At 33.2% G+C, this 144,179-nt stretch overlaps 9 protein-coding genes across 12 annotated transcripts in view; 5 read left to right on the top strand and 4 right to left on the bottom strand.

The window, feature by feature from the left end:
- Nucleotides 1–3,237: 3,237 nt before the first annotated feature.
- On the bottom strand, nucleotides 3,238–5,016 carry LOC137833416 (disease resistance RPP13-like protein 4). Its single transcript, XM_068641768.1, has one exon. It carries the CDS (start codon nucleotides 5,014–5,016, stop codon nucleotides 3,238–3,240), a length of 1,779 nt encoding a protein of 592 aa, XP_068497869.1.
- Nucleotides 5,017–20,536: 15,520 nt separating this feature from the next.
- Nucleotides 20,537–24,827, top strand: LOC137833415 (uncharacterized). Its single transcript, XM_068641767.1, has 6 exons — nucleotides 20,537–20,825; nucleotides 20,940–21,640; nucleotides 21,778–22,529; nucleotides 22,580–24,092; nucleotides 24,228–24,488; nucleotides 24,630–24,827. Exons 1-6 carry the CDS (start codon nucleotides 20,537–20,539, stop codon nucleotides 24,825–24,827), a joined length of 3,714 nt encoding a protein of 1,237 aa, XP_068497868.1.
- Nucleotides 24,828–32,325: 7,498 nt separating this feature from the next.
- LOC137833414 (probable disease resistance protein At5g45440) lies at nucleotides 32,326–33,432 on the bottom strand. The gene has a single exon (XM_068641766.1). The coding sequence runs from the start codon at nucleotides 33,430–33,432 to the stop codon at nucleotides 32,326–32,328; it is 1,107 nt and encodes a 368-aa protein (XP_068497867.1).
- A 15,997-nt stretch (nucleotides 33,433–49,429) lies between these two features.
- LOC137831171 (purple acid phosphatase 18-like) lies at nucleotides 49,430–53,967 on the bottom strand. Of its 2 annotated transcripts, none has more exons than XM_068638744.1 (5): nucleotides 53,707–53,967; nucleotides 51,632–52,300; nucleotides 50,248–50,436; nucleotides 50,076–50,164; nucleotides 49,430–49,893 (listed from the first exon to the last, which is right to left on the bottom strand). In XM_068638744.1, exons 1-5 carry the CDS (start codon nucleotides 53,836–53,838, stop codon nucleotides 49,674–49,676), a joined length of 1,299 nt encoding a protein of 432 aa, XP_068494845.1. In that variant the 5' UTR covers nucleotides 53,839–53,967; the 3' UTR covers nucleotides 49,430–49,673. The 2 variants fall into 2 exon arrangements, with proteins under 2 accessions (XP_068494845.1, XP_068494846.1); XM_068638745.1 differs by having other exon boundaries at nucleotides 53,185–53,919.
- An 8,549-nt stretch (nucleotides 53,968–62,516) lies between these two features.
- LOC137831170 (putative disease resistance protein RGA1) lies at nucleotides 62,517–74,809 on the top strand. Its single transcript, XM_068638743.1, has 5 exons — nucleotides 62,517–62,858; nucleotides 64,131–64,439; nucleotides 67,276–67,587; nucleotides 67,661–67,945; nucleotides 72,904–74,809. Exons 1-5 carry the CDS (start codon nucleotides 62,576–62,578, stop codon nucleotides 74,685–74,687), a joined length of 2,973 nt encoding a protein of 990 aa, XP_068494844.1. The 5' UTR covers nucleotides 62,517–62,575; the 3' UTR covers nucleotides 74,688–74,809.
- A 5,520-nt stretch (nucleotides 74,810–80,329) lies between these two features.
- LOC137831169 (uncharacterized) lies at nucleotides 80,330–85,128 on the bottom strand. Its single transcript, XM_068638742.1, has 4 exons — nucleotides 84,638–85,128; nucleotides 83,112–83,529; nucleotides 81,263–82,788; nucleotides 80,330–81,022 (listed from the first exon to the last, which is right to left on the bottom strand). The coding sequence occupies exons 1-4, from the start codon at nucleotides 85,013–85,015 to the stop codon at nucleotides 80,573–80,575; spliced, it is 2,772 nt and encodes a 923-aa protein (XP_068494843.1). The 5' UTR covers nucleotides 85,016–85,128; the 3' UTR covers nucleotides 80,330–80,572.
- A 5,566-nt stretch (nucleotides 85,129–90,694) lies between these two features.
- On the top strand, nucleotides 90,695–106,128 carry LOC137831168 (probable disease resistance protein At4g27220). 2 transcript variants are annotated; one of them, XM_068638740.1, is made up of 5 exons: nucleotides 90,696–90,812; nucleotides 90,930–90,960; nucleotides 100,870–100,937; nucleotides 101,035–103,693; nucleotides 105,601–106,128. In XM_068638740.1, the coding sequence occupies exons 4-5, from the start codon at nucleotides 101,087–101,089 to the stop codon at nucleotides 106,060–106,062; spliced, it is 3,069 nt and encodes a 1,022-aa protein (XP_068494841.1). In that variant the 5' UTR covers nucleotides 90,696–90,812; nucleotides 90,930–90,960; nucleotides 100,870–100,937; nucleotides 101,035–101,086; the 3' UTR covers nucleotides 106,063–106,128. The 2 variants fall into 2 exon arrangements, with proteins under 2 accessions (XP_068494842.1, XP_068494841.1); XM_068638741.1 differs by having other exon boundaries at nucleotides 90,695–90,812; nucleotides 100,870–103,693.
- Nucleotides 106,129–116,834: 10,706 nt separating this feature from the next.
- Nucleotides 116,835–122,203, top strand: LOC137831167 (uncharacterized). Its single transcript, XM_068638739.1, has 5 exons — nucleotides 116,835–116,899; nucleotides 118,467–118,591; nucleotides 119,231–119,521; nucleotides 119,755–121,047; nucleotides 121,329–122,203. Exons 2-5 carry the CDS (start codon nucleotides 118,502–118,504, stop codon nucleotides 121,572–121,574), a joined length of 1,920 nt encoding a protein of 639 aa, XP_068494840.1. The 5' UTR covers nucleotides 116,835–116,899; nucleotides 118,467–118,501; the 3' UTR covers nucleotides 121,575–122,203.
- A 16,819-nt stretch (nucleotides 122,204–139,022) lies between these two features.
- The window catches only part of LOC137831164 (ankyrin repeat-containing protein At5g02620-like), a 15,348-nt gene continuing 10,191 nt past the window's right edge, over nucleotides 139,023–144,179 (top strand). For both annotated transcript variants that reach the window (XM_068638736.1, XM_068638735.1), the window contains exons 1-3: nucleotides 139,023–139,134; nucleotides 139,545–140,051; nucleotides 141,263–141,412. In XM_068638736.1, coding sequence (XP_068494837.1) covers nucleotides 139,095–139,134; nucleotides 139,545–140,051; nucleotides 141,263–141,412 — 697 coding nt within the window. In that variant the 5' untranslated portion in view covers nucleotides 139,023–139,094. The remainder of the gene's footprint in view (nucleotides 139,135–139,544; nucleotides 140,052–141,262; nucleotides 141,413–144,179) is intronic.

Below are 144,179 nucleotides of genomic sequence, written 5' to 3'. Positions count from 1 at the left end.
AGAGGGGTCTTCGTCAAGGTGACCCTCTTGCGCCTTTCTTGTTTCTCATTGTGGCAGAAGGATTGGCAGGTGTTGTAAGGATAGTTGTAAAGAAGAATTTGGTGGAAAGTCTGGAGGTTGGGGCACAAAAGGTTAAGGTGAACATGCTTCAATATGCGGATGATACTCTGTTTTTATGTGAAGCGAATTTTAAATCAGTCTGCAATCTGAAGGTTATTCTGCACTGTTTTGAATTAGCCTCTGGTTTGAAGGTTAATTTCTCAAAAAGTAGAATTGGAGGGGTGGAGGTTGATCATACTATGATTCAGCAGTATGCTGCAATCCTTAATTGTGAAGTGATGAAAACTCCCTTCAAATATCTGGGGTTGCTCGTTGGGGGGAGTCACAAGCGAGTCTCGTTTTGGGATGGTGTATTAGAAAGAGTTAAGAGCAGGTTGGGTAGATGGAAAGGCAGATTTCTCTTGTTGGCAGGGAGAGTGTGTCTTATTAAGTCGGTGCTTTCTGCCATTCCGTTGTTTTATTTATCCGTGTACAAACTGCATGTTGCTGTGTTAAAGGAGTTTGAAAAGGTACAGAGAAGGTTTTTGTGGGGATGGGGAGATGAAGGAAAGAAAGTAGCGTGGGTCTCGTGGAGAAAGGTGTGCGAGCCTAGAGAAGCTGGTGGTCTTGGAATTTTGAATTTAAGGTTTTTCAATGCAGCACTGCTGGGAAAGTGGATTTGGCGTCTGGAGACTGAGAAGGATGGTTTGTGGAAAGAAATTCTTGAATCTAAATACGGAGGCTGGAGAAATTTGCAAGAACAAAGGAGTAATGCTAAAGATTCTAGCTGGTGGAGAGAGACTTGAAGGGGATTTGGGAGATGGAGGATTGGGGTAAATCCTTTGAGAATTGTTGCGAGTGGAGAGTGGGAGACGGGAAGGATATTTTGTTTTGGAAAGATGTTTGGGTGGACAACGAAGATTTGAAAAGTAAATTCCCAAGATTGTTCTCTTTGTGTGGTAATAAAGAAGGTAGTTTACAGTCTTGTGGGGGTGGGTTAATGATAGATGGGAGTGGAAGTTAATTTGGAGGAGAGGTCTGTTTGATCGGGAAAATGCCAGGAAGTCCAGCTGTTACAAGAAGTGCATGGAAAGACCTCTATCTTGAATTCTGCACATAGTCGAGTTTGGAAGGCTGGTAAGGATAGTGGTTTCTCGGTAAAATCTGCCTATGATCTTTTAAGAGACCCTGTTGAGGGAAAAAGTGTGTTTGTCTTCCTCTGGAAGATTACTGCTTTGCCCTCAGCGCAGATTATCGCTTGGAGGGTGTTGATTAATTCGATTGCCACAAAAGCTAACTTGGAGAGGCGTGGGGTTTTGGTGGATACCAATCTATGTAGTTTTTGCAGGATGGCTGTGGAGTCGACAAAACACATGTTTCTTGATTGCAGGATTGCTTGGTTAGTCTGGAATCAGTGCTATACATGGTTAGGGATTGCGTCGGTTGACCATGTTGTCCCAACAACTCACTTCTTGCATTTTATTTTGCTAAATGCTCCTGTCCAAGTTAATGTAGTTTGGAATTGTGTTTGGATAACTGTAGTTAGTGAATTATGGAAGCACAGGAATAAACATATTTTCCAAGGAGGGGTGATCGATCCTTCGGAAGTGTTCACTTTGACACAATTAAAGGCTTGGTCTTGGGTAACTTCTAAAACTGTTTCTGTTAGTTTTACTTACTCTCTGAGGTGCATTGATCCTAAGGCTTGTATGTTTTCAATAAAGTGAGCTTTTATAAGAGTTATTCCTTCAGTTAGGTTTTGAGTTTGTATGTTTTAGATTTGAATTTGTACAGGTTAGTTTTGAATTGGTACGAGTTAGTCTTGAAAGTGAACGGGCTGTACGGGTTTTTAGTGGTAGATTTATTTGTCTCTCTATTTGTTGGTTTGAGAGACCAGAGAAATTGTTTCATATTTTTTAGGTATGTATAAGGTTGAACCACCCCTTAAGTGGTTCCTGTTATTTAATCTTTTTGCTGATTATTTAATCTTAAAGAAAAAAAAGAAAAAGAGTAAGAGAGGTGACCCCAAGCCCAATTTTCTCAATTGAATCAACTAACTCTTTACTTTGTTTTTATTTACATTTCATGCAAGCTATTGACAATATCAAATCAAATTAAATTATTGTACGGATTTTAAACAACGATTCCTTATGAATTCGATATCCGTCCTAAGGAAAAATTATTACTTCTACTTCGGTATACTCGTCATAAAAGGAGTCATCAATCGACTTGGTTGACACATAATGACGTTTCTGATCCGCATTTCTGATCCGCATAATAGCGTTTCTATGTGTCATGCCCGCTTGACCCATACAATTTTCGTCACTCTCGCTTGTTGATGCACTTTGTTTCAACGCTTTTCTCATCGACTTCTGGGCTGATGCAAATCCAACATTTTGTCGTCGATTTTCATTAATTTGGATTATTTTTGACCGAGAAAAGCACGGTTTCTATTGTAGTGAAAAGTTTCGTATAAAAAGCATCTTAAGAAAATAAAAGCAAAAACTCCAAATCCCCTTCCACGAAAAATAAAATATATTAATTGGATAAAAAAAATTCTTTAATTTCAACCTTATATATAAATTAAGTGATGATGCTACCAATAAATATTACACATTTTGCTATTTCTCAACCTAGTAGACTAAATTAAAAAATTAATCCAATAATCATATTGAATATATGTTTTGTTCGACTGAAATCAGTATAAACTAGATGCATGGGTGTCGATAGGTTGATACCATTAAAAAGAAATATACACTCATTTCACAACTCAATATTTTATTTTAATCATACTTTTTTATATTTTAATATAGATTATAAATATATATTATTATATTATTAAAATAAGTTGTAAGTGGAAGTGTTCTGTTTTATATGGTGTGAAATTAATATTTTCCAAACCAGATAGCATATTATTGATCGAATGAAGAAACATTACAATCATTTGGGAAATAGAAGACTAAAAGAAGACACTAATAGGTCAATAGACAAAGGTTTATTTTACATGAAACACTTTAGGAACATTTACCTTATATAAAACACTCATAGTTTAAACATTTAACAAGTAAAACAAAGTTAACTCAAGAATCTTAACCATCATCACCTTTGATAGAAGGAATACAAACAATTACATAAGTAGCATGGTATAATTGAAATAACACAAATGAATTGTTTCATGGCATGGAGTTACTTTCACCCTCACTCTTCAAGTCTCCATTCCGGAAAAGACTGGTTCAGGACCATTGTTCTTTCTACATACCTCAGTGAAGGAAACAACTTGTGCAATTTTCGCTCCTCAATTTGAAGGTGCTTTAGGTACTTGAGACGCAAAATCTCCACATGCCACTTATGGCATATCTCACCATGATCCAAACTTTTGAGTTTTCCTCCCTTTATATATAGCTTCTTCATAGCTCCCGGTACCCTACTAGGCTTCAACCACTCTGGAATTCCTGATCCAGGAAAGCCTTCAAGGTCCAACTTCTCCAAACTTGATGGGAAAAGGACCTGAATATCACTGTACTTTTCTCCAGACACACCCCATGATATTTTCAGACAGTTAACTGCTGTCAACTCCTTCAGGCTTTCAAATTCCATGTCCTGTATCACAGCCTCACTTCCAATATGTACACTGAATCTCTTTAGTTTCTTCAGATTTGCAAGATCTGATATTCTGCATGGTGTCTTGCTAGAACTGCCTATTACAAACCCTTTGAGTACTTGGAGCTGAGTGAGCTTCTCAATCCCCCTTGGCATGCTGTCCAGCAAGTAACATTCAGATACATCCAAATGTGTGAGACTTTTCATTGATGCAATGTTTTTTGGAAGTGCTTCCAAACTGTGGCAAGCTTTGAGATCAAGGATTTCTAAGTTCTCAAGTTGTTCAATGGAGGGTGGCAACTCGGGTATTCTTGATATCCCGCGCAGACTAAGATACTTCAATTGCTTATGATCCCTCAACTCCTTCAGGAATTCTTCACTCCCCACTTCAATGTGATGTGAAGGTGAATCTTGCCAACGACCAAGTTGAAGCACTTCTAAACTCTTCATTTTAGCCAACCATTCAGAATCAAAACTCAGATAGCTTGCCCCAACATTGAAAATACTTTTCCAATGGTTAGGTTTTAAATGATCATCACCTAGTACAACTTTACGTTTCTCAAGTACTAACCAAGCTCGTTGATTGGAGAATATTTGGAAAGACGATCCAAGATGTGGTAACGTTTTTCTTGAATCTAACGTCACCAACTCACCACGGATGCGAGGATTGATTTTGAAACTTTTCACAATGGGATTCAAGCCATTACCATGAGCTACAATCATTCTACAATTCAGAAGCTCATCAACCACTCCCTCCCCTACTTCCTCTGCTGTTTTCTCTCCTGCACTTTTCACAACACCCTCTCCAATCCACCAGTAAATTGTGTGTCTTTTATTTATAACAGCATCTTCAGGGAAAACTAGGAGAGACAACAAGCAAGGTTTTAGATGTCCTTCGAGTTTTTCATAGCTGACCTCAATGTTATGACTCAAGTTTTCCTCATGCAACTCATCCTTGTGTTGGCTTGAAGAGGGAGCTGAGTGCAACTTTCTAGTCTTGTGATCCTGAGATGCTGTTACTTTTGATGAGACAGATGTTTGTATTTCTCCTTGACTGGCCCAACCCTTTGGCAGCAACTTTTCAGTTGAGTCCTTGATTCTTAGGAAAATGGTTTCGATGTCACTCTCAAACTTCTCTTTGTCTATGTTATCCTCATCTATGCTGCGCAGATGGCGATCTAGGAGCGTTAATGTGTCAAGGAGTTCGTCTCCATTGCTCTTCACTGCCATGAACAAATCCTTTATTTGGTCTAGTTGGGAAGTCAACTTTTCCAACTTTTCATCAGATGATTTGTCCAGTGTCTTGGTGGTCCTGGTCATCCTCAGACGCCTCAGCACAAGAGGAATTGCTTTCTTAGGGTTTGTTCGAATAGACATTTTTGACCAATGAAAGTGTTGCAAGATTTTGTAGCTTCAAATTGATGTTTTGGGTGAAAAAATGACTGCGGCAGCTACAAATCTATTTGACACCAAACAAGACAAAGAGACAGAAGAGAGAAATGAGACACTGAAAAGTGATTAATGAAGTGTTTGTAATAAACGAGTTTTAATAACGTGTTGGAAGTGAATGAGTATTGTTGTATATAGAAAGAAAGAAAGAAAAAAGTACTCATGCCAGGTTTGATTAACTATATGAGATTAACATAAACTTTGTATAGTTTGCAAGGAAGGAATCAATCAACAAGATCTTCACGTCATTCTCTCTAGCGTTCAATTATTTGATGTATTCTGCATATGCTTCCAACCAAAGTTAGGTCATATGCGTAAATTCTCTTAATTTAAATTTAATAGTAAGAAATTGATACCTTCAATTTAATAAGGGTTAAATATATGTTTTTTTTAATGTGAAATTGATTTTTTTTTCTTTTACATTTTCTGGATAATTGTATTAAAAATATTATTAGAATGATTTATTCTCAATATTATTTTTTACTTCTAAAAGTTCACTGCTAATATGAATGTTATAATATTATAGTATAATACAATTTATATTCTGTAAGTATCAATTCCAATGGTTTGGTCCTAGGCACTAAAACCAATTTTACCTTAAAAGTATAAAGATGAAAAATATATTTAACCCATTATTTCCTTAAAAGTATAAAGATGAAAAATATATTTAATCCATTTAATAATAATTTAAATTAAGTTTATGAGGTGAAGATGGTATGAATGAAGTGGAACATTTTTCTGCTTTAGATAATGTTGGAAGGGGGTATATTTCGTTTAATCTGTTGAAATTTGACATTAAATCGCATCTATGTCAAGCAAAGAACCCAGTGACAAAAGTTTCACATTATTCTTTTCTTCCATCAGAAGTTGTCCAAAGCTATCCTTTCTTTCACAACTGAATTCTATTTATTTGCAATTTCAGAATCTTGTTTTCAATTTGTTAATTTTGTAAGAAGAAAATAAGAAAAAGTTATTTCATAATTCAGGTAAACTTAATTTATGCACGTATATAATAACGAATATTGAGTTTATCTAAAAACTAATTTAAACTTTATAAAAATTAATTTTAACTTACAAAAAAAAAATGGTTTGCATAAGAAAAGAGGATAGACTAGATGAGAGAGATAAGTGTTTTCATGATTGGTATAATTCGGTTTTAATCAACTCGAAAGTTTGTACTGAATCATTTAAATTGGTTCAAATTTTTAATTTATTTGATCCAATTTGAAACAAAATCAATAATATTTTCTAATCACTAATGCTGGTATCAGATTTGTAATTTAACTAATTCAAATCAAACAAATAATATGTATTTTTATATTACTAATTATTACACAAGGAAATTTTGTGGCATAATCTTATAATAATTACATATTTTATTATAACTTTATTACTAATTATTTAGTTTATGTAAAAAAATTGTAATAAAATATCTTTTTTGTGACATAATTATATTTTTTTATAATCGTGACATAATTATATATAAATTTATGGATTAAATTATTTTTTTAAAAAACAAAATACATTTGTATATGAAACCTAATCCAAAATAAATCACGATTTTTATCGGACTGGTTGGTTTGAAAGAAAAAAAATTGAAAAATCCAAATCAATCTAAACCATACAAATTGTGAACATATTTATTATAGGGATATCTGTATGTCCTTTTTCCATAAAAAATTTAAAAAATAAGAAAAAAATTAAATGAATTTTATATACTAATTCGACAAGAAATAAATCCAAGAGAAATTTCATACAGAAACAAAAACATCTTATACCATTTAGTTCAAACTTAGACGCAACGCAAATCTAAAAAATTTAGTTTGGAAAATAATAGTATATGTACTAAAAAGGAAAAATAATTATATAAAGATTGTTGCAATATCAAGTAAATTAATATAGTAATTCTATTTTGAAATTCATATTTTTATATTAAAAAATATATCGGTAGATTAAAGAGAGGATGCATGTAAAAATTATACTTTATGTTTTTATTTTTAAGTAATTTGAAAGTACTAAAACAACCTTTCAATTGAGAGATAAGAGATTAGTTAGGAGTGAAACTCTCATTTTGTTATCATAGACTAAGTTAATAATTGTTACATGTTCTCTTTCGAACTTAATGTTTTTTTTGTCGGCCTTTCGAACTTAATGTATATAATTTTATCTTTTAAAAGCATTTTGGTGAAGTGAAGGATGAGAGTGTATGAGTTATTATTGGTCTCTGCTCTAGACAATATAAGATTTATGGATGTATTTTTATGGGCAAATCTCTAATATAACAAATTTTCTTCATGTTTCGCACTATCTCTACATAATCTTTATAATTGCTACTGTCTATACGTTTTTTGTTTTGCACTGCACATTTGAGTTAATACCTGCATAAAGACCAGCTCACACAACATAAACATAGATAGATCATCCTAGTAAGACACTGAATTGGGTTAATGTGCCATTCTCCTAGGGAGTAGTTGAAGGACTATAGTCTTCCTCATCAACTACCTCTTGTTTGAAGACTATTATATTCTTTTGTTCCCATAAACACCTTACTACCGCCATCCACATGCCTTTTCAAACACAATTCTGCTTGTGGTTGATCTGGAGCAGACAAAATTGTTCAAAGTAACATGGTAAGTCATTATGTTGTATAGACAGAATTCCCACTCTGAGCAACTTTACATGCCATAAAGAGATGTTGTGTTGACTCATTGTCGCTGCAGCACATCACACATAGTGGTGAGGAAACCGTTACCCCTCTTTTCAAAAGGCATACTCTAGTTGGTACGTAGTCTATCTAACAGAACCCTCCATGCTGTTACCAACACATTACGAAAAACTTTAGTCTGTCATAGTAGCTTAAACACCGAACTTGGTCTGGTACGTTTATTGAGACACTCAAACGCTGCTTTTACCGAAAACATGCTTGAGCTGTCACCAACCAGCTCAAAGTATCCTTGGTTTCCATTCTGAAGCGAACTCTATCTACCGCTGTTAACATCTCACTTTCTAGTGACTGAGAGAGTAGAGGGAGTGACTGATAGAGTAGATGTCTTTATTGCACATCATGGATGTTGGAGCTGGATAACAAATAAACATGCCAAGACAAAGTTTTTCTATTTCTATTGATGTATACACCTCTTGGATTGTCTCAAAACATTATGATGAGAATATGACCCTCAGATTTTGAGGCATGTTGTTATTTTCTGTGAGGAGCCAGAGCCAATGCAGATTTTATATAGCTGCATATTGCTCTTTGGTTGCAGCTGTCAAATTATGCAGCAAATTCTTTAACATGCACTGCCAAAGTATTTTTTTTTATTCATTATATTATTTTTGTTGATAAAAAAAAAATTATGAGGAGAATATGAATCTCGACAACTGTACATATAATATGTATCAACACTGAACTGTATCAGTATTTTTGTGTGTTTGGTACGTAAACCACAATGAGTTAGTGACCTAGGATGTCCATCTAGGATCCACTGGAACTATCTAGGTTATACTGTAACATTGGTTTTTGGTGGTGGAAGGGTTATATTGTAAAAAACAGACACTCACTCACTCTTTGAATTCTCTCTAAAAGAAACACTCTTCTTTGTAATTCTCTTTATTGTATTTCTTTCTGTGGTCCTTCTTACAAATGAGAGAGCATCCTTTTTATAGGCTTTAGGAAGCTCTTCTAGAAAGATCTACATTATGACCTTAAAATCCCACTAACACCATAATTAAAATCACACTTACAACTTTTGACCTTTCACCTATCCAAATCCTCATTCTATAATATTCTAGTAACTTCTAATTTTAAAACCCACAAACTAACATTTAAAGTTTATTCAACATATATAAGCTATATATATGATGGACTGGCTGTTTGTAGGGCTTTATGCAGGTCAGACAAGACAAAAAGGAAGGCAGAGTCAGGATACTAAAATACACACCATTAATCATTCATAAGCTGTGCATTTTACCATCTGAAGGTCGAGCACATGATAGTAATACTACAACTTTTATTCCAACCTCAGTTTAACAGCTGTAACATATAATCTTCTTCACCTTTTTTTGGGCCACATGTATTGTCCCAATCATGAATTTGTTTGTTGTTTGCTATTCTACAACTTATCTAAAGGTCTAGGAGTTGGTTATCTAGGATAAGGGGAGGTTTTTTGTACTCTATTTGTTTGAGTATTGTACCGACTAGGTCATCAGGCGTGATGACGTGTCTTACACGTGCTCGGGTGGGGCGTGCTCAATGGAACATGTAGGCTAGAAAAGATGAATGGTTTAGAAGTGGGCATAGTCGCTGATCGCTGAATTGGCGTTCTCCGATCTCTAGTGCGCGTAACCGGCGGTCACCAGAGTTATGTCGTAGTCGCCGATCGCTGAATTGGCGTTCTCCAATCTCTAGTGTGCGTAACCGGCGGTCACCAGAGTTACGTCATAGTCGCCGTATGAGAGTGTTAGGAGAACGGATGATCAAAGATCGCCCGGGAATGCTAGGAGGTCGGGTGGTTTACACGCCGCCACAAGGAGCACATCGCCGGATCTCCCAGCAAACTTAGTTAAAGCTGTTGAAGGCTCAGAAGGCTAACTTCAAGCGTGTAAGTTCAGTAAGGCGATTGTGGCACCAGCATGGGGCATGAAGGCTGAGTGGGTTGGGGGGAAAACCTTGCTCATCAGCGACAGGATTCCCAGAGTGGACATTTGTTGGTGGCAAGGTTTCCCCAGCTAGAACATGCACGACGTAGCAGTAAGGAGGGCGCCATTCGCGATGAGCGATATCACAGAGATGATGCACTTTGTTGCATCCGATACTCGCCTTGTCGGGTGGTGTTTCACAGCGCATTATGTGCTAGGTTGCTCCTTGAGTTGAAGACTTAGCTGTGCAGCCGGTTACTACACAAGAATGACGTTCAAGTTGCCCTAATCCAGATGACGACAGGTGTAGGGTTGGATGTCACCAGTTACTGCAACCTAGATGATGACACGTGTAGGGTTGGGGGCAATGGAGAAATGACGCTCAAGTTGCCTTAGCTCAGATGACGACACGTGTAGGGCTGGGCGCTACCTGCTATCCCAGCCCAGATGGCAGATGGCGACACGTGCAGGGCTGGATGCGCGCCACGCGTCCAAAAGCATAACGACCTGGAGAGAGAAGAAACCTAGCTATAAAGGTAACCTTAACAGAATTTGCAGAGGTACGTTTTTCATTACGACTGATACTGCTAGGGTTGTGTGCCTATAGTACGGTCCTACAAAGCATATTCTCTCTTAGTTTTTGGGTGTTCTTGCCACTGACTTGAACGTCGGAGCGCCACCGGCCGCAGAGGCGCCACTGTGTGTTTTTCAGGTTCTCAGAGAGGCTATCTGTGGAGTGGACATGGAGGGCACGTGGTGTCAAGCTGGTGAGGAAGATCGTGACGAGGCAACACTCTTGCGCTAAGTCAACCGACAGGATCAAGTATTGAGGTCATCATGAATCATAGTTTTTTTTTTTTTATGGAGATTGGAGTATCCTCAAATGTTCCAATTTATTTATTTATTATTTATTGATAAAAAAATAGCATACCTTCCATATGAGCATATGCATCTCTAAGTGAACCTCTTCGCAATTTTCTTTTCTAGCACACCTCCTACACCTATGCGAGTCCAGCTACATTTATGTTGTTGAAAATGTTTTGACTTAAAGTTTCTTTTCTTGAGCATCTCCCATTCGTGAACGTATGCAATTTCTATTTAGTGTGCCTCTTATACCCATCTAGATAGAATCATACCTTTGTAGGTGAACTTTTAATGTAATTTTTATACTCTTACACATGATAAAATGTTACTAAGTTACTATATTGAAACTAATTTTACATTCATAATGACTTTGACAAGCTCAATAATATCTTGAATATAAAAGATAGTTGAATGAATTTGTTCTCAAATATTCCAAATTTTATTTTGCCTTGTCTTTGTATTTTTTATTTAAAAAATATAAAATTGGTACATCACTTTATTAGGACCTCCTCATGTATAACAACTTATCAAATTGCCCATCCTTGGATTACTTGACCCTTAAACATCTATTGTTTGAACTTGAATCTTCAACTTTTTATCACATGCTGAAGGTGTGGAGGTGAGTTAGAGATATTCAAGGAAGGAAATCAAGCTAAGGATCTCTAAGCATGAAGTCGAGCTAAAATATTCAAGATTTTAGTTAAAGATGAAAATGCTCAAGGCATGAGTTGACCAAATATGCTAGACATGAGTTCTATTTAAAATAATTAAGGTATGAGATTGGGCTGAGCCAAATATACTTAAGACATGAGGCATGGTTAAAAATAACTAAGGTATGAGATTGAGTTAGAGGTATTCAATGTGTAGAGTTGAGCTAAAGATGTTGAGATTGTTATGTCGAGTTAGAAATGTTCAAATTAAGTCATAACATTAAACTATACCTATTAGAAACATTATGATGAAAACTCATCCAATCTTGAAACATTTGACTAAGAAGATTGGAAGCAGAAAAAGGATCTCAGAAGACTCTCATATCAGGGAGAATTAATTGTTGTTTGTTCTTCCATTTTTTATTCTAGTTTTATAAACATTATACAAAGTAGTATAGGCTTTATTTTGGGCTTGTATTTGGGCCATTTCATGGGTAATGTATTAGGCCAATTAGAGTGTGGTGTAAATAGAAAAAGAAAGAGTCTAGCTACAGTTACGATTGGGCCTCCTTGGACCCAATGCAACTCTACACCATCTCTACAAAAAAAATCAGTATTATCTACGGATTTTTACCCACGGATCTGAGTCCGTAGGTAAATTCAGCATTACCTACGGATATTATCTACAAACAACATTACCTGCGGACATTACCTACAGATTCTGAATCCGTAGGTAAATTCAGCATTACCTACCAATTATTACTCACAAATCTCTATTATTTACGAACTATCACTTACTGATCTCTATTACCTACCAACTATTATCATAATACTTATATACATAATATTAAAAATATTAATATAATATGAAAAATTATAAAAACATAATTCATATTCATAAATAATAATAATCATAACTAATTTATACATATTATTAATATTAATATAATAATTTAAATAATATAAATAGTATTATATTAATAATAATAATAATATTAATGATATTAGTAATATAAAAAAATTAATAATATCAGTAATAATAACATTAATAATATAAAAAGTATTAATAAAAATATATATAAAATTAACATTTTTTATAATATTAATAATATTAAAACTATTTATAATATTAATAAATATTTAATAATATTAATAAATATTTATAATATTAATCATATTAAATAATATTAATCATATTAAATAATATTAATCATATTAAATAATATTAATAATATTTAATAATATTTAATAGTTAATAATATTAATAATATTAATAATATTTAATAATATTAATAATATTTAATAATATTAATAATATTTAATGATATTAATAATATTTAATAATATTAATAATATTTAATGATATTAATAATATTTAATAATATTAATAATATTTAATGATATTAATAATATTTAATAATATTAATAATATTTAATACTATTAATAATATTTAATAATATTAATAATATTTAATAATATTTATTAATATTTAATAATATTTAATAATATTAATAATATTTAATAATATTTAATAATCTTAATAATATTTAATAATATTAAACAATATTAATAATAATGATGATATTAAATATATGAAGAATGTTATTAATTTTTATTTTATTAATTATATTAATATTGATAATCATACTTATAAATATAATAATAATAATTATGACATGACAACAAAATTTGACTGATGTAATGGTTAAAGCTTCTATGAACATATCAAGTCCCACCTGTTGCAATTGAGTTCTAACATTAATTATAATTGTCATGACATATATAATAATTATCAATAAAAATCATAAAAATTGGAAAAAAATAATATTTGTAAATAATAATTGAAAAAAAAATAAAAATTAAGTGTTTTAACATTACCTACGGACTGCAGTTGGGTAATGTTGTTTTCGTTACCTACGGACATAATATCCGTAGGTAATGTTGATTTACCTACGGATTTTGGCTGTTACATACGGATTTTGTCCGTAGATAAATTGGATTTTTCTTGTAGTGCATATGAAGAGTTTTTAGGGTTAAAACTTGCACCTTGGTTGTCCATAGCACTATAAATACAAGTGTTAGCCCCCTTATAAATCAAATTGGAATTGATAAAGAAAGGCTGCCCAAGTTGCTAGCTCATTTGTCTTCCAATTCTAACTCTCAAGTTTACACTTCTAATAGTGTTTTGCTTGAATCTTCTTAGGAGTTGGCCTAACCTCTCTTAAGCTTCATTATCTTTCTCCATACACCATTACTTCATAGTTTCTTTCATCCATTTTAACCACTCAATCTCACCAAATTTTGCACCCCAAAATAAAAAATAAAAGACTCATAGCAATGCAAGCTAGGATTGCATCGTATTATGTTTAACAAACATTGGTATTAGTTGATTTTAGGATTGAACATTTGAATTGGTTGCTCTTGTTTATGATTTTGAGATTAGAAATTTATGGTGAGAACCCTAAGAATATTCACACTGGACACGAACTTAACCAAATGGTTAAGTAAGTGTGAAAGTTCACTTCAAAAAGGAAAAGATAAAAACACAAGGATAAGGTGATTATGATGCAAGGGGCGAAGAGTAAGAACAATGGAATTAAAGGATGAATGAAGATGACCAAAAGAAAATGACACAAACAAGAACATAAGTGATTAACATAAATGGCATAAGGAAGGATGGAAAAGAGATGAGAAGAAGGAAGTTTATGGTGAAGAAGGGAGAAGATGATCACGCCACTTGGAGGGTGGGAAACTCCAAGATAAGTGAAAAGAGCCGCCACTTGAAATGCTCACACACTCAAGATAAGACCCAAAACATTTAGGAGACAAAGCTCACTAATCACTCAAGCAAAGTTTCTTTACTATATTCAAAATCTAGTTGAAAATACATGAGACAAGACATCCTATTTATTGGAAGGGGTGCCTTGGTGGGCAAGATGGGTGAAGGGTAGAAATGGCAAGAGAGAAGGGTTGTCTAAGGTGTTGACCATGGTCAAAATCGCACCTTTAGGAATAGCTTCTAGAAGGTAGGTTAAAAACCCTAATTCTAGGTGCGTTGTGTTGAAAAGGTGGGTTTGGTACAAACCCATTTTGCTAAGTACACTCCCTTTTATGCTATGTGAACGTACTCTAACCTATTTTGCTATTTGGACCCCAAAAGTGAGCCCAAATTATTTACAAACATGTTTTTGTCTTTTAAGAAGACTAGAAGAAAAAACAGTTGATGTTCTAGTCTATGCCAAGTTCTTCTTCTAATGAGGTCTGTCTGATATTTGGTGGGGCCTTGACTTGATTGCTGAGATGACTGCTCATAGTGTGAATTGTCTCTTGAGTCCTTGGTCATCTTCTTGACTACTTGGATTGTATCACACATATACACATGCATGTGTCCACACACACCATCCACACACATGCACACATAGACACAGACACACATGTCCACATACCCGCACACACTTTAGTTACATTATGCATCGAGCCACAATGTTAAACTATACCGACATAAGCATCCAATTATACTAAGCATAAAAACATGCATTGAATAATAATTAAATATAAGTAAACATTGCAATACACTACTAATCAACATAACATAATGTAAACATCACCTTATACGAGCTTAAATGACAAATCAAGCTATTATTTAGTTTTTGCAATATCAAACAAAAACGTTTTCATTATACTAGAACATAATTTTTTAATAAATTCTAAAAATCGTTACATCCAAATTAAATTATGCACATAAGTTCGATTCCCTATAACATAATGTATACTATATCAATTTCATATATATAAAATATATCATATACCAAGTTCAACTATATATTTACATGAATGTTTTGTTTGATTGAGGGATTGGATTGTGGAGGATTGATTTGGATATAAAGGGAATGAAAAGTGATGTGTTTTCGGTAATTTGAGTAGAAAATTTATTGATATATGTAATTGATTTTATTGAATTAATGAAAGATAACAGTTATTTTCTAAGTTCAAAATTTTCTTTAGTGTATATTTTAAAATATAAACTTTTATTTTAAAAATATTAGTTGGAAAAATAAAAATAAATTATTTATTAAAAATTATTATTAATATAAATTTATTATTTATTAAATTAGAATAAAAAAGTCATTTACACACAATACCCAAAAATTTCTATACTTTTTCTCCATCTCATACATATTCCTCACTCCAAACTCTTTGTACAAATCCACTCAAATAAATCTACACCAAAAATCCAAAGTTCTTATAATTACAATTAAGATCTTTTATCATGAATGATTTCGATCACACACAGAGATTTATATTAGTTCACTCTTAACCAAGAGTTACATTCAGTCCTCAGCTAACCACTAAGAATTTACTATGCAATCAAAACTAGGTTACAAACCAAGAATGTTGATCTTGAACCCCTCAAGAACACACAATGCTTCTGGGCAACACCACAGTTTTCAGAAACCCTTTCTGAAACTGACTTACACACAATTACAAGATTCAAGGAAAAAAATTGAATACACATGGGATTTTCAAAGCAAGATAACAAAGAATAAAAGACCCAGTTCCTAATTCACACACAAGCTATGATCCAAAAACTCTTGATCCTCTCTTAAAATCATTTTTAATAAACTATCTTTCTTGTTCTTTTCAAATGATCACTAAACAATCTTTATATAAACTAAAAAAAAAGTGGTTAAAACTGTTAGATCATTAATCAAAAGTAGTTAGAAACATTTAAAATCAATTTAGATTTCATAACAAAATTCTTTTAGAAAAACAGCTGATTGATTGGAAAATGAACTAATTGATTTATTTTTCTATTAAGGATTTCACACAAAACAACCAGTTGTTTTAATAAAATAACTTATTGTTTTTGCCTCACAGATAAGACAAAAGAAAACAAAGTGTTGAACAAGATGCTTTGATGTCTCCAAATCCAAGAGGAAAGCTTGAAGACCTTGTTGCTGGGTGTGTGTGTGTTGTCTAGTTGTTTGGAACTTGTTAATTCACTCCTTAAGATGATCCAAGTTCATTTGAATCTTTAACCTTTTGAAAAGATGAGTTTTCTAAAATGCTATTAAAATTTCAACAGGTTGTTTTTTAAAACAACATGTTGTTTTTTAAAACAACAGGTTGTTTTACCTTAACGGTTTTTGAAAAGGTTTTGAAAAGCTTGACTTTGTTTCAAGTCAATTCAACCGATTGTTTCGACAAAACAATCGATTGTTTTCATGAAAACCTTAACAAAATTATGTTAAGTGGTTTTAATATGTTTTAAATAATCCTAACTAACTTGACTCCTTTATTAAATGTTTTTGACCACTTGGTTGGTCTATATAAAGGTGGTTTTTTGCTCCTAATCTAGTTGTAAGAGAAAAAGTTTATCAAAACAGTTTTTCCAAGATTTTAAAGAGCTTTGGATCATTCTTAAGTGTGTGGAATAGGATTGGGTTGTAATTCTGAACTTTAAGCTTTGTAATACCTAGGTGTATTCTATTCCATTCTTCCTCGATTACTATATTTCTGTATTTGTGTTGCCAAGGAGTGCTGTGTGTTCTTTAGGTGTTCAAGATCAAGACTCTTGGTGTGGTTTGCCAAAGGTAGTGTGTTTCTTGAGGGGTTCAAGGTCACTACTTTGCTGTGTGGTGTTTGTAATCTGGTTTTGATTGCATAGTGGATTACCCAGTTGCTTCTGGGGACTGGATGTAGCTCTTGATGTAAGAGTGAACCAATATAAATTTGTTTGTGTGATTCTCTCTTTCCTTGATCTCACATATATATGTTTTAATTTGTTTTTATTAACTGCTGATAAAAACAACCGATTGTTTGGACAAAACAACCAATTGTTTTTCTGATATCATCTTAAATTTTTTTTGGGTATTTGTTTCCTTGATTCTAATGAATTGCTCAAGGTGTCAGAATGTAGTTCTGCCAAAGAAATGTGGAATACCCTTGAAGAGTATCACAAGAATCTAAGGAGTGCCTTGATGGACAAAGAAGAATCTTTTGTTGAATCTTTCTCTTTAGAATCCAGAAAGGAGGTTTGTCTTATGACAAAAGAAGAATCTGGATCAAGTCAAGCAAGAAGGAAAATAAAGCAAAATAAAAAAGAAGCCAATCTGTGTTTGATGGCCAAAGAAGAAGATGATGCAAGTAATGTAAGTTATTGTCCTTCTTTAAAGGCTGAAAATTATAGTCAACTTCTTCAAGTTTTTAAAGAAACACATGAGGAAGCTAACCTTTTGGCAATCTTGAACAACCAGTTAAAAGGGTTGAATAACTGGCTTGAAAACAGAGTCAAGACACTAGAAGAAGAGTTGGAGAATTCAAAAATTGATTTTGAAAATCTAGAAATGCGTTGCAAGAACTCTTCTTGCAAGTGTGACTCACTTGTTTGTGAAAATTGTGAATCTCTTGAAAAGAAGGTTCATTACCTTGTGAAAACTGTGGATAGGCTTTCAAAGGGTAAATCCAACTTTGAGACTGTCTTGGCATCTCAAAATTGTGTTTTTGGAAAAGTAGGTTTAGGTTTTAATCCACAGAGCAAGAAAACTGAGTTTTCAAAGTCTTTTTCAAAACTGCCAGAAAAACAACTGATTAAAAAATCGAAACAACCGGTTGTTACATGTTTTTATTGCATGAAGAGAGACCACTCAGTTAGATTCTGCAATATTAGGAAGTTTTCTATTCCTAAATGTATTTTGAAATGGGTTCCTAAGGTTTCTGAGGTTCCTAAGACTTCTACTAACATAATTGGACCCAAATTCATAAGGGGACAAAATCTTGCTTCTTAATCCTCTCTTGTAGGTATCCTTGGCAACCAAGAATCACTTTTGGGCTTGAAGAATGACTGTCAAAGGGAAAAGCGACAAGAGTAAAGTCAATCTTTGTACCTACACTTTCAATTGTATATGTCTTGCAAGGTTCTTTGGAAGTTAAGAGACATCTTGGCACATGCATAATGGGTGCTTAAAAGAGAAACTTCAAGAATAAAGACAGTATGTGTGTTTTCATTTCTCAATTTATGTAAGTGTGCCTTGTGACCATATGAACATATCAAAGTCTTCTTTTTAAGTGAATCTATTGGGGTTCTTTGTGCAAAGGTATGAACAAATTGCATACTGCATGTTCACCAATTTAAAAGGTAATTTTTGGTTATGAAAAATGTTCTTTTTGCTGTCACAGTAAAACAACCGATTGTTTCTGCGAAACAACCGATTGTTTTTCCTCTGGCATCTTTGTATAATGCTGCCAAGTTTGCTTATGCTTGATTAAACCATTCATCTTTTTCAAATCTTGCTTTTGGACAAATATACACTGAGTGTGCCTCCGATTTTGATAATAAAAGATTATATCCACTTGTGTTTTTGAAAGCTCTATATCATTTTCTATTCTTGAAATGTCAACATTGTTTGTACTGCTGGTCTACTATATTATCATTCTGATTTCTGCTTTGTACAACCCTTCTCATTGCTTATTTGTGAGAGCAAATAGGGGGAGTTGTTTATGCTTGATTTGATTGTATAAGATAGCTTTAAAACTGATGCATTTTTTTTGTTGCTTCTTTGCACTTGAAATCACTTGATTACTTCAATTTTTCTGGTTTTTTTCTACTAATTTTGTATATGCAAAAAACTAGTTTGTGTGTGTCTTGTTATCTTGGTGCTATACTTGCTTTGTATATGCATCAATTCTATGTTACAGGACCTTTCAGGTACAGGTGCTATGATGAAAAATGATCAAAGTGATGCTTATGGTTCAAAAGCATATAAACTTTACTCATATTCTTGACAAGTCAAAATTCATGACCTATGTAAAGAAACTTCAAGAATAAAAAGCTTGATCTGGTGTTGTTCATGGCTTATAATTGTGGAGGAGTCTGTCCATGTGGTGTTTGATGAAATCCTTCATAGTGATCAAAGTTCTACAAAGGTTTATGCAGAAGAAGATGAGAAGAACATCCCCTTGGAGAAGCGTGAATCCTGTCCAGAAAAACAACCGATTGATTTTGTGAAACAACCGGTTGAAATTGTGCAACAGGAAGAGCTGCCAAGGGAATGGAGAATTCTAAGGGATCTTTCAGTGGAGAACATCATTGGATGCAAATGGGTTTTCATAAACAAGCTGGATGAATCTGGAGTAATTACAAGGAACAAGGCAAGGCTTGTGGCTAAAGGTTATAATGAAGAAGAAGACATAGATTATGGTGAAACCTTTGCTCCAGTTGCAAGATTAGAAGCTATAAGGTTAATAAATTAGGTCCTTTGATATGGAGGGTTGGAGAAACGGAGGTAAAGGAAGGGATAGTTGGAGAAACGGAGGAAACAGAGAGGAGGGTTGGAGGAATGGTGGGAACAGAGGACGCTCAGTTCGACATGGAGACCAGGGAGCTGCAAAAGACTGTACAACTTTTTTCTTCTCGAATTTCCCAAGCGATTATGGGGAGCTAGATATGTTTAAGGTGTTCCAAAAGTGGGCAAGAGTGAAAGAAGTCTTTATCTCACGAAGACTAAATAAATGGGGGAGGAGGTTTGGGTTTGTGAGGTTCTTTGGTGTGAGAAATGTGGGTCGTCTGGAGAGAGATCTGGACCAGTTATATGTAGGGGATCGGAAGATGTTTGTGAATGTACCAAAATACCCTAAACAACAATCTGAACCAAGCAGGATGGAGCAGAGGGTTCCACGAGAATCAAACAGGGAAAGGAAGGATGAAACATGGAAGCAAGATCAACAGGATACTGAACTCAGCCGAAAACAGAGAAGGGAGGAGAAGTGGGTGGAGAAGAGTGGAAACAGGTCCTACGCTGAAGTTGTAACAGGTGATTCCCAAGAGCAGTGGAAGGGTCTGACTATTAAAGTGCAACAACTAATCATGCTATGGATGGAAAGAAGTGTTGTGGGGAAGCTCAGAGATGATGTGGATGTTGACCAGCTAGGGGAGGAAGTAGTGCAAGGGAGTATGAATATGGTTCAAGTGAGGCTCTTAGGGGATAACTTAGTATTGCTTACTCCAAGAGCAGGGGAGAATATGGAGGACATTATAAAGCATTACAAGGAATGAGCTGATAGAGTTTTCGTTAGTTTTAAACCTTGGTCGAATACCATTGGCCCGAGCCACAAGACAGTGTGGGTGAGGTGTTACGGGCTGCCACTCTCATTCTGGAGTAGGGATTGCTTCACTAAAGTAATAGGAATTATGGCCCCATCAGCCACGTTAAAGGCCGTTGCTGAATCAACGGTGTAATGGGAAATCTTAGATTATGCTCGTTTACAAGTGCGTATTCTAAAACTTGAGAGTGCTAAGATGGCGAAATGTGTGCGGGTCAATAACCAATTGTGCAACATTCTTATAGAGGAGGAACCTCTGGAGCTGTATGGAGATAGGAGAAAGGATAATTATCCTTCCTTCAATTCTTCTGACAGCGTTTTGTCTTCAGAAACCTACATAGAAGAAACAAATTTCTCCGTGGTCAATGGCGAGGAGGAGAACAGACTATGGGACGCGGAGGGTAGCAGTTCGAAAGGGGAGGAGGAAGAAGATGAACAGTGCCCACATAAGACAAAATTGATATTTATGGGCTCTCTGTCGAAAAGTACAAGAGGATAGTGGAAAGAAGGAAAAGCTATAACGAAAGCGGAAAAAAAGGGGTATAAGGGAAAGGAAGGAGTTGACCTGCCCCATGATTCTGATTTTGGGGGTGGAGCAGCTTTGCTAGGTAATTCTGAACAAGCTGAGTTGGCAAAAGTGGTTATGGATGTTGAGTGTCAAAATAAACTATTCGAAAATGTTGGGGTGTTGGGCCTTGAGAAAGTGGAGGCCCGTGTAGCAGAGGGACGTAGCTCAACCCAACAAGTAGTGGAAGTTAGTGGGCCTGAGCTCAGGGCAGTGGAAGAGGTTTCCCGGCGGATAGACCTTTCTCGTAACACATACGTGATGAGTGGAAGCTCCATTGGAGGCACGAAAGGGGGTGATAGTAAAGCTGTACATTTGGCAATCTTAGAAGGTAGAATTGTAGGGGACTGTGAGCCAATGAGTGGATGGTTATCATGGTCGAGGGAGATCGACGGGGTGCAGTGCGATGGAGATGGTGAAGATGGTGGAGAGGTAGGAGTCAAGTTTCCAGGTACGCTACCCTTACCTAGTCCTGTAAGAGATGACGGGGCAAAGGTGAGAAGTAAGACTTGTTCTCCACCACGAAGAAGGAACAAGAAAGGGCTCGCAGATTTGGGAGACCCTTTCTCCCAACCGAGACAGTCGTTAAGGCTAATGGGTAGACGTATCCAGACGGTTTCATCGTCCAGCCATAGAATCGAAATATCCTTAGCTTCTATCTCCGATAAGGATATTCAAAATTGCAATTTTCGCATGCAATCCCCGTGTGCCATGGAGGAATCACCTAATCTATGGGTTGGCCTGTCGAGAGGAAGAAGAGGAGGTTCTTAAAGAATATGGAAGTATGGAAGCAAGAGACATGGAGGTCCGAAATTGTTATAAGGAGGGTAATGAGAAAGGTATTCCATGATAATTGTCAACCTGAATATTAGGGGTATGGGGGGAGTACCAAAGCGAGGTACATGAGGCAAATAATAGCGTGTGAGGGAGCGAAAGTCGTATGTATACAAGAAACGAAAACTAAGGAGCTATCGGATGCTAAGTGTTATTCCTTATGGGGGGACAATAAAATTGGATGGTTACATAATGAAGGTGATAATGGTAGTGGAAGCTTGTTGACGATGTGGAGTAAAGAAGATTTTAGTTATGTGAGTCACTTGATGGGGAAGGGTTTCATAGTAGTTATTGGTATCTACCTCAAATCCAATATCACATGTGCAGTGGTAAACGTTTATGCCAATTGCAATTTGAATGATAAGAAGATGCTCTGGACGGAATTGTCTAATATCAAAGCTACATCACAGGTTACGGTGTGGTGCTTGTGTGGGGATTTTAATGCCACAAGAAGTCATAGTGAAAGGAGAGGAATTCAGGACAGAGATGATCACTCAAGTGAGATTAGAGGCTTTAATACGTTCATTGATTCTAACCTACTGATTGATCTTCCTATTGTCGATAAAAAATTTGCATGGTTTAAATCTAATGGGTCGGCAAAGAGCAGACTTGACAGGGTGCTTATCTCTATGGAGTGGATGGACAAATGGCCCATGTGCAAACATTATGTGCAACCCAGGGAAGTTTCTGATCACTGTGCTATAGTGGTCAAGTCATTGGATAAAGATTGGGCCCGAAGCCATTCCGTACCATCGATGCCTAGCTTACAGAGAGGGGCTTCAGTGAGCTGGTGAAGAATAACTGGAACTCCTACTCTATTCGGGGGAATGCTTTTGTAAGGTTTAAAGAGAAGTTGAAGTGTCTGAAGGGTGATCTAAAAGTATGGAATATGGATGTGTTTGGCAACATTAACACAAGAAAGAGGAGGATTTTACAAGAAATTGAGGATCTTGATTGTCAAGATTGCAATACAACCCTTACGGAAGGTGATAGGGTGAAAAGGTGTGAGCTGGTAATCTGCATGAAGGAACTTGATAAAAAGCTAGACTCTCTGATATGCCAAAAAGCTAGAGCAAGCTGGTTCAAGAATGGTGACTCCTGTACCAAGTTCTATCACTCGACTCTGAGATGGAGAGGAATTAGAAATGAAGTAAAGGGTGTTGAGGTTGGAGGCCAATGGTGCGAGGAACCTAGTACTAAGAGTCCAGGCCCTGATGTATTCAACTTTAACTTCCTTAAGAAAACCTGGGAAGTCATAAAGGATGAAGTTGTGACAGTAGTGTCACTTTTTTACGAAACTGGGTGTATACCGAAGGGTTGCAACGCCTCCTTTATTGCTATGATACCCAAAGTAAGGGACCCCTCCAAGCTTGAGCAATATAGACCAATCTCTTTAGTGGGTGCCATGTATAAGATCATAGCCAATGTGATGGCGGAAAGGATCAAGAAAGTCCTCCCTTCTGTAATTGACGAGAGTCAATCAGCCTTCCTGAGGGGTAGAGGAATCCTTGATAGTGTTCTCTTGGCTAATGAGGTGGTAGAGGACTTAAGGAAAGGAGGGAGAAATGGCTTGTGCTTAAAAGTGGACTTTGAAAAAGCCTATGACTCAGTCAGATGGGAATTCCTTTATGATATGCTACATAGGATGGGATTCCACTGTAGGTGGATTAAGTGGGTTCGAGGATGCCTGGAAAGTGCAACAGTATCAGTGCTGGTCAATGGAAGTCCAACGGAAGAGTTTAAACCATCGAGAGGTTTGAGGCAGGGTGATCCTCTAGCACCATTCCTCTTTCTTGTGGTAGCGGAAGGCCTAGCTGGACTAGTAAGGGAGGCTGTGAAGGCCAATCTGTTAACTGGTCTTAAGGTAGGAAGAAAGAAGATTGAACTAAGCCTCCTCCAGTTTGCAGATGACACTCTGTTCCTGTGTGAGAACTCCTTCACCAATGTGGTGACTTTGAAGGCGATCCTAAGAGGCTTTGAGTTAGCTTCAGGTCTAAAAATTAACTTTCATAAGTCAAAGTTAGCAGGTTTTAACGTCCTTAGCAGAGATATTGATTGTTACACCAGGACTTTTAACTCGTTTAATTACCTGGGCCTCGAGGTAGGGGGTAATCCAAGGAAGAAAAAGTTTTGGGAGCCTGTTCTGAATAAATTGAAATCAAGATTGAGCGTCTGGAAAGGTAGATTCTTATCTATGGCAGGTAGAATATGCCTAATCAAGTCTGTCATCACCGCAGTACCACTCTACTATATGTCCTTGTACAAAGCACCAGAGTCCGTATGTAAAAGCATTATTAGTATCCAAAGGAGGTTTCTGTGGGGATGGGGAAAGGACAACAAACCGATTTCATGGGTTAGTTAGAAAAACATATACAAACCGAGAGAGGAAGGAGGTCTCGGCATCCGAGATATTTGAAAGTTTAATGTGGCGCTCTTGGCTAAGTGGAAGTGGCGTTGTATATCTGATGAGAAAGGGAAATGGAAATAGTGTCTCGAGTCAAAGTATGGCAAAGATCAGGATGCAGATCACACACCACTGAAACTTCAATCGTGGTGGTGGAGAGATTTAATGAAGGTCTGCAGGGAGGGAGAAGGAGAAGGGTGGTTTCAAAAAGAAGTTGGATGGAATGTAGGGTGTGGAGATAAAGTGAGATTTTGGGAGGATGTGTGGGTTGGAAATGCTAATCTCAAAACTATGTATCCTAGATTGTACTATTTGTCGTTGAACAAAGGCCAAAAGGTGGGTGAGGTTGGTGTGTGGGAGGAATCAGTGTGGCAGTGGAAGTTAAGGTGGAGACGTGAGAGGTTTGCGTGGGAGGTTCCCTTAGAAACTGACCTGTGAATGCATATATCAAGGGTCACTGTAATAAAGGATGAAAATGATATGCAGGTGTGGAAATGTGATGACTCTGGGAGTTTTACGGTAAGATCCGCTTACGAATGCCTAGAAGAGTCCGGAAGGGGCCCACAAATATTGGGCTTCGGGTATCAGTGGAAGATTAAGGCGTTCCCTAACGTAATGGTTACAGCATGGAGAGTACTCATGGGGAGAATACCAACAAGGGAGTGTCTGAGTAGGATGGGGTGATGATGAACTCAACAGTGTGCAGCCTCTGTCAGACTAAAGAGGAATCGTGTCAGCATCTCTTCTTGGAGTGTGAACATGCGCTGCGCGTCTGGGCTTTGTGCTTTAGATGGGTAGGCATTTTTGTCTGTCCAACATAATAACCTTATGATCAATTTTGAGAGCTTTCATTTGATCCAGCACACCAATAAACAAAATCTGGTTTGGAAAGGAGTGTGGGCAGCTGTTGTTCGGTGTATATGGGAGCATAGAAACTCAGTTGTGTTTAACCAAGGAGTCGTAGATGCAGAAGAAGTATTCCAAAACACTCAGCTTAAGACATGGTTATGGATGAAACATAAGGCACACAATTTTAACTATTCCTTTACAGACTGGATTTTGAACCCTTTGCCCTGCATCGGTAGTTCACGTAACTGATGGGAGGTGAAGGTAGTCTGTATGAGCTTTATGCAGGAGAAAGATGGAAACAGAGGTGAAATATACTCTGTAAGCAGTGGCAAAAACAAAGTTGATGCAATTCTTAGGAAGACCTAATGGCTGTGACAAGGATGAGGGAGTCAACGGGATGTCAAAGGGGGAGCCTAGTCAAGTTGGAAAGAGGTGAAAAGGCCAAGGTGCTTCCCCAATCCAGAATCATGGTCATGCATATCTGACCTGATGCGTTGTTGGAACTGGAGGAGGGTATATGGTGCTGAAGGGGAAATGTGGTAAGAAGAGGCCATGAAACGCTGTAGGTACTCACTGATGTGTTCAGATGGAAATCCAGCAAGGTTGGTTGGCCTAGTTAAGCCCTGCCAGGATGCTTAAGACGTTTGGGGAATTTTCCTGATATATGCTATGTTGTTTGTAGTTAGAGTATGGCCTGGAAGGTGGGTTGGGTGGTTGGCAGTTATTGTTTGTAGGCAAAAGAGACCAGCAATACACATTGTCCACAATCTATTGCACAATCCTAGCTTATAAAGATTTGTGAGTAAAACGTAGTGCTCACGGTAAAGAGGAGGGTGTGTGCCAGACCTCGAAGGATACTAAAGCTATAGGGATGTCACTGAGAAGAAGGAAGAGTGTTGCAGGTCACAACCTTTTAGCAGCTAAAGATGGAGTTAGGATGCTTGTGGGAGCTGGTCTTATGAACCTTATGCAGGTGCAGGTTTCGGGGGTTTGTAGGCGTGTGATATAACTCACATGGAAAACAATTTATGGTTCTAGGGGAAGGACCTACTACATCTCCGAAATACAAATGATGAGCTTAACATGCTTCTATACAAAAAAAAAGCTATAAGGTTGCTGCTGACCATTGCTTGTATGAGTGGATTCAAATTGTTTCAAATGGATGTTAAGAGTGTTTTCCTCAATGGAATCATCAATCATGAAGTCTATGTTGAACAACCACCGGGCTTTGAAGATCATCAACATCCTAACCATGTATACAAGCTGAAAAAGGCCTTGTATGGGCTTAAGCAAGCTCCAAGGCAGTGTGGTATGAGAGGCTTAGTAAGTTGTATATGTTCATCCTTTGTAAAGTAAGTTGTATATGTTCATCCTATGTTTTTGGCTTCATAAGACCAAATGAAAATCTAAACATGTTTGAGGTAATGCAAAGGTAAGAATGTATTTCATTATGCATTTTCCATTACTTTGAAAGATGATTTGCTTTGAAAAATAACATTTTTTTACTGTCTCGGAAAAACAATCGATTGTTTTCACGAAACAACTGATTGTTTTACCTCTGGCACATTTGAATAAAGCTGTTATGATATCTTATGCATGATTACAACTATTCCTTTTCTTTCATAACCCATTATGAGTCAAATATGCATTCTCTGTGCCTCTGAATTAGATCATAAAGAGATATATTCTTTGTTTTCCTTGAAATTCAAAGCCTTTTATGAATGGCAACCACATTGGTGGTCATGGGGTTGATGAATATTTGTGAATGTAACTTTGGAACGTCTGGAAGGTTTGCTCTTAACAGAAGAGAGAATATTTCTACCAAATCCACCTCTTGAGCAATCACTTGACCAAATTGAACTGTTGGATGAAGAAAAGATAGGGGGAGAAACTTTGGTCTCGTTGCTGAAATTTCTGGGATCTATGGTACTTTGATTGTACGCTGTCATAGCTATGATACACCATAGATTTTTGCTGCAATTTTGATATGGAATCACAGGTTTGTTGCTGCAATAGTGCAACTACACATACTGGTATTCTGGTTTTTCTTAATCCTGATTTTATCCCTTCTTTCATTCTATTTGAGAAGACAAATAGGAGGAGAATGGTGTGGTTTTATGTGTTGCATTGTTGTTGCTACACTCTGGTGTTATCTGGTTTTATCATGGTTTAAATTATGTTGTTGCCATGCTCTTATTCACCATAGTTCTGTTGCACACAAGTCTCATTTTGGCACTGGTTTTTATGGTTATTTAACTGGTTTTTCTGCTTAAAGGCTTATGCAAAAAACTGGTTTTGTGTGCCTTCGTATCCTGCTCGTATACTTGCTTTGTATATGCACAAATTCTGTTTTGTATGACCTTTCAAGTTCAAAAACAACAACACAAAGAAACCAGGGATTTGTCTTCATCAAATAGGGGGAGATTGTTGAACAAGATGCTTTGATGTCTCCAAATCCAAGAGGAAAGCTTGAAGACCTTGCTGCTGGGTGTGTGTGTTGTCTAGTTGTTTTGAACTTTTTAATTCACTCCTTAAGATGATCCAAGTTCATTTGAATCTTTACCCTTTTGAAAAGATGAGTTTTCTAAAATGCTATTAAAATTTCAACAGGTTGTTTTTTGAAACAACAGGTTGTTTTACCTTAGTAGTTTTTGAAAAGCTTGACTTTGCTGTCAAGTCAATTCAACCGATTGTTTCGACAAAACAATCGATTGTTTTCCTGAAAACCTTAACAGAATTATGTTAAGTGTTTTAATATGTTTAAAATGATCCTAAGTAACTTGACTCCTTTATTAAATGCTTTTGACCACTTGGTTGGTCTATATAAAGGTGGTTTTATGCTCCTAATCTAGTAGTAAGAGAAAGAGTTTATCAAAACAATTTTTCCAAGATTTGAAAGAGCTTTGGATCATTCTTAAGTGTGTGGAATAGGATTGGGTTGTAATTCTGAACTTTAAGATTTGTAATACCCAGGTGTATTCTATTCCCTTCTTCCTTGATTACTGTATTTCTGTATTTGTGTTGCCAAGGAGTGTTGTGTCTTCCTGAGGTGTTCAAGATCAACACTCTTAGTGTGGTTTGCCAAAGGTAGTGTGTTTCTTGAGGGATTCAAGGTCACTACTTCGGTGTGTGGTGTTTGTAATCTGGTTTTGATTGCATAGTGGATTACCCAGTGGTTTCTGGGGACTGGATGTAGCTCTTGGTGTAAGAGTGAACCAATATAAATTTGTTTGTGTGATTCTCTCTTTCTCTAATCTCACATATATCTGTTTTAAGTTGTTTTTATTAACTGCTGATAAAAACAACCGATTGTTTCGACAAAACAACCGATTGTTTTTCTGATATCATCTTAAAACAGGTTTGGGTATTTGTTTCCTTTATTCTTTTCTCTGTAATTCAACATTGAATTTAATTATACCTTTAAAGTTTACGAAAATCTGTTATAAACAATTCACCCCTCTCTTGTTTAAGGCCATATATTCTAACACAAAGCTTTTTTAAAACCTTTGAAAAACACTAAGTACAATTCAATTGGTTGTTTTGACAAATCAACTGGATAAAGAAACTTGTTGTAGTCACAAGTCCTTGAACATCAACTTTTTTAATTGATTGAAAGCTCAAAATAACTTATTAAAATTCACACAGCTTTTTAGCAAACACTTCTTTCAAAAGAGATAAAGAATCAAGTGAACTTAGATCAATACTAGATATGAATTGACAATTCAAAATCTACTAAACAACACTCACAAACACAACAACAGATTCTTCAAGTGTTCAAAGCATATTTGGAAGCATCAAATCACCTTGTTCAACAATGTTCATGTTTAATAAGTTTAATCAATACACAAACTTGTTCCTAGGAAAGGGTTTCATGAAGACATCTGCATGATTCTTTTGGTGTCAATCTTCTTCACTTAAATCGTATCCTCAATGCAAAGAAAGTGATATAATATGCTTTGTCCTACCATGATGCACAAGATCACGGGCAAACATATTGCACCCAGACTATCACAAAAGATGACAATCTTCCTTGAGCATACCCTAAATATCTTATTAGACCCTTCAACTATATCCCTTCCTTAGCCACCTCATTCACTGTCATATACTTAGCCTCCATGGTCAACAAAGCCACTATTAATTGGATATTAAATTTCTTTCTAACTAGAGATCCATTATTAGTGAAAACATAGCTTGTAATGGACCAACTAATATCCAAGTGGGCAACAAAGTCAAAGAACCCTCCTAAAGTGCATTGTGAACCTCCCTTTGACACCATCAGTGGGAATCAAAAATCAATGTTTCAACCTTAAGTATGTTGAGATAACATCGTTAGGATCAATCACCACATTCGAGGTATTTTTCGCTTTGGAGCTTGGAGCTCTGTCACATTTTTCCTGAAAAGGCGCCAAAGAGGGTCAAAGGAGAAGGATGTATTTAAATTTTCCTTAGCCTTGACTCCTAAGTGATTGAGACTATTGGACGTATCGAAACAAGCCCCAATCGAAGGCTAATGGAACAAAGTTTCGTCTTTAGAACCTCATTTTGATCCCCACAGACGGCGCCAATGAGTCGACCTCAAGTCTGTTGAGATAACATTACTAGTGTCAATCACTGCATTTGAGGTATTATCAACTTTAGAACTTGGAGCTCCATTACGATTTTGTCCTTAAAAGGCGCCTTAGAGAGTTAATGGAGGAAGGTGTATTTAAATAAACCCAGACGGGACTAGGGGAGCCATTGAGAGAGTATTCTCATTGCCACAACGAGAGCGACTTGAAGAACCACCCAACCCGAACGTGTTCCTTCATCGGTTTGAATAGAGGGGCTTGAAAATACTTTAGTGATCATTTTATCCTTCACATCTTCTACATCCCTTTCAGTAGAGGTAGGATTCAGGGTCATTGCTAACCTTGACCATTTGGAAGGATTCTGGGGACTACCCGTAGGGTGGTTAACAACCTTAACATCCTTGGACACACCAAACATGCCCATCATCTTCATATCAAATCCTTTTTCCATGATCTTTGCCATATAAAAAAAAGTTTATAAGAGTTAAGCAACATAACATAGCAAACAAAGAAAACTCAATGTAGTTGAATGATACCTATAAACATGGTTGTAGGGTCCTCGGCCAGAGGAATATTTAAAGGTCCTTACAATTTATAGGCCTTGGAAGGGTCTTAATAAGTAAAATGTTATTCTTTTCCAAGGAAGAGAGGAGCTAGGGAGCTTTAGATTTAAACTTAGTTGGTTGTTTCCAGAATAATGGAAAGCAAGGCATAAAGTTTGGATAAGAAAACAAACTTTTCTACAAGTCTTGAGGAGCGCTTTTAAGTTTAAAAAACTAATCCTTAAAATTCTTAAATAAAGAGACATAAACGGTAAAAAGAGACCCATATTGGTCTCCGTTTAGAGATACCCAACCAACCTCGACACCATGCTTCAGTTGATAAAATACATGAAAGTGTTAACACTTGGCCTAATATGAAGATGACTACACAAAATTTGAAAGGTCTTCAGGTGAGCCCAACTATTGGGGGTGGAGTTGACTCAGAGGCACATTAATATTCGTCAATGATGACACTCAAAATCAGGCAAAGGAAAGGAAATATCCAGGTATTTAAAAAGTATTCATAAACAAAATTAAAGTCCTTCGCATCCGAGAAGGGTTTCATGTAGACATGGTCTGAAGGGCAACAAGGTTTGGCTACCACCAAGTCGGCCAACTCATCTGAGCAAATGTTAAAAGAAGAGATAAACTCTCCAATCTTAGACTTAGAATTAAACACTAAAAAATAATGATTTACTTCATTGAGTACCCAAGATTACTCAGGATCAACAATTGGGGAAACCTACCTTTCCTAGTCCCCTCCATTGTAGTAGTCTCAAGGATTTCCTTAAACTTTCGCGGGGGAAGCTTGACGTTTCCCCTTCGTCTTTTGGGTCAAGGGAATCCCAATAGGGATTTTGCTGAAAGGTCTAATGACATTAGCAATGACAATCTCAACCAGAGTAACTGGATGTGATTCCATCTCTAGAAGATCACACTCATCGAAGAATGACTCAAATGAAAAACTTACTCCGATAGGATTAATTTCCCTATCAACTAAGCAATTATCCCCACTAACAGAGTAAGATGGCAAGGAAGAAGAAGGATAAGACATCAAAAGATACATACGAAGAAATAGAATGACTTTGACAAACTTGGAGGAAAGGCGAATTGAAGAACCCTAAAGCAAGGACAGACGTTGCAAAACCTCATAGAAGAAGATAAAGGTGAAAAGTCGTAAATAAAGTCAATAAAAAACCTTAAATAAAAGTGGGAATTCAAGAAGGGATAAGGCAAAGTTGAATGTTTATAAATTTTTCTTAAAGTGAAATGTCACAATTCCCCACTGATGAACCTACCTCAAAAAGGTATAACTAATCATTAACTTAAAACCCCTCGTTAATATATATCAGGCTTAGATATTTATGACATTAATGACAATCATCATTACATTTATTATAATTATAAAAAAATATGGACACAAAGTCAAACAAGCTCGATTTAAAGAATTATTAAGGTTGCTAAGACCAACCAGAGATAACTAATGTTTTCAAAAGCATTTATAGTAAGATTTTCAAACTTAGGGCTTATGTACTACCCTATCCGTGGGTTATTAATATCCAATAAATATGGATATTATTAAGTCCATAAAAATCAGACTGTTAATATTTATTAGATATTAACCACATGCAAAGTATTGTAAAAAACATGGGTAGCAGCCTAAGGTATAGATATTTACTCTAACCTGCCATAAATCTTGGAATGTATCCGTAAAATCCGACATCTTATATATGTGGTTATAGAGACTCATCTTAGACTTTTACTATCTATAAAAACAAACTTTAGGGATCACTCAATCCATGATATTCACTTATTATTTAGAAATTATTATACCTTTATTGACTCGAACGTCTGAGAGGTTTTTTTTATAGGTGAAAGTCCACTCAACATTTTGTGTTAAAGCTCGATATCCTTCAAGAAAAAGCTCTATCTTCACCAACAACTTGAATTCCACACCTCGTCAAATCCGATAAAAAATAAATTTTATATATTAGATTGATATTGCATCAAATATTTTTTTTTTCAAATTTACGTATACAAAAGTTCACAATAGTAAGATGATTATGAACATCCCTAGATTTTTATAGCTTTACATTCATTTTCACTATATCATAACGATGGTATAAACTTATTTAAAGAACATGGAAAAGTTGATGCTTCTATTAAAAAGTAAAGCTGAAAACAAAACAACTAGATCATAAACACGCACATAATACATATAGATCAATTAGAATCTGGCTTTTTAGTGATCTGCTCAGATATGAAACGTGAGAGGGTTGCTGCAACAAAAGGAATACCATGACAATGATAAGCGACACACTGAATGTTTTCCTTAGAGATTTCCACACTCTTTTCTTGTCTTGACAAACACTGCTTCACAAACTCCTTCAATTTGTCAGCATCCCAAGGCTTAATATGAATCAAATTCTCTTCATGCACCAATTTAGTAGTCACTTCCTTTTGTCTGCTGGTGATAATGACAGCACCACCAGTGTCTTTGGGCAAGGCTTGGGAAAAGAGTAATTTGCTCGTATCACCACCATTTTCATCAACATATAACAAATCATTAAACCAATCGTTACAGTGCCACACACCATCCAACACAATCAAGTACTTCTTCTGATCCTTGAGTTTATCATGAAGATTTTTCACCAGCCACTTATCTTCAGGTTCCTCCGCCAATAGATCAGGGTCATCGTCCAAAAGTGCCAACATCTCCTTAACAATCCTAATATCCATTTCTTCTTCGGATTTCAAGTCGTACAAACACACCCATATGGGCTTCTTGTATTTGTCTATGACACGTGAATCACTCAGAACCATTTTGGCAAGAGTGGTTTTTCCCGTGCCACACATTCCGTGAACACCAATGGCCTTGAACCCATCACTGGATTCAAGCAATTTCACAATCTTTTGGATTTCTTCATCGAATACTGGAAGTTTTGGTTCATCATATCTTGTGGGGTACCTGCATGAAGAGAATAAGGGGGAGGTTGGGTTTGCATCATTCCCTTTGGAGTTCCTCACTTCTTGGAGTTCTTTCTTGATAGTCTTCAACAACCCCTCGTTGATACGTTCAACTAGATCAAGACGTGGAAACATGGATAAGGTTTTCTTGTTTGCTCGACACTCGGCAATTGCATGATCTAGTTGGTACAAATGAGAGAGGCACTCAACAGGTGGAGGTGACCAGAATCTCGTGTTCTCTGTGAATTCATTTTCTATTTCTTTCAATAGGGAAGTGATAGTAGGTGATAGGTTTATGAATTCACTATCTTGGCAAAATTCCAAGAAGTTTTCTTTAAGGATTTCAGCAATGTCTGAGGCCATGATTGAAGGAGGGAGCTAGGATGGTGATGATGATTGAGAGTACAAATAATGATCAAGTGTTTTTCTTTCACTTTTGTTTCAAACTTGTGTTGAAAAGGCTACCGTTACTGATACAAAAGCCAATATTATTGTTTTCTTTGCCTCAAATCTCTATCACCAAGAACCATAAGCGTGGAATTAGATTCTTTTCTTGGAACTATAGAAATAGCATTTTTTCACTTGAGGGAAAAGAAGATTGCATTTCAACTTTTGAAAACCAAATTATATTTAAAGATTCTAGTCTTGAAACATGCAGTAAAAAGATGCTGTCGCAATGGAAACCATGCAAAACAAGGGACTCGGATCTTATATAATTGAGGTTTGAAATAAATAAAAAAATATTAGAAACTCTTTGAAATGTCTATTTTATATAGTTGGCAAAATATGTCTTAAACTCAGTAATAAGGTATATATGTATGAGAAATGGTTTGAAACTGAATCACACTATACCTTTAATTCATATATTAAAATGGTTGTTTTATAATTAGTTGTGTATTTATTGATAAATTCTAGAATATTGTTTTAACCCAAATTCAAAATTATATAAAGCAAGAGAAATTATTTTTATGATCTCCAATAGTCAACATAGTAGAGAGCCAATATGTTGGTTGTTTTCTGGATTTTGAAGACGGTTTCTCAATCCACCGCACAAAGCATCATTTATATGACATTGTTTTTGACACATGGAATGATTTAAAGAAAAAGTTTCTACAAGGAGACATGATTCGTATTTCTGATCTTGAAGAGATTATTTCTTCTTTCAAATAGGATGAGTTGACTATTACAAACTATTTCACCCAACTAAAAATTCTTTGGGATTAACTTGATCTTTTTCGCCCGCTACCTACTTGTTCATGTGCCTCTAAATGCACCTGCTTGTGAATGCTTCTAAATATAAAGCATAAGACCAAATTATTAAATTTCTAAAGGGGCTAAATGATAATTATTTGATTGTGAGAACTCAAATCCTATTGATGGACCCTTTTCCATCCTTGAATAGAGTTTGCTCTCTAGTTACACAACAAGAGAGACAAATATTTGGTGATCAATCTCAGGCTGATTGCTACTTGCAAAGGAGGTTATAAAACCAATGGTATAACCTATGGAAGAGGTGCTGGTTATGGAAGAGGAAGCTATGGAAGAGGATATACTTCTAAAATTTGCAGTCATTATGGAAGGACAAGACATACCATTGATACATGCTATAGAAAACATTCCACTTCATTTCAAGTTTAAAAATCAAAACCATGATCAGAGTCATACTAATGCAGTTTTTCATAATACAAATTTTAATAATGATGAGTTGAATCATGAAGTTTCAAAGTAAGAAGTGCAATATCAACAAATTGATTTTACTTTTGAACAATATCAAACATTGTTAGCTCTTTTACAACCGTCCAAATCCAATGACAATGTTTCTAATCAAGTATTTGTTATTCTTTCCAACATGACAACACAAACTGGTAATAAATTTCTTTCTTCCTTCAGTTCTTGGATTCTTGATAGTGGTGCTACTGACCACATTTGTTCATCTTTAAATCATTTCACTTCATATCATCAAATTAATCCTATTTATGTCAAATTACCAAATGGAAATCAAGTCATTTCCAATTATTCTATATGTGTTTTTGTCAATCAAAATCATGTCATAGACAATGTTCTGTATATTCCTTCCTTCACTTTTAATCTTCTTTCAGTAGCAAAATTGATTTATAAACTATCTTGTGTTCTAACCTTTGACTCTAATGGTTGTCATATTCAGGACAATAAGTCCTTGAGGATGATTGACTATGCTAAGATGCAAGATAGACTTTATATACTTAGGATTGCATTCTATCATAAACTTCAAATCAAACCTATCAAATCTACACACACCATTAATATTGTTAATGTTAGTGCTAGTGATATAGAAACCCTTTGAAATTTTCGATTAGGTCATGTTTCAAATAAATATATTTATGTTATCAAGAATAAATTTCCTTTTGTTAAGTATAACAATCTTTTATTTGTGATGTTTGCCATTTTGCAAAGCAAAAAAAAAACTTTCATTTCCTATTAGTACATCTAAATCAAAAAAAATGTTTTGATTTGATCCATGTACATATATGAGGACCATACTCAATACCATCAATTCATGGTCATAAGTATTTCTTAACCATAGTTAATGAGTATTCAAAGTTCACGTGGATTTTTCATTTAAAACAAAAATCGGAAGTTATCAAGATTTTGGAAAATTTTGTTGTTTTTGTTCAAACACAATTTGGGACAACAATAAAAATAATAAGAAGTGATAATTAGATTGATTTTTTCATGACTAATATCTTTGTCAATAAAGGAATAGTTCATAAGTTCCAGATTTCAGTAATATTTCATATTAAAATACAGACACTTATGGATATTAATTGATAAAATAACTATAACATAAACCCTATTTTATGAATTTAACCTTTTTACATATTTTGTATTTATAATTTGAATTAGAACGATTTATTCACAAATTTTTGTTAATTTCAGGATTATAGGGAAGAATGGAGATGAAACGACAAAAGGAGAATAAATAAAGCTAAAAAGGGAAAGTTGGAATGCACTAACACTAACCCAAACTCGCCCAAGCGAGCCCAATATCGCCCAGGCGAGATGACTTCAGTGATGTTGGGCATTTTTCGTGCAACTCGCCCAGGCGAGCCCAATAACGCCCAAGCAAAAAGTCACTTATCCCAAGCCCAACTAGGTTAAATATGATGCTTGAGGCATAACCCTACCATCCAGTTGGGAGAATAGAAGGAGTTAGAAACCCTAGAGGAGGCATCCGTCAAGGAGAAGCATTTTGGATCTTTTTTTCTTGTTCTCCATGTTTGTAATAGCCAACATGAGTGACTAATTCTACCATTTGGGATTAGGAGTAATTTGTTCAAACTCTTATGTATTAAGATGATATTTAAATATAATATTTTGTTCTTGATTGATGATTGCATTGTCATTTTATTTCTAATGCTTGTTTCTATGATCTAGATCCTTAGATTTGTCTGGAAAATACTTATAAGTATATGACCCAAATGATAATGATTAATATATTTGATAGCTAGGAATAAATTTGAAATGTTAATTGTCATCAATGTCTAATCGTAATGATAAAAAGTTTTTATAAATATGCGAGAAATTGATATTTAGGAGACTTTCTTAATAATTTTATATGCGATGAATCAATATAAATGATTTTTATATGGGCATAAATATCAATCAAATGATAGAATATTATCATGCTATTCAAAATACAAAGAGTAAGAAGGATGAATCTCAATCCCAATTTTCGCAATTGAATTAACTAACTATTTACTATTTTTTTATTTAAATTTGATGCAAACTATTGTCAATATCAAATCAAATCAAATTATTGTACATATTCTTATACTTAGTGAATGTTACTATTAGGATTTTAAACAATTGTTCTTTGAGGGTTCGATATATGTCCTTAGGGACAAATTATTTCTTAGGAGGTGTTTTTGTTTAGGGTTTATCCGTCCTTGTGGGTTTATTATTACTTCAGTCAGCTAGGTATTTCTATTTGATATGCTTCGAAGGTTGGGGTTTCACAAGCGGTGGATCGCATGGACCAGAGGGTGCTTAGAGTCTTCTTTGGTATCTGTTTTGGTAAACGAAATCCCTACTTCTGAGTTTAAACCGACAAGGGGACTGAGATAAGGTGACCCCTTAGCTGCTTTCCTCTTTCTTGTGATTGTGGAAGGCCTAGCGGAGCTTGTCAGACAAGCAATCAAAGTGAATGTGTTTGAAGGTGTGAAAGTGGATACGAGGGAGGTTGAGTTAAGTGTGTTACAGTTTGCATATGATATGTTCTTCATGTGTGAAGATTCATATGCCAATGTTTTTACTATGAAGGCTATCCTCAAATGCTATGAGCTTGCGTCAGAGCTCAAAGTAAATTTCCACAAATCTATGCTGGTGGGTATCAATGTTGATAGTCCATCTCTAGATGTGTACGCTAAAACCCTGCATTGTACAATTATGAGGATTCCGGTTAAATATTTGGGATTAGAAGTTGGTGGTAATCCTAGAAGGAAAAGGTTGTGGGAACCTATTGTGAGTAAAGTTAGCGCTAAGCTAAGTGTCTGGAAGGGGAGATTTTTGTCTTTGGCAGGTAGAATATGCCTGGTCAAGTCGATTTTCACTTCGGTAACCTTGTTCTATTTATCCTTCTTTAAAGTCCCAACGTTGGTGTGTGATAGAATCATTAGCATTCCGATAAGCTTCTTATGGGAGTGGGAAAAGGAAGAGAAATCTATCCCGTGGTTGAGCTGGGAAAATTTCTGCAAACCCCGAGAGGAAGGAGGGATGGGAATTAAAGATGTCAGACTTTTCAACGTTCTCTGCTGGAAAAATGGAAGTAGAGGCTCTTAAGTGAAGAAAAAATGAGGTGGAAAGATGTTCTTTTATCAAAATATGGTATGTAATAGGCTCATAGCAAGACAAATAGGAAAAACCATTCTTGGTGGTGGCGAGACTTATCTAAAAGTTGTGGTGAAGGACAAGATGGTGCACTGGTGCAGAAAGGTTTAAAGATGACGGTTATTTTCAATGTATAATGGCGGCTACATCGTCTTCTTTATTAGATATCATTGGTGTGAATGAACAGGGGTCACCATTTTCAATATCATTTATGGCCTTCCCTTTGTTTTTTCCCGTGTAAAACGACATACCAATGTTCAAACGTAAGATCTTTGACATAGAAAACCTTAGATTCTTGTTGAACCATTATAAATGGATCATCTCGATACCCTATCTTTCGAAAGTCCACTAGTGTGAATCTTGATTCATCAATTTTAACCCCACTTTTATTGTCAACCCATTTACACTTGAAAACTGGAATGAAAAACTTAGTATAGTCAACCTCCCATATCTCTTCTATAAACCCATAGTATGCCATTGATCCAAGTACATGATTTTTATCTTTTGAAGTGGAAAACTTCAAGAGTAACCAGAATTTTGAACTGTACTCTTTTCATCCATAGACTTCGTGTAAAATATACAATTGTTCACTTCGTACACCATACAAGAAATGGCATCAAACTTCAATCCAATAGCCAACCAGGTCAAGGTCTCCGATGTTGTTGAATCCTTTAACACCTCGTCTTTAAACCAAGGCATGATATTAGGTTCCATCAAGACCCATTTGTCTGCTTGTCTTGGGTTATTTGCCTTCACAATGGCTTTGTGAGCTTCTATGTAAGGTATAACTTCATATGTGTTGTTCAATATATACAAATGTGCTTGCAAGACTTCTGATTGAGATTTGCTTACAATATTCACACCATGTAAACATTTACTTGTAGAACGCCTGTGGTGCCATGAATTAGCTAGAAGACATATTGGATTTGCTTTTGACATGTACTCTGAACAAAATTCAATACTTTCTTCAGTTATGTATCTTTCAATCATTGAAGCTTCTAGACGATAATGATTTTTCACATAACCTTTCAAAATTTTCATATATCGCTCAACAGGATACATTCATTTTAAGTACACCGGTCCACACAATCTAACCTCTCTTACTAGATGCACAACTAGATGAACCATGATGTCAAAAAAAGATGGAGGAAAAAACATCTCCAATTCACACAAGATAACAACAATTTTATCTTCAAGTTCATCTAGTTTTAATGGATCAATGACTTTACAATAGATGGAAGAGAAGAATGAGCACAAACGGGTTATGGCATGTCTAACATTTTTTTTGCTAAGATCCCACAAATAGCTACTAGTAGCAACTGTTGCATCACAATGTGGCAATCATGAGACTTTAACCCAATTAACTTCAAATCTTGCATTGACACTAGGCTCTTCACATTTGAGGAGTGTCGTTGTGGCACTTTCATACCCTTTAGACATTGACAAAAACTTACTTTTTCATCTTTTGACATGGTGTAACAGGCTAGGGGCAAATATGTACACTTACCCATTTCTATAGGTGCCAACTTGCCTCGTATGTTCATTTCAATCAAATCTAAACAAGCATTTAGACCATCCTTCATCTTCCCGTTAATGTTAAGAAGTGTACCAATTAAGCTATCACACACATTCTTCTCAATATGCATTACATTTATACAATGTATAACTTCTAACCTCGATCAGTACGGAAGATCAAAGAAGATTGATTTTTCTTCCAAATGTTTGTCACAAATGAATTTTTTTTATTTACCGAAGGTATTGTCTATGTTATTTACCTTTTTGTAAACCTCAACACCAGTTAATGGAGTTGGTGGACCACTAGTCTCTTGATGTCCATTAAAAGCTTTTTTCAACCTCCAGTAAGGATGATGACTTCTAAGAAACCTCCGATGCCGAAGATATATTGTCTTCCTTCCATGTTTCAATTGTTGAGAAGCAGTGTCTTCTTCGCATATTGGACATGACCCTTAACACTATACCCTGATAAGTTACCATATGCCGGAAAGTCATTGATGGTGCAAAATAACATTATGCATCTTGAAAGTTTCATTAGCAAATCCGTCAAATACTTAAACACCCTGATCCCACATTAACTTCAAATCTTCAATTAAGGGACTTGGATAAACATTTATGATTCCCTGACTATTTCGGACCGGATATCATCATAGACAACATAATGTATTTTCGCTTCATGCACAATCCAGGAGGTAAGTTGTAAATAACTAGTAAAACATGCCTTGAACTGTGACTCGTACTCATATTACCAAATTGATTCATCCCGTCTGTAGCTAAACCAAGTCAGATATTTCTTCATTAACTCTGGAAACTCATCATCAAATTTCTTCCATTGAATAAAATTAGTTGGATGTCGGTACATGCCATCACATTTCCTCTCATATACATGCCATCTAAGATTCTTAGCATCGTTTGGGTTTGCAAACAAACGCTCCATCCTTGGAATGATGGGAAGATACCACATAACCTTCATTGGGGGTCCATGTTTTCCTATCTCTTAATTAGTATCATCATATTTTTGTTTCAACTTATAACGTGGTAACCCACACCTCAGAAAACTTTTCAACAATTCAAAATCTTTCCTGTATAATATACAATCATTAGGACATGCATGCATCTTTTTATACTCCATACCCATTGGACAAAGAATCTTTTTGGCCTCATAATTACGATTAGGTTGAGTATTTCGCTCTGGAAGCATATCCTTCAACAACTGAAGCAATTTCGTGAAGCTTTTATCAGTCCATCCATTTATTGCCTTCAAATTCATCAATCTTAACACTGCTGACAACCGTGCGAAGTTAGTTGATCCAAGATATGATGGAGTCTTTGCATCGCTTGGCATACTTCCATATCCATTCACTTCTGCAAAAGACTCAGCTCCCACATCACGAATCATGTCCTCCAATTGATCATCATCTACATCATCATGTACTGCATCATCCATGTTGGACCCCACATATTCTTCAGTTACGAAAACACGTGGTAAATTTAATAATTCATCATGCCATGTCCAAGTTGTATAAGAACGAAGAAACCCATCACATAGAAGGTTCTCTCTGATTATCTTAACATCCAGTATCCTTCCATTCAAACAGTTAACGCACGGACACCTGATCTCTACTCCATCATGACCACTATTATTATGTTTTGTATAAATTCTTCTACTCCTCTTTTGTACTCATCACTTATGTGAACATAATTAATCAAATTTTAATCTATTATATTCTGGAATAGTCATTCAGGTGTTTTCTAATTAGTGTTTTATCTCACGCGTTTGTCGAGGGTCGAACACCCTCAGACTCAATACAAACACGATAATTCTATTCTAAACTAACAACTAACATAATATAAACTAATAAATACAATTTATAATAAATACTAAATAACACAAATTAGAAATCATAAAATTAATTATAAATATTAAATAATATAAATTTATCTATCATCTAATAATTTAATAATGTTAATCAAGTGCTTTGAAGAATCCAAATCCAAGGTGTTTGATGAAAGCCTGGTGTGGTTGTTGTGTTTGGGTGGGATCTAGGTAGAATAAAGTGTGATTCACTCCTTTGTTGAATCTAAAACTGATGTGAATTAAAACCTTTTTGAAAATAAGTGTTTTTCCAACTGAATAAAAACAACCTGTTGTTTTGTCGAATCAACTGGTTGTTTTACTCTTAGGAGTTTTTGAAAAAGGTTGAAAGGTGTTTGGTTTGGTTGACTTAACTGTCAATCCAAAACAATCGGCTGTTTCGTGATTTCAACCGATTGTTTCTTTGAAAATCCTAACAGAATTCAGTTTTGAATGGTGAATCTGTTTTAAATTTTTTCTAACTGAATACGCTCCTTCATTAATTGTTTTGACCAATCTTTGGAAAATATAAATGGTTTGTTTATGTTTTTAAATAAGTAAGAAACATCTTTGAGAAATATAGTTTGACAGATTTGATTCTAAGATTTCAAGATTCACATCAAGCTTTGGATTTTTGAGAGTGGAATAAGATTACAACTGTATTCAATTCAGATTGTACTGTGATAAGTTGTAATCCTTTCTAAACCTATTGTATTTCTGGTGTTGTGTTGCCAAGGAGTATTGTGTGTTCTTGAGGTGTTCAAGATCAATACTCTTGGTGTGGTTTGCCAAAGGTAGTGTGTTTCTTGAAGGGTTCAAGGTCACTACTTTGGTGGTTTGTGTTTTGTAATCTGGTTTGATTGCTTAGTGGATTACCCAGTGGTATTCTAGGGACTGGATGTAGCTCTTGGTTTAAGAGTGAACCACTATAAGATGTTTGTGTGATTCTCTCTTACCATGAACTTTTTTTTAATTCTGTTTTAAGCTTAATTGATATAAACAACCAATTGTTTCAAAGAAACAATCGATTCTTTTTCTGTGTATTGCTGCATAACTGCTTGAGTTCTTGGCTTACTTGATTCCTATTCTGGATTTATACAAAGAATTTCATTAAACCTGAAAAAGTTGTCAAAAACCCCTTTTAAGCAATTTACCCCCCTCTTGTTTAAGGTCGTATATTCTAACAAATAATTCTATTATAAACTAAAAATATATATAAATTTTAAAAAATACAAATTATAATGAACAAAAAATAAACAAATTAATAACATAAAAATGTAAAAAATTTAAAACACCACCTACCTTGTGCGTGAACGAAACGGTAGTGGTAAATAGTGGCGCGGGACAGGCAACGACGACGGAAGCAAAGTCAACAACAATGATGCTAGGCGGAAATAGCGACGATGAAGACACAACAAAAAGCAAACAAAAACCTTCCCAATGAAATAGTGACCTTAACAATGGCATAAGACAAAACATAAGAGAAATAGAAAACATACAAAAATCAATGGTGAAGAAGAAGAGAGGAAGACAATGCTTACCAATGGCACGAAGACAATGCAAACAAGAGAGGAAGCACAGAATAGAGGACACACAGAAGAGCAAGGAAGCACAAGAGAAAGGAGAGTATGAAAACGTAAGTAGCGCGCTTTTGAGGTAGGGTAAAAAATTTTACGAATACAACTATTTGTAAAAGCCGCATTCTTAAATCAAACGCTTTGATTTAAGAATGAGACTATTTGTAATAGCCGCATTTGTAAATCAAAGCGCTTGATTTAAGAAATGCGACTATTACAAATAGCCGCATAGCCGCGTTCTTAAATCAAGTTAATTTCAAAATGCCACCGCATTTTGAAAGACAGTTTCTGACCGTAAAAATGCATTAAATAATGAGTCGTTGTTTTAACATTTTGTACTAGTGGAGGATGGTTCCAAGGAGCTATTCAGTGCAGAGTGGGTAGTAGGGATAAGGTCAGACTATGGGAGGATGTATGGGCTGGATGTTGTACCCTCAAGGTTTTGTATCTTAGGTTGTTTTTTTCTAATCTCTTGATAAGGGTCTTAAGGTGGCAGAGGTACGGAAGTATGAAGATTTCGTATGGCATTGGGGGCTTAGATGGAGGGGGGAGAGGTTCCATTGGGAATCATCATAAGAAGTAGAATTGCTAAGGCTTCTTTCTAGGGTGCAACTGCTAACAGAGATGAAGGATAGGCAGGTATGGGAAGGCGATGAGTCTGGGGAGTTTTTGGTGAAAACTGCTTATGTGTTGATAAGTGTCTAATTTCATTATTAAATCTAATTAGAAAGTATTTTTATGATTTTGATCTAAACAATAATACTAAACATATTTGAGTGTTAGGAATAGACTTAAAATGTTAATTGCCATAAATGTCTGAACTTGATTCTAAGATGTTTTTATAAATGTGCGAGGAATTGATATTTAGGAAACATTCCTAATAATTTTAATGCGAGGAATTGATATAAATAAATTTTATACGGGCATCAATTTCAATCAAAGAACATAATGTTACCATGTTAATCAAAATACATGAGAGTGAGAAAGATGAAACCTAATCCCTATTTTTCCAAATTGAAGCAACCAATTCTTTGCCTGTTTTCTTATTGATCATCGTCAACATAGCCACTTTCAACAAAGCTTTCATTATTATGTTTTATATTTAGCGAGTATAGTACTTGATAATTCAATTTTTCCTTGTGGGATCGATATCCATCCTTAGGGACAAACTATTACTTCTGACAACGCGGTGGTAAAAAGTCATCATGTGCGTCTAGCAAATCACGTAAGAGGACCTCATCATGATATTTTCAGCCAATTGTGGAGGGTTAAAGCTTCCCCAAGTGTTTTGACAACTGCATGGAGGGTAATGGTGGACCGTATTCCAACAAGAGTTAATCTTGCTAAGAAAGGGGTGGAAATGCCTACACTGGTGTGTGTTATGTGCCAAGTCGTCAATGAATCGTCACAACATCTCTGCCTTCAGTGTAAGGTGGCCCAGTGTGTGTAAGATCGTTGCTTTAGATGGATCGGCGTTTTGTATGTTCACCATGTGGATCTGAAGAGACACTTCGAGCAATTCTACTTACCACAAGGTTCCTTTAACCATAATATGTTGTAGAAAGGTATGTGGGTGGATGTGATCTAAAGTATTTGGGAACAAAGGAACCTTATTATCTTCAAGCAGGGGATGTGGATGAGGAAATTTTTTTCATATGGCACAACTAAAATGTTGGCTATGGTTGAAACATAAAATGTGTGCCTTTAATTTTTCTTTTTCTAAATGGTGTATGAGTCTGATTCTGTGTATTCAGAAATAGTAGTGAGGGGGTTGGTGAAGCAAAGCAAGTTGGTCTGGATGCATACTCTGTCATCTTTGAAAAGCCCCATAAGTAGGTGGTCTGTGGTGAGTGGTTGGAAAAGCTGGGAATGGTTATGTTATGCGGGGGTTTTTCTATTTTGGCATTGTAGTTATGTGTGGTGCAGGGGTCTTCCGTAGCAGAAAGAGGAGGATTGGTTTTGATGCAAGACAAGTTCTATTTTCTTGTTTTGTATCCCTAATATACTTTGTTGTGTGCTGCGGGTGCGTGCTATAATATGTTCAGCAGCAAAGATTATCTTAGAAAGGGTGTATAGGTTCTGCTCACAAGGGTCTAAATCTATATAGCTTTTGGATAACGTTAGGAAGGGAGGTACCGTAAAAGCTAATGGTTGATGGTGAGGTTTTGTTGCACCAGTTTTCCCAGTCAACCAGTTGGAGTAGCTACTGGAACTGTTTTAGAGGTTGAAGTTTGCATCTCTCATTGGTCTTAGGGATTTATGCAGAAAATGATGAATCCTGTTGCAAAATTTTCGGATGAGTTGAACTTTGAGGTTACAATATTAAGAGTTTTGCTGAGCCATGACCAAATTGGTCCTCCCTTGTTGATACCTCACATGCTTTCACACCATCCTCCATCTACTAACTTGCATTCATGGCTCTTTGTGTGGCAGTAGGTGCAAGGAACACTAGTTTTGTTGAAGAGTTGTCTAAGCCTATGAAGCAAGAAGACTGGTTAATGTCAATCTTTGAAGGGATTCTTGTAGCTCAATTAGTTGCTTTATATGGCCAATACGAAGCATTAATAGTATGTTGGAAGGCAGAAGAAAGGAATGCACAGATGTATTATTTTTTTTTTGTTGCAGCTACAATCTGGTTTAAAAGGAACCTGTGCTGGTTTTTTCCTTTTTGTTTTGTTGCATAGATGATGCTTAAATGTTGCAGTTTTGGTGCATAATTATGCAAATTTAAGGAGCCTAGGCACTAATGTATTTATGTCTAGTAGATGTTTGTATTGCATTGGTGGTTTAAGTTTTTGACCTAGTTTTTTAGTGTAGGAGCTTTCTATAGCTTATGCTTCTAATTTGTTAAAGCAAGTGTCAAAGGAATCTAGGCCTTTGTGCTTGTTAACTTTTTTGGAGTGGAAGATGAACTTTGTATAAAGGTTTGGACACTCCTAAAGTGTTCCCTTTAATTCATTTATTTATTGCTGATAAAAAAAAAGGATTAATGTGTCTGAATAAGTACAAGAATAAAAAAAAGTTACCTAAGTACCTAAAGGATTATCATTGTAATTTTAATGTTTCCAATATATCTTTAAGAGTTAAAAAAACGTACATTAAATAATAATTAAATATATGTAAGCATTGCAATATACTACTAATCAACTTATACGAGCTTAAATGACAAATCAAGCTATTATTTATTTTTTGCAATATTAAACTAAAACGTTTTCATAATACTAGAACATATTTTTTTAATAAATTCTAAAAATCGTTATTTCACATCCAAATTAAATTATGCACATAAGTTTAATTCCCTATAACTTAATGTATACTATATCAATTTCATATGTTATAAAATATATCATATACCAAGTTCAACTATATATTTACATGAATGTTTTGTTTGATTGAGGGATTGGATTTTGGAGGATTGATTTGGATACAAAGTGAATGAAAAGTGATGTGTTTTCGGTAAGTTGAGTACAAAAATTATTGATTTATGTGATTGATTTTATTGAATTAATGAAAGATAATAGTTTTTTTTTTTAAGTTCAAAATTGTCTTTAGTGTATATTTTAAAATATAAACTTTTATTTTAAAAATATTAGTTGGAAAATTAAAAATGAATTATTTATTAAAAATAATTATTTTATTAATTAGAACCAAAAAGTCATTTACACACAATACTAAAAAATTTCTATACTTTTTCTGCATCTCACACATATTCCTCACTCCAAACTTTTTGTACAAATCCACTCAAATAAATCTACACCAAAAATCCAAAGTCCTTATAAATACATCTAAACCTTTATTTATATCGGTACAAAATCTCAATCTCAATCTCAATTTATGAAGACACTACATACAGACAGTTCCTATTTGCAGCAATAATTACTAAACCTTTGATCTTTATGTTCTGATCATTTTAATTAATGATTTTAGTTCATAATTCCAAAATCATTTTTTTACAAATTATTATATATTAAATTTTAATAAAATATAATATTCCATTTTAAAATTTTATTTTAACAAACATACTCTCAACTTTAAATTGATTGAAATATTATTTTATAATAATTATTTACATTACATTCCTACTTAAACAATATTTGTTCTTACACAATACACTGTCTCCGATTCTTATTACACATAAAATGTTGGCATGACAGAAAATTATTTTCATTTCTTGATTGTAAATTACAAGATTGACAATTTTTTAACTTGCCAATATTCAAATTTATATAAATAATTTTTGTTATATAAAGAAGCCTAAAACTTTTACCAAATTTGAAATTGTAACTGTTATTTTTTCTAAGACTCAATAATTGTATTATAATTATTTTTGGACTAAAATATTCTTAAATAAAAGAAAGATATATATATATATATATATATATATATATATTAGCAAAACAATTCTAAAAATAGATGATATTAACTAAGATAGTTTTGATAAATATAAAAATTTACAGCATTTATTACTCTAAACTAAATTAATCATTTTCTTTAATGAGTCTTATAAAGAAGAAGAGACAATACAAACCACTTTCACTTGGACAAATGCTTCTTCATACTTCCGAAATGTTTTTTTTTTTACTTTTTGGATTGGATAATCCAAAAATTATTAATTTCTGTCATTTGACATTTCAAACGATTTGGAAGGAAAAAATGGTGTAAAAAGAATTTGATGGAGTGCAGAAATTAATGATGTTAATAGCTTGGGCTGCTTTGGTTAGGTTGAAGTGATATTTTTTCAGCTACACTCTCCTTTCGTGGGCAGATTCTCCCTGCACCATATCATTTTTAACGAGCACCCAATCACACATAGGAAAAGTCCAATCTACTCTTAATGAATCATAGGAAAAGTCCAATTTACCCTTAATGAATCTTAAAATGTGATAGGCACCCAATCTCATGCACCCAACCCTATTCTTCTTCTTGTTCATTTGTGCTTGAAGTAGCAGCAGCCGCAGCAGCCGCAGCCACCCTCAGCCACCGTCATCCACCGTCGTCTCCCTTGGTTTCCTTCACCATCAGTGAGCTTCATCATCGCAGGCAGAGCAGCAGCCGCCACCGTCAGCTTCTGAAGTCGGAGAAGAAACCATCGTCAAAGAAAGGTACTCTGTCATGCCTACCGGATATTTTTATCCGTAATTCATTATTGAGTTTCGCACGTTTTTATCCATAGTTTACTATTGCATTTCGGATATTTTTATCCGCAGTTTAGGACTGGGTTCCGGATATTTTTATCCGCAATTGGGCACTTAACTTCTGGATTTTTTTATCCACAGTTGTGGAAGAATGGCCTCCGGATATTTTTATCTGCAGTTGTGGAAGAATGGCCTCCGGATATTTTTATCTGCAAGAGACATTTGACTTGCGGATAATTATTGTTGTTGTTCTGCGCAAGACAAGGGCATAATGGAATTTTAAAAAGTTTGTCGGGTGCCAGTCACAATTGATTGGGTGCAGGAAGCAATTGTCCCTTTCGTAATCATAAACCATAAGGCAAATTTTTCCTACTCCCAATCTTTTTGGACCTGTATCCTTTATTTCAGGAATGAAAGAAATAATACATTATGAAAAAATAGATTATAAAAAATTATTGTGTTTCAGAAATAAAAATCTAGAAACAAAAATCAAAATCTCTTTTCAGATAAAAAAATTCATAATTAAAAAAATTCGTTTTGAAAAAAAATTTCGGAAACATATTTAGAAAAGGAGTTCAGAATGTATTTTTATATGTACCTCATTTTATTTAAGGACATTTTTGTCTTTTTATACTGAAATTGGTTGCATGATATGGTGCAGTAATTGCCGCAAAATTAGTTCTCAAGAAAACATTATAGATAAGAAACTTCACCAACTTCCCATGCTCCATAACACAAATAATCTTTGGTATCAGTTTTAAAAAAACTGCTTGAACTTGCCCATGGACAAAAGTTTCATCAACTTCACAAATGCAGATCACAGGTCCATCTCCTCTTTGGATATCAAAATCAATTTAATATATATAGGTGGGTATAATCTTACCTTACAAGTTGACTATGCTTAAAATTCATTTTTTAAGATAGTTTTATAATTATTTACAATTTATCATAGTTGAGAGTTTGTTTAACCTATCGTGTCACCCATTCTTGGATCTCTATTAGAACCGCCACCCATAAATATTTAATCTTACGTACGAGTTAACATTACATCAATTAAAAATAAGATCAATTCATAGTATATAAGTAACTGCGAACCTTATCTTATAAATCAATTTTGTAAAATTAAATTAAGTTTAAGATTCATTTATTAAGAATATGAAAAGGTTCTAGCTAATATTCTTCGTGATCCAAAATATTAAAGAAAGTTTAGTATTTCCAATAACAAGCAACAACATTGTGGTACAAAGAGATTGAAAAAGCCAAAATTATGTTTATATGTAATTCTAAACTATATTTTTATTGTAAATGAAAGAGCAAATGCAAGCATCACTCTACTCACTCCAACCACACAACGTCAACTCACTCAAGCATCTATCAATATAGAGTTACTCATGTCATAGAAAACAATACCATAGAAACAGACCACTAGCCTTATACTTAATTTATAGAATATGAACTTAGATTAAATACAGGAAAAGATGTAAAGACAAGTACTGAAATATCACAGTTTACTCACTCCAAGGACAAAACAAGGTGAAACCATTCAAGCTACTACTTTAGTGCCATTTACTATTATAAGCAATTGGCTCATGATTTGTATATACAAGACCAAACTCTTGCTAATCTGTTATAGAGGAATAACAAGACCAGGGGATTCTAAGGTGTCATAAGTTTATTCCTAAGCTCATTTCTCTTCTGATCAACACATCCTGAGCTGATCAAAGAGGTTATCCAGATATCATCAGATTTTACTGGCTCATCATCGTCATTCCTGTGCCAACTCCAGAAAGCATGCGTAGAGTTTACAATCTTTAGCTCGCCGTGACCAAAACTGGCTTCACGGAATTCTGACCATATTGGCTGTGGATTTATATATCTGTCAACGAGCAATGATGTGTTGTGTCAATAAAAATCGTAAGAATGACAGAAGAGAAAATACAAGCAGAATGCATGTTGAGTTTTGACAAATTGAGTTTAAAAATAATCTCTGCATAGATCCTTTGCGAGAACAAATGGTTAAGAGAAAGATTCATTTGGCTTATGCTGAATCAAACTTACTTATGAGCTAAGCCTTCTTTGTTTCCTCCATCGCCAATGGTTATGTGGACTGAACCACAAGAGTCAACTCTTCCATTGTATACACGTTTCTGTGAACCAGACAAAGTATAGTTTAAAATCCTAATAAAATTAAACTTGAAAGAAACAAAAGCTCTAAAGCATGTAGCCATACCGAGCGTTCATAAGCATGCACATGACCTGCGAGAACTAAATCCACGCTAGCAGCATTAAGCAATGGCTCCATAGCTGCCATCATATCAGCCCCTTCTCCTTGATGAGCTGTGTTACTATTATACCATGGCACATGAAATAACACAAGTAACCAAGGTGTCCTTTTCCTGTCCACCTTTGAAAGATCTTCCTACAGATCACAGACAATAACATTAGGTCTGTGTAGCAAGACAAGTTAAGATTCAAATGAAAATGTAAAATGTCTGTTCATATTTATGGCTTACAGATTAAATGTAAACTGTTAAAATTATTATAACAGAATGTTAAAAGAATATTAGCAGAACACCCACAATAACTTTTGGTTTTGCTCTTTACTGCTGTATAATGGAGGATATTCAACTTCACATTACTTAATATCTCCAATATCTGAGTTAAAGACATGATCCCAATGCTGGTTTTATGAAGCCTTCTTATTTTTAAGTAGGTTGTTTGCCAAAGCCATATGAAAATACAATTTATGCCTTTGTCAACTGGGATTTTGCATGTCAATGTGTGCTACATTAGGCTTCACGCTAAACTGTAAACAGTAAGAAATGAAATCAAGGAAGGAAGAAGCAATTGTGTCTTTAATTTCTTCATAATTCCACTGAGAGATTTCAAGGCAACAAGATGGAAGAAATACAGATGCTAGTCATTTCTTTTTAAATGAATATTGAGTCTTTCTGACTAATGACAAGACACAACAATTAAGCCTTATGTCAGTTAATGGAATTGGCCATATGGATGAATTGACTTCGTTTTGAAAATCTATAACCAGACAAATGAAGAACAATGGAAACAAGGGCATTGTGATGTTAAAAAGTAATATAACGTATCAGCATATGAAGGCATGAAGAATACAGGAAAAACTTCTGTTCACAGGTATGACAACAGTTGTTTACAACCAAAAGCAATCTCTGCATATAAAGTAAAATAGAATTTCCAATGCATATATCAATGACATATTCTCTTTGGAAAAAATATGAAAACTAACAGTTTAAAATTTCAAAGCAAGGATCCTTCTACATGGCCATGATGAATCATCCGTTAAATATCCCAAGAGTCCAAGACTGTCACAGATCAAATTTAATTTTCCCCAGTGGATGTGATACATGCCATTCCTAATAATGAAAAATCATTCTGTTCTTCTAACCATTTCTGAGAATGCTTTCCATTAAAAAGTGTATACTAAAATCAAAAACTAGAAAATGAAAACCTAGCACAAAAGAAGCTTTTTGTTTTCCACATTTATTCTCTCCAAGCACTTGCTACGTAATGGTGGCAATAGATAAAGCAACACTTGTCTGAATATAGTAACTCCTAATCAATTAGAGAAATCAACTAACCTTAAGCCATCTATATTGTTCAGAGTACTCATCATAATCTGCATAGGACCCAAGCATGATAATGTGAACACCTGCAACTTCAAATGAATAAAAGAGATTTGAATTTGATCCGCTTTCCTCAAATGGCATTTTCCATCTGGAATTATAGGACACAAACCCATCCTTTAACAAAGGTATGCTCTCTACTTCATGGTTCCCTTGTGTTACCATCCATGGTCTTGCACTAGCAAGTGGCTGCACTAGCCTACCGAACGAGTCCCAGTGACGCTGGATATAATCAGCATATGCAAGGTCTCCTGGAAGTAGGTGAACATTATATTTACATTGGTCAATGTGATCCAATGTTGATTTAGTCCATCCAGTTTGACCCAAATCCCCAGCCACAGCAAAAGTGATTGGAAGTTGAGCTGGAGGAGTTCTGAGCTGGAACTCGGGACCTTGTTGACCGCATCGATAGTAGTACACAGAATCATGCTCCAAAGGTCCAATAACGGTATGGTGTATCTTTCCTGAGTTATAGAACATATAACTGTAAGAGGTGTTCTCTCCTTCAGCTACAGAGTCATATTGCCCTGGTGATGTTCCATATTCTACAATTGAAGGTGCAGAATTATCATCGGTAATCCAAGTAACTCTCATGTGCTGGTCTCCTGCTAAAGAAATGTGTACCTGGAATATAAACTTTGATGATAAGAATCTAAATCAACTGATACTAATTGAGTACCACAAAGTAACATTAACATGCTTACAAAAGATAGATATGATTGCTTATGCAAATATTCATGGTTCACACATTGTTCAAGAATTAGCAAAGAATTCACCAAGGTAAAGGAGAGCAGTTTAAGTTCAAATAAGAAACATTCAATGAAAGTGTTTTACAGAGTACAAGCATTACAACAAATAAAAATCACTACAAAAAGATATCATTTAAAGATTTCACATCACTTGTAAGACATCATTTTTAATGAGAAGCCTAATCACAAACATATTGAGGATGTAGATTGAATACCATCCACATTGCAACCAACCTCCAAAGGAAATTTTCATCATAACATAATCAAGATCAAACATGACTCCCATTACAAAAATGCTGCTACTCAACTAGTCTAATGTCACGGACCTCAACCAAGAAGTCACAAATCTAACTAGTGGGCCTTCACTGATTTTCACTTCATCACTCTCCATATATCACAATTTCTATTACCTAAAATCCATAAGGGAAAAAGTATCAAAGAAACATTACAGTAGCAGGGCCATAAACCAAAGAAGAACAAAGAATTACTTAATTAGGACAAACTCCGAAATACCTCATTCATATATATAATTCGCAAAGTAAAGGGAAAAACATCCTATGTTAAGACATACCAGAAACATAACACTTAGGGTATGTTTGATTCTCTTTTCACTTTATGAGATAAAAAACTATTTTCTAAAACAATTTCACACTACTCACCAATTAATCTCTCTCATCAGAATTCTATTATTAAGTTTTGAAAATTATATCCAAATACAAGTGAGAAGTGATCTAAAATTCAAAAAATAGAAACACTTACATGCTTTCTCACATTTTTCTTCTTTTATTCTCTTCTTATTCAACCTCTCTCAAATCTACACAGTCATGTGCCTAATACCATCTTCACCAACTTTCTGAACAACCATTTTGCCGGGTAAGCATTGCACTGGTATAGATTATGCATTAGATTTGTCAGTGAGTAATCTTTATCTAAAAATCTGGTTAGGTCACTGGAATCTCTCACTCCAACTACTTTTATTCCATCTACCGAGATCACACTTGAAAGGCATCAAGTCCATTCCACCCAGTTTTAATTATGATCTTCTTCGTTGAACAACCTTGTTTACTTGCATGCTAAAAGTTAATAACAGTTTTTGAAAATAAAAATGAAACACACCCATATTAATCTTTCTTTCTATTTTTCCCTTACAAAAACCCAGATTCTGAACCAATAACAGAAGAAAACAAAGAATGGAAAAGAGTAACATTGATCAGCTATAAGCAAAAGGGTACATTAAAAAAGTGATTTAATTGAAGAATACAGAGCGATGAAGTGTGTGACCTGTTGAGGGTAAGAGGAGGGTTTAGAATGCCATGGAAGATGAAAGGCTTTTCGAGGCGGAGGTCGAATGTAATCAGCAGGCACAGTTGCAGACTGAATCAATAAAACCGTCAGAAGTAGTTTCAGTTCCATTTGTGTGTCAACACAAACCTCTGCCAACAACGTTGGATCAGCACGACAACAATGTACTTCACGAATCTATCATCACTGTACACAAAGCCGTGATTCAGGTCCGTGGATTTTGGCAATAGTGAATCACTTTTTGTTAATTTGTTTATAATATTCATTTATGTAACTTTTTGTTTCTTTCAATATACTTTTAATTTTTCTTCGAATAAACCATCTGCTACAGAGTTAATACACTACAACAAAATTTCGTTCTGTCGTTATTTATTTATAGCATTCAAATTCATGCCACATGATTTTTAGATAAATTACTTTTATAATTTAGTACGAAACATTCATTAAAGTTAAATTTATTTAAATGAATATATTTATGAACATCAAAATATATTTTTATCTGAAAAAAAATCCAAAACTAAAGGACGTTGTAGTTAGTGTACTTTTTGTCACTTCCACATTAAGTATTTGTGATCGATGTTCATCCTCTGTTCTAAAATAGTGCGTATGCAACTATATACTTAAAGTTGAGTATGATAACGATGTATTTGAAAAAGGAGTAAGAACCTAAAATTTGAAATTGTAAAGATCAATTAAACATTTTCTACAATTATGTTTTGGTTTTAAAAAAGGTGTTTGGTAGCTTTGATTTGTGGGATTGAAAAAGGGATCAATCCAATTTGTTTTTATTGAAGTCATAAAAAACATGTACACACTCATTTGGGATTAACAATTTAATTTGAATTTGAGTAAGGAATCCTATAAAAGATAAAAGAGAAAAACTAATAATAAAAAACTCTTTTATAATATTTTATTATTGAATAAAATATGGATATTATAAACTAATGAAGGGATACTAACTTTGAATGGATCTCTCTACATGGCATGAGAAGGAGACAAAAGCTTAACTTAATTTATTAACAAAACTTTATCATGCATTTTGAAATGATTCTAAAAAGAGGAAGTTCTTTTTTTTTTTATTATTAGAAATAGGCAATGGAGCAGGTTTGCAAATAGTAAATAAAAATTGAAGAAATGAAGAAGATAAGAAGTTCAATCTTTTAAAAGTAATATTGACGTGAAATTTGCTAAAATTGTAATCAATTATCCAATGATATTTTTTTTTAATCTTTGAAAGAAATAAAACCAAATAATTATTTTTGTATTGTTTACATTTACGGGTTTTAGCTTTCTTTATTTCCTTTATGGTTCATTAAATTTGAGATTTATGAGATTTATCTTATTCTTTTTCAAATTCAGGTTATTTTTGAAAATTAGACGTTTATTAATAATTTTATGTTAATAGTATTTTATCATTACCATATTATTTTCGTATGTATTTGTTGCCAAACACTTCAGCCTAACCTAACGAAGCAAGAACGAAACGACAACAATGTATTAAAATTATTTATTTTTTAATAAATTTTTTAGTCAATATAAAATGATGGAATAGTTGAGGTAATTCACTTTTTACAAAAGCTTATTTCTGATAAAAAAAAAAACCTTTTTACAAAATATTGTAAAATTTATTTTTAATTTTTTGTGAGTAAAAGTTCTTACATGAGATTTTCATTTTACTTAAATTGAAAAGTAATAATTTAAATAAACAGATTTATAATTAAATTTGTTTTTAATTTAATAAAATCCTAAATAAAATTTTCAAGAAAGAGCAGCTTAATTGTTTATAGATTATTGAAAGTTAATTAATGTTACTTAAATTTTTTTTATCATTAAAACAAATGATGAAACACTTAAACAGGTTTTATAACTGCCTAGTAAAGTCTAGTTTTATTCTATTTCAGAACCATTGTTTATATAAACAAACTTGTTTAATAAAAAAAATTAAGTTTAAAATGAAAGAAATTAATAAAAAGTTGTTATATATATATATATATATATATATATATATATTAATGTAGGTCAACTGTAAAAGTTACAAAATTAATTTAAAGCACCCCTTTAGCAATTTTATCATTGAAATGAATTTTATTAAAAACATATTTTTTGTATTTTCCTAATAAATTTTCCCTTTAATTTCTTATCAAATCTTCTTAGAACAGATGTTAGCGTTCATTGTTTTGTTACGTCTACGTGGATTCTTACATTATGCATATTTATCATTTTTTTGGAGTTTTAAATATATCATTTTCCTAATATATCATTTAAAAATATTATTAAATGAGTTTCTGAAATAATTTCTTTACCTCTATGGATGACGGGGCCTAGGTAATATTTATCCACTGGTACACAATTCGTTGTCGTGCTGGTAGTCTCCTAATCCTTCGAAGCTTTTCCTCTCGTTGTGTATGCTCCGCAGGTCGGGGTACCTGCGATTGCACTCCGACGCTCAAGTCAGTGCTAGTCTTTTGGTTTGTTCTTTTAAGATATGAAAAACGTACATTTTCCCCATTTCAAAATCCTATCTATAGGTTGGTTTGAGCCCCCACTTGTGTGGGTTAGGTAATCAGTTCACTCAGAAGTGTGTAGTGGTCCTCAGAATGTGTGTAGTGGCTTCCTGATATCAAGGGCATGTATCTTGAAGTATGTTTTTGACTCATTCAACGGCAGTTACCACTGCTTCTTTATTTATTACGTATTTGTTATATTGTAAATGTCATTTGACTCGGTCGTCTGGTGTCCGACCGATATACTTGCCCCAGGCTCAAGGAGATTTATCTCCGAAGAGTCGTATAGGATGGTTGGGGATTCCAAGATAGTGCGCGATAGCTGGCTACTTTGAATGCATGGCAGAGATGTGACGTTTGGCAGAGCCGCCATTTCATGATGCACTATTTCATCAGATGCCTTCAACGGTGGAGATTTCGTGTCGTTTTGTATGCCGAGTGGGCTTGACCATTAGATTACATTAGATCCAATGGTGCTGGACAAGTGGTAGGGATTTCTCTCTCCTATTATGTTGGCTATAAATAGCGCTTCATTGGTGGGTTAAAGGGTTTACACACTTTTTCTGCCTTTTGAGTTTTGTGCCATCTGCTCTGAGTGTCAAGTTCATTGCTTGAATTGTCAGGTTGAGGTTAGTAATGTCTTCTTCTATAGATTCTTCTGGTAATGTTGTAGATAACGAGTCATCTTCGACTCGCACTGCATCTGGGAGTGCGAGTCGGTAAAGGTCTTGGTCAATGAGTATGAACCGAACAGTCTGTTGCTTCATTGTTTTCTCTAAATGTGGGTCACATATTCCATTAGTCAAGTACTGTTTGATGGGGGGTCATCCAATTGGGTTGGGTGTCAGTCACCATGCATTCCTCTGTACTAACACTGAGTTTAGTCAAAGTTACATGTATGACCGACCGGTGAACTCCTTTCTGTTTGGTGGTGGCCAATCGAGAAAGTGCATCCGCACGAGTGTTATTTTCTCGTCGAACGTGTTGGAACGACACCTCTTCAAACTTGGTTAAGAGATTTCGTACAAAATGAAAGTACTGCTGAAGTAATGTTTCTCGAACTTCGTATTCCTTGTGAGCTGCTCGACCACTAGCCGTGAATCGCTCTTGCAAGTTAACTTAGTTACCTCTAACTCAATAGCCAAGTAAAGACCAGTTATGATAGCCTCATACTCGGCTTGATTATTCGAAACTTTGAACTCAAATTTTAAAGTTTGTTCCACTATGATTTCCCCCAGTCCTTCTAATACCACCCCTGCTCCGCACGATCAGCTGTTTGAAGAACCGTCAACGTATAGCCTCCACTGAGAATGTTCTTCTTCAACCGGTTGTGGAGCAAGTTTAGCTACAAATTCGGCAAGGGCTTGTAATTTGATTGCACCCCTGGGTTGGTACTGAATATGGAATTCTGATAATTCGATGACCTATCCTATCATTCGTCCTACCAAGTCTGGTTTCGTTAGAATCTTCATAATAGGATAGTTAGTCTTGACTATGATCTGGTGATTCTGAAAATACATCCGCATACGCCGTGCGGTTATAATTAAGGTCATCGCAATCTTTTCAATCGTTTGATATCTCACTTTCGCGTCGTTGAGTACTCGACTAACGAAGTACACATGCGTTACTTGTGCTTCTATCTCCTGTACGAGGACCGAACTCACTACTTCGCTTGAAACAACAAGATAAACAATGATAGGTTCGCGTGCGTTCGGCTTCTGGATAACTGGCGGGGATGCCAAAAATGCTTTCAACTGGAGAAAAATTTGTTCACACTCAGCGGTCCACTCAAACCTGGACGCCTTTTTTAACAACTGGATGATGAGTCTCGTTCGTTCCGTAAGTTTTGGCACGAATCGAGACAAGGAGGTGAGTCGTCCGATCAGTCTTTGAATTTCCTTGAGACTACTGGGACTCCGCATTTCTGTGATAGCTTTGCATTTATCTTCTATGCCCCGATTGGTGAGGATAAAATCTAAGAACTTTCCCCCTTCTACGCCGAACGTGCACTTGTCAGGATTCAGACGCATGCGATATTTGCATAAAGCTTGAAATGTTTCCTTCAGATCTGAGACATGATGCTCGCATGAGTCAAATTTGACAACAATATCGTCAACATATACTTTGACGTTTCTTCTAATCATGTCATGGAAGACATAGTCCATCAATCGCTGATAAGTGGCTTCGGCGTTCTTGAGGCCGAACGACATGACCTCGTAATAGAAGTTGTCGAAATCCTTCCTAAAAGTTGTCTTCTCTCTATCCCGCGGGTGCATATGGATATGATTATAGCCCGAATATGCATCAAGAAAACTGAGAATCTGATATCCAGCTGCTTCATCGACCAGTCGGTTGATAGTCGGCAGGGGATAAAAGTCCTTTGGACACGCTTTGTTGAGGTTCATGTAGTCTACACACATTCGCCATTTACCGTTAGACTTCTTAACCATTACTACATTAGCTAACCACGTGGTATAACAGGCCTTTTGGATGAAACCGGCTTGTACCAATTTATCAGTTTCTTCTCTGGCGGCCTGACGCTTCTCTTACCCTAGTTTCCTTTTTTCTGGGCTATCGGTCTAGCCTCCTTGTATACGAACAAACGATGAGTAATGACATTGGGTTTTATCCCGGGCATGTCCGCAGTGGTCCAAGCAAAAAGGTCTGCATTCTTGGATAACATCCTACTTATCACCTCTTGGTCGTCCAGCTTTAAGGATGTCTCCATGTATGTTTTACAGTCGTTGTCGCGGAGAAATATGGGTTGAAGGTCCTCTCCGGCCTCCATCCGAGGGTCGTCCAGCCGTGGATCCAGGTCTACCAGGGCAACTAAGTGTCTCCTAGAGTTTCAACCTCTAGAACGCCTCTTTGGCGACCACCCTCTTCTACTGGGGGATCGGTTGTTCGTCGTAGTATATAATCGTCTGGTCGGTTCAACTTTTAGGCTAGCTACATAGCACTCCCGCGCAATCTTTTGATCAATATGTACTGTCGCAATATCTCCATTGACAGAAGGAAACTTCCTGGACAAATGAAGGGTAAAAACAATAACTTTCAACTTGTTGATAGAAGGACGTCCGAGCAGTATGTTGTAAGAGGTGTTGGCATTGACCAGTAGGTATCGAATGTTGATTGTCTTCCTGAGAAAATCATCACCAAAAGTGGTGAACAAATCAATGTATCCCTTGGTGTCCACACGTTCTCCCGAAAATCCAACTATATGCTCATCATAAAGTTGTATCTCTATTTCGGAAATGCACATTTTCTTAAAGGTTTCCCAATACAGAATGTCGACCGAGCTACCCTAGTCCACCAGAACCTTCGCTATTGCAAATTTGTCTATGTCCACCGTGATGACCATTGGGTCATCTTGGGCTGGATCAATTGTAGTGAATTCGTCATCACTAAAGGTAATTGGAGGTATGTGTGGATGTTTATGTGTCGAAGTTGAATGGATGGACTAAATCACCCTCAGATGTTTCTTCCTTGCTGAGTTGGAGCATCCACCACCTACGAAGCCGCCCGCTATATAATTAACTTCTTGAGCTGGTACGCCGAGCGAAACAGAGCCAACAATAGTGTTAATAACTTCACGAACCCTTTGTTTAGTTCGGCTTCTCCGTTAAGGGCTCTCACTTTGAGGACGGGTCCATCTGACCGAACTTTCGCTTCATCTTTGTCGGGTAGTACGGTGATGGTCATCACGGCTTCGAGTGTCTATTCGTCCAGAGCGTTCTTTGTCTTTAAAGTAGTCAATGTCATGTTGGGATGACCGTGGTGTGGCAGTAGACTTCTAATGAATTTGCGGATATGACTGGCTTGAACAAGTTCTTCTATTTTATCTTTTAATGCTTGGCAGCCTTCGGTCATGTGGCCGTAATTACAATGATACTGACAATGTTTGACTATATCTGCATTGTGTGGTGTCTGCGCTTGTTTGAGTGCCGGGATAAGTTCAGCTTTTAAGGCTTCATCCAGAATTTTTCCTCTAGGTACCGTCATAGGGGTGTAGTTGTGGAAACGAGGACCTCGGTTCAGACAGTATCGGTCGCGGTCGGTCCCCATTGTGGGGGATGGATGCCTTTATTTTTTTCCCTTTCTTTTTCAAAAGCCTCTGCCAGCGTTTTCCTGTGATAATCAACGTGTTCTTCTATCTGCATGAATTTGGTAACTCTCGTTCTTAGTTCGTCCACGTTATATGGTGGCCATTTTATAAGACTTTCAATGAACCGCCCTAGCGGTATGGTCGAGACTAATTGGTGCATTGCTATCTCTGGGTTCAAGTTCCTGATCCCCATACAAACCTTGCTGAATCTGTCCATAAAAGCTCTCAATGATTCCCCTTTTTCTTGTTTGACGTTGAGGAGAGACATTGATGACGTATGGTGGGGCCTGCTCGTGGCATACTGGGTGGTAAACTTTGTTTCTAGAACCTTAAAACTAGTCACAGAGTTCGAAGGGAGTTCGGTAAACCATCCTAGTGGTCCCTCTCTCAGAGAGGTGGGAAAAACCTCGAACCACATCGTCTGATCTATGGTGTATAAAGTCATTTGTGTTCTGAAAGTGTTCAAATGCTCATCTGGATCAGTAGAACCATCGTAGAGGTTCATCATCAAACCTCTCCACTTATCAGGAAGAGGTGCAACAATGATGTCGTCCGTGAAAGGGTGACCCCTTGGATTTTCTTCCTTGTCGAGAGTGACACATTTAATGCTCTGGTGTGTGGGGTGTGTAAGTGAAGCGTGATGCGCCCCATGAGTTTGGAGAGTTGGTGGTTTTGTCCTGGATTGATGCGTTTGCGATGTCGGTATTGGTGTTTGGGAATGCTCTTCCCGTTCGAACTCTTCAAGTCGTTGAAGCAGCCTTTTGTTATGCTCCTTCAACTGAGCCATCTCATCTGCCTGCCAACGTCGTTCTTCCTTTTGCTTACGCCGATCCTTTTGTCGCAGTTCCTGCATCTGGGCTTGGAGGGCTTGGAGCATCACCATTTGCTCTTCCGCTGTGTTGTCGTTGTTTGTGTTGTTCATTGTGGATACCATTGTTGCTCGTTGAAGTCCCTCTGCTTGGAAGACTAAAAATTACTCAGGCCCCACGGTGGGCGCCAATTGTACTTGTATGGATGACGGGGCCTAGGTAATATTTACCCACTGGTATACAATTCGTTGTCGTGCTCCTAATCCTTCAAAGCTTTTCCTTTCGCTGTGTGTGCTCCGCCGATCGGGGGTACTTGCGATTGCACTCCGACGCTCAAGTCAGTGCTAGTCTTTTGGTTTGTTCTTTTAGGATATGCAAAACATACCTTTCCCCCCTTTCGAAATCCTATCTATAGGTTGACTTGGGCCCCCACTTGTGTGAGTTAGGTAATCAGTTCACTCAGACGTGTGTTGTGGTCCTCAGAACGTGTGTAATGACTTTCTGATATCATGAGCATGTATCTTGAAGTATGTCTTTGACTCATTCAATGCTAGTTACCACTGCTTCTTTATTTATTACATATTTACTATATTGTAAATGCCATTTGACTTGGTCGTCCGGTGTCCCATCGTTACAATCTCGCATCTTCATTTTTTATCATTATTACTTAATTAATTTACTTTATGACATTGGATAGTATTGAAATAGAGACCGAACTTTAGAAAGTATTTTAAAAGTGTTAAAATAGATGTACATAAATTTTAAAGATTAAAATTAAAAAAAATAATTATTTATAATTAACTTTTATATATATATATATATATATATATAATACAAATAAATTTGGGAGTCATGCAAATAGATATGAAGTATTTAACAATACGTAAATAATTAATATTTAAAATCATTAAAATGATTACAAGACCAATTAAAAAATCTAGTAATTTTGTGATTAATCTTAACTTTTTACGACTTTGTGTCTAAGATATACTTTTTCAGTTTCTTCACCATTTTATCGAAATTTCTCATAAAATAGTTTAAATTTATAAATTTCCATAAAATTAGTGGAAAAATAAAGTGAGACATATATGCTATTTAAATATTAGTTAATTATAGTTTATATCACAACAATGTCCAACCTAAATTTAAAATTTGAGATATATGAAAAGAATATTAAAAAATGTAAAGATAAAGGAAAGGATTTAGAAAAGTGAAAAGTATTTAAGGGATAAAGAATAACGTGGAACTTTTGCATTTGGTTCCTTGCTTGTGTACAATGTTTAATCTAATGCCATAGTTGATTCAAATCTTTGGTATATATATATATATATATATATATATATATATATATATATATATATGTTTCACGGTGTCTTCAATTTCTGATAAAGCAACAAAACTTGTGACCAATCTATCTTGATTGAGGAAAAATGTCTATTAGAACAAACCGCACGAAAGCAGTGCCATCACTGCAGAGACGGTTGACATCAGTTCAGATCAAAGAAGGGCCTCATATTTCTGAAAAGCTGGAAAACTTAATGTCTGATCTAAAAGCCATACAAAATTTGTTTACAACAGTGAAAAGTAAGGAAGAAGAACTTCTTGACACGTTAAAAATTGTCGATGATCTTCTTCGCAACTTCAGAACAGACAAGTTCTTCGAGATTTCCCATCGAATTTTGCATCCACCCAAAAAAACTGATCCACAAAAGGGTAAGCTCCTAATTTTTCTTTATATATATATATATATATATATATATATATCATCTGAATCACTAATTAACACTGATTTTATCTTAAGTAAATGTGGTTGTTAAACATAGCACTATCCCACGAATTAGGGATAAAGACATTTTATAATATATAACCTTATCAATTTTATAAAATTGAGTTAAATTTAAAGTTTACTTTTTAATATAGTATTAGAATCATTTAGAGTGTGTTTGCTTCCAAGTGGGAGGAGGGAGAAGATGTTTCTTTTGTGTTTGTTTCCATAATTTTGAGAATGGGTGAGAGGATGGGAGAGAGGGTGGAGAATTTTTTTTTTCATTCTTCTCACAATGAAGAGATCTCTGGAGATTTAGTAGGATTGTTGCATTTTACCAAAATATCCTTGTGCATGCATTTTATTTTAATATATAAAATTAAATATTACATAAATTTATTTATTATTTGTAATTTTAAAAATATTTAATTATACTATTAATAACAACATATAATTATAAATAATAAAATAATAAAATAAAATTATAATATCAACAATATATATAGTTATATAAAGTAACAAATTAATATTATTTTCAATGTATTTAATAAATTTATTTCAATTAAACACCAAAATATTTTATATTATATTTTTTAATTTTTTAATTAAAAATATAAATAATTATGGATATTATATATTAAAAATATTTAATTAATTCAAACCTACACAAAAATATCATAATTCATTATTTAAATATTTTTTCATAAGAAGGATAATTTTGTAAACTTACAATAGACTATCTTCACAAATCCACTCTATCATCCCTCCATCCAAACAACCTCACATATCCCCACACATCCTCTCCAATCCTCACAAATCCACTCCCTCCCTTCCTCACAAATCCCCTCCTCAATCCAAACAAAGTCTTAGAGTGTATTATAATTAGAATTTGTCGTTGACCTTATTAGCCATAACATGTAGTCTTATGTAGGAGTCGAATTAAAGGAACTCATTGTGTAGGAGAGATGGGTTGGAGATCTCACATTTATGTAGGGATAAAAACATTTCATAGTATATAAGTGAGTATAAAATTTATCATAAAAATTGATTTTATTAAAGTGAGTTAAACATAAATTTCAAAAAAATTGGATTGTTAATGTTATTTTTATCAAGGTAAAGATTTTAATTGTATGATTAACATTGTATCAACCTCCTATTGTTTTTTATCTGCATCAAACTCCTATGTATTATTTGATATATGTATTTTATATGGTTTATAGGGAGTGATAAGCCATCTTCAAGTGATGAGGCAAAAGAAAAGAGTGAGGAAAAAGATGAAACGATTGATGGAAAGTTGGAGAATTTGACGTTCATGTTAGAGCATTTGAAGGACAATTTTTCGACGGTGAAGAAAAACGAAGAGCTACGAAAAACGTTAAGAGAAGTGGAAAATTTGCTTCAGTGCTTCAACTCTAAGCTTGCAGAAGAGGCAAATGAAAATGAAACAAAAAGATTAGAACAACCAAGCCAAACCTCAACGGAGGAGGAGATGAATCAACACTTCATTGATGAAGAGTTTAAAGTCACAGGTATGTTATCTTTAAAACCAAGAGCATCTCATGTAGAAATAACAATTAAATGATATATCATTGAGAATGAAAATATGAGAAAGAGTGCTAAAGAGATTAGTTCATCCATCTCTTACTTGGTTTGTGTATTTATAAGAGTATGTACATTATAGATACACATAAAAAGAGATCTAAAGAGACTTCTACTAGGTCATAAATAAGTATTACAAAAATAAGTTAAATTATTTTTTACAACTTAACTTATTTAAACAAGTTAAACAATTTTAAACCATAAGTTGATAAGTTGGAGTATATAAATTGTATATATCAAAATTGAAACATATAAAACGAACTTAAATATTTGTAAGCAGTATATATCAAACTTGTAACATATAAAATGAATTTAAATATTTGTAAGCAGATGAGTTGACAATTTTTTTTTTCAAAATTCTTTTAATAACAACTTCTCTTGATCAAAATGATAATAAAATTTCTTTTTTATCTTTTATAGTGAAATACAATATTAAAATTAATATGAGTAGTTTCGTAGTTATCGTTTTTTTTTATTTGTTGAATTTCATAAAATTTAACTCTTAAAGATTTTTTTATTTGCATAAGTTTACAAATGAGTGATATCCATTAAAAATAATAATTTAGTGATCTATTTTAACGATCGAAATAATTAGTCACAAATTGTAATTAAAATAAAATTCGACTTAATTTTAGTTATTAAATCAATATAAATTAATAATAAATTTGATTTTAATTACTAAAACACAACAAAGGATCGATTTAGTTTTGATCACTAAATATAAATATATTTTTACAAATAAGCACAAATTTTATTTTTCATTAAATCATTATAAATTAGCAACTAAATTTAATGAGAAAATTATAATTTTATCAATACGATTTCTCTCCAATTAAAACATAATATAGTGAAACACCTATTTGTATCATATCATGCCTAATTAGCATCAAATACCTAAACATATATGAGTATTTTCTTTATCTTTATATAGTAATCATTACCTTAGCTTTTTAAGGTATACAATTAATGTGAATGAAAACATTCGAGTGATCAAGACAAGAAACTTGTATAAAGTGACTAACCACTTCAGGTAAAGTCGGGTCTAATAATAATAAGGAGTTAAATAAGTTTTTTTATTTTTTGAGTTTAAGAATAATTACTATAAAATTATTAAATAGAAATTAATTTAAAATAAAAATTAGTTACTATATTGACTAAATTAGGCCCCACAAAATGTGGTATGGGTTGGCTCGCCCCGTGTAAGGAGTGCAGATTCATTTCACTGGTCTGTCCCACATAAGAGGTAACCCGTGTGTCAGCTTGTATAAGAAAAATATATATATTTTTAAAAAAATTATTTCTACTATTGAAAAATTAAAATTTTATCTTTATTTCAATTCATTCAATTAAGATAAAATATAAATAAAAGTATGAGGATTATTAGAAGGGCTTGATTAAAAAAATAGTTAAAATTTGGTTTTGGATTTATTTTTCCTATATATATATGTGTAAATGTATAAGAGTATCTTATCAAAGTTTTCTTACAAAATATTTTAATGAAGATGACTAACTTTTTAACTATCCAATTGAAGTCTCTTCTTTATATTAGTTTTTTTATTAACACATTTTAAATATAAAAATTTACTTAAAACTAGATCAAATGTCACTCTTAATACTAACTCCTTTAAATGATTAAAATAAAACATTCCTTTTTTAGTACATTAAATTCAATATTTTTTGCAATAATGGGTGAATGAAGTATGATTTTTCTTTTTCTTACAAGAAAAAGTAAAATATTTATTTATTTATTTATGCGGACCAGCGGGACGGGCCTAAACGAGTCAACGGGATAGATTAGTGAGTCCGCTCCGCGCTTTTTGGTAGCGGGCTATGGACTGACCCTTATCGCTTGCCCCGCATTCCCATCCATAGGCTAAACTAAATACTACTTTAGAGACTAACAATATTATTGGTATCTAAATTAGTGATAAATAGTTTCTAAATTGGTATCTAATTAATTGTCAAAACTTTAGTTAATAACTAATTAGATTCTAAAATTGGTAGCTAAAATCTTGGTAGTTAATTAGATACCAATTCAGAAACTATTTTTTCAATAATAAAAACTAATTTAGATATCAATAATTGTTTTAGTCTCTAAAATTAATTTTTATTTAATGATTTTGTTGTAGTGATATGATAAAAGATTAAATTTGTAATTAAATAATATAAAAAATTATTAAAATAATAATGTCAACAGTTGTTAACTTTATTACTTAAATGACATGTGTGATTCACATAAAAAAAACTTCCATTGGTTTATCTGATAATTTAGAATTTTTTAAATTATTCAACAAGGCAAACTTGACTAGGTGCTCATAGGAGAAAAAATGGAGGTCAATAATGAGCAATGATGGTTTGCGGGAGAGAACAACAAAGCTTTTAAGTCATAAATATACAATAATGAAAATACAAGACCTAGGTGATAAATAGGTATTAAAAAAATAAGTTAAGGTATTATGACAAGTTAATATATTTAAACAATTCTAACAAATATATTCGATGTATTTTGGACAAAAATTTCCCTAAGCACCTCTAAGAGAGAGAAAAAAACTTTCTGTAAACTAAAATTAGATCATATATAAATTATTTTGCAAAATTTATTTTTTTATTAATTTCTTCGAAATGTAATTTTTAATTAATGTACTTATGTGTTAATTTTAGTCTATGAAAGAACTTATTTTATTTTCTTAGTTTTCTTCTAAAAGAATTTATAGAGAAATTTCTCCACGTATCACATTGATATCTGCATTCTATTTGTGCTAACAGATATTGGTAAGCCACCTCCAAGCCAAGAGACACAAGACAAGAAAAGTATTGTAGAAAATGATGTAGGGATTGATGAGAAGTTTGAGAGTTTGAAGTTTAAGCTAGACAAAATGAAGGCAATTTCTTTCACGGTGAAGGAGGACAAAGAACTCAGGGACAAATTAAGAGTCATGGAAGATCTTCTTCGCAACTTCAATGGTAAAAGCTTGCATAATATTGTAAATTCTATAGAGGATTCTAATCAAAGTGAAAAGAAAAGTTCAGAACTACCAGACCAAACATCAAGGGATGATCAAGACTTGAAAACCACTGGTAAAAACATCCATTTCTTTTATATCTATTATGTCATGAAATATATCTCATGATATTTTATTTGTGCTCATAGGTGAGGATAAACCATCTTTAGACCAAGAGCCAGAAAAATATGTAGCGATTGATGAAAAGTTGGAGAGTTTGAAATTGGAACTAGACAACATGAAGGCCAAGTTTTCCCCAGTGAAGGAAAATGAAGAAATGCGTGACACGTTAAGAACCCTGGAAGATCTTCTTCAAAGCTTTGACAAAAAAAGTTTAGCTGAGATTGTTAATCCTGCAGAAGATGAAAACCAAAGTGAGACAGAAGGTTCAAGCCAGATATCAAGAGGACAGTTGGAGGATCAAGACCTTAAAGGTATTTGTATAAACATCAATGTCATAAATAGTAGTAATCATATATCATCACCTCACCATGGTTTTAGGTTATGGTTGCGATTCCAAGTTTTATCTTCATTATTTTCACAAGAAATTTCACAGAAATGTAATTGCAGTTCTAGAATCTTTATAATTTTGACATGGTGATAAACTATAGAAAAATATGACTACAAGCACGACACAACATATTATAATAACTTGAAAAACAGAAAACCACTCACTAAGAAACACTCTTCTTCTTATTTCTCTTTATTGTATTTCTTTCTGTGGTGCATGTTACAACTGAGAGAGCATCCTATTTATAAGCTTTAGGAAACTCTTCTAGAAAAATCTTCATTATGGCCTTAAAACTCCACTAACAACATAATTAAAATCTCACCCACAACTTTTGACCTTTCACATATCCAAACTCTCATTTTACTATTTTCTAGTAACTTCTAATTTCAAAACCCACAAATTACATTTAAATTTTATTCAACAAAACTCCCCCATAAACTTAAATGTCTCTACCATCCATCATGCTAATCATCTTCTTGTATTTGTCGAAAAGTACTTTCGGTAGCGGTTTTGTGAAGATATCCGCAACTTGATCCTGACTTGCCACATGCACCAATTCTACACTTCCTTTCTTCACATGATCACAGATAAAGTGAAAACGAATGTCAATGTGTTTGCTTCTTTCATGGTTCACTGGGTTCTTTGCCAACTCAATTGTTGATTTGTTGTCAACTTGAATCACGGTTGCACCTAGTTGCTTTAGCTCCATCTTGCCCAACAAGTTTCTAAGCCATATCGCATGACATACACACTAAGATGCTGTCACATATTCAGCTTCACACGTCGATAGCGTCATGATCGATTTCTTCTTTGAAAGCCAAGAAAATACTGTGTTGCCCATAAAGAATACATATCTCGATGTACTTTTCTGATCATCTATGTCTTCACACCAATCGCTGTCAGAGTAACCAACCAACTTGTAATCTGCTTTTGAGTAGAACAATCCGAGCGATACAGTACCTTGGATGTACCGTAGGACTCACTTCAACGCCTTCCAATGTGAGTAAACCAGTTCCTCCATGAATCGACTTATGATGCTGACACTTAATGAAAGATCCAACCTCGTGCATGTGAGATAACGAAGGCTTCCTACCAAACTCCGATATCTACTTGCACCGACACGTTCTACTCCATCGAACTTTGAGAGTTTTGCACTTGGTTCCATTGGTATTGATACTGTGTTGCAATTTTCCATCTTGTACTTCTTCAAAATCTCTTTGGAATATGTCTCATGTGATACAAAAATACCTGTCTTTTCTTGTCTAACCTCCAAACCAAGGAAAAACTTCATCAATCCCAAATCTGTCATCTCAAATTCTCGTCTCACTATGCCCTTAAACTCTTCTATCATCTTGTTATTGTTACCCATAAAAATGAGATCATCAACATAAAGAGCAACAAATATCATGTTACCTCCACTGTTCTTTGGGTAAAGAGCATGCTCGTAAGGACATTGCTTGGACCCATTCTCCTTGAAGTATGTATCGATACGAGTATTCCATGCCCGCGCTGCTTGCTTCAACCCGTAAAGAGTGTTATTCAATTTTAGCACCTTTTTCTCTTCTCCGATTTTCATGTACCCGAGTGGTTGTTCGATGTAGACTTCTTCTTCAAGCACACCATTTAAGAAAGCTGACTTGACGTCCATTTGAAATATCGACCATTTAAATTGAGCCGCTTGGGAAATGAGCAACCGAATCGTCTCCATTCTTACAACGGGAGCAAACAACTCATCGTAGTCGATTCCCTCCTTTTGTTTGTATCCCTTCGCAATGAGTCGCGCCTTGTACCTCTCTATATCGCCTTGAGCATTCATCTTTTTCTTGAAAACCCACTTCACACCAATGAGCTGACTTCCCTTTGGCAATTTTGTTAACTCCCATGTGTAGTTGTAGTTAATCACTTTAATCTCCTCATCCATGGCAGTTTGCCACTTCTTGTCTCGCACCGCCTCTTCAAAGCTGATATTTTCTGCATCTGCCAAAAGACATACAAGGTGTACCTCATTTGTCGAATCATACAAATCTTGTAAACTTCTCATTTTAGGTTGTCATGGTTCATCTTCATCATCGGTAGTTTCAGAATTTATACTTGTTGGTGCAACGACTAATGATTCTCCAACTTCAATCATAACCTCTGAAGAATTGTTCCAATCCCACTCGCTTGCTTCATTTATTCACACATCACGACTCACCATCACCTTCTTGCTTATCGGGTCAAGGAGCTTGTATCCTTTTGTCTTCTCATCATACCCAATAAAAATGTACCTTCTACTTTTGTCTTTGAGCTCCATTCTTCGTTGATCTGGTACGTGTGCATAAGCCACACTACCAAATACTTTGAGATGACAAACTGTCGGCTTTTGTCCGCTTCATGCCTCTTGTGGTGTTTGATCATCTAACTTCACATGTGGACATCAGTTTTGCACATAGATGGCACATTGCACAACTTCCGCCCAAAATTCCTTTGGCATCTTTATTCTCTTAAGCATTGATCAAACCATGTCGATAATGATCGGGTTCTTCCTCTCGGCCACACCATTTTGTTGAGGAGTGTACGGTCCGGTTAGAAATCGCCTTATGCCTTTCTCCTTGCAATACTCCATCAATGTCGTCGAAGTATACTCGCCACCTCTATCGGATCGTAAAACTTTGATCTATCTATGAGTTTCCTTCTCCACCATCACCTTGAACTTTTTGAACACCTCGAATGTCTCATATTTTTCCTTTAGAAAATAAACCAAAGTTTTTCGTGAGAAATCATTGATAAAAGTAATGAAATACCTTTTATCACTGAAGGATTCTGGAGTAACTGGTCCACATATATCGGTATGAATCAATTCGAGAGGTTGCTTAGCTAAATATTGAGCCTTCTTTGGAAACGAGGTTCTCACTTGCTTACTGAGCACATATTCTTCACAAAATTTCCCTCGTAGTCCATGTTGGGTAGCTCGTGCACCATATACTTCTCCGCTAACTCTTTTAGACCACCATGATGTAGGTAACCAAAACGAAGATGCCATAGCAATGTCTTATCTTCAATGTAGACTTGCAAACATTTTTCTCGTATGCTTCTTAAATTCAGCTTGTACATCTGATTTCTTGCCATCTCGATTCGAGCAACCGAACGCCCTTGCTTGTTCTTCAAGTGTAGTAGTCGATCTTTTAAAAATATCGAGTAATCTTTCTCCATGAGTTGCCCCATACTCAAAATGTTGGTCTTGAGGTCTGGTACGTAATAAACATCTTGGAGTGACCCAATTAAACCATCTTTTCGTAAGTAGCAAACCGTACCTCGGCCTTTGACCTCCACCTTTGATGCATCTCCAAATGACACATGTCCATCTTCAATCTTTTTCATCTCTTTGAATAGGTACTCGTGACCGAGTCAAGTCGAGGTACCACAGAGTGTCACTATTAATGTTAACTTCATCTTGAGCCATCAAGAGAACACCTTCATTCGTTTCGTCTTCCAAGGCTAGGTTGGTTGTCTCTTCTATCTTTATATAGGATCGACAATCTTTTGCAAAATGCCCCACTCTACCACAATTATAACATTTGTCGGAGTTGCAATCCTTCACACAGTGACCATATTTGTGACATTTGTAGCACTCGATGTTGGAGTAATTTGATCGACCGCCTCTTCCTCGACCACGTCCTCTTCCACGCCAATTTGGTTTACTCGATTGTTCCTTCTCCTTAGAGTACCCTTCACGACTACCTCCTTTACCACCACGACTGTTTCCACGACTTCCACGACCACGCCCTCTATTTCGAGAACTTTGATTATAGAGTACCTTTTCGTTTTTGATTGACGCCTTGGTTTGAAGTGCTAACTCGAGTGTTTCCTCCTCCTTCTTCTTCTTCTTCCGTTGCTCGTGTGCCTCGAGAGAACCGACAAGCTCGTTGACTGTGAGCGTCACTAGGTCCTTTGACTCTTCTATCCCACACATAATGCTCTCAAAATTGTCGGTTAATGTTCTCAAAATCTTCTCCACAACTCGTGCATCAGTCAACATTTCACCATTTCAGTTGAGTTGATTCACCATAGTCTGTACTCGCGTGATGTAGTCAGATACACTTTCCAACTCCATCATCTTCATGCTCTCCAACTTGCCACGAAGAGTTTGTAGATGCACTTGCTTGACTCGATCGGCTCCTTTGAACACCTCTTTTAAGATGTCTCACGCTTCTTTTGAAGTAGTTGCACTGACAATCTTCTCAAAGCCCGACTCATCAACCGCTCGGAATAACATGTATAGTGTCGCCTTATCCTTTGATCGCATCTCTTACAACACCTTAGTTTTAGCCACCAATAACCCGTGGTGTCTGTTGGTTCTTCGAAACCTTCTTCGACCACCTCCGATGCATCTTGAGAATCGAGAAGGGCTTTCATTTGAATGCTTCAGTTATTATATCTGGTGGCCTTTGTTAACCGTGGTAGCGGTATTTGACTCGTCATATATTCACCATTGGCTCTTGATACCAAATTGAAAAACAGACAACCACTCACACTTGGATTTTCTCTAAAGAACCACTTTTCTTCTTCTTATTTCTCTCTATTGTATTTCTTTCTGTGGTGCATGTTACAATTGAGAGAGCATCCTATTTATAGGCTTTAAGAAGCTCTTCTAGAAAAATCTTTATTATGGCCTTAAAACCCCACTAACAACATAATTAAAATCCCACTCACAACTTTTGACCTTTCACATATCCAAACTCTCATTCTACTAGTTTCTAGTAACTTCTAATTTTAAAACCCACAAATTACATTTAAAGTTTATTCAACAAAACTTCCATTTTTCAGTCCGTAGTTTGAAACTATGAGCATACATCAAATCGTATTCATTTGATACCTATATTCTGTAATTTGTGCTTGTAGGTTTTGATAAGTCGTCTCAAAACCAAGAGACACAAGACAAGGAGAGTGTGGAAAAAGATGTATCAGTTGATGAAAAGGTGGAGAGTTTGAAGTCTGAGGTAGACAACAAGAAGGCAAATTTAGTAAGATTGAACACAAATGAACTCCCAAAAGTGTTAAGAGCTGAGGAAAATCTGATAAAAAACACCGACAAAAACATCTCAAGTGAGAATCGTGAAGATTCTAAGGAGGAGATGGTGGGTAAAGTGGTGGAAGCCATTAGTAAAGAGATCAAGAAATCAACTGAAAAGCTTGGTTTTAGTCCAACTAAAACAAAAGCTGATGAGTCATCAGGAAAAGGAAAAACATCTAAAGAACTGCATTACCCCATACTATCTTTGAGCCAAGCCCATAATGACGTGGAGCTAGTCTTGAAAAGGTTCCAAGCCAGTTATGATGTCCTTGATTCTCATTCAAAAGTTTGTTGTTTGTCTCTCTCAATTTTCCCTGAGAATGTTGTTATAATGAAAAGACATATAATTTACTGGTGGATTGGAGAGGGGTTTGTAAAAGAGTCAACAGAGAAAACAGCTGAAGAAGAAGGTGAGTATGTTTTTTACAAGCTTCTGAATTCTAATCTGATTGTAGCATATGGCATGGTCAAGTGTCCCGTTGTGAGTAAATTTAAAATTAATCCTTGGATCCGCCACATGTTGGTATCATCTGTTCTGGGAGAAGATAAACAACCCTTTGGATTTTATTCACAAATAATAACCCCTTCCCATCACAATGGTACTGGTCATGCTTGCTTAGTACTTGACCAAGAAAAAGTTCAAATAGGTGGTGAGTTTGATTCGAAATCTGACCATTGTAAAAGTGTTTTCAATCTTGGTGCTAATTATCTTACTATTGAACCTCGATGGATGGCTAAAATGAAAAAGTTGGTGGTGCTTCAGCTTGGTCGTTGGCAAGAATCTCCTTCACATCACATTGAAGTTGCTAGTACAGAATTCATGACAGATTTGAAGGCTCAAAAGCATCTGAAATATTTAAGCCTTCGTGGTATATCAAGAATATCAGAATTGCCACCCTCAATTGCTCAACTTGTTAGCCTACAAATTCTTGACCTCAAGGCTTGTCACAATCTGGAAACCTTACCTAATGAAATTACTTCATTGAGAAAGCTCACACACTTGGATGTGTCCCAGTGCTACTTGTTGGAGAGGATGCCAAAAGGGATTGAGAAGCTCACTGAACTCCAAGTACTCAAAGGATTTGTAGTGGGCAATTCCGACAAGACACCTAGAGTATCAGATCTTGTAAACTTTAAAAAGTTGAAACGATTGAGCATACACATTGGAAGTGAGGCTGTGATCCAAGATAAAGAGTTTGAAAGCCTCGAAGGCTTGTTAGTTAAATGTCTCAAAATATCATGGGGTGTGTCATCTAACACCAAATACCAAGATATTGATATCTCTCTCCCACAATCTTTGGAAAAGTTAAACCTTGAAGCCTTTCCTTCTTTGAAAACTCCAAAATGGTTGAAGCTTAACACTCTACCTCCTGGATTGAAGAGACTATACATAGTAGGAGGAAAACTCACAAGTTTAGAAAAAGAAAAAGGTAGTACAATAAGTTGTAAGGTGGAGATTTTGCGTCTCAAATACCTAAGGAAACTTCAAATGGATGATCTTAAAAACTTGGGAGAGTTGTTTCCTTCACTGAAGTATGCAGAGGTAAACAAGACTCGAATCATTCCTTTGAATGGAAGATTAATTAATGATGGAGAAAGCACCATTTCATAAAATGTTTATTTGAAGGGAAATTTAGTTCACACAACTAATTGTTTATATATATGATTCAAACCAAGTATATATGTCTGGTGTGTTCCAAGTCAGAGTGTAGAAAAGTTCAGAAAAATTATAATATTTACGGAACAATTTATATGTAAAGAATTTTGGCCATATTAATTTCAATAAATAGTTTCGGAAGAGTTGAACTTTGAGGTTAAAAGCATTGACCACTAGACCAAACAAGTTCTTTGGTTATATTATCATTTTTATTATACTTATACATATTAATATAATTATTAATAATAATAATAATAAAATAAATTATATTCATATTATTAATATTATATTTATATTATTAATATTATTAATATTATAATTAATATTATAATTAATATTATTATTATTAATATTATTATTATTAATATTATTAGTATTAATATTCATATTATCAATATTATATTCATATTATTAATATTAATTTTGATATAAATATACATTTAGATATTTATTATGTGTGTATAGTAGTTTTATTTGACTCGAGTAATATTACTTTTATTCGGATATAGATAGATAGAGAGAAAAAGGAAGAAATTATATAATATTAATATAACTTTAATACTATAAATACATATATATTGATTAATATATTTTTTTATTTAATCATTAATTTTTTAAAACTCATGGTATTATATATATATATATATATATATGAATATAAAATTATTTGATATCTTATTTTCAAATATAGGTTATTATAGGTAGTTGTGAAGTTTTTGTTAGATGGCTATATAGGTGCTTGTATCTTACACTTCTTTTCTGATTTGAGATTCTTGTATAAGGATTGAAATATCCTTAAAATGTTTCCTTTAATTTTTTTTATTCTTTGTCGATAAAAAAGAAGTGTATAATATCTTACACTTTTTTTATTCTTATTTTCAAATATTTACTTACATAGATTAAAATTGATATAATGTATAATTTTTAAAATATTTTAAATTATAAATTATTTAATCACTTTGTCATTATGATTTATATATTAGTAGATAAGGTTATTTAGTAACAACTTTTTACATAGATTTATGGAATAATTAATATAGTTTAAACTATAATGATATGCTAACTAGTAATCTGTATTAGAGATTTAATTAATAGTTAATGTAAAAGTCATCATTCTATGTTAAAATATAATATTGTTTGTTGACAATATTCTTTACTATAACACACAAGTAAAACCAACTACCTATAATGAACTTAATTAAGTCAATATGATCGTAAAATAATAATTAATATGATAGTTGATTCTAATGTAATAGGTAATATGATGACTATGAGTATGACATATATTAAATGTGATTCATACTAATAGATAATATAATAAATTATGTTTAGATTCAAGTAGATTATAGATAAATTAAATGTGATTCATATGTTAATATTGTTAGTATTATTAATATTGTTAGTATTATTATTATTGTTAGTATTATTATTATTGTTAGTTTATTAATATTATTAATATTGTTAATATTATTAATAATAATAAGTATAATAAAAATCATAATAAAACTAAAGAATTTGTTTGGTGTAGTGGTTAAATTTTCTTTGGTTGCCGAAGGAATCTAGCTTCAAATCCCATTCATTGACTAGGGCACCTCTCAAAGAATCAAATCACACAAAATTTTAGAATTTGCTAGCTTGAGCTAAAATCAACCCAAGAGCACCCAAAATTTTTAGCTTGAGCGAAATATGCATAATTTTTTTGCATAACTTAATATACCTATCAGATTATAAATCTACATCTCATTTGATTCATAAATTATAAATCTACACATTACATTGGCAGTTTCTGTTCAGCATGATACAATCACTCTCATTGAATCATTGAGCTATTATGTCCATCTATACATATTTATGATTTCTAATTCTAAAACCATTTAAATCAAACAACCAATTCTCAATCACAACACTTTCAATTTCAATCAAACTACAATCTACTCAAAACAAGAAATCTTGCAACAAAATTTGGAATTAGTGACTACGTCACACTCACATTCAAATATTCTAACCTAGGGTTTAGGGTTTAGAGAGAAGGCAGAGGAAAGGAAAAATGAGTTTTTAGAGAGATGATGGTTCTTTTTAAAATGAAACTTGAATAACTAAATTTCTATTTATATAGCCTTTTCACTTTAATAATAAAATATTCAGGTGCCATTTTAATTGTACCATTTCTACTCTAAGACTATTTTTCTTGGTCCTTACAACAGAGGTATTTGTTTTTCTCTTGCAGCCACAGTCTGGTTTAAAAGAAACCTGTGTTCGTTTTTTGCTTTTTTTTGTTGCATAGATGATGCTTAAATGTTGCAGTTTTGGTACATAATTATGCAAATTTAAGGAGCCTAGGCACTGGTGTATTTATGTCTAGCAGTTGTTTGTATTCCATTGGCTGTTTAAGTTTTTGGCCTAATATTTTAGTGCATATTTATTCCATCTGTTGTGTAGGAGCTTTCTATAGCTTATGTTTCTAATTTGTTAAGGCAAGTGCCAAAGGAGCCTAGGCCTTTGTGCTTGTTAACTTTTTTGGAGTGTAAGATGAACTTTGTATAAGGGTTGAGACACTCTTAAAGTGTCCCTTTTAATTCATTCATCTATTGTTGATAAAAAAAAAGATCATTATGTCTGAATGAGTACAAGAATAAAAAGGTCACCTAAGTACCTAAAGGATTATCATTGTAATCTTAATGTTTCCAATACATCTTCAAGAGTTAAATATCTTTGAATTATGTTTTGTCTTATAATAATTTATCGCCTTCTTAAACATCTTTTTTTAAGTCTCTTTCTTCACATGTGTAGTCAAACACTTATTCTGAAGTTGTGAAACATGACTGTTGGAGAAAAGTAAAGTTATACAATGTGAGATATATGCTTTAGAGTCAAATCAAACTATGGAGACTGCCTTTCTACCTAAGGACAAAGCTGTCATAGGTTGCAAATGGGTATTCAAAATAAAATATAAGACTAATGGGACTATATATTATGGATGGTCCAATAGTGGTCTGATAGTGGGTGACCTGATAAACCCAACAAACTCTCGATAGGATAGACTCTATATGACTCTGATACCATATTATAAAATAGAATAAAGATGAAGAAAAGAGACAACAGGAAGGCAAAAGACATGAGAAGGAATATCTCTTCTATTCTTCTCTTGAAATCAAAGCAAATGGTCTAAATATATATAAGCAGTACACTCATTTTAGGTATAGCTAAAGAAAGAGAATGGAAAACAAAAAGTCAGTCAATAAAGACTAAAATCAGAAAAGACAAAATAAAAGTTATACACCTCTCTACAAAGGGAAACAATAAGAACTAGAAAAGACATAATTAATATTATGTTTCTTCTATAACTTAGTATTCATATCCTTTAATATATCTTTAGAGTGGGCTTTTGGTGCTTGGTGTATCATGTGTTGCATGAGTTCAAGCTATCTCATATTAACAATTTTTTTTACATGTTGAATTTGTAATCATAGGGATCATAAATAAATTCAAATCTCACACAAATTCCCATATTCATATACAACTACTATTTAATTTTTTAAATTAAGTATGAGGATGTAAAATATGTAATTTATCTCTACAAAACAATCATTCAATAGAAATCAATTTTAAAGACAAAAATAATTAGTTACTATATTGACTAAGTTATTATATATTATTTCAAAGACAAAAAAATTATTGGTATCTAGAATAGTTTTTATTATTAATAAAATTTATAAATAAATTTTTAAATTAATATCTAATTAGCTACCAATGTTTTAACTACTTTAGATTATTGCATGTTTGTTATTTATTTTTCCATCAATATGTGTTATGATTACAAATATCAGTGCTTTTATCTAAGAATTTTTTTTTTTTATCAGCAAAAAGGATTGAATAACAGAACTACTTAAGGATGGTTCAACCTTATACATACCTAAAAAATAAGAGACAATTTCTCTGGTCTCCCAAACCAACAAATAGAGAGAGACAAACAAATCTACCACTAAAAATCCGTACAGTCTGTACACTTTCTAGACTAACCCGTACAAATTCAAAACTAACCCGTACAAATTCAAATGTAACCCGTACAAACTTAAAACCAAACCCAATACAATCTCTTTGCAACCACAACAAGGGGCAAAAAGAACAATAGAAGCTTAGAACAACAAACAACCCAACCGAATGAGTAACTCTTATAAAAGCTCACTTTATTGAAAACATATCAGCCTTAGGATCAATGCACCACTCAGAGTAAGTAAAACTAGCAAAAACAGTTTTAGAAGTTACCCAAGACCAAACCTTTAATTGTGCCAAAGTGAACACTTCCGAAGGATCGATCACCCCTCGAAAAATATGTTTATTCCTGTGCTTTCATAATTCACTAACTACAGCTATCCAAACCAAACACAATTCCAGTGCTTTTACCTAAGAATATTAGTTGAAAATATTTAAATGTACAATTTCTCTTTAATTATAAACTTTAAACAACAATAATTAATTACATATATATATATATATATAGAATTATAAATATTATTCTTTATTTAAACCAATTCTATAATATATGTATAAACATATATATATATATATATATTTAAACATTTTTTTATTTTAATTTAAATTCTTCCCAATTAGATGAGAATGATATTTTGGTCAATTAATAAATGACAGAATTTTTATTATATTCACTCACATCAATGATATCATTCACAATTTTTTTACTCTAATCTACTTTATATAACGTAATTTTTCACTCTCTTTTCTTTCATTTCCTAAACATTGAAAGAAAATTAATAGGTGATTCAGAAATAGCATGCTGAATGGGGAAGAGTCTTCAACAACAGATAGAAGAATCCCAAGAGGAATTGTGGGAGAATGTGAGGCAGGTATACAGTGGGGAGGGTTTTGTATTGGTGACAAAAGGAAAATTATTTTCATCAAACAAGATATCTTTTCAGATAAAGAGTTTTCCATTTGAATCAAGGCACTTGTATCCTTTGTCACATCCAATGATTTTGAGAAAACTGTAATTAGGATTTCACGAAAAATAGTAGAATAAGGAACGGAGTCTGGCAATGTAGAGGATGGTACTCTACTGATAAGATAAACAACATGAAAAGCATGATCCCAAAATTTCAGAGGAAGAAATGCTTGTAAGAGAAGAGTGAGACCCATTTCAACAATGTGTATTCGGATAAATAAGAAGGATTATAACTAGATGAAAAGGATGCATCCATTCACAAGCAAAACATGTTCTTCTCCTTAAGTAGGTGTAAACCAGGTATGAGTTTGAGCAGGAGTCTGAGCAAAGGTAGAATAGGCTTGTGGTGATGGAACAGGAACAACAATGTTATAAAATTGATGTTGTGTGAAAGATGGGGAAGGCCATGGCTGAGACTGAGGTTGATATGAATTATAAAACTGTGCAGAATTAGATTGCTGATAAAAATTGCATGGTTGTGTACTAAAATTTGGATCAAACTGGTGATAGCAGAAGGAGGCACTGTGGTCATATATGTTGCACACTTGACATTGAATGGAGTTACGACCAGAATGTCCTCCTCTACAACCATGATTTCCTCTTCCAAATTGAAAATAGCCACCACAGGAAGAATTGATAGTAATATAATGTTGTGAGAGCTCAGAATTCATTGGTGTTAGTTGAACATTTTGCACGACAGCTGTACATACCTACTTGTAGTTAATATCATCCTTCTATTGTGAACTTTTATTTATTTATCAAAAATACTATGTAATTAAAAAAAACATAACCGTTTGATATGACATACACAAAGAAAATAAACAAGGGCTTCATCTTCTAGTCTTCATTAAGAAAAAAGAAGAAACAAGTTAGAGTGAAGTTATTTTTTTTGCTCCTTTTTTTCCTCATATTCTTCACTTACAACCAATTTTGCCCTTGCATGGCCTTCCTTGATTTGAAACTGCTTGGCTAGACCTAAATGAGTCATCAATAGCCAAACAAGGGAAAGGAATTCTCCACCTTTACTAAGTTGTTGGACATGAGTGATGGGTATGCAATTAGCTGCTGCATATGATAATAATTCCACCCATACTTGTGCTATCAGTTTCCATTTCTTTGTCTCATTTAAACCTAAACCGTTTATAACAGCGGCCAGTTTACAGGCATCGAATAGCAAAGATTTGCTCCTATCTCCCTTCACAGCAGAGGGTTCATAATCAACACACACATCTCTTAGTTGCCTGCATGCCTCCTTGAGTTTACTCTCTGAATAATCACCCTCTTCTTTTTCTTTGAAAAATATTCCAAAACACCGAGTGCCCCTTAATACCTAGGCACAAGAAAATTAGGAGATATAAAACAAAAATATATATAAATACAATGAATGATATAACATGATTAAAATTTTTAAAAAGCAGTTCCAAATATATGTTTTTCTCTCATCCTAAGAATACTAAATAGATGAAATCTAGGAAGGGTGATGATAGGTTAGAGTTTTTGTTTTTAAGTGTTGTGTTAAATTAGTTGGAAAAGTTAACTGTATATGGAGTAGAACATTTCAAATTATTACCTTTTTAAGCTTCTCCCACAAGTCCTTTGTTTTTTCTCCCACCAGAGAGATAAAAGAATTCAATGTGGGCCTCCCATTGTTTTTTCTCTTATTAAGCTGTTCGTTCATTATTTTTTCTCCAGCAGCAATACTTTTCCTCTTGCTAAAGAAGTTTGTGGCCTCTTTACACGTGTCTTGAAACCTTTTCTGCCCAATTCCGCTAACAGCAGACATCATGGTAGGTTGCATGATCAAAAGGTACAACATGTAATCTGACAAAAGCTTACTAAAATGCTGCAGTTCAATATGACCATCTTCACCATCTTCATGTTTTCCTTGCTCGAGATCTTGAACCTCATTTTCATTCTTTTTCTTCTCATCATCATTTTCGGTTTGCCCCTCTTTCTTTTTTTGCTTCTCACCATCATTTTCGTTTTGCTCCTCTTTCTTTTTTTGCTTCTCACCATCATTTTCGTTTTGCCCCTCTTCGGTTTCTTGATTCCCATCTTCCTCTTCATAGAACAAGAGGTCAGTGGCAATGTGCCACAGAATTAGGCACTCATCAAAGGTGACTTCGTTGCGTTCCACATAACGCATCAACTTGTTCAGATCTTTCCGTGATAGATCACCTTCCTGGATAACCCACTCACCTCTAGAGGTGCATATTCTTTGAATAGTTTCAACATCATCTGCATCCCCAGCTTTTCTTTTCAACTCGGTAAAGATAAAAATCCAAAGCATCTGAAGCATCGGCATCTTCTTCTCATATATCCATTGTTCCACAAACTCTTTGGCTCCAATTTTGTCGATCACCCAATCCAACCATTTTTTCTTCTTGTGTAAGCAATATGATATCAAGTTGAATGCCGAGATGGTTTCAGACCATCTACGAAACAGTACGAATCTTTCCAACACCCTATAATGCTTATTGTTAAACCATTCTGGCTTCTTAACCTTGTGATCTGTCCATTTGGGTCTCTTAAGCTTGAGGACCCATGTGAAGATGGTGTTTAGTATGGATGTTACCATGCCAGTTCTAGTGCCACTATCAGAATCACTGATTTTCTGAGAGTTGCGAGAGTAAATTAATGCGAATGAGTAGTCAGAGAAAATGAACATGACAATCGACAGGACTTCCAAGGCTACAGCACCATACAACAAAATGTATGTGATTTTAACATCAAAGGGTTCGCAGCCCCTCTTTTGCTCATAAATAAAAACAACCAAAGCTGCAACGACTGAAGAAATGGACAGAAATCGAAAGGAAATCCCTAACCAGCTCTTTATGATGGTTGTCTTGGTGTAGAAAGCTTGGTAGATGAAGTTGAGTTCAACCTCTATCACTCTCAAAGCATCCACTGCTGTTCGACCAAGCAAATAATTGCGACTATTACTGCGCTCCTGGAAGCTGAAGATCATGTCAACAACGAGCCCTTTGAATGTGTTGAAGTAGTCATAAGCACCCTTAATTACTTCCAAATCCAATAGGTCTTCTACGTCATCGCCCTTAGGTGTTGTTGAAGAATTTTTCTCTTCACCACGGACACCTAAAACAAAGTTTCAAACTGGTTTTTTATTAAGTGACAAGGTTATAATATTTGAGTCCACTTTCTGTTGAGTGTTTTTTTAATAAAAGGATCAAAATAAACAACTTGCCTGGGCTTTTTTATAAACACTTCTAAGAAAAATAAAATTAGTTTCTGCCTAAATTGAAATTACTTTTTTATAAATAAAATTATAAAATATTTCTCATATGATTTATTCAAGTTTTGGAAAAACAAAAAGGAAAATTTCATGAAGTGAAAACATAATTAATCTAAAAATTACTATTTTGTTGATGTTCCTGAGCTTAAGCCTTTAGATGCCTTACTCTTGGGAGTGTCTGGTGGTGATTTGACACTATTGGATGTTTGTTTCTCTTGAGATTGTTTGGAAGGGTTATCAATTTCGTTCATTGAAGCTGTGTCGGGGGTTTGATTATCTGGTTTGGCATCACTTTGTTCTGTCTCAATGTCCAGAAATTGATTTGAGATTTCTGGCATGGTTACTATTTCTGCTGGAAGTCCTGCTTCCCTTCTAGATTTGAGTTCGTCCATGAGCTTTGCATAATTGGGACCTGGATCAGGATCATGAACCATAGATTGTCGAAAGTTGCCAAGACTTGCAAGTTGAAGAGAACGTGTTCTTTCTGCAAATTTGATGAGCCCTGCCATGAAAACTAGGGCTGTGGGGATCCATAACGTGTTGTCAGGAAGTGTCAAGAGGAACACGTAACCCGTTAGGCATACCTGTCAATATGAAGGTAAGATAAATATCTACTCAAAGTAAATCAATAAATATCATATCATCTCTAATCAATATCCTTTTTCATGTTTTCATGAAAGGGGAAGTGGATTTCAAAACCATTTTTATTTTTATTAATTTTATAGTAATTAATCTGATTTATTTGAGTTCAGTCTTATCAGTATCCAATATTTGAGCTTGAATTATATAATACTGTGAAATTTAAATTCATCTTCAAAACACATCAAATATAAGTTTTTTAAATCCAGTCAAAATATTTGTATTGTGATTATGATAAAACATAAAAATTTAATACAAGTAAGTACTAAATATTTATCATGTGAAGTTTGAAGTTAACTAAGAAAAGAGGAAAAAGATTAAAATAAAAATATTATTTTTTGTCATACTATAATACTTCGAACACACTACTTCTCTTTTCATGAGAAGGAAGAGAGAGAGAGGCTAAATTTATTCTTTGAAAGCCAGACCAAACTTCTTTTACTATGGTTTTCTCACCTTCATAATTTGGACACATCCTCTCATTTTTTTTTTAAGTTGACGAATAAATTATTTATCAGTTAATTTCAGAAGCATCATCTCTTCCATAAAATAAAATTTATTTCTATGTTAACATGAAATGTATTATGTTGTTTTTTTACTGATTGTTTGACAATTATGATTTTTTATATATTATATTTTTTACTTAATACATATGTAACATGTAAGAAAATGTAGTAGCATACGTTCTATGACTTAAATTTTCACTCTTTCCTTTGACTTTTTTTATATTAAATTAGATAATTTTATAGGTTAATTATTAAAATCAATACAATTTTAAAAAATTATCGAAATGAGTAATTAAGTTGTAACACCTTAATACAATTTCTTGGTTATACGAATGAAGTTAAAATCTAATTGTGTAACTAAAAAAACTAAGCTACATTGTTAAGAAGAAACATTTGCTACCATCAACTATATAATTTTTGGTTTAATACTAAACCTTGTATTCAACATTTACACTACTTCTAATTTAAAACTATAAATTTGTTTAAATGTTTGATTTGTAGTAGTTAATGTAGAGTGAGATAAGAAATATAAGAAGATTAGGTTTACCTGCACTATGAGTCCAAGCATGTGCCTGAGCCAAAGTTCATTGTCCTCGAGAGAAAAAGCAGTAATGGTGTCAGGGCCTCCCAAGTGCAGCAGCAGAAAGGGTGTCCAGAACGCACGCAAGTAGTCATCGATAGTGGAAACTGCGGTGTCTTTATCACCATATTTGTTGGAGATGAGGCCAACACAGAAGTCCGCAGTCACATCTGCAACAAGGTAGGTGAACCAAAGCAACGAAACCAACAATGTATTTCTGGAGCGTTTTCTGAAAGGAGCTGCGAAGATCAGAATTATCTGCATGCTCAGACTCACAAGGATAACACCCTGAATGTTCCATTTCCCCCAAATGTTCCTTGCAAAATATGGGATAGGGTTAACCATTTCCCTTTCTTCTTCTCTCTCCACACCACATATCTTTCTTTATCATCTTTCATCGTTTTAAATAGAACACCATGCATGGGTGATATCACTTTTTTTTTTTTTTTTGCTTTCCTTCACTTAGTGTTCACCTTAATAATTATGAAATTCAAAATGAAGAAACAAGTACATGTATAGTAGTTAATTAACATATTTAACACCCATGAACCACATGCAAACGTTCTTCACGCTGTGGTAAAAAGTTCAGCAAGTTATGTCTTTTTCTTAAAGAAGGATTCATCAGCAGTACACAAAAGAGGTAGTTTCTCTTTAATTCGCTTTTGCTGACAGATTATTCTTTCTTCCTTTTCTCTTTTGTTACAGCTCAGAATTGGAGTGGTTCTGATGTAGATCTTCCATCATCACTAAGGAGACAAAAGTTGAAGGTTTCTGCTCTTCCAATATACTCCTCCGTTTCATTCTCTATCTTTATGTAGTTAGCTATTAACTGGGATATGAAGAAACTACATGTGATGTTCCCTTCTTTGCTTCTTTTGCTTTGCTCTTTATTTATAGTCTTTCTTTTGGGGAAATGCTTCTCTTTTGTTTTGGCAAAGCACAATAGAGGAACATAACTTTGTGCCTTAATTAGAAACCAAGTCATCTTTCAACACACGCACTTGAATTTAAATTTATTTTTATTTTCTAAAAATGTATTTGTTTGCTATGAAATGGAATTTTAGATATGATAATATGGTAATCATATAAATTCAAAAACAAATAAGATCTTCTCTCATGATCTTGTCAATTATGGTAAACTTGGACAATTTTTGATATAAAAGCTATGATGTGCTAAATCGCTCAAGTAGTAAACTTCGACAACTTAAAAACTGTCTTTATTTATTAAAAGTTAGGAACTATAGTACAACCTGCAGGACAATATAGGAACAGAACGAGGAGGCATGACATCTCGTTGGAGGGAAGATCTACGTTCACTAGGCAGCTAAGGAAGGAAGGACCACAAAAGCTGGAAAGATTTGTTTTTAATCCTTTCACCTTGGTATGGTATGGAATGTGGAATAGGTATTTATGCAGTAAGAAGTAGGCTTTGTTTTATCTGTAACCAACTATAAATGCTATGCACTTTTTGGTATGCTTGAGTTGAGTTTGCAGAATTTTAATTCTGCTATATGATTTGTAAGCATGTTGGTTGAATTGGTGGATTTTTATAAGAGTTGAAACACTATGAAATGTCTCCTTTATAAAAGTTAGGATAAAATATATTTTGAGAAACTAATATTTTTAATTTCAGTCTATGTTCATTTGCAAACATGATGGTTGTACTGTTGGTTCTTGTGTAATGGTTGGAAAACTCCTTAAATGTCCTCTTTAATTTATTTAATTATTTGTTGACAAAAAAAATAATAATTTCAGTCTGATTGTTTTTTATTTTTTCATATTTTAATGATTGAATAATAAGACATTGCTATCGAGGATATGGGAAAGGATATTATGATTGTAAGAGTAAATCTGTGAAGGGTGATGTGAGGAGTTCATCTGAGGCATTAGAAAAGGTATGGATAAAATGATTAGAGAAAGTCTGAATACAAAAACAATGCATAGGACCACAAAATGGAGAAGAATGTTAAATATGTTCAAAGGGACATACATTGGGAGTGAATGGTGCGAGGAGTCTCGTAAGGTTAAGCAAGAAATCTTTGAGAAATTTACAGGGTTGTTAGCAAAAGCAGAAAAATAGTAATATTAGATTGGATAATATAGAGAGTTCCCTAACATGTGCGTAAAGGACAATTAGATGTTGACAGATGTAATTAATGAGGATGAAATTAAGGAAGCATCATTATGTGATGGCCAGAAAAGCTTGATTCAATTTCAACTTTTTCCAGAAAAATTGGAATAAGATAAAGTTGGATGTAATAAGAGTAATAAATTGTGTTTCACTCTCTTGAAAGATGGCGTAAGGGTACCAATGCCTCATTTATATGTCTTATTCCTAAGATTGATAATCTGCATAAATTGGAAAAGTTTAGACCTATTTCACTCATAAGATGCATTTACAAAAATTTTGCAGCTGAATGGTGCAGCAAAAGGGAGTAAGTTTGCTTTGTGTAATGAAGTGGAGTAGGCAAATTTCGCTGTGGCAGATTCTTTTGTGGTATCAGGATCTCTCACGGTCACTCTGGTGAAGTGTGGCAGCAGGCCTATATGCTGAGTGATGCATATAGTGATTGGTTTTTGTGTTTGGTTGATGGTTTCTTGTGAACGCAGTTGCTGGTGTAGTTTTTAAAAATGTTTTTTTTTTCTGTTTTTTTTTTAAAGTTTTGCTGCCCTCTTTTGATCTCTTTGACTTTTTATATACGGGTGGGGACAGTGTCTCATTTTATTCATATTTAGTATTTGCTGATAAAAAAAAAAAGAATAAAGTAGTGTCTAAAATTCTAAAGAGTTGCTAAAGTAGTGGGTAGAGGATTTCTAGATAGTGTTGTAGCGGCAAATGGCAAATGAAGTTATAGTAGAAGGAAAAAGGAAGAATGTATAATTGTTAAATTAGATCTTGAGAAGAATTATGGTTTAGAGAATTGAGATTTTCTATTTTATACGTTGAAAAGGTTAGGATTTGGGACGAAGTGGATCAAATGGATTAAAGTTTGTCCGAAATCATCAAGAGTGGAGATTGGTAACAAATAGCATTTTAAGACTTTTTTTCTCTGTGGTCCTTCTACTAAACTATTTGTGTTATACCATATATGTCACTATAACCTCTGGTTCAGTTTCCTGGTCTAGATATCTGTCATAATATGTAGGTGTAACTGGAAAATAAAAGGATCATCAACTATGGCTACAATACTTGCAGGGGCTGACAATGATAATGAAGTTAGCTATATTAATACAGACTACACCAGTTCGCAATCTGAAGGCAATACCAATTTGGAACTTTGTATTCATATGCCTATGTTAAGAGTAAGCATGGAAAAGTAATCATTGTAAGAATGTTCAACTGAGACCTACCAACATTATTTACGACACACACAGTACAAGAAATATTGCCTAAGGTCAGCAAGATAAATTGAAATAGGATTGGAATTGATGGTTTTTTTGTATAGGATATACTCGGGTGTGTGTCATATCTTGGTAAGGTAGCACAATTCTCAATATGTACTAGTTCAGATTTTTTTCTTCAATGTGGATTGAGCACTACAATTTGGAGGGGTGGTATAGACTAATTGTGAAATTTTGGTTGTAAGAATTACTTTTTTTGTCTGATTATTTTTCATATATATATGAGTTGAAGTATTTTTTTTCTTAAGATTAATTCATTATTTTTTATTGATAAAAAAAAATATAATACGGTATTCATAACAATGCAGAGGGAAGTGGGTTCTTTAAAATGCAAGTTGAAAAACCTAATAAGTGAGAAAGCTTTGTGGATTGTTGTTCTCTGAATGTAGAATGCAGAAAACAGGAACAAATTCGTGCGTTACGGGTTTGAAAAGTTTTTTCTTTTTAAACAGATAATCTCAATCCTTATAAAAAAACTCAAAAACCAATTATAAGGTCGGATTATCAGAATCGAAAAAGTTTCGAACCGGAAAGTTAGTCACGGTAAAACAATCGGATCATCATTAGTAGTATATTAAAGATCTCAACAAAGAGAATGGAGACTCAAAATTAATTTTGTCATATTTTATTGCATTTAAATTTTACAAGTTAAATTGTGGATTACTATTAGAAAAGACATAAGTACGAATTAAATAAAGGTTTATTTTCTAGTGATGTTTCAAGGCGTAACTTAGTAAGATAATCATAAAGAGGGTGGTATAAAATATTATGCAAATATATATGATGCGTATCATATGAATAAAAATATATATAAATAATCACTAAAAAAAATATTAAATAACAATTAGAGAAAAAAAAATAACTAATCACTGTATTAACTAAATTAGATATTAATTTAAAGATTAAAAAATTATTTATATCTAAAAAGTTGTTTATTATTAATAAAAATTTATAAAATGATTTCTAAATTGGTATCTAAATTAGCTATCTAGATTTTAACTATTAATATTTTATATTCTAAATTAGTCTCTAAAAAACTAATAGAAATTAATTTAGAATATAAAGTAGTAATTACTTAAAACTTTGGTAGCTAATGATTAAATATTATATTGAAGTGGAGATATAACTAAAGTTTTTATATTTTTTATGATCTAATAACTTATTAATCTATTGATAAAATTTGATTTTATATGTATCCGAGTTATATTCTAAATGTCTTCTACTAAGTATTTACACTATTAAAGTATTTTATAAAAAATAAGAAATATCTTATATGAAAAAGTTATGAAAGTGTAAAAATTCCCTTTTGATTCATTTTAGCTTAGCTATCCAAATAAATTGATAGCAAATTGTAATTGATTTGATTTTAGTTACTAAATTAGTACAAATTAATTATTGATTTAATTTTCATCGTTAATTTACATTGATTTAGTGACTAAAATTAAATTTATCACGAAATACATATCATTATAAATTATTTATAGCGATCGATTTGATTTCAATCGGTAAATCTTTAGAACCAGCGATTGAATTTGAATTTTGTTGCTAATTTTCACTTCTTTAGCAATAAAAATTAAATTTCTGATTAAATAAAAATATATATTTACAAATTAGTAAGCAATTTGTTCTTGAGCACTAAATCCTTACAGATCATTGACCAAATTTGGTTTTCAATTTATTTACATTAATTTAACGATCAAAATTCAATTGGTCATTCATTAAATACAAATATATTATTACAAATTAGTGATCGATTTAGTAGTTAAATTATAATTATTTTATTATTATGATTATAATTATTCTTTATTATTATAGATTTTATTTTTATTTTAATTATTATTATTATTTTTATTATTAAGATTTTTTTAATATAATAATAATATTAATTGTAATAATAATAATAATAATAATAAATACTAATAATTATTATTATTATTGTTTTAATGAAGAAGATAATAATAGTAATACACATATAATAATAATTATAATAATGATAATGATCATATTATTATTATAGAATTTTTGGAGTAGTGATTGTAAGTTGTATTTATAGTAAAAAACCTGAGTTCAAATCCATATGACATATTATTAATATTAATAATATTAACATTTTAGGTGATGAGAAATAATAATCGTGTGTATCTTAAACCCTTTACAAAGAAAACCAAATTAATCTACATTAGCAAATAACATGGTCAAAGTGCAGATTTTCCAACTAAGATACAAAGAAAAAATTCCCCACCAAACAAATTACCAAAAAAAAACAGAATCTAATTACTTATTAATCTATTGATAAAATCTGATTTTATATGTATCCAAGTTATATTCTAAATATCTTGTACTAAGTGGTTACACTACGCAAAGTATTTCATATCAATTAAGAAACATCTTATACAAAACTTTCATAGAATTTCCTTTTCGATTCATTCCATAAACTTTAAAAAGAATGTGTAATAATATTCTGACATTAGTTTTAAGCAAAGAATGAGTAGAACTTCATTGGTATTCAACGAATTTAGAAAAACTGACGGAATAAGCAATGAATAACCTTTGTAGGGAGAAAAAGGAAAAAATGTTATGAAAAAGTGATAAATATAAGATAGTTATAGCTCTTTCAAATAAGGGAACTTCCAAAGTTTTATCCAAGCCTAAGAAGATTCTCTATTTCCCTATAAACAGGTTTTGTTTATCTTTTTCTTTCACCCCCAAGTTTGGTTTTCTTCTTCCTCTCCTCATTCAGGTACTTTTTTATGTATTTAAAAATCTTCTAAAGTTGTCATTTGAATCATTTTAAATCATTATAATGAATTCATTTCAGCATCAAACAATAATTAAGATGAATCCATGTTTATTTCAGGCACTTTGAAAGTAGAAGTCATTCACTCCAGGTACTTGTTCTCTTTTCTCTATTATTAAATTCATGAAATTTACCTTTGGTTATTATTTTAAATTTTAATGGTTAAGACTTTTCCTTCTAATTCATTTATCAAATTCCATCTTTCCCAATTCCTGAGTCATATGTTTGTATGCTTTTAGTAGTTTTGAAAATGCATGCAATTTAAATATTGCTTGAAGTATTTTATTTAATCAAGTTTATTGTTGAAACTTTACACAATCAAATAACATCACATTTTATTACAATTTAAACGAAAAACTAATCTGTTCAAATTTTCACGATGCAAAAATTTACACTGTCTAGAATATTATATTTATCACTTATTCTAGATACAACTTTTTCTTTAACCTTAACTCAAAAAGTTTTCTTATTTTTTGTATTATATTTTGTTCTTATATCAACACACCATTTAACACCTATATATCCTCAATGATAATAAATTGACCATTTTCCTTCTTTTCGTAGTACCTATACCAAAATCGTTAGTATAGTTTAAATTTCTCCCACTACAAAATAAAAATGAACATTAAAAATCTTGGATTTTTATTGGTGAAAATTAAGTTCACATAAATCATAATATTTTAACACTTGTAATCAGATTTGAGATATATCTAAAGTTTCTATTTCAAATCATAATAACATTTACAACATATAAATAAAATTAGAATTATTTAGATCAATAGCAGTTTAAATAAATAATAAAAAAAATTAACATTTATTAGACCAAAAAATAATTTAAATAAATATTAAAAATAAATAATTTCAAAAATTAAAGTATTAAAATAAAAAATATATATATTATTAATTAGATTAATACTAACTTAAATATACATTCAAAAAATTATATTAAAATTTACCAGACCTATACTAAATTAAAAAAATATTAAAATTAAAATTAAATTAATATAAACGAAGTTAATATTAATCACTTAATTTAAATAATATAAATACTAAAAATAAACATACTTAATGTTAGTTAACTCAACGTTGATTTAAATAAATATTAAAAGTAAATTAAATTAATATTTTTTTTTAATAAATTCATGTGAGACGTCATTATGAAATATGACATCTTAATTAGGCGGCCAGTCTAGACCTCAACAATCATTTGTCTTCACGTGAAAGAATCCATTAAATAGAAAAAGAAAACAAGCAAACATGGGGGACTATACCAAACACATGCAAAGGAATACAAAACAACTCCCTAGAACCTAGGCAAGCTTATGAACATAGTGATTTTTTTTATCAACAAAAAACAAATAAATAAGAGGTATTTCAGAGATACATCAACTCTTATATAATCACGCTCCCTTCTAACCTCTTTATCCAAACTTACAGACATGAATCCTAACCATTGACCCAAACATGAACCATAAAAAAATAAGTCATACAAACCCCTCTACTCATCAAAAAACCACCTAGTAATTTTTTACCAATCTCATTAACATAGTGATTACCCTCCTTAATATTATGTGAGACTTTAAACTTAATTCTTTTACAGAAAAACAAACATTTACTTGATCAACTACGTATAGTCCAAGGAACAAGATGCAAGTGCATATAAGAGAAAGCAAGACATATTAAGGCAGAGTCACCTTCCAACCATAAACAATAATATCTATCCCGTTGAGCTTGTTCAATAGCAATGATAGCTCCCATGAATTCAACAAAAATAGATGTCAAGGAAGGAAAAAAAATTCATCAACAAACCCTCTCATAGTACCTCTAGAAATTCCAATACCTATAATAAGACCCAATAAACCCTTGACAGCACAATCAACATTGACTTTAATTTAGCCTTATAAATATTAATTTCTTGCTAAAATTTGAGGTGATTTTTCATCGTCCAAATCATCAAGAGTGAGAAAGTAATAGTTGCAAGTCTAATAGGTTTAAATAAAGGACTTATCGAAGATTAATAACTACACCAAAACTAATTTAAATAAAAATTATCGTTAACAAATATATAAATATTAAAAATAAAATACATTAGTTAGATCAACATTAATTTAAATATATATTTAAAATAAATAACATTAAAATAACATTAATTTAAATGAATATTAAAATTAAATAAAAATTAGTATCAATTTAATCAATATTAACTTAAAAAATATTAAAAAATTATATAACTTTTTATAACATTAACATAAATAAATATAAATATATATATATATATATATATATATATTTGATATTATCCTTAATATTCTTCTCCTAATATCTTATTCTCTTCTTTCTTTGACTTTTGTATTTCTACCTTCTTAGGAATACAAGATAATAAAAGATAATAATTTTCAGTTATTACTTTTCATTACATACATTAAATATATATAAATAAATTCATTACATACATTGAATATATATACATAAATGGGTAAAATAATCTCATAATTCTACCATCCTTAATCTTAATAAAATAGTTTTCCTCAAATTATGGGATTTACAATCTAAAATAAAGATAAAATATACAAATTGAAGCTCCAATAAATATAAAAATTTAAAACTAATCTAGCATAATCATAAGAAGTTTTCTAAAATAATTCAAAACTCCCCTCAAGCTGGTGAATAAGTTTTTCCATTCTTAACTTCGATATAACTATATCAAAGTTATTGTTGTTCAAATCCTTGGCAAGATATATGCAAATCATGTCATTATATCAAACTTCTCTTTAATAAAATGTTTATCCACTATATTGTACTGGATTATGAGTTATGCTAATTGCAGGTTTGTTATCACAATATAACTTCATAGGCCCATCTCATTTTATCTTCTAAGTCTTTCAATATAGTTTTTAGCCATAATAGCTCACATATCCCTTGAGTGCATGAAATTCTACGTTAGCACTACACCTAGCTACCGCACTTTGCTTTTTAATTTTCCAATACCAAGTTTTCACCAAGAAAAGTGCAATAACCAATAGGCGAATTTCTTTTCCTGATGTCTCTTTCAAATACTGGACAATCCTAAGAGCAACTTGTAAATGTGTTTCCTTTGTTGATGCATAAACTGACTTACTAAACTCACAACAAAAGCAATATCAGATTTAGTTGAGATAAATAAATAAGTGTTCCTACAAGACTTTGATATATTTACCAAATTTGCATTTACCAAATTTGCATTTAGACCAACTAGTATGTTTACTAGTTTGTTGGCCATTTTACCTGTTTTTTACAATAACCCAGTAATATACTTTTGTTGAGATATAAAAATCTCTTTCTTAGAGTGAAAAACTTCAATTCTTAAAAAATATTTTAATTTTGCCAAGGCCTTAATTTCAAACTCTTTGGCCAGACATTGACTCAATCTTTGTTGTTTCTATTCATCATTACTCTATTTATATTATCAATAATCGCAACAAAATCATCAACATAAACTAACAAAAATTTTATCCCCCCTAAATCAAAATGTTTAAACAACAAAGTGTGGTCTCCTTGACTATGTTTATATTATCATGACTTTGGTGAACCTCCCAACCATGATCTAGGTTATGGTTTCAACCCATACAACGCCTTATTTAGTTTGCATGTTTTGTTTGACTCAATCATCCTTGTATACTGAAGTGGTACCTTTATGTATATTTCTCCAAGATCCCCATGTAGAAAAAAAAATTGTTAGAATATATGGCCTTAAACGAGAGGGGGGTGAATTGTTTAAGAAAGATTTTCGTAAACTTTTAAGCCTAGAATGAAAATACTTCAAGAAAACCTTGATTAAGAATTCAGTTTTTCAAAACATAAAGCAAAAGCACAAGACTGGAAAAACAATTGGTTGTTTTACCGAAACAATCGGTTGTTTATACCAGTTATCAAATGACAAAACTGAATTTAAAGAGATAGGGATAGAGAGATTGTACACAGTTGTTTATACTGGTTCACTCCAAATCCAGAGCTACATCCAGTCTTCTCAAAAACCCTGAGGAAATCCACTAAGCAATCACACCTTGATCACTTACACAATAACCAAGAGAATGACCTTGAACACCTCAAGAAACACACTCTCTTTGGTCAACACACCTACACCAAGATTGCTGATCTTGATCCCCTCAAGAACACACAACCAATCTTAGCAAACACAGAAACGAAACTTGTCTTTACAGAGAGTACAAGGATTACACTTGTTACAGAAGATAATCTGAAATTAATACAAGCAGAATCATATTCCACAACTTTGATCAATCACACACTCTTAGCAATCTCAACTCTTTGAAAAACTCAAAAACTCTTAGCAAAAACTTATCAAAGATTGATTGTCAAATCTGTTTTTCTGAATTTATTCAAAGATGTAGTTTGTTATCAAATCTTAACAAACTCTTAAATTGCATTAAAAGATTGGTCAAAGCATTTAATGACTGGAGCGTAAGCAGTTAAAACATTTAAAGCTCAGTCAAAGATAAAACAGTTTTTCTGTTATGGTCCCAAAACAAACAATCGGTTGTTTCCTCGAATCAATCGGTTGTTTTGGTACTTAACAGTTCAACCATTTTTAAAAACAGTTTTCAATCTTTTTCTCAAAACACCTAAGTATAAACAATCGGTTGTTTCGACAAAACAATCAGTTGTTTTAACTTAGTTTGAAAACATTTTACTTTCACAAAGATTAAGATGCTTATGCTTTAGATTTAATCAAAGGGTGGATTACAACATTTAAACTACCCCAGAACTAAGCTAAACCAGCACAACAACATCAAGCACAACAAAGGCTTCAACATCCTTCAAAGGATTTGGATTCTTCAAAGCTTGAACACCACTTGGTTCAATAATTTTTACATCAAATTTCAGCATATTCTAGTGATGATTTGTTGTCAAGAATAAAATAACTCTAACCGCGTTCATTTTTGCAATTGGTGCAAAAGTCTTCAATTCATTACATATGTTTGAGTGAATCTTTTTGCTACTAGCCTAGCCTTGTACCTTTCAATAGTTCCATTGGCCTTGTATTTTATCATATAAATCCACTTGCATCCAACCTGTTTTCTACCAAGTGGTAGAGTGACTAGTTTCCAAGTGTTATTCTTCTTCAATGCCTCCATTTCCAAATTCATTGTTTGTTTTCATTTTTTTTCAATTAGTGTCTTAGATACAAAAGAATGTATAGTTGTAGTGTTTAGACTTGTGAGAAAGGTTTTATGTGAAGGAGATAATTTTTTCAAAAGATAGATAATTTGCTAAAGGAGATAATTCTGTTTATTGCTCTCTAGTTCTCCAAATTATTATTTTTTTACCAACTAAAAATTAAAATGAATTAAAGGGATACTTTAGGGGTATCCCAACCCGTATACAACGCTAAAAAAGATTACGACATAACAACTATCCTAACATCCCTCCAAAAAAACAGGATCACTAAAAACCAACCTCTGCTTCATAAAGAACTTCCCCAAACTACAAACTACCCCTGCATTCTTAAAGAGAGAAGACTAGATCATTAACCACTTCCCCCACAACAGATAAGTACATTCTTTATGACTTCACAATACCTACGTACAAAGGGAGAAAAACAAAAGTGGTACAAACCCCATAAACATTTGGTACCTACGGCCTCAGCATCATTGCAGGGAAGTTCTCCAACTTATCTTCTCATGTTGTTGTGTGAAGTTCTCATTTAATACATCTTTTCGTGTCTTCCTAGGTAATTTTGGTTCTGTCCACCTGAGTAAGATATTGAAACAAATATAGCTAGTAGTAGCTAAAGCTTTTCCATTTTGCATTAGATCTCCCAACAAATGAGAGCAATTCATATGTTGTTAATAACTCATACGTAGAGATACTCCAATATATCGTGTAATTTAGTTGATACATTATCACTTAGCATATATCATATATGTAACAAATTAGAATATGCCAAGTGTAACTTAAATTTAGTATCATTAATTCTTAATCAGAATATAACAAAACATTTATAGCAACAAACACTTAAAAAAAATCATTAAATAAAAACTAATTTAAAAAACTAAAATAATTAATTACTATTTAACTAAAATAAAGATCATTTTATAAATTAAAAAAGTATTGGTATCTAAAGTAATTTCTATTATTAATAAAAAAATTAGAAAATAGTTTCTAAATTGACATCTAACCATTAGCTACCAATATTTTAGCAGCTAATTACTACTTCATATTCTAAATTAGTCTTTATTAGTTTTTTATAAACTAATTTAAAAATAAAAATATTAGTATCTAAAATCTTGGTAGCTAATTTAGATACCAGTTTATAATTTTTTTTATACATTTTTATTAATAATAAAAACTACTTTAGATACTGATAACTTTTTATGGCAAGTGCATTGCGTTATCAGGAATAATAATTTGTTCCTAAGGACGGATATAGATCCACAAGGAACAATTGAATTATCAAGTACAATATTCACTAAATATAAACAGAAACAATAAAAAGTTGAATAATGACAAGAATTAACAAGAAAACAAATAAAAAAAGTAATTGCTTCAATTGGAAAAATAGGGATTGAGTTTCTTTTGTCTCACTCTTATGTATTTGATTAGCATGTTAACATTATGTTCTTTGATTGAAATTGATGTCAGTATAAAAGTCATTTATATCGATTTCTCGCATAAAAAATTCTTAAGAATGTTCCCTAAATATCGATCTCTCGCATATATATATATATATATATATATATATAAGAAAAACATAAGATCAAGCTCAGACGTTAATAACAATTAACATTTCAAGTTTATTCCTAACATTCAAATATGTTAAGTATTATTGTTTAGCTCAGAACCCTAAAAATACTTCCTAGTCAGATTTAAGATCCTCAAACATGTCACAAATATTTAAAAGCAAAACAACAATACCAATAATCAATGAAGAACAAAATATTATATCATAGTTAAATATCACCTCAATACATAAGAGTTTGAACAAATTACTCCCAATCCCAAATGGTAGAATTAGTCACGTATACTTCTAACACATTCCATTTTCCCAATTTGTTACAATTCACTCAATGGTGTTTTCCTATCAATCTGGCACCCTAAGGTTGAACCTCTAGCCCCTTATTTAACCTAATTTTCTAGGGCACTCTCGCTTCGCTACTGAGTTGGACTTTTTTGCTCTTTTTGTGCGTTCTTGGCCTTCCAACTTTCTCCTTTTAGATCATCTTATTAGGAATTTAGCTTCCTGTTTTTTTGCTGGAAGATCTAGAAGATTCATTGTGATGCAAGATCCTTTTTATGCAGCGCTTGAGGGGAATGTCAGGAATTGGTCAATCTACAAGTGAAGACTCTGTTTTTTGGTCAATCTACAAGTGTAAACTGGAAGACTTGGTTTAACTCCTCTTGGTTATGAACTTCTTAGGCTAAGTACCTGTTTTAGGTGTAGAATGAAGTCGTCCTTGTTAGGCAGCTTTAGGAAGGGAAGTGTTGCCCGTTCTAGATTAATTGTAAACGGGTTGAGATACCCCTGAAGTATCTCCTTTTAATTAAATTAATTCTTTGCTGACAAAAAAAATTATTCTCTTTAAGCCAATCATCTCCATTCTTCCATATAAACATGAAATTAACACCAAAATTGGGAATAAAATGTTCTCATTCAAAATAAAGATCATAAAAAATGTAAAAATGTATAAATTCATAAATTAAGGATTATTTAATATGTAGTTTAACAATTAATACCCATAAGTGCCTATATTGTAATATGAAATATTACTGAAATTAGGCACTTATCAAATACCAATAATTTTTTAGTCTCTAAAATAATGTCTAATTTAGTCAATATAGTGACTAAGTATTTTTTTGTCTCTAAATTTGGTTGCTATTTAGTGATTTTCTTGTAGTGATAATAATGTATTCTCACATAAAGATGTAGACAAACATTGTTCAACTTATAAATAAAACTGTTTCAAAAATATGAACTAGTTGCATTGTAGGATATTCATTTTCGTATGCTTATGAAGCAATCTTTTTACATAAGCACCAATTTGAAAAGCTTGTTTTTTAGAATTGTTTCTAACTCGTGCTTAAGCTTTTAATTATGCATTTCCAAATATTTCTCCCATCCATCCTGAATATCACATTATTTCTTTGTATCCATATGCTTCTCATAATTGACATGCATGTCTACTAGTATCTCCCAAAGACCTATGCTTTGTTTCTTCTTTTATGGGGTGAAAAGTAGCAATAGAATTTCTCATTAGAAGATCGTGGATGGCCACTAATAGTAAATTGTCCCATTAAAAGATGAAAGTTGATGGTGAATAGAAGATGTAGTTAACAATAGTTGTGTATTTGTATATAGGTTATTTATACAAAATGTGAATATGTTTCCCTACATACGGCTAGCCACTATAACCCCACCCATTTCCTGTAAACTTAGAATATTCTTAGTTTTTTTATCGGCAAATTACAAATACATAAACAAAAGAATTAGACATTAGAGATGTCATAACCCCTGTTCAAAAGTTCACTCAAAATTACATCCCAAAAACTAAAATTACATCCCAAAAACTATGTATATGAATATAATTTTTTTATTAATAAAAAATAAATAAATTAAAAAAGACACTTCTAAGGTGTCCAACCCTTATACAAAATTCAAGAGGAGCTCAGCTTCAGCAACAAGCAAAAAGCCTAGATTCTTCAGCACTTCCCTTGCTTTATCATAACTAACACTATAACAGCTATTACAAAAAAACTGTAACCATCACTACTGCCAAAGCAACTAATAAAAAAACAGTTTCTTCTACACTTTTAGCAATTTACAAACGAGTTTCAAAGACATTAAGAATAGGATCTGGAGGGGGATGTTGATAGTGGTAGTTAGATGTATCTGGATCAAAGAAATGAAATTATATTTAAGAACACAATGGTGGATTGAGGAGATTTTTAGTAAAGAAAAATTAAAAAAGTGGGCATATGGGTGCATTGCAATTTTTGTAAGACTATATTTTCTTTTTTTTATTAGTGTCTATGTCCAAGGATATGTATTGATATGATTTGTAGAGCATACAAAAATGGGTAGTGATAGTATAAAGGGTAATTTCATGATTTGATAACTGGTAGGTAGGAGTTGTCATGTTTCTACCTGTTATGGAACATTAAACCAATAAAGTTGATAGTGCAGATATACTCTAATATAGATGCTCTGGCACCATTTTATCTAGTTAACCAGGTCTCACAACTAGGCAGAGTAGCTTAGAGAATTATTTTTTATGTGCAAGTAGTGAACTCACAATGTCTGCATGATCATACAAGGGCTTACAGCCTTCGTATATGCATATCAGAAAAGCCTTAGCTTGGACAGAGTGAGTAGTACGAAAACACAACACATGGTGGGGTGCTGTAAACTGTGTACAACACAAACTGTGTACATGAACTGAATTTGAGTCTACATAAAGGAAGAAAACTATAATGAAGACTGCAGTAGAAACACTACTATCATGTGTAGGGAAGATTAAGAATACATGAGGAAAGCAATTTGTGGAATTAGTACCTCAGTTTGGTTGTAGCTTGTTCAAAACAGGTTGCAAGAGTATATTTCAATGTGAGCCTATATTGATGTGGAGATAAGGAGTTAATGAGGGGTAAACTTGTTTTTGGGATGAGAACACCTTGGTTTGTTACAAGAAACTTATTAGTGGTAATATTTGAAGAGAGGTGAAAGGTTGGTTGATTGTTTTGTTTCTAGACAAACCACCTAACTGTGGAATTATTGTATATTTGTGTACAAGGGTTAGAGCAAGCATTTGTACTACTTTTTTTTATATAACTAACTAATATAAAATTGATTTTTTATTTATAAAAATATCACCATGTTTCTTTCAATACAGGTTAAATGTAAAATGATGAAATTTATGTACTCTATCATTTTTTCGCCAGTAATAACTTAAATAATCTTATTCCGTCAGCATTTTAAATACTGTTCAATTTGTTTTGTTCATGACAGGAGTACAGTTGAAGAATAATTGTTATTTAAGTCACATCCTTTCTATTTTGGCCATTATCTAAAAGAGGGTGAGCCATTTACTTCAAATTTTGCGTTGCTTCATTGAAGTTATTGCCTCCATCTATTATCCTATCCTAGGTTAAACCTGTATCAACTCCGTTGCAGCAACCAACACCAACAAAGGAAAGAAAGATCAATTGGCACATTTTTTCAGAAGATGAAAGCAGCAGTGGTTGTACATCAACTGGGCAACCTAATTTCCAACAGAAGCATTTTGGAGAATCTCAAAGCTGAACTCAAGGATCTGCAAGATCAAAAGAAAAGGGTGCAAGTAAATCTTATTTTGCACTATGAAAAACTCCAAACTCAAAGAGAGTGGCTAAAAAGAGTGGATGAGATTCTTGAACAAGGGGATAGATTCTTGAACGATTATGAAGGCAAAAGTACTTGCACAAATTTTTTGTTGCGGTACAAGGTTGGTAAACAATCAAGAAAGATGCAACAAGTTATTTCACAATTAATTGAAGAAGGAAATTCTCATCTATCTGCAGCAAGAGATTATGAGAGACCAAAATCAAGAGATGATACTATAGAAGATATTATGAAAGCCCTAAAGAACCCTAGTATCCAAGCAGTTGGAGTGTGGGGGCTGGGTGGTATAGGCACAACCCCATTAGCCAAACACATTAGAGAGAAAGCAAAAGAACAAAAATTGTTTACTGCAGTGGTTGTCATAACTGTAACTGATAAGTCAAATCAGGAGCAAGTTCAAAAGGCTATTGCAGATGAATTGGGAGTGCAGTTGACCAATGGAGAAAGTCTTGTGAAAAGAAGAAACAAATTGCGTCAGAGAATAAAAATGGAGCAAAATTGTCTCATCATAGTGGATGATACGTGGGGGGAATTGGACCCACAAGAATTTGACTTAGAGGAATTTGGAGTTCCTCCGGGTAATGAACATGCAGGGTGCAAATTATTGTTGACATCAAGAAATATGAATTTCATACAAAATTTGAAGGGTGCCTCTAAGCTTAAAGTGTTTCAATTAGAAGCATTACAAAAAGAAGAGGCTCAGATGTTGTTTCAGAAGATGGTTGGAGGTGTTGTTGAAGATCAGGAAAGTTCCATTGTAGAAGAAATTGTGAGAAGTTGTGAAGGTTCCACTTCTTTAATTTATGCCATAGCAAAAGCATTAGAAAATAAGGGCCCAGATGCCTTGATGCAGTTAAAGGAAAACACCTCACCAACAAAACTATTGTCCTTTTGTCTAGAACAAAATGAGGAACTCAAATCATTGTTGTTGCTTCTTACTATTAGGGGAAGAAGGTTTATTAACACATATAGCATCTATATAGACATGTGGGCAGGTGTATTAAAAAATCTCGAAACAACAGATTCTGCAAGAAAAAAGCGTGACTCACTGATTAGTGATCTGAAGGCCTATGGTCTTGTGGTTGAAAATGAAAAGGACTGGGTCAGAGTAGATGACTACATATGGCATACTGCTAATCGAATGGACCAGCAGGATCGAATAAGAGCTTCAATGATTTTCAGAGAATGGCCATCTGAAGAAGAGCTAAAAGATTTACACTTCTGCAACATACATCTTGTGGGTGATTTGCAAGTTCCAAAAAGGTTAAAATGTCCAAACTTAAAACATCTTTTGATAAGTAGGGAAAATCCCACAATAGATATTCCAGATTCCTTTTTTGAGGAGACTAAACTTCTGAAAGTGCTTGATTTTGTTTCCTTTAGTCGTCCAAATCTGCCAATTAGTTTTGTTTCTTTGAAGGACCTTGAAGCAATATCCATGTATCAATGCAATTTCGGAGACATTACTAAAGTTTGTGAGCTCACAAATCTACGAATGCTTGGCATCGTTGAAAGTACGATCCAACAATTGCCTGTGCAAATTAGACAGCTTCAGAAGTTGCTATTCTTGGATTTAAGAGACACACATCTCCAAGTGATTCCAGCCAATGTCCTGTCAAACTTGACAAGCTTGGAAGAATTATATTTGAGAAACTCCTTCTGTAATTGGAAGATTGAAATGTCTTCCAGTGAAAACAACGCAAGCTTGAAAGAGCTTACAGACTTGGAACATTTGGCATATATAGAAGACTTATATGTTCCAGATCCTCAGGCATGGCCTGTGGAAATGTTCTTTAGAAATCTAAGATCATACACAATTTTCATTGGTGACGGGTGGAGCCGACAACATGATGGTGATCATGAATTGAAGACATTGAAATTGAATCTCAACAGGAGGTTTCAGTCAGATGATGGAATAAAAAAGATGCTGAAAGAAGTTCAGGTTTTGCACTTGAATACACTGAGTGGTGTCCAAAATGTTCTTAATGATTTGGAGTGTGATGGGTTTCCACAACTGCAGTCTCTCTTTATTCAAAACAATGATGAACTCAAATGCATAGCCACAGGGTCAGGTAATGATCCTCTTGATGCTTTTCCGAACTTGGAGTCACTGTCTCTCAGCATTCTTATCAATTTGAAGCACATATGCTATGGTGGTCCTTTAACTGAGAAATCTTTCTTCAAACTAAGAGTCATCACAATAGAGAAATGCAGTGAAATGGAATGTCTCTTCTTAAAATCAATGATCAATGGCCTTCCTCATCTTGCTACTTTGAATGTTTCACAGTGCAAATCCATAAAGACAATTGTGCTTATTGAAGGTGCAGAGAATCCTCCCATAAAATTTCCTGAATTATGCTCTCTAACCTTACAAGGACTCCCAGCATTAATCAGTTTCTGCTCAAGTGAAGGATCCTCTGCGACTGATACACCTACACTTTTTCATGACAAGGTTTTAAAATATTTCCAGCACTGATAAGGCATTAAAGCATTAACCATATGTAATCTGTAGCTCCATTACTGCATGTATCCTCTCAACAACCCTACATTCCATTTGCACGTATATACACATATAACATATACAAGTTTGTTCATTAATTTTTATAGAAAATATTTTTTTAATCAGAAAAAACGAATAAATAAATAATAGGTATTTTAGGGATACCACAACCCGTATACAACAAACCTACCTTGCGCTCATTCCCTCTACTGTAATCTTTGCCCCTAATACATACACCTACACTCAAGATATATATCTCCTAGAGAAATTAACAGACCTCATACAAGCCATTGACTTAAGACACCAGTCTGAATATGCGCTTTGGACATAACTCATGACCAAGCCTTCAGTTGTGACAGGGCAAAGATTTCAATATGATCGATCCTACCACTTTTGAAGATCCTCCTATTCCTATAATTCCACAATTCTCCTGCAACTGCTATCCACACACAACCCAAACTTGATTTACACTTTCCTTGACCTCATTCATCCTAAAGCTTAATAAGTGTTTTTTGGCTACCTATGATGTGTCGATGCCATCCTCATCCAGTCATAGCACTTAGACCACATGAGCTAGACAATTCTACACATACAAAAAAGGTGAGACGAGGTTTCCTCTTCCTCCTCGTACATACAACAAATATTGGAAGACATACATATCCCCCTCCTTACTGATTTGCTTTAGACGCTATTTTGTCTTCCAGAACCTCCATGATGTGAGATGTGTAGATGGTTGTGCCTTTAACCTCCAAAACCCACAAACAAATCCCTCTCAGCCCCCCCCCCCCTAAGTGTCTTCATTAAGAATTTTGTATGCAGATTTAACTGTGAACACGATTGCCTCTCTGTCTTCCCAAACCCAAAAATCGTCCTTATCCACCCTTACCCTATGTTCCCCTATAATTTGCATTAGTTGATGTTCCAGATTCCGTTCACATTCAAACAAGTTCCTTCTCCATTCGATCTTCCAGGTCCACCCTGAATTTTCTGACCTTTCCCCTGCCTGCCATATAGAAGAGTCCTTGATAGAACATATGGTATAAAGTCTTGGAAAGGACTCCTTCAAAGTCATGTTGTCCACCCATCTATCCTCCCATAACCTGATCTCCCTCCCACTTTCAACCTCCCAAGAAAAGTTATCCTCAAACTTGTCTTTCCATCCGTCATAGACCAAACCTCCTTCAAATCCCTCCACCAAAGAGGATCACAACAGCTATTTCTTTGACTTCGTAGATCCCTCCAACCTCCATATTTAGAATCCACCACTTCTTTCCACAAACTTTGTTTTTCATGACCTAAGTGTCGTATCCATTTTCCTAACAGAGCAATATTAAACTGCCTTATGTCAATCATTCCTAACCCTCCCGCTTCTTTTGGCTGGCAAACCTTTTCCCACGAAGCCTACGCAATTTTCCTGCCTACTGATCCCCATCCCGACAAAAAGTTCCTCTGCAACCTCACTATATCCTTCATCACCATAACCGACGTCTTATACAAAGACAAGTAATACAGGGAGAGAGCAGATAACGCTGACTTAATCAAACAAAATCTGTCAGCCATAGAGATAAACTTACCTTTCCATTTGCTTAGTCTTTTTCTCACTCTTTCCACCACCTCTTCCCAAAACTTACTTCTTCTCTGACATCCTTCTACATGCATACCCAGATATTTAAACGGAGTCTTCATTGTTTCGCAATTAAAAATTGATGAACATTTGTAGTCTTTTTCTTGACAAAACAGAAGAGTAAGCATAAAAGCCAAACAAATACTTAAACCCTAATAGCATGACAATGAGCAGTAATTAATGATGTTGTAAAAAACTGCTAATAGTATTCATTAATGTCATATTGTTTATGCAGGTTTCTTGCCCTAATCTGGAGACAATGGTAATTTTCGAGGTTAGTGACTTGACAACAATATGGAATGAGGGGTATGATGCTGAAAATTCATTTTGGAAACTGAAAAACGTAAATATCAAATATTGTGAGAAATTGAGAACTGTTTTTCCCGTTAATCTTTCCAAAAATCTTGATAACTTGAAGATGTTAGAGGTAACAGATTGCAGTTCAATGACAAGCATTTTTACTGTGATGAGGCAAGATAGCAGAATACCAGGACTTCAAATGAGCATTCCAATGATTCAAATAAATTTAACAAATCTTCCCAAATTGGATTATGTGTGTGTTACTGAAGGATTTGAATCCTTGAAGAAAAGATTCGAGAAAGAATGGCATGCTGGCCTTCCCGGATTGTCAGCTGACGCACGTATTGAACACGAAAGAAAAATGAAAAAATATTTGGAAGAATATTTAAATATGTAGGTGCTTGAACAATACCATGAACCTTAACTTGTATTTCATTTAATTCACTCTTAACTTCAAACTAAAGTTATATATGTATGCATTTCAATTTTCTTTTTTGCTTCTTATTTTAGAATTATAAAAAAAATCTTTACATCAAAACTTTTTACAATCTCATCATGAAATAGGTTGTGTTTTATTTGAAAAATAACTATTTACCTTTGTTTTTTTTATATAATCGTGTGGATATATATATATATATATATATATATATATATATATATATATTTCAAACCATATATAGATAAATACTATGTTATATAAGAATTACAAGCCTAAAAATATCAAAATAATAATCATCATACTCCCCTTAAAGATAAATGAACTAGAAGTATCTCTATGACACACTAAATTTCTTTTTAAAAAAAAAATATATATATATATATATATATAAAAAATATTGTAATAGTAACTAATTTAGAAACTAAAAAAAATAGTTTATATAAATATCAATTTAGATACTATTTTATAAACTAAAAATTATTGGTTACTAAAAAGGTATCTATTATTAATAAAAATTATAATATAATTAGATACTATATTTTTGGTAGTTAATAATAAAAATATAAAAAAGAAGGTATTTTTTAAAGATATTTTTTAATTTCTTGTTAAGATGTAACTGGAAACCATTTTTTTAGTCACTTTTAATTTAATTTAGAAACTAATTTTTCTCTCTAAAAATAATAAAATTAGAAACTAATAATCATCATATAATTTATATACTTAAATTTTTATTCACTATTATTTAAATCAATCTATATACTAATTTTAGAGTAATTAAATTTTATAAAATTAATTTTTAATATATAAAATATTTTAAATTAATATGAATAAATTTACTAAACTATTATTTTTAGTATAATATTAAAATAATTAATATGAATTTAAAATTACATTTAAAATAGTATTTTAATCTTTTAATTTTATTTAAACATAAAATTAAATTAATTATAAATTCAAAATATTATTTAAATTAAAAAAATTTATGAATTAATTTAAATAGATATACATACTTTTTAAAAACTTATTTAATTTTTTTAAATATGAGAAAATATTCTGCAGTTTGAATTTCTAAGCTCTTAGAAATAAGTACATTTTACTAATTTATTTAGAATTATTTTTCTTATAAAATATTTATAAATTTTATTTCAATAATAATTTGCAAGAAATTATTACTAAATTTATTTTATTTGTATTTATTTATTTAAGTTTGTATATATTTAAAAGTTTTTTATATCTTTTTTTAGAAAAAAATTATTTTTTCTAAAATTCTACTTGATAAATCTTTTTTTCCTGTCTTCTTCTTCTTCTTCCCGTCGCAACCTTCTTTCACTCCACTCTCTGTTTCCTTCCTATTCACTCTCAATCTCAATCTCGTTCCTCTTTCTCAGTGTTGCTTGTTCTTGATTTCACTCTCAGTCTCATTCAATTGGTTTATCTCACTATCTTGTTCTTTCTTCAAATCCAGGTAAGTCTCATTCTTCTTCTCCACACTGTCTCCTTCATCTACTTCACTCTCAGTTTCGTTATTCTTTATCACTGTCGTTCTCGTTCTCAATCTCGTCCAATTGGTTCATCTCACTGTCTCTTTCCTTGCTCAAGCTTAGGTAAATCATTCTCAATCTCTATATCTCGTGCTTGCGACTCGGAATATTGTCGGTGACAGTGCTCAAACGCAATATGATCTTCAGTGTCATAGGCTTCAAGTTGTTCGCACAATTAGGTATGGTTTTTTTTTTATTTTGATTTTATTTTTAGCACGTTTAATGATTCTCATACTAGAGTTTCGATTGGGGAAATCTTTGCCCGTATACCTAATTACATATTGATAAAAATGTGGTAGGTCCTGTATTCATGCTTGGCAGATGTTTGACATCTTTGTTGTGGGGAGCTATAGTTGATCGCATTGGTCGAAAACCCGTTATACTTGCAGGGATCATTTCAGTGTAAGTATACATGTCAATGAACTGCATGCTTAGCTTTGAAGATTCCCATAATTATCAATGCTTACTTCATTTCAGTGTCATTTTCAACACACTATTTGGCCTTAGCAAAAGTTTTTGGATGGCTATTCTTACAAGATTTCTTCTCGGATGTTTCAATGGTTTTCTAGGACCAGTGAGGGTATCATATCTTTAACTCCTACTATTTCACACTTTCTTGTTTTTTCCACCAGTACTTGGATACAAATTTTGGATGCATGTGTTGATTATAACTTCATTCTCTTTCAAACTTCCATTTCTACATTTTCTTGTCTAACTACTTTATTTAACAAGCCTATGCCACTGGACTTTTTAGAGAAGAACACCAAGCTCTAGGACTGTCAACTGTAAGCATCACTAACTCTTTTACATTGTTAATTCTTAGAACTGCATTTCCACACCAACAAGTCATGTTGTGATTGGTTTAATAATTGGCCCATCATTGAGAGGCTATTTGGCTCAGGTACTATTCATATTCTTAGCCATCTGGAGTATAAGATAAATCTTGCATAAAGCCTTGAATTTCCATATGTTTATAAGATGAAATGTTTTGAATTGAAAGTATTCTGGTTTTTTGAGAAGGTTAACTGCTGAAATTTTGTATTTAATTGTAGCCAGTAGAGAAGTACCCAAATATTTTTCCAAAGAATTCCTTTTGGGATAAGTAAGTGGACTTTCATATTCAGTTTCTATTTAAATTGCTTTATCATTTGGACCTATTTAGATAAACTTCTCCCGAAAATTAGTTTATGCCTGAATCATTTTTATAGAAGCTAGTACAAGAAAACTTTTTCAAATTAGATTAAGAATAATATGATTTTTGCTTACTTATTATGTTTTTCTTTCTTATTTTATCTTCCTGTAAGTACTCATGGAGAACTTTATCCAAATAAAATCTTAATGATGTGCTGATTTTTATTTTCCAAACATAAATTATTTTGTAGGTTTCCATACTTCTTGCCCAACCTCATAACATTAGTATTTGCACTTGTAGTAGCAATTGGCTGCATCTGGATTCCAGTATGGATCTTAGGCTCTGACAAATCTATTCATTGACTGCAATTTTATTTTATCTCCATATTTCGTTGGTGTTACTCCACTTTGTATTATGAGGTTGAGCTAGTATCATTTGAGAAGGTAAGTTAATAAACAATCAATGATTTACAATTCTGCACTCATCTTGTGTTTCAATTTTCATTCTTTCATTCCTTTATCCATTGTTTGTGTTTGTTTCTTACTGATTTGTAACAATCTTTCGATTCTGGCTTCCAAGACCGTCCTTGATTTGTTCCAGCCCAGAAGCTTGTGAGCTGGAAGTAGGCACAAAAAATGTAAATTCAATCAAGATAGGAATAGACTAAACTTTCTTGTACATATAACTCATGGATATTAACAAAAGTTGAAAGTAGATTTCAAACTACGACGAGTATCTTGAGTTTATGTGATTATTTTCTAGTTTCTACCACAATCTTAGTTCACATTCATAATTCATAAAAAAGTTCTTTTGTAAAAATTGAAAAAATTCTCATTTATAACCATATTTTGATTCTGAAAATAATTGTTTTGAGTTGATGAACTTTTAAAATTAGTGAACTTGAATCTACAAATAAATATAAAATATGAAAGAGTAAGTAGGTAAATAAATAAAAAAAGAAAAAAAAGTAGATGAATAAAATAATATTTTATAATAAATTACATTATTTAGAAACCAATATTGTGACCATTTTTTTGGTATTTATATATTTGGTCACTAAATGGGTTTCTATATATTTTGGTCACTAAATTGGTTTCAATGAAATTGGTTGTTAATTTGGTTTCTATATAATTGGTCACTAAATTAGTTCTATATATTTTGGTCGCTAAGTTGGTTTTCATTTAATGGTAACTAAATTGGTTTCTAAATTAGAATCTAAATTGGTATCTAAAATTAGCGACCATGATTTTAGTCACTTAGTGCTATTAGTTTCTAAATTAGTCTCTAATTAAGTTAGTGACTATTTTTATCATTTTAGAAACCAAAAATTTAGTTTCTAAAAGCAATTTTTCTTGTAGTGGTGTACCAGTAATCTATTGGTCAAAATATCTCCCCTTCATATATGGTCAAGAAACTATGCCACAATTGTCACACCTATCTATTGATAAAAAAAATCAATGAAGCCAGATATAACATCAGGGCACCCTTTAACCAAAATATAGCATATTGACTCTTAGGCACAAGAGAGAGATCCAGGGAGAGAAATATAGAATGAGAAAATCATATTATTAAATCATTTATATACAAGGTTAGAGAGAAGAGAAGATATAACTCTCTGGTTAACACCCCCGTTAAACTCATGGTTGGATTAGGAACCACCATGAGTTTATCCCTGACATTAAGAAACAAATTTCCAGATACAGGTTTGGTGCGAGGGTCCGCGACTTGGAGGCGTGCAGAAAGATGAAGAAGATTAATGGTGCCCTTGCATATATGGTCACGAACAAAATGTAGGTCCAACTCAAAATGTTTTATTTTTGAATGCATAACAGGTTTGGCACTGAGAAGGACTGTACCAAGATTATTAGAGTACAACTTTGGTTTGAGAAAGGGAATACGTAATTCTGATAAAAGAGACTGAGTCCATATAACTTCAGTAAGAAGAGCTGCAACAGCACGGTATTCAACTTTTGTTGAGCTTCTGAAAATAGATTTTTGTTTGTGAGTAGACCATGATACGAGATTTGAGCCAAGATAGATGCAATAGGCAGTTATTGATTTCTTGTCATCAACATCAGTTCCTCAATCTGCATCTGAGAAACCAATGATGAAGGATGAAGACTAACATTTCAATAAAAGACCATAATTGGTGGTTCCAGCTAGATAGCGTGAGATGCATTTCATAGCTTGCCAGTGGTGTAGTTTAGGGTCATGCATAAAGTGACAAACACGGTTAACTGAATAGGATAACTCAGGTCGCGTTATAAGAATATATTGTAAAGCACCAACGACTGACCTATACATAGATGGATCTTGGAAAGGTTCAGCGGAGTCTTGTTGTAGACGAGTTGATGAAGTCATAGGGGTAGGTTGGGACTTTGCATGAAGCATATTCGTTCGACGAAGCAAGTCTTTTATATATTGATCATGAGATAAATGCATATTACCATGTTGTGTAGTTGACACCTGAATCCCAAGAAAATGATGGAGAGAATCTAAATCTTTGAGGGCAAAGAAAGAGCTAAGAGTTGAAATAAGATTAGTGACAGCAGTAGACGAAGAACTAGTAATAATGATATCATCAACATAAACAAGCACAAACAAAGTGTAGGAACTAGTAAATTTGGTGAAAACAGAGGAATCACTGATAGTAGATTGAAAACCAAGATGAATCGAAGTTTAACTAAGTTTAGAAAACTAGGACCTGAGAGCTTGTTTCAAACCATAAATGGTCTTGTGTAATCTGCAAACAAGAGTAGGATCACGAGATGCAAACCTAGGAGGTTGTTGCATGTATACATGCTCATTCAAATCACCATGAAGGAAGGCGTTATTAATATCAATCTGACGCACAAGCCATTGTTGAGTAACAACATGAAAAAGAACAATGCGAATGGTATTATGTTTCACCACTGGGCTAAATGTCTCTATGTAGTCAACACCTTAAGTTTGATTGAATCACTTTGCAACCAGTCGGACCTTACTCTGTTGAAAAGTACCATCTGTATGAAGCTTTGTTTTGAATATCCACTTGCAGCCAAGAGAGGCTCCCGACGGAATGGGAATTAACAAGATGAATCTAAGAGCCAATAGAGCAAGTATTGTTAGGCATATCAGTGTTGTTATCTATAGGGAGGATAGCAGAAGAACTATGAACAAGCATAGTAGCATCAGTATTAGAATGAATAACAGTAAGAGTAGGGTGTGTAGTCAAAGGTGAAGACATTGAAACAAATGAAATAGGAAAAATAATTTAATTGTTCATGATATGAAAACTCAATTTCATTAAAGTGCACATGTCTGGAAACAATTGTCTTACCAGAAGAAGTTCGACATATATAACCTTTGTTGTTAACACTATACCTGAGAAACAAGCACTGTTGTGAACGAAAATCAAATTTATTCCTGTTATAAGGTCGTAATAAAGGAAAACAAGCACATACAAAAACTTTGAAAATAGTGTAATCAAGATTTTTGTTAAACAACATAGTATACGGATTAATTATTTTTAATCTCTAAAATTGGTTTCTATTTCAAGATTTTCTTGTAGTGAATTAGATACCAATTAATAAAAATAATTTAAATATCAATAAGTTATTTAGTCTTTAAAATAATATTTAGTTTAGTAAATATAGTAATTAACTATTATTTTTTAAATAATGTTTATTTAATAATTTTTTAGTATATGTTTTTCTGTATTAATGATCTAAATGTCTATTTAAGGATTTAATATCTACTCTTTATAGGAATAATGAAGATTAAGTGTGAAGGCAAGTATTGATAAGTTCTGAAACTACCTTTAGATGATTTGGTTAAAATAGGTATCTTTTTGTAAAAGTATATTGAATCATAAATATAAAATTATAGATCATACATTCACTAACTAGCACAAAATGTATAAACAACGACTATTTATTTAATGTGGTTTTAGGGTTAGCCGCGGTCATTCAAAACGCGATGATATTTTTGAAATTAATTTCATTTACGAATGTGGTTATTTGTAATAGCCGCATTCTTAAATCATGCACATTGATTTACGAATGCGGCTATTTAAATAGCCGCATTCGTAAATCATGCGCTTTGATTTAAGAATGCGGCTATTTAAATATAGCCGCATTCGTAAATCATGCGTTTTGATTTAAGAATGCGGCTATTACTAATAGTCGCATTCTTAAATAATTTTTTACCCTAATTTTGAAGCGCGCGACTTACGCTTTCATACTTTCTTCCTTTTTGGCGCTTCGCGTTTTCTCTTTGTTTCTGCTCTGATGTTCCTCTTTTCTGCGAGTTTCATTGTGTTCTCGTACCAATGTAAGTTCGTTTCGTTTCGCTCTCTTTCTTCTTCACCAATGGTTTATAAATTTTTTTCGTTTCACTTGTTTATTTGTTTGTTTTCTTGCATTGGCGAAAGGTTCTCTGACGCTTCATTTTCTCTTTTGTTTATGCTCTCGTGCTTTCTCTCGTTTTCTACGAGCCTTCAATGTCTTCTTTGTACCATTGTAAGTTCTTTTCGAGTTCTATTTCTTCTTCCACTACAAAAAAAAACTCTCTTTTAGCGACCACCAAATTCGGTCGCTAAAAACACTATAATTGGTCGCTAAACATATTTGCAACCGAAACGACCACCAAATAAAGATGGTAGCGAAAACCCTAGTCGCAAAACATTTAGCGACCGAATTATAAAGTGGTCGCAAATTTGCAACCGAAATTTCGGTGGCTAAATTAGTCGCAGAAAATTTGGTCACCAAAATATAGTAACCAAATTAGCGACCACTATTTTCGATGGCTAAATCGGTGGCTGAAATAGAATGTGATAGCGACCACCATTTTCGGTCGCTAATGAATAAATAAAAAATTAATTAAAAAAAAACTTGTGGTTACTAATTCGGTGACTAAATGGAGACCCTTATAGCGACTGATTTAAGTTCGGTGACTAAATGAAGACCCTTATAACGACCAATTTTATTTCGGTGGCTAAATATTTCTTTTAATTACAACGACCGATTGTGTTTCGGTCGCTAAGCAGCTTTGTCGATATAGCCACCAAATCAGTTTCAGTGGCTGTTTTTATATTTATTATTAATATCTATTTAAAATGGTATTTTTTTTATATGTAATATTGTCTCTTGCCAGTTTCAAATAATATAATAAAATATTTTCTATACTGTGATAAAATGGCTATAATTGTTATTCATTTAATTTAGATGAGAAATTAAAAAGTAGAGGTATTACTTAAAAAAATAATCAATTTTATATGGTTTTCTAAAGTGACAAATACTAATACAAACTAAATATCCAAGTGTCAAATAATAAGAAACATATAGAAATATTGAAAATTGTTAATGAGAAGTATGTGTGTCTTCAAAGCAATGCAACTTTTTCAGGCTTGATATCCCATGCTATGATACTTTTGTCCTCACCACCATTGTAAAGAAATCCATTCTGCAAAAAGGAATAAACAAATTTAAATATTAAAAAAAAATATCAGAGTTATTATGGTTTGTGTTTCAAAACTTAAGAGTCTGCTCATTATGAAATGACTTTCATTATTGTCAATTGGTCAATTTATTTTATTTGGAATTATTATTTAGTGACATGTTTAGTGTGTACAAAAGATACAATTTGGTTTTTCCAGACTGAATGGTTGTTACCAGACTAATAAAAATTAACAAATCATTAAGGAAACCACCTAAATTTTATCCCATAAATTAATGTACCCCAACCTCCTCTTTTAGTGCAGGACCCTTAACCAATTGTCCCCATTATTTTTAGCTAATGTAATAAAAAGGACAACTGTCAACCTAATCTAGGAAAACGACGATATGTCAAATAAATAATTATTAAATCACTTCAATCATCTATGTCAAAATACCCACGTAGGTAATTAAGAGCATCTTTAGGCGTCTTGCAATACTTTTTTTAATCCCTTAATACCACTCACAATATTTTTTTCATTTAATTTTTCTCTAAAACTAGATTTCAATTTAAAAAATTAAGTAACATTTTCTTGGTTCTATATTGCTCTGTTAATCTTTAAATTCATTCCACCACATCTTACTGCAATAAGCAGTCGTTATGATAATATACACTACATTATTTTAATAAAGTTCAAGAGATTATAATTTAGAATAAGGAGATATTTTGTTTCATAAATTAGAACTTCTGTTTATATTCTACCCAATGATCAATGAATCCATCAAATTGACAGTACGTGATGTTATGTAAGTACGTGATGTTATGTAACTAACTAGTAATGTTATGCAATTTGAATTGATGTTAAACAAGGTGATATAAACCTGAGATGACAGACTCAAGTCAAAAATTATTAACAAGCACCATAAAATATAAAAAAAAATCTATGAAATCTAGCTTAAATATCACCCAACAACAGAGAGATTGAAGACAAATATCTTAAGTTCCAAATCATCCTTTCTGTTCAAAGTTGTACGAGAATCCAAACTACCTGATGAATGTAAACACTTTACTACTATTAGATATATCTCCCCCAATAAAAAGTTTAAAAGCAAAAGCTATTGTTATGCTCTGAATATAGGACACTATCAATACAACTTTATCAACCATTAAATTTATCTAATTAAGCCAAGTGGACTAGGAGAAACCCGTCGTAATAGAAAGCCAAAAAAATTCCAATCAATGATAATATATCAAATATAAAAAGTTTGGTTTTCTTACAATGCAACATCAATTCTAATAAACTTCTAAGCAGTCTCTATCAAACAATATAGAATCAGAAATAACAGTTTCAATTCATTTAAGAATGACCACTACTTGATTTAAAACTAAATTCAAAAATTTAGAGGAAAGATTTTCAGCAACATAGCATTTCTTCATACTCTACTCATTAAAATAGAATATACCATCCTGGGAAGCAAGATTGTTTCTAGGTTCTGCAAGCAAAAGCTTAACTTCCATTACTTCATCTTGAATTGCTTAACTTCCATTACTTCATCTTGAAGAGCAGGTACATATGATTCATCCACCTGAACCTAGAGAAATTTAAAACAGAGATATCAACAAGTGATACGTTTTATGCAAACCACTTTGCTACTTTGTTTATTTAAATAGTAAAGAGAATTATGAAATAATGAAGTAAATTCATGAATACGTTCACAGAGAAATAGCCTTAAAATCCATCAAAATGCTTTAACATCCAAGTTGCAAAAAAATTGCAGATGCAAAAGAAAAAGGCATGGAGGAGGATTTATCACCCTCTCAGTGGTGAAACAAAATGCTTTGTTTATTTAACTAACATCACTAAAAATTTATTCGGTCGCTATTTCGGTTGCAAATTTGAGATTGAGGGTATTCAGTGGCTATTTCAGTCGCAAATTGCGATCACTCATTTCGGTCGCTAAATTCGGTGACTAAATGATTATTTTCTTGTAGTGTTCACCATTGATTTAGATATATTTTTTTTGTTTCTCTTATCTATTTGTTTTCTTGTATTGACGAAGGTCACCAACTTCATTGCCTGTTGTTTGGATTTTTGTTATGCCGTATTTGCTCTGTTGTTTCTGTTGCCACCGCTATTGCTACCTTAGGGTTTAGGGTTTTAATTTAAAAAAATAAAAAAATAAGAATGCGGCTATTTACTATAGCCGCATTTATAAATCGTATTTACGAATGCGGCTAAATAACCGCACTTGTAAATCTTTGATTTAAGAATGCGTGTTGATCAAGTGCGACTATATAACCGCCCTTGTAAATGTAAAATATCCGCACTCGTTTGACCTGTCTGCACTAGTGACTCATTAGTCATTCTAAGAAATCATGTTTGTTTAAAAAGAGTATAATAAAAACAAGAAAGATAAATTATAGTTTGTGATATTCTTATTCTGGCTTTATATTTAAGTAAGGAATTACTAGAACCTATACTTTTAGGAAAGAGTTTAGGGAAACTGCTAGAATCTTACCTTTTTTCTAGATGAGAGGGACACTAACAATTCAAAGCATTTTGAAGGGACAAAGAAAAGAATAGAACCATTCATTCTTAAGTGGAGGTATAAATGAAGGTTCATTTTTCTGCTCCATGTATCCATTTATCTTTCTTCCAGCACTTCAAAAACAAACAAGATAGTCTCACAAATACAGCATCAACCAGGTAATTATAAGGGTTAATATTTTAAAACTTTTCAATTTAAAATTATCATCTGTCATAAATAATTTATTTCATTTTTGGACTATACTTGCCACAGACAACAAATAGTTATCAGATGATTTTTTTCCATTTCTTTATTCCCAGATCATATTTTCAGTAAAATAGAAAATATTCATATTAATGAGCATAGATAATAATACTATATATATTCTATTTTATATTTGTTCATGTTTTAAATTATTAAAAAAATTAGTTTTTTAGCAAAAAAATAAAATATTATATACAAAGTATTCAGAAGACTATATAATCCTTATACGTATATAAACTAAGAAGATCACTTGGACCCCTTCCCTTTGTGTCTATCTTCGGTATATATACACTCTTAGTTTCTTCTCTGAAGGCAAGTATTAAAAAAGGCATATACAACAACAAAAGTTTATTAACCAAATCTAAAAAGTATATTTTCATTATTTTCTTTCATCTTTGATTTTGTTTTATTTGAATAACCCTCCCTTCTTAATAACAAATTTGTCTTCGACTCATCTAATATCTATTAAGTTTTTAGATATTTCCTTTTCAACATTTAAAAAAGTATTTTGTAATTGTTATAAAATTTAAATTATATTTAATTATTTAATATTTTCTTCAATATTTTATTTAATATTGAAGAAAATTATGTTCTTTCAACATTAATCATTAATATTATCATGTTGTGATTTTTTATTTTTTTTAAAAGAATATTTAATTCATATTTGAAACAGTACATCAGCCACTAGTGTACCACAGGTATACAGTCAAAAGAAGTATGACTTTTTACTTCAAGATCAGAAATAAATATAGTCAAACTCAAATCTACCTTCTTGTAATCCTTAGTTGGATTTAGGGTTTAGGGATAAATAATATAAATTTTTAAACATATTTTTTTATAAATTTAATACAAATTTTTATCATTTTACTTTTTAAGTTTTATATTTTAAGTTTTATAACAATTTTCTTTAAACTATTTATAATAAAATTATAAAAATAGATTATATAAACATGTTTTTATAATTTGAGATTTAATTACTTTTTTAGCTTCTATATTAAGGATCAAAGTCAATTACATTTCCGATTCTAAAAAAGTTCAATATTGCTCCAATGTTATGCAAAATGTTAAATTTGGTTTAGGGTTTAACATTCAATATGGGACCAATATTTTTAAAACAATTAAATATGGTAGTTCTAATTTTTCTAACACATAATTTAATGTTCATTCTCACTTAAATATATCTATTTTAATACTAGCAATTTAATATAAGAAATCACCTTGAATCGTTTTATATAAATTTGATACCAAAAAAGTAAGAATCTCATGACTAAATTAACTTTTGATCTTAATATAAGAACTAACTAAAATGGTAATTTTAATCAATAATTATATTACTATTTTTATCATAGAAAAAAGGACATACACAATGTTTCCATTGATATATATATGTGGATAATATTTTCAATTTATATTAATAATAGGATATACTAAATGTACAAACATTTATATGATTCTAATAATAAAACGGTTTGTTTAATGAAGGTGGCAAAAGAGTAACAAAGCAAGCTATTATTGATATGAACTTCAACAAGGAATCTCGATTATCGGCAGATTCCGCGCTACAACGCATTGGCTTCGACAAGGGCACGGCCTGGAATATAGTGGCGGTCAGCATTTATCATTACCACTTTTCTTTCAAATTTATATTTATTTTTTATTAACAATAAATAAATTAAATTAACAGAAATAATAATTCAGGTATTCTAATTCGTACACAAATACAGATTCAACACTGTTGTAAATTTATATTTCAGTTATTCCATCACTAATATATAGTATCTGTCCTACATAGCATGCATGCAAGTGTTCCCTCTTCTTTCATTTCCAACGAAACTATAATAAAGAATATTAGGATCTTGAAACCCATATACAATTTGCACATATATACAATGAATCTCTTCATTCTCCAGATAATTTGATATTTTCTTATATAAATATCCTGCTTACGAACAGGTAAACAATACAAAAAAAAAATTATTAAATAATAATTAATTTAGAATACAAGAAAATTATTAAATAATAATTAATTTAAAATTTAATTTTGATAATTAATATTAAATATCACTTTATAACTAATTTATAAAATTTTATTAATAATAGATACTATTTTAAATATCAATAGTTTTTTAGTTAATAAAATAATATTTAACTTAATTAATATAATAATTAATTATTTTTTTCTTCTAAACTTAGTTTAGTTTCTATTTAACGATGTTCTTATAGTGAAAGATTTGATTTATGTATAGGGTGTATCGAAAGATCTTCATGGGACCGGAAAAGCCACAATTGCAATTGAGTTTTGTGAAATGAAGAGAGTGCATCTTGAAAACTTACCCAATCTAAGAAGTTTTTCCTCAGGTAATATTGTTGAATGGCAAGCTCTAGAGAATGTGGTGGCGAACCAGTGTCCCAACTTTAAGAAGTTTGGCTTGCGAATGATAAAAAATTCACAGTTAAAATCCATATTCATCCTGGAATATGAAGGGCAAATAGTTGACATTGACAACAAGGTTGTTGCATATCTTTTTGAATTATTGGTTAGTTCTCTCTCAAACCTCATTCTTCACATTGAATTTTTCAACATACAAAAGTCTTGGTATTTTATTACATGTTTACTAAACTTTTGTTACTTTTAAAATTATTTTATATCTTTTTTTTTTTTTATACATATACGAGATTAAAAAAAATCTACAAAATAATAGTTTTGATGGATGTTATGTTTTCATGATTTCCACAAAATGATAATAACAAGTGCAGAAAAATAATTCAGGATGACAAATTATCAATTATTACTGAGTACATTGTTTCTGATGACGAAGTGTTACACAAGACAATACTTAATCTTCAAAGATCCCACTTCACCAACCTTCAGGTTCTTTGGGTAAAAAACTGCAAGCAAACTTTGCGACAGTTTTTGTACATTTTGCTAAGGAGGTCCCGTAAGATTGAAGTTATCAACATTGAAGAGTGCACATCCATATATTATTTCCTATTTGACACTATTGAATCTTACGAAGAGAGGGATGGAGACATAGATGGTCAATTTTTCACACAGCTAAAGGAACTAAGATTAACAAAAGTATATCAAATAAGACATATATGGACAGACGATCAACCAACCATTATTGACCTGGGAAACCTACAAATTTTGCACATCAAAAGTTGTCTGTTTTTGAAATGGGTATTCAATTGGTATCCAGCAGATAAGCTTCACCAATTAAAGGAATTGATTATAGAGGCTTGTGAGGCCTTATCCACCATTTTTAATAGCCATGATGATAAACCAAGAACTAAGTTTCCATTACTGAGCAAGGTGAAGTTTAAGTCTCTCCCAAATCTGAGACAAATCTATGGTGGTCATTTAGAATTCCCAAGTCTAAAATCTTTGATGATAGAAGAATGTCCAATCTTGACAAAATTCACAACTGGATTTGCAGATTCACATGAAACACTCACAACTGATGGGAAGTCTTTCTTTGAATTGAATGAGATTGTGTTTGACAGTTATGACAACTTGGTTTGTGTCATCTCCTCTAAGACATTAGAAGAGTTGAGGAACTTGAAGAAACTATTTGTGAGTCGTTGTAATGAATTGAAAATATTATTCAACATTCATGAAGAAATATCTTCTTCAACACGGGTCCTGGAACAACTATATGTACTAACTTTGATTGATCTTCCAAAGTTAAGTCGCATTGTCAATAAAAAAGTTTCTAGATTCTATCAAAACCTAAAAATACTACATGTGAAGCAATGCAAGTCTCTTTATCTGCTACAAGTGCCTCAAAAACTAACAAATCTAGAAATTTCTGATTGTGAGGTGTTGGATAAAATTATTATCATTGAAGAAGAAGAGGAAAAGAAAGAGAAACTCACATTTCATGAATTGAAGGATGTTTCTCTTGAAAATCTATCAAAGCTCTCTGTTGTTTTTCCTTCTATATCTGAATTTCCATCCTTACAAACATTAAAAATAACAAATTGCTCTGCTATGAGGTCTTTTATTGAGGATTCCAAAGCTCTTAAAGAATCATCTGCAACAACTTATTTCTTCCCAAGTTCTGTAAGTTTCAATTACAAACCATTTATCAAGTGTGTTTTGCATGAAAATAACATGTTTTCCTCTTCTTGTCATTTCGTATATGTAACTAGTATATATTTTAATTACTTATTATATTGATGATGAGATGGAAGTATGCAATTTATAGTAATATAAGTGCATGCCATAATATTATGCAAAACTATAAACTTTCTTTAGTTTAATTAAATAATATAGTTAGTTCTACTTAGTTTGGAATTAGTTTTATTAGCTCATAAGCTTAAATGACCACTTGTTTCTTGCAGTTGTTAGTGAAAAAATTGAAAGAACTTCATATTATAAATGTGGATGTAGAGAAGCTTTGGGACTACAATTATCTGTCTGAGTCATTTTGTGAACTTGAAAATCTCAGTTTGATCAACAACAACAAAATTTTGAGTGCTATTTCCAACGACATGATCATGAGATTCAAGAATTTGAGAAAATTAACTTTGGACAAATGTGAATCATTGACAGAGGTATTTGATCTTGAAGATGACAATCTTTATTAAGGAAATAATAATATCAAATTATATGCAATTATTGTATGCAATATTTGACGATATTGTACCCAATTATATGCAATTAATTTAATAATTATAGAATCTCATGATTAGTATCCTACCTAATTAGATTGTAATTTGGGGAGAGAAACTCCCTATATATTTCCTATACTTCATACACATAAGAGAATAAGAAACATCTCTTCTTCTTACCATATTTTATCATTTTCTTATATGGTATCAGAGCACCGATCTTGGTGCCCTGACAGCCTCTCCATTTTTATCTCCTAAATAAAAAAAATCATGTCTGTCAAAGAAGGCAGCAGTAACGAGTCCAATAGAAACCTACCTCGTACAACGCTTCAATGTCGAGCAAATTCAGCAATTGGCAAGGGCAATTTACTCGCTCAACAAGGTAAAAGTGACACGTTTGTTAGCTTTGCAGTTCTGCTTGCCCATAACTCCTCTTCTAATTCTGCTTTTACGAAATCATGGATTTTGGATAGCGGAACAACCGATCACATTGCATCTGATTCACAATTTTTCACACACTTCATCATCATTTATTTCAAATGTTAATCTGCCCACAGGCTCAACTGCGCCCATCTCAACTATAGGCACAATGAAATTCAATGACAAAATCACTCTTAAAGATGTTCTTTGCGTTCCTTCTTTTAATTTAAATCTCATGTCCATTAGTAAGATAACCAGTTCACTAAATTGTTGTGTCGTTTTTACTCCACATGGTTGTGTTTTACAGGACTTGGCTACGGGGAGGATGATTGACTCGGGTAAACAACACGCAGGCTTATATTACATGTCCCCTTTTCCAAACCAAGTCCAAGCATCTCAAATATCGACCGATCCTGATTTATGGCACAAGCGCCTTGGACATCCTTCTCCGGCGTGTCTACAACTTGTATCTTCCTTACTACCTATCCCTATCAGTAAAAATCTCATTCCCATTCATAATAATTGTAGTATTTGTCCCAAAGCTAATTCTCCATTTAATCTATTGCATTGTGACATTTGGGGTCCTCATAAAACCCCAACTCATTTTGGAAAACGTTTTTTTCTCACTATAGTCGATGACTATACTAGATGTACTTGGCTATTTCTTATGAATCACAAATCTGAAACCCAACATCTCTTAGAGTCATTCATTACATTTGCACAAAATCAATTTCAGGCATCTATTAAAACCATCCGCGTTGACAACGGACTGGAATTTATTTCAATTTTTTTTTAGGCAAAGAATAAAATAAATTAAAGAGATACTTTAGGGGTATCCCAACCCTTATACAAGAAAAAAAGAAAAAATTAACAACCATTTTCTTTAGCTTAGAATAAGGCATGAGTGACCTTGGTTGCACTTTGCATAGCCCTTCCCTTTAAACACTAAGAAGACCCTTACTTTCTAAAAGCTGCTCTATCTCTATCACAAAAAGAAGAAAGACAAGGCTTAGGAATATAACGTGTTCTTCCTGTAGCCTCAGCAAGCCGTGTTCTTCTCTTTATATTTGATCTTGAACCTCACTCCAAGGGCCCTCTTACCAACCACTAACGTGCTGCATTAACACAGACCCCTTGAAATTTATTTTGGCCTGGCCCTTTATCTTATCGTCCATCTTCAACATTCGATCTCCTAATCTTTGGGTTGTAGGAAAGCTATCCTATCCCATATCTACTTAACAAGTGTCATCTTACCAGCAAAACGTCACTTGGTCCTTCAGCTTAAAACTACTGCACCGTGTTCAGAGATAGTTAAATGTACATTAATTCATAAAAATATTACTTTAAATTTTTACTTCCCTTATACTTCCCTTTTATACCAGCAAACGCCCTTTGGTCCTCTTGAAAAACTGCTATGCTCTATCTAAACATAACCTCATCTTTCTCTTCGTGTGCTTTCAACTTTTCCTTCCACCCCTTATTGTCTTCCTCTTCCTTTGCTGGCTGCATAAACTCCTAACAAATACTACCATTTATTACTCAAGGAACCCTCCCTATCATAAGCTTTCGACCATCTTCATCACAGCTTCTTAACTGCTTTTTCCTCGTTTTAACAATTGTGACAGCCCGTCTCTCCTTTGATACCTGTTATTCTCTGCTCCTCTCTTTGTTTACCTGCATCACACAACACCACCTCTTTCCCCTCTCAATTGATACAAAGAAACAGAAAAAGCCATAACCAAAGATATGAATAATTCAAGCTAAGATATTGGTACAGCTCATCCTAACTTGCTTTACTTTTATGTCCTAAAATACTTACACAGATTGCATCCAGCTAAACTTACTTAGTTACCATAGTAATACTGGTTAGCGGTGACAGAATCCAATCAGAAAAAGAGAAGTTAACTTTCCTTTCTTTATGTTTCATCCACACCCAAGATTGTACTTGTGCCATAGTAAAGATTTCCTCTGCGTCTACTTTTGCTTGGTTAAAAATGACCCTGTTTCTATGCTTCCATATACACCAAGCAACTGAAACCCAAAGACTTTTCCATAACCTATTGCCTTCTTGATTTAAGCACATGCAATAGAATTGTTCAAAGTGACACCTCAATTCATTGTGGTTCACCGAACTAATCCCCATCCAGCTCAAGCACATATTCCAAACTTTATTTGATTCCACACACGAGACAAGAATGTGTGAAGTTGTCTCCTCCTCCTTTCCGCATAAAACACATAACGTATCCCCCATTGCAATTCCCCTTCTCCCCAAATTCTGTTTTGTAGATTTCTATTTGAGAAGGCTCTCCACATATAAAAAAGAGCTGAAGGCATAACCTTTAAATCCCATAAATGTTCAAACACCCCCAAGCCCCCCCCAGATGTGGGATTTGCTAACTTATTATAAGCTGATTTTACCGAGAAAGAAAATAATGGAGGGTTATTCCATAACCTTTTGTCTTCTAGACCTTGGTATAGTGACACCTGTGATATAATTGACATGAATTCCTCTACCATGGTTTTTTCCCACTCAAACCACTCTCTTCTCCATCTGAATTTCCACTCCCAACCTTTAGTGGACCATCTTCCAAAACTACTTATAGACTTATCCTTCAACTCGGAGTTGTTATATAATCTTTCATATCTTTCTATGAGTTGACCATTGTCTAGCCATACATCTTCCTAGAATTTGACCTTCTCCCCATCTCCAACTTTCCAGACCAAGTTCGAATTGAACCAATTGTCGCCTTGGTCTGAAATTCTAACTTTTATTAAATCCCTCCACCATCTAGATGATTTTTTTGTCCTCCTTGAGCCATACTTTGACTCTAAAACTTCCCTCCAAAGTCCTGTCTCTGGTGTTTCCATTCTCCATAACCATTTAGCCAATAGTGCCTTGTTGAATAGATCGATTCTCCTGATACCTAGTCCCCCCTCCTTTTTCGATTTACAAATATTCTCCCAGCTAGTCCAAGCGATTTTTCTCCCTTCCGCTCCCCATCCCCACAGAAACTTCCTCTGTATCTTTGTGATCTCCTTACACACTCCATTCGGTGCCTTGAAAAAGGATAGATAGAAAAGTGGTATAGCGTTGATGACGGATTTTATAAGACAAAACTCTTCCTGCGAAGGACATATTCCTCCCCTTCCAAACTGAAAGTTTCTTTCTAATCTTTGATAGTACAGGCTCCCAAAATGCATACCTAGATGGATTACCCCCAATAGTAAGTCCTAAGTATGTAAAAGGTATATCCATTAGGCTACAGTGTAAAATATCCGAATACATTTTCACCTCATTTCTTTCTACTCCAATAGCACCAATTTTGCTCTTATAGAAATTAACTTTAAGGCCAGAGCTTAATTCAAAACATCTTAAAATAGCCTTAATGCACAGGATGTTTTGTACCTTGGATTCACATACAAAAAGAGTGTCGTCTGCAAATTGGAGTAAATTCACTTCCACCTTTTTTTCCCCCACTTTTATTCCTGAATACAGGTTTTTTGTTGTTGCCTGTTTCACTAGTCCTGCCAAACCTTGTGCTACAATCAAAAACAAGAACGGTGCCATTGGATCCCCTTGTCTAAGGCCTCTAGAAGGTTTAAATTCTTTTGTCGGACTACCGTTTACCAAAACCGAGACTGTAGCTGATTCTAGGCAAGCTTTAATCCATTGTATCCATCTTCCACAGAACCCTAGTCTTCCCATCATGTAAAATAAGAACTCCCAACTTACCGAGTCGTACGCCTTTTCAAAATCAAGTTTCACAATCACCCCTTTTTTTCTCCTTCTTTTCAAGTCTTCCAACACCTCGTTCACTACTAAAACGCTGTCTAGTAACCCTCTATTTGACAAAAACGCCGATTGTGATCCATCTATCACCTTCTCAATAACTTTTTTGATCCTGTTAGATAACACTTTGGTCAAGATTTTGTACATGCAACCCACCAGTGATATTGGTCTATACTCTTCAAGAGATTGAGGATTATCAGACTTTGGAATCAGCGTTATGAATGAGGCATTACAGCCCTTCGGGATTTTCCCTTCTCTGTGGAAGAATTTCAGTGCTCCCGACACCTCCTTTTTTAAAGTACCCCAATACTTTTTAATGAAACTGAATGTTACTCCATCTGGACCGGGGCTTTTATGACTGTCGCAATTCCAAATGGCGTCCTTAATCTCCTCTTCATCAAAGGAATCAGTCAAAAAACTATTGTCAGATTCAGATATCTCATTCAAAAAACTATTGTCTTCATCTGGAATTTATTTCAATGTATGATTTTTTTCTCAAAAAAGGTATTGAATGTCAACGCACTTGCGTCTACACTCCTCAACAAAATGGAGTAGTAGAACGCAAACATAGACATGTTTTAAACACAGCACGAGCCCTCCTTTTTCAGTCCAATTTACCATTAGAATTTTGGGGAGAATGCGTTTTAACCGCCACATATATCATTAATCGCTTGCCATCACCTTTACTAAAAAATAAATCACCTTTTGAGCTACTATATAATCAACCACCTTCACTTTCTCACCTAAAAACTTTTGGTTGCCTCTGTTACGCAACTGTTGTTTCACCTAAGCAAAAATTTGATCCGCGCGCCTGACAATGCATCTTCATTGGTTATCCTCACAGTCAAAAAGCATACAAATTATTTGATATAGATGCAGGAACTTTTTTTACAAGTCGGGATGTCGTCTTCCATGAAAGTGTTTTCCCATTCTGCCAACAGTCACAGACACAATCCTCACCTCCATTACAAAGGTATTTTGCCCACTATTGACATTGACTTACCCACTCCTGTCCAACATTCACTCGATCAACCTTCTTCTCTTACTCATCACAATGCACCTGAACCTCCATCAAACCAACCTTCTTCTCCTACTCGTCACAATACACCTGAACCTCCATCAAACCAACTCTCTTCTCCTACTCGTCACAATGCACCTGAACCTCCATCAGACCAACCTTGTTCTCCTTCTCGTCATAATACACCTGAACCTCCAGTAGACCAACCTTCTTCTCCCATGCCAAGAATTTTAGCACCCATTACCAAACCTTCTCCAACCGATCTTCCTGTTCGACGATCCAGTCGCACATCAACCCAACCTTCCTGGCTTCAAGACTACATAACGGGATCCCAAGCCAATCATTCGACCACTGCCCAAGACCGACCGAATGGAACCAGGTATCCTATGCATCATTTTCTTTCTAATTCACGATTTTCTTCTACACATAGTGCATATCTTGCTAACATCACAACCACCAAAGAACCTCACACTTATGCTCAAGCTATCCTTGATCCAAATTGGCAAAAAGCAATGAACATCCGCCTTGCAACTAAATCAAACGTGGACCTTGACACCGTTACCCGCTGGGCAGAAACCCATCGGATGCAAATGGGTCTATAAAATAAAGTACAACTCAGATGGTAGTGTCAACAGATATAAGGCGCGCCTTGTCGCAAAGGGGTACACTCAGATTGAAGGTGTCGACTATTCTGAAACTTTTTCACCAACAGCAAAATTAACAACTTTGAGGTGTCTCCTCACCATTGCAGCAGCCAGAAATTGGTTTACTCACCAGCTAGATGTGCAAAATGCCTTCTTACATGGCACATTGCATGAAATTATTTACATGGACTTGCCACCCGGGCATCATCGACAGGGGGAGAACATTGTATGTCGACTCAACAAATCCCTTTATGGTCTCAAACAAGCATCTCGAACATGGTTTTCAACATTTTCTCATGTGATTAAATCTGTAGGATTTCAACAGTCCAAGACAGATTACTCTCTATTCACAAGACAAAATAACTCATCATTTACTGCCCTTTTGATTTATGTGGATGATATTCTTTTGACAGGAAATGATTTGACAGAAATTCAACGTGTTAAAGATTGTTTATTACAACAATTTCGCATTAAAGATCTTGGAGACCTAAAATATTTTCTAGGGATTGAATTTTCCCGTTCCAAAGCTGGTATTTACATGTCCCAAAGAAAATATGCGCTTGATATTTTGCAGGATACGGGACTCACAGGTGCTCGTCCAAACAAATTTCCAATGGAACAATACCTAACGATGGAGAGTTATCAAAGGATCCAGTCAAATACAGGCGACTCGTGGGACGACTGATATACCTCACGGTTACTCGGCCTGACATAGCATTTTCGGTTCGGACCCTAAGTCAATATATACAGGATCCACGGAACCTCATTGGGATGCCGCAATTCGAGTCCTAAAGTACATCAAAGGATCACCAGGACAAGGATTGCTATTGCCATCTGAAAACAATCTGACATTAACAGCTTATTGCGACTCAGACTGGGGAGGTTGTCAGACAACTCGGAGATCAGTATCTGGTTATTGCATTTTTCTTGGTTCCTCTATTATCTCATGGAAGTAAAAAAAAACAGACAAACGTATCAAGATCATCAACGGAAACAGAATACCGCGCAATGTCCAATACTTGTTTGGAGATAGTTTGGTTGCGATATCTGTTGCAGGATTTAAAGGTGCCATGTAACTTGCCAACTCAACTTTTCTGTGACAATCAAGCGGCATTACATATAGCAGCAAACCCAGTATTTCATGAACGCACAAAACACACTGAGATACACTGTCACATTGTGCGAGAAAAATTACAAGCTGGGATAATCAGTCCTTCATATGTGCCGACACAGTATCAGCTCGCAGATATTTTTACGAAGGCATTGGGCAAGGAACGATTTTTGACGCTACGACACAAGTTGGGGTTCTTGATCTTCACCTACCAACTTGAGGGGGAGTATTAAAGAAATAATAATTATCAAATTATATGCAATATTTGACGATATTGTACCCAATTATATGCAATTAATTTAATAATTATAGAATCTCATGATTAGTATCCTACCTAATTAGATTGTAATTTGGGGAGAGAAACTCCCTATATATTTCCTATACATGAAGTGATGTAATATACACATAAGAGAATAAGAAACATCTCTTCTTCTTACCATTTTCTTATAATCTTGATCATAAAGTTCATGAAATACTTCCTGGGTGTTAGCATTGATTAACCTAATCAAATTGAAGTATGTTTGGAATAAGGAACCTCAAGTTTCATTTTTTCCAAATTTGGTGTCACTTACTATTGTTCACTGTAGCAACCTTCAAAGTGTATTCTCACTTTCTTCGATAAAAAATCTTGAGAAACTCAAAATACTCAAACTGTGTAAATGTGATAAAATAGAAGAGATCATATCTAGTGATATATTTGAAGATGAAAAGGTGTCTATCATTTTTCCTGAGCTAGAATGTCTTGTAATGAAGGATCTTCCGAAGTTGGTCAATTTCTACAAGCAAAGTAGAACTTTATGTTGGCCTAAGTTAAACACTGTGAGGGTGAGCAATATTCCAAAAATGGAAACATTTTCAACAGGCATCCTCGTTACACCATTTTTAAGATCAATTCATGTAACATTTGTTAAAAAACTCTGGTTCGGAAGCTTGAACAACACCATATCATACATGCACGACAATCCAGGTACTAAATATTAATATTGTATGTAGAAATTTAAAAATTGTAATGTAATAGTGATACAACATAGTTAAATAAATTTGAGGATATTTTTATATTCTAAATTATATGTATCTTAATATATATATATATATATATATATATATATATATATATATATATATATTCTTCGTTTAACTTATTCTATAGTTTGCGTTGGAGATATATTTTGCAAAGTTTAATCCTCACAAAGAATGCTAATTTGCTTCAACGAAATTTTTTATAGGCTTATGAAAATATATGATGAATAAGTTCTTCTTTTTCAAGTTTTCACTTTTTGAATTGTATTAAGTTGATGCTATGGGAAAAAACTTAAAATGTCATTATCAAGAAACTGATGTTGAGTGAATCACATGCTTCATAGTATAACGGTGGTTAGCGAGATTTGGAGACATAGGAATAACCGCTTATTTAAAGATGGAGTGGCTGATCATATTGAAGTGTTTTCCCTGACATAAGTTAAGGTTTGGTCTTGGATCGCTTCAAAGATACCGTCAGCGAGCTTCTCATTCTCTGACTGGTGTCTAGAACCCTTGATATGTATGTTTTCGACTTAATGTCTAGATTCTAGATCTTTTAATGTAAAAGGAAAGGTACTATTTATTATTTTGTATAAAGGTTAGATCACCTCTTAAGTGACCGATTTAATTTAATTACTTCTTGCTGATTAAAAAAAAAGTATAACACGATTATGATACAAGTGATGTCAAGGTTACGAATGGGTAAAATTAATTGAACCCAATCCTAAGCTTCTCAAATGTAATTTCTTAAAAACTACTTTATGTTAGATGTAAAATAGTTTTTCAATTTTAATATTTTTCAATGACATCAATAATAAATTATTGTGTGCATGTTATATATATTTATTATTTATCTTGCTTGAAAATGAATCAAGTGACAGATATACTATGTTCCTTATAAGTGTAGAAGTTGACAATAGTATGCTTGTCAATGAACTAACAATAAGTTTTAATAAAATAATATTATTTTTCAATTTTAAAAAAATTATACCTATTATTTTAAAAAGGAAGTAGACTGGTAAACTTAGGAACTAATTTGTGTGAAGTTTATTAATACAGGTTAAACGAATGTATCAAAATTAATCTGCTACAATTTAAGTAGCTTTTGATTCTTGCATCCTCATGATTAGTAAGCTAAAAGCAAAAAGACTAAGTTATCCTCTTTTGTACCACGTTGTTATTGCTGCACTATAATATTGTGTCCGCCAAGCTGCACCTCCAACTGCATCTTCATTCTCCACTTTAAGAGGAAGAAAATGAGGAAGAAGAAGAAGGGCAATTCACCATTATCAAAAGTATAATGGTTATTTTAAAAATTATGGGGTGTAGTTAGTAATTATGGGATGTATGAAGTAAAAAGCTTTTTTCTTAAGCCTAGTCCAACCGATTTTGTGGGTTATTGATGTAATCTTACATATGAAAAATTTATTTCAAAAAGGTCTTATAAGAAGATTAGCTACAAATGAATATGAAGATTAAGCAGATGACATTGTCAACTTTTTTTTTAGAAATAATAGGAAATAGTTATTCATGTCATAAATCTTTTGTTTGGGAATAGGAATAAGTTACGTGTCTTAGGATTATATAATAACTCATGACCACCCTTTTTTAGGCATGTAACGAGACTCTGAAAATCAATAATTTTTTTTAAAGAGAGTGAGTCTTTTTCTTCTTGCACTACAAGAAAAAAATAATGTATTATTGATGGACAAATTTCATAAGTAATGTAAAAAAAAATAGAAAATAAGTACTTATTTTTTACAGAAAAGGAACTACCAAATTTTTGGATAAAAGGCTTGTCAATAATACTAACAGACGAATATATTAAAGTTGTTAGAAATTACCGACACAGACATCCTTCAATAATTACCAACGAACATATCCTTCAGAAATTATCAATGGGCGTATTCGTTAGTACAGTCACTCTGTGTGTGTATTAGAATGCAAGTACCAACTGATGTGTCATAACCATCATGTACGCAATGCTAACTCCCGGAATGTCAACTTCTTAGGCTCAAGCTCCAACTCCCTAAGCTTGAGCCAAATTCTCACCTCTAGTAATTTTCATTCAATTACCCCTTGTTTCTTTTTTTTTAAGTCACGAAATTTAATTAAATTTTCTGAAAATTTATCATTTTGTAAATTGTAAATAATTACAACTTTTTAACGCCAATATTTGATTAAATTCATGCAACTTAAGTGTTTAAAGCAAGTCAATCTAACATTTATCAAAATGTAAAACAAATACATGTTATATATTTAATTTATTTGTGAAATTTTAAATGTTATATGATTAATTTTGATGAGTTAAATCAATTGTGAATCATGTGCATGTGTTATCGAGACATAATATTTTCAAGAAATGAAATATCGTGTTGAGATGTTTAGGTGGTGTATTGATTTTGGAACTTTGTGAAATAAAAAATTCTGACTCTCCTGACACACTAGAATTATATAGACGAAGGTGTTTAGACTTTCAGAGTTGAAGGAGACTCCTATGATCTATCTTGTGGTGCGAATGAATTTTGAATAAGAGGAATCTACTTGTGTCATATCATGATGCATTTTTCTAAATGGGAGACTTTGTTCTGAGGAAAACATAATGATATGACAAGTGCACGTCTCTGAGTCTAAATTCAATACTCGAATCTTTCAGAAGTAAAGTTAACTGTTTGTTGTGTATGTTAGTGGATTTCTAACATGAATGGTGAATGTGATATAAGAATTAAGAATAAACATTTGATTGATTAGTTCATTTGAATGGATGAAATGTGATGATTCATGTGTTGTGAGGGTATTATGTGATATGAGAATTGATAATAAACACTTGATTGTTGAGTAATGTGTTGTGATGTAAATTAAAAGATATGAGAAAATTCTTGAATGATTATCGATTACAGAATCGTATTAAAAGTTTTAAAAATACACTACTACAAAATATGAATACGACGACCCTATATAAAGACGGTTTTTATAAAACCATCATTAAAAAAAGCGCGATGGCAAACTTGTAATTATTTTGTGTTTGCAAACCGAAAACAACGAAGGTTCTAGCCTGAACCATTGTTATAAGTGTGACTGAGGTTTTTAACGACGATTCCAACTTGAACCGTCGTTATAAGCATGAAAGTTTTTAACGACAATTCAGGCCGAAATTGTCATTATTAGTGTGACTGAGAGTTTTTTAAGAGGTAGATTTTTAAATCACACCTTCACTCTCATTTGCGCCTTCATTCTTTTCTTTACTCCTTCTTTCTTTTGTGCCTTCAGTCTTTTTCACTCCTTCATTCTTCTTTGCCTCGCCCCTTCTACTTTGTTCTTCCTCTCTTCACCACCGTCAGCTCTGCCACACCATCGCAAAGCACTCACCTGTTGCGCCACTGCACCTGCCAACAGAGTGACCGCACGACCAACCCTAAGGTTGCACCGCCTCCTTCCTTTCCTCCCTCCTATCTGTTAGAATGGATGGCTTTTAACTAGAGGGGGGGGGGTGAATGGTTTAAAGAGGGTTTTTGCAAACTTTTAAGCCAAGAATGAAATTGCTTCGAGAAACAAATGATAAGGAATTCAATTTGCCAAAACACAAAGCAAAAACAACAACACCAGAAAAACAATTGATTGTTTCGCAGAAACAATCGGTGTTTTATACCAGTTTACAAAAATAAAAATTGAATTTAAAGAGTTGAGGGATAGAGAAAATGCACGCAGAGATTTATACTGGTTCACTCTAAACCCAGAGCTACATCCAGTCTTCTCAGAAACCACTGAGGAATTCCACTAAGCAATCAAACCTAGATCACTTACACCACAACCAAAGAAGTGACCTTGATCCCCTCAACACACACACATCTCTTGGTCAACACACCAACACTAAGAATGCTGATCTTGATCCCCTGAAGAACACACAACACTTCTCAGCAAACACACAAGGTTTCTTTCAACAGATACAAGGATTACACTTGTTACAGAACAAATCTGAAATCAATACAAGCAGAAAATCCTATCTGACACTCTTTGATCAATCTCAATCTCTAAGCAATCTCAACTCTTTCAAAATCAGTAAGTTGTGAAAAACCCAAATTTGTTTTTCTATTTGTAAAACAAAGTTATTGTTTGTTATCAAATCTTAACAAACTATCATTGCATTTAAAGATTGGTCAAAGCATTTAAAAACTGAAGCGTAAACAGTTGGAAAAACATTTAATGCTCAGTCAAAGCACAAAACAATTTTCTGTTATGGTACCAAAACAAACAATCGGTTGTTTCCACAAATCAATAAGTTGTTTTGGTTTTGACAGCAAGTCAACCATAAAAACAGTTTTCAACCTTTTCTAAAAACACCTAAGTATAAAACAATCGGTTGTTTCGACAAAACATCAAGTTGTTTTTCACTTAGCTTGAAAAACACTTTTCTTTTAAAAATATTGAGAGTGCTTATGCTTTGGATTCAATCAAGAGTGGATTACAAATCTACCCCAGATCCTATCTAAAAGACAACTCAGCAACAACAAGCACAGCCAGCCTTCATCATCCTTCAAAGGGTTTGGATTCTTCAGAGCTTGAACACCACTTGGTTCAACACTTTCCTCCCTCCCTCCAGTGCAACCGCGCGTTGCCACTACACCGAAGAAAGGACATTGTTGTCGCGCTGCTGTCGGTACTCCTTCGTGACGCTGATTCTACTCCGTCATGTCACCGCTCACCCGCGCCACTTTTCCCGCTAGGTTAGTGTTTAAATATTCTTTATTTTTTAATTATGTGTGTTTTAATTTTCAATTCAATGAATGGATGCTTATAACTTTGTATATTATTTCATTTTGTATTTTATTTTTTTATTATGAAAATATATTATGTTTAGTTTGATTGTTCGAATTGGATTATAAAAAAGTTGTGGCTAAATTTCATTGTTTAGAATTAAAATTACGTCAGTTGAAATCAAAGTATTATTGTTTACAATTTTATTATAATATTGACGGTTAAAAACGTCACATTATACCTTATATAATGACGCTGAAATCCTTTTCAACGAATTAAATTGTGAGAGTTATGATTGACGCTACTTAAATATTAAAACCACCACTTTAAACAAAGTGTTAAAGTGACGGGCGTTACGACGGGTAGCGTAAGACCACCACATTAAACTTTGTGACAACCAGTTCTATGGCGATTTGAGAAACCGCCACACGCATATATTGTGGCGTTTATAAACGCCAGTTTATACAAAAATAACTGCCAACATTTTTTGTAGTGAGAGGAGGTTTTTTTTAGGAGTTTAAACATATTTATGGTCTTAATATGTTTGTATTTTGTACACATATCTCTTGTAGTTTGCGTTTTCTGTAATACGAAATATATGTGTTTGTATAAGGTTCTGAGGCAGCTAAGTATATCTGAAATAAGAATTCTCAACAGCTGTTTCTTCATGTAGTTATTAGTGGAGCAAGATTTTGGAGGAACTTTTCTGATAATGTTGGTTTTGGGACACAAGAGTATCTAGTTCTCTTGGGTCTTGTAGGTTTGGTCTGGAGGTACTCTTTGTAGGACCTTATGTTTGTAATAGGGTTTAAGCACTCCTCAAGTATTTCATATTATTTTATTTATTATTTTCCGATAAAAAAAGATAAATTGAGAACAAAACATAAGTGTTATACATTATTTAACTTAACACTAATTGAGATTCAATATCACTTTATTTAAGCATTGTTTTTGACTAAGCGCACTTTGATATTGTTAAGGATAGGTTGGAATAAAAAAAGGGTAGTACTACAATTTGACCCCGATTTACATCTGTGGTACGAAACTGACGGGGAAGCAGGAGCCTTATTAGACATCTTAACACGATTTTAGTAATACAAGTAGACATAGGAGGTGTTGTACAACTACTGATCGTATTTACACGTTAAGTAGACATACAAGGTGTTGTGTAGCTTATAAGGGGTGAGTAACTTGGCTTGGAGTGTTAGATGAAGGCTATTAAGGTTAGGAATACTCCCAAAGTTTTGCGTGTAAGACTGCAAACCATACACGAAGTATGAATTCATAATCTAATTAGCATGAAAAAAAGTTGTAGGGAGAACAATGTAGATCATATTTAGGCTACTAATGCTAGGATTAAGAGAGTCTGATCATTTTGTGCATTACTAAGGTTGTGTAGGAAGGAGATGTCGTTAAACTATTTTATTCCCTCTTCTCTTTGTAAATATCATTTTGTACACAGGTTGGGACAACATAGGTTAGGATAATCCTATTGTCCCCCCCCCCCCCCCCCTCACACACACACACACACACACACACACACACACACATATATATATATATATATATATATTACACTACCAAGTTGGGTCTCATCAATATTTGTTCCCCAAGCTTGACTATTTGTTTTGCATTCTATCTCTTTAGTTTGATCTAGAATGAATGTATTGTTTGTATATATTCAATTTCTCTGCTTTGATTTAAGTAAGGAAAAAAAATATAAGAAATATTCCTTCTCATATCCTTTGACTTCCTTTTTCTCTTTTGTTCATCTCAATTGGTGATAAATTGTTATAAGACAAAACAGAATCCAAAGGATATTTAACTCTTGAAGATGTATTAGAAACATTAATATTAGAATGATAATCCTTTAGATACTCAGGTGGTTTTTTTATTCTGGTACTCATTCGGACTAGCTGATCTAATTCAAAATTTTGTTTTGTGTCATGATCTTCATTGAGGTTTTGGTCTATATGGGAACAAAATTCTATTGGAACCTCAATGCTTGATTCATAGTTATTATTACTGTTATTTTTAGACTCTTTGCTTTGATCTTTAAGTAAGGAAAAAAAAAATAAACCAAGACTCAAAGCTCCTCTAATATATCTGAGAATTGCTGCACTAAAGTGAGCAATTGTAGGCTTGACAAGAAATTGAGAAAGTTGTTGCAAAGAGAAGGAAGAATTAATGAACAAGGAATGATTATTCATAGATTGAGTATATCCCACAGAAAGCAAAAAGGATGATTGTTTGGCAAACCACTCTCTGTTGGCTTGCTTAAGGTCATATAAAGCCTTTTTTAATTTACAAATTTGTCCTTGTTGAATAGAAGTCAGTGCAAGAGGAGAAACCATGTATACATTTTCTTTCAACTCTCCATGTAAAAAGGCATTTTTATGTCTAATTGTTTCAATTCCCAATTACAGATAGAAGCTAGAGAAAGAAGCAACCTTATGGTGGTCATCTTTGTTACTGGAGAGAAAATATCAAGGTAGTTAATGTCTTCTATTTGTATGTATCTCTTTGTTACTAACCTTGCTTTATACCTTTCAACTGTCCCATTAACCTTATATATATTTTTTTTTGAATATCCATTTGGAACCTATGGCTTTTTTTTTTCTTTAGGAAGAAGAGCAGTGTCTCATGTTTGATTTAACTCCAAAGCACATATATCTCACATTATATAGCTTTTCTCCAATAGTCATGTTTTTCTTGTACTACGAAATATATATGTTTTGTATAAGGTTGTGTGGGCAACTAAGTATTTCTGAAATAAGACTTCTAAGCACCTAGTTCTTCATGTAGTTATTAGTGGAGCAGGGTTTTGGAGAAACTTTTTGATGATGTTGGTTTTGGGACACGTATGTAGTACTCTTGTGTCTTGTAGGTTTTTTTATCTTCTCTTTGTTATAGGATTATAACACCCCTCAAGTGTTATATATTATTTTATTTATTATTTACTGATAGAAAAAAGGTAAATTGAGGACAAAACATAGGCATTATACATTATTGATGGTAGTACTACAATTTGACCCCAGTTTACATCCCTGGTACGAGATTGGTGGGGAAGCAGGAGCCTTATCTGACATCTTAACGTGGTTTTAGTAATGCAAGTAGACATACAAGGTGTTGTGCAAACTACTGGCAATTTTTACACGTTATGTAGACATACAAGGTCTTGTGCAGTTTATAAGGGGTGAGTAACTTGGCTTAGAGTGTTAGATGAAGGCTATTGAGGTTAGGAATACTCCCAAAGTTTCGTGTGTAAGACCGCAAACCATGCACGAGGTTTGAATTCATAATCTAATTAGCTTCAAAAGATCTGTAGGGAGAACAATGTGGATCATATTTACGCTACTGTTCAGATTGATCAAGGAAAGCGAAGTCGTTAATAACATTTGGTATTGCGTATGGGTAGCAATTGTTGGAGAACTGTGGAAACAAAGGAACAAGAAGATTTTTAGGGATGAAGTTACTGATCATAGTGAATTCTTCCCAATGGTTCAGTTGAAAGTTTGGTCATGGTTAATTGCAAATGTTAGACTAGCATGTTTTTCTTATTCTAATTGGTATCTCGGAACACTAGTGTGCATGAGGTCTGTTATTAATAGTTCAGATAAGCAGTAGAGGAGTTGTGAGTGGTTTGAGTTTTTTGTATAAGGATTGAGGTATTCCTGAAATACCTCTATTATTTATTCTTTTTTGCTGATAAAAAACTAATACTAGGATTAGAAGAGTCCGATCATTTTGTGCATTACTAAGGTTGTGTAAGACAGGTTGGGAGAACACAGGTTAGGATAATCCTATTATCCCATATACATATATATGTATATATATTTTATAAACCCTTAAGTATAGTTAAAATGTGGAGGACATATGTGATATCAACTGCAACCCTCTTAAACTAGTCGTGATATGTACTACTGCTGCTGAATATGTGTTGTACTGGATATGTGTTGTATGTTGGGGTATATCGCATAAGTGAAGAGTACCATAAATGTATAAGGGTTGATAAAAAATGTGTAGACTTCTGAAGTGAAGAACAATTCTTTACTGATTTGAGTAATATTGAGTATTCTACCAAATAAAAGAATAAGAGCATTACTTCAGTATTTAGCTTGCTTTTAGGAATAAAAGGACTGATATAGACCAATGAAAATAAAGACAACCAGAGATACCAATCCTTATCTTTGGGTGATGCGAAAATTCTAAGTGAAACAGTAACATTGTGCTTTATGCTTTTCTTGAGCTTTCGTTTTGCTCAGTATATGGACATAAATGTGATTGTCGAGCAAGAAAATTCCTTGATTCCACTTCACTGGACTCTAAGATGACTTCAAACTCTTAATTTTCATACAAATAAAATGCTATTATTCTCAACTATTGATGCATAAATACATTTATACACTGTTTATAAAGATGTATACGTTTACTATAGTCGAAACTATGAATATAATCAGGAAATAGATTTCATATATTTAAAATGAATTTAATAGGAGACTAGAAATTAATACAGTGAGAAAATGGTAAGAGACAACTTTGACTAATTATTTTATAACTAGTGATAAAAACTAAAGAAATAGTAATAATACAGAACAAATAAAAAAGAAAAGAAAAGTAGTAGCATATACTCAACAGAAATGTGTAGAATTGGGAGCTTTGTCACTATAAAAAGTAAGCCTGCATTATTTGAGATTTCACGTCTATCACCATTCTTCTCTGCACTCTTCGTTTCAAAATGGTTTCAAGTGAAGGTGAGTCCAGAATGCCAAGTGAAGGTGAGTCCAGAATGTGAACTCTCACAAATCAGTTTTCTAACATTTTAAAATTCTCCTTTGTACTCTGGTTTTCTATATAATTGGTATTAAATTTATTGACATACTGTTCTTAATTATCTTGTTATCCAATAACCTTGGAATGAAGTTGTTTTCAGCATTTTTATTTATTTAACCATGCTTTAATTAATATCTGATATACTGGTGGGCCTAATTAAATCTTTAACAGCTTTTAAACAAATCATATCATAATATTTTATAATATTTTGTCAGAAATATGATAAAATCAAGTGTCGGACATATATGTGTTTTGTTTTTCCAGTTTATAAACGCGTATCCAAAAACTTGCAAATAAAATTATGAGTATATCTTACTTCAGTGCATAAATACTATTTAACTAGTTCATGTTACAGATTGGTACGAGAACACAGAGTTCAAAGAGTGGGTATTGAAAGGAAGATGGAGGGAAGTTATTCTTGGATATAAAAACTACAGTTACTACCACAAAATTAGAATCAATGAAAGCAGAGGCACTGCGCTGCATATGGCAGTGAATGATGGGAAAGTGGAGGTTGCTAACATTCTTGTTGGAGAAATCTTGAACCATGAAAAGAAGGAACAGGGGAGGTATGAAAGTGCACTGAGATCAACCAATGAGAGAGGGGACACTCCTTTGCACCTTGCAGCCTCAAGAGGGTTCATTGGCATGTGTAAGTGCATCATAGGGGAAGAAGGTGAAAGGAAGGATTTGATTAAGGTTAGGAACAAGAACGGTGAAACACCTATTTTCAAGGCTGTGCTCAATTGCCAAATAAAGGCCTTTGTGTACCTTCACCATGTTTCCGAAGATTTAGATGTTACACTTAGGGACTATACTGGAGACACCATCCTTCACAAATCCATTTGGAGAGAATTCTTGGGTAAGCAAGCTTTTAATTCCATCTTCATCTCTTTCTAGTTCCATCAATCTACATAGATCTTCAAAGCTTTTCACTTATAACTTTCTTAATCAATATTGTTCGTTTAAAATTCACCAATACGAAATTTCTAATCACATTTTGTCACTTTTAATTTTGAAAATCATTTACCCATTGTATCTATAAAAGAAATACTAATAAAAACATATCGGTAACTAAAAAATAAACAATTTCGATTGTTATGTCAATAAAAAAATATCACTTTTATTTTTTTTTTCATATAATTATCAATTTAGCTATCAAACCTTTTACCACTTCCAATTTCAGTTGCTATTTCATCGGTGGAAAATATCACTTTTATTTTCTTTCACATAATTACCGATTTAGCCATCAAATTTTTTGACACTTTCACTTTTGGTTGCTAAACACGCTAATATTATTAATAATTCATTCAGTCATTTTTTTTTCGCATAACTACACTAAAATCATTAAATAAAAAAATTTTAGGAAAAAAAAATAATTAGTTGATATATTAACTAAATTAGATACTATACAAAGTAAAAAATTTTGATGTTTAAATTAGTTTTTATTATTAATAAATAGTTCTAAATTGATATCTAATTAACTATCAAAGTTTTACCTACCAACTTTATAATCTAAATAGTTGGTAGCTAAAGTCTAGGTAGCTAATTATATACCAATTTAGAAACTATTTATCAATAAAAATTAATTTAGATACTAATAATTTTTTTATTCTGTGTATAATAATATATAAACTAATTATTTTGTCTATAGAATTAATTTCTATTTAATAATTTTCTAGTGATGTATATTTGATACTGATATCAATCGGTGGCTATTTCAATCACAATTTATTTACACTATTTTTTGGTAAGTAAAGTCAATAACTAAAATACTTCTCTTATACAATTGAATATTTTATTTAAACATTTTATGCCTTTCATATTTTTTTTCTAAAAGTAAAATTGGAAAATAATTTTATGTTGTAGACGTAGTTTATTTAGATCCTAAAAATGAAGCCCTAAACATGATTTGAATGACCAATAGAATAAATTACTTTCACATATCACTATTTTAAATTAAAAAAGGTATGCAATACAAAGAATTTTACAAAAACTTAATTTTGAGAAGATTCAGTTTGATTGGATAAAAAAAATTGTTGTTAATGATTTGTATGTGTGATTGATATATAGATTTGGCAATTATAATAAGCCGTTGTTATCCTGAACTTGTGAAAGTACGAAACAAAGATGGAGACGCACCTCTCAAAGTTCTTGCTTGCAAACCTTCAGCATTCAAGAGTGGAAGCAATCTCCCATGGTGGAAGCAAATTCTATATTATGGTAAGTGTTGTGATCATTAATCTCATATATAATTAAGCTTTTTAATTAATAGTTATATTTTTATCTTGTATACGTTCTAGTTAAAATACATCCTTTCAATATATAGTGGAATTCTTAATTAATGGCTAGCCTAATAGGGATTTTAATTCCCCAACAACAAAATATAGCATCTTTTATTTCAAACTATTAATTAATCTTGTCTATTTTTAAAAATTTAGCAACTCCCTCGATCTACTTTTGATTTTATTTTACATAGAATCCTCAAACTTTTTTTTTATTTTCACTGAACTGGTTTTACAAATTTAATCAACAAATTATATTTTTCTTAATGTTCACCAATAAAAACATTTATTCTATCTAATTTTTTAAAAAATAATCTTAGAAAGTTCTCTTTTCTAATCTTCATCTTATAATCCTTAAATGTTTATTTATTTTATTGAATTTCATATTTATAAACTTATAAAATTTTATCATTAATTAACTTTTTTTACAAAGAATAAAATGAATTAATTAGAATATTTAAGAAATGTTCTAACCCATTTACGAACAAATCAAAAATCAATTGCAAGTCAATTATAGCAAAGAATATACATCCTACACCAAAAAATCTATATTTGACTACCATACTTGCAATCTTATCATAGACTATCTTATTTAAAATATATGATTGTTTAGACAACAAAGGTTGTACCATATATGTACCTAGTTGCATACTAGATGACTCACTTTAGTTCTTTTACCACAAAATAATGGCAACAACCAAAACAAAAGAAGGGTTTCCTGGAATTATGAACTCAATCGCAAAAACAACGTCAAAGGTTTAGAGTGTTTCCGCTATGAAAAATAATGATTGATCTGTCACTAGTACAGTGAGAATTCAACAAGATGTGAGGATAGTCACAAAAATAATTGAGCATAACCATCCACTTTAATGCATATTGCTTCTTTATAGATTTCAGGCATGTTATAAGGATAATACACCAATAATAATAAGCAAAAGTTGTACTCTCTTTACCTGTGATCCATGATCAAGTTTTTACTTGGGATAACACAAAATTTTTCAAAGGATCAACTGTTGCATTCCTTAACAATATGTTATTCCTTTTTTTCCAAATCTCCCCTATTATGACGATCCACATACATCCTCAAACTCTATTTGTAACCTTATTTAATCTTAAAATATTAAATTGTCTTAAATATTGTTTTGGATCAAAGTGTAGCACGTTACCTCGTCAATCCAGATATAACACACATTCCAAACTGTTTTGGTAATGTTGTAGTGTAGGAACAAATGAGTAACAATCTCCTCTTTCTCACCACACATGACACACAAAACAGTGTCAAACACTACCCCTTTTCTATTCCAATTATTTTTTGTTGGCACTTTATTTTTTATCACACTCCATGCTAGAAATTGTGCTAAGGGAAGAGCTTTTATCATCCAGAAGTTCTCATAGAGTTCCCTTTCAATCTCAAAGACATCATTAAATAGAGCATTGTAAGAAGATTTAACTATAAAGACATGTGCCACGTCTTTTTTCCACAACCATTTATCTTCCCCTTCCTTGTTCAAGGTTACGTTATCTAACTCTTGCATCAAAAGATATATTTGTTATATTTCCCATTCAAACCTCCTCATTCTCCATTCAAATACCACTTCCACGTATTATTTTTCCAACTCCCTACATCAAATAATGTTGCCTCCTTACAACAAGAGATGACGTAAAGTCTTGAGCATTTCTCTTTAAGAGAGGTGTTTCCTACCCACGTATCCTCCCAAATTCTTATAAAATTTCCGTCCTTTATTCTCCAAACAACATTGTCTCCAAAAATGCTATTTTCCTAATGTCTCTTCATCATAATGAATTTGATTTAAGATGTCATGTGTTTCTCAATTCCCTCCAACCCTCATATTTTGAGTGTAATAATTCTTTCCAGAGTCCCCCCTTTTTAGTTACTAACCTCCAAATCCACTTTCCTAATAATGCTAAATTAAATGCTCTTAAATCCCTAACTCCTAGACCCCTATCTTCCTTTAATTTGCACACCTTCAGCCATGATACCCACACTATTTTCTTGTCCTCCCTCCCTCATTTCCATAAGATTTGCCTCTGAATTTTGTTCATAGTAGATATTACCCCTGCAAACATTTTAAAGAGAAACACATAGAAAAGAGGAAGAGATGTAATAACAAATTTCAGCAAACAAATTCTTCTTGCAAAAGATAGGAATTTTCATTTCCATCTTGCCAACTTATTCTTTATCTTAGCCACTACCCCATCCCAAAATGAACTTTTATTATGATTCCCTCCCATCATCAGGCACATATATGAAAAAATGATACTCATAATATCACAACTAAGAATTTCAGCATAATTGTAAATCAAGCTAGTTTTTATGTGTACCTCCTATTTGTCTTTTTAAATAATTCACTTTTAACACGAAAACTAACTCAAAACATCTGAAAATAGATTTTAAAACAAGCATATCCTTCTTTAATTTTTTAATTTTTCTTTTAGAACAAACAACCCACAACCCTTGACCTCATAGTTTTTCCACCATTGTTCCAAACATCTAAGTTCCTAATAGGTTTCGGTCCCGGTCCCCGGTATTTGGTTATACTTTTCAACACTAAAGCGCAAAGATGTGATACAGTTCCCCCAACACATTGTTCTCACTTTCTTGTCATGACACCATCTTCTTTTAATTCCTCACCACTTGCATGTTTGAAAATTTTTCATCTTTTCTCCTCCCCACTTTTCGGCTT

Source organism: Phaseolus vulgaris, chromosome 6 (genome assembly GCF_000499845.2).
Source record: "Phaseolus vulgaris cultivar G19833 chromosome 6, P. vulgaris v2.0, whole genome shotgun sequence".
NCBI classification, from domain to species: Eukaryota; Viridiplantae; Streptophyta; class Magnoliopsida; order Fabales; family Fabaceae; genus Phaseolus; species Phaseolus vulgaris.
The sequence above is the reverse complement of the archived record's forward strand: the minus strand, read 5'-3'. Positions and strand labels throughout refer to the sequence as shown.

Coding starts and splice junctions, on each gene's coding strand:
- LOC137833416 (XM_068641768.1), bottom strand. CDS start 5,016: ATGTCTATTCGAACAAACCCTAAGAAAGCAATTCCTCTTGTGCTGAGG.
- LOC137833415 (XM_068641767.1), top strand. CDS start 20,537: ATGGCGAAATGTGTGCGGGTCAATAACCAATTGTGCAACATTCTTATA. Junction 20,826..20,939: donor TATGGGCTCTCTGTCGAAAA/GTACAAGAGGAT, acceptor GGGGTGGAGCAG/CTTTGCTAGGTAATTCTGAA. Junction 24,093..24,227: donor ACAACAAACCGATTTCATGG/GTTAGTTAGAAA, acceptor AAATGGAAATAG/TGTCTCGAGTCAAAGTATGG.
- LOC137833414 (XM_068641766.1), bottom strand. CDS start 33,432: ATGGCCTCAGACATTGCTGAAATCCTTAAAGAAAACTTCTTGGAATTT.
- LOC137831171 (XM_068638744.1), bottom strand. CDS start 53,838: ATGGAACTGAAACTACTTCTGACGGTTTTATTGATTCAGTCTGCAACT. Junction 52,301..53,706: donor CCTCCTCTTACCCTCAACAG/GTCACACACTTC, acceptor TTTATATTCCAG/GTACACATTTCTTTAGCAGG. Junction 50,165..50,247: donor TGCATGCTTATGAACGCTCG/GTATGGCTACAT, acceptor TCTGGTTCACAG/AAACGTGTATACAATGGAAG.
- LOC137831170 (XM_068638743.1), top strand. CDS start 62,576: ATGTCTATTAGAACAAACCGCACGAAAGCAGTGCCATCACTGCAGAGA. Junction 62,859..64,130: donor AAAAACTGATCCACAAAAGG/GTAAGCTCCTAA, acceptor TATGGTTTATAG/GGAGTGATAAGCCATCTTCA. Junction 64,440..67,275: donor TGAAGAGTTTAAAGTCACAG/GTATGTTATCTT, acceptor TTGTGCTAACAG/ATATTGGTAAGCCACCTCCA.
- LOC137831169 (XM_068638742.1), bottom strand. CDS start 85,015: ATGGTTAACCCTATCCCATATTTTGCAAGGAACATTTGGGGGAAATGG. Junction 83,530..84,637: donor TGCTTGGACTCATAGTGCAG/GTAAACCTAATC, acceptor TCATATTGACAG/GTATGCCTAACGGGTTACGT. Junction 82,789..83,111: donor ACCACCAGACACTCCCAAGA/GTAAGGCATCTA, acceptor ACTTTGTTTTAG/GTGTCCGTGGTGAAGAGAAA.
- LOC137831168 (XM_068638741.1), top strand. CDS start 101,087: ATGAAAGCAGCAGTGGTTGTACATCAACTGGGCAACCTAATTTCCAAC. Junction 103,694..105,600: donor CTACACTTTTTCATGACAAG/GTTTTAAAATAT, acceptor TTGTTTATGCAG/GTTTCTTGCCCTAATCTGGA.
- LOC137831167 (XM_068638739.1), top strand. CDS start 118,502: ATGAACTTCAACAAGGAATCTCGATTATCGGCAGATTCCGCGCTACAA. Junction 118,592..119,230: donor CGGCCTGGAATATAGTGGCG/GTCAGCATTTAT, acceptor ATTTATGTATAG/GGTGTATCGAAAGATCTTCA. Junction 121,048..121,328: donor CTTATTTCTTCCCAAGTTCT/GTAAGTTTCAAT, acceptor TGTTTCTTGCAG/TTGTTAGTGAAAAAATTGAA.